The 144,179-nt window shown below is 34.0% G+C and overlaps 11 protein-coding genes, 2 long non-coding RNA genes and 1 pseudogene across 62 annotated transcripts; 8 read left to right on the forward strand and 6 right to left on the reverse strand.

Annotated features, from left to right (window-relative positions):
- Nucleotides 1-44,321: 44,321 nt before the first annotated feature.
- Nucleotides 44,322-47,027, reverse strand: LOC112286825 (uncharacterized). The gene is made up of 2 exons (XM_024529133.3): nt 46,753-47,027; nt 44,322-45,303 (listed from the first exon to the last, which is right to left on the reverse strand). Exon 2 carries the CDS (start codon nt 45,196-45,198, stop codon nt 44,530-44,532), a length of 669 nt encoding a protein of 222 aa, XP_024384901.1. The 5' UTR covers nt 45,199-45,303; nt 46,753-47,027; the 3' UTR covers nt 44,322-44,529.
- Nucleotides 47,028-47,281: 254 nt separating this feature from the next.
- Nucleotides 47,282-49,485, forward strand: LOC112286824 (putative 3-beta-hydroxysteroid-Delta(8),Delta(7)-isomerase). Its single transcript, XM_024529131.3, has 4 exons — nt 47,282-47,703; nt 48,614-48,751; nt 48,893-49,001; nt 49,104-49,485. Exons 1-4 carry the CDS (start codon nt 47,550-47,552, stop codon nt 49,360-49,362), a joined length of 660 nt encoding a protein of 219 aa, XP_024384899.1. The 5' UTR covers nt 47,282-47,549; the 3' UTR covers nt 49,363-49,485.
- On the reverse strand, nt 49,345-53,494 carry LOC112286826 (uncharacterized). 3 transcript variants are annotated; one of them, XM_073536333.2, is made up of 10 exons: nt 53,281-53,494; nt 52,743-52,854; nt 52,461-52,545; nt 52,130-52,255; nt 51,786-51,926; nt 51,403-51,620; nt 50,974-51,163; nt 50,626-50,790; nt 50,087-50,290; nt 49,345-49,942 (listed from the first exon to the last, which is right to left on the reverse strand). In XM_073536333.2, the coding sequence occupies exons 1-10, from the start codon at nt 53,300-53,302 to the stop codon at nt 49,847-49,849; spliced, it is 1,359 nt and encodes a 452-aa protein (XP_073392434.1). In that variant the 5' UTR covers nt 53,303-53,494; the 3' UTR covers nt 49,345-49,846. The 3 variants fall into 3 exon arrangements, with proteins under 3 accessions (XP_073392434.1, XP_024384902.1, XP_073392435.1); XM_024529134.3 differs by having other exon boundaries at nt 50,087-50,299; XM_073536334.2 differs by having other exon boundaries at nt 50,087-50,299; nt 53,094-53,494.
- Nucleotides 53,495-53,726: 232 nt separating this feature from the next.
- Nucleotides 53,727-57,992, forward strand: LOC112286263 (uncharacterized). Of its 2 annotated transcripts, none has more exons than XM_090253242.1 (11): nt 53,727-53,949; nt 54,153-54,328; nt 54,527-54,612; nt 55,040-55,095; nt 55,288-55,304; nt 55,465-55,524; nt 55,635-55,700; nt 55,927-56,045; nt 56,377-56,492; nt 56,761-57,011; nt 57,394-57,992. In XM_090253242.1, the coding sequence occupies exons 1-10, from the start codon at nt 53,928-53,930 to the stop codon at nt 56,910-56,912; spliced, it is 870 nt and encodes a 289-aa protein (XP_090109368.1). In that variant the 5' UTR covers nt 53,727-53,927; the 3' UTR covers nt 56,913-57,011; nt 57,394-57,992. The 2 variants fall into 2 exon arrangements, with proteins under 2 accessions (XP_090109368.1, XP_073392436.1); XM_073536335.2 differs by having other exon boundaries at nt 53,728-53,949; nt 55,288-55,349.
- A 1,666-nt stretch (nt 57,993-59,658) lies between these two features.
- LOC112287042 (uncharacterized) lies at nt 59,659-61,731 on the forward strand. The gene is made up of 2 exons (XM_024529645.3): nt 59,659-60,489; nt 60,626-61,731. Exons 1-2 carry the CDS (start codon nt 60,091-60,093, stop codon nt 60,959-60,961), a joined length of 735 nt encoding a protein of 244 aa, XP_024385413.1. The 5' UTR covers nt 59,659-60,090; the 3' UTR covers nt 60,962-61,731.
- LOC149988389 (uncharacterized) lies at nt 60,869-61,731 on the forward strand. Its single transcript, XR_016504815.1, has 2 exons — nt 60,869-61,007; nt 61,177-61,731. It is a non-coding gene; the product is annotated as an uncharacterized LOC149988389 (long non-coding RNA).
- A 1,077-nt stretch (nt 61,732-62,808) lies between these two features.
- Nucleotides 62,809-64,153, reverse strand: LOC112286304 (short-chain dehydrogenase/reductase 2-like; annotated as a pseudogene). Its single transcript, XR_016504908.1, has 3 exons — nt 64,037-64,153; nt 63,579-63,849; nt 62,809-63,430 (listed from the first exon to the last, which is right to left on the reverse strand). The product of XR_016504908.1 is annotated as a short-chain dehydrogenase/reductase 2-like (transcript).
- A 3,439-nt stretch (nt 64,154-67,592) lies between these two features.
- On the forward strand, nt 67,593-68,829 carry LOC112286306 (large ribosomal subunit protein uL29c). Its single transcript, XM_024528056.3, has 2 exons — nt 67,593-68,096; nt 68,437-68,829. The coding sequence occupies exons 1-2, from the start codon at nt 67,605-67,607 to the stop codon at nt 68,590-68,592; spliced, it is 648 nt and encodes a 215-aa protein (XP_024383824.2). The 5' UTR covers nt 67,593-67,604; the 3' UTR covers nt 68,593-68,829.
- Nucleotides 68,830-73,521: 4,692 nt separating this feature from the next.
- LOC112286624 (beta-carotene isomerase D27, chloroplastic) lies at nt 73,522-76,452 on the forward strand. 6 transcript variants are annotated; one of them, XM_024528680.3, is made up of 8 exons: nt 73,522-73,775; nt 74,177-74,542; nt 74,728-74,867; nt 75,076-75,165; nt 75,336-75,397; nt 75,521-75,627; nt 75,917-76,012; nt 76,211-76,452. In XM_024528680.3, exons 2-8 carry the CDS (start codon nt 74,308-74,310, stop codon nt 76,264-76,266), a joined length of 786 nt encoding a protein of 261 aa, XP_024384448.1. In that variant the 5' UTR covers nt 73,522-73,775; nt 74,177-74,307; the 3' UTR covers nt 76,267-76,452. The 6 variants fall into 6 exon arrangements, with proteins under 6 accessions (XP_024384448.1, XP_024384452.1, XP_024384451.1 ...); XM_024528684.3 differs by having other exon boundaries at nt 73,534-73,775; nt 74,180-74,542; XM_024528683.3 differs by having other exon boundaries at nt 73,534-73,775; nt 74,183-74,542.
- A 220-nt stretch (nt 76,453-76,672) lies between these two features.
- LOC112286627 (DNA-directed RNA polymerase II subunit 4) lies at nt 76,673-77,639 on the reverse strand. The gene has a single exon (XM_024528689.3). It carries the CDS (start codon nt 77,446-77,448, stop codon nt 77,020-77,022), a length of 429 nt encoding a protein of 142 aa, XP_024384457.1. The 5' UTR covers nt 77,449-77,639; the 3' UTR covers nt 76,673-77,019.
- Nucleotides 77,640-78,026: 387 nt separating this feature from the next.
- On the reverse strand, nt 78,027-80,755 carry LOC112286625 (vacuolar protein sorting-associated protein 24 homolog 1). The gene is made up of 6 exons (XM_024528688.2): nt 80,346-80,755; nt 79,754-79,830; nt 79,321-79,423; nt 79,014-79,135; nt 78,645-78,848; nt 78,027-78,520 (listed from the first exon to the last, which is right to left on the reverse strand). The coding sequence occupies exons 1-6, from the start codon at nt 80,455-80,457 to the stop codon at nt 78,431-78,433; spliced, it is 708 nt and encodes a 235-aa protein (XP_024384456.1). The 5' UTR covers nt 80,458-80,755; the 3' UTR covers nt 78,027-78,430.
- Nucleotides 80,756-80,845: 90 nt separating this feature from the next.
- LOC149988390 (uncharacterized) lies at nt 80,846-85,889 on the forward strand. Of its 22 annotated transcripts, none has more exons than XR_016504834.1 (7): nt 80,846-80,998; nt 81,668-81,774; nt 82,172-82,632; nt 83,296-83,451; nt 83,615-83,713; nt 83,922-84,378; nt 84,618-85,889. It is a non-coding gene; the product is annotated as an uncharacterized LOC149988390 (long non-coding RNA). The 22 variants fall into 22 exon arrangements; XR_016504835.1 differs by having other exon boundaries at nt 80,894-81,122; nt 84,613-85,889; XR_016504836.1 differs by lacking the exon at nt 80,846-80,998 and adding an exon at nt 81,005-81,142 and having other exon boundaries at nt 84,613-85,889.
- Nucleotides 85,890-98,690: 12,801 nt separating this feature from the next.
- On the reverse strand, nt 98,691-103,615 carry LOC112286533 (uncharacterized). 20 transcript variants are annotated; one of them, XR_012218158.2, is made up of 7 exons: nt 101,625-101,749; nt 100,853-101,195; nt 100,328-100,733; nt 99,626-99,698; nt 99,213-99,450; nt 98,906-99,030; nt 98,691-98,784 (listed from the first exon to the last, which is right to left on the reverse strand). XR_012218158.2 is itself a non-coding variant. In XM_090253248.1 (5 exons), the coding sequence occupies exons 3-5, from the start codon at nt 101,704-101,706 to the stop codon at nt 100,334-100,336; spliced, it is 321 nt and encodes a 106-aa protein (XP_090109374.1). In that variant the 5' UTR covers nt 101,707-101,760; nt 101,921-101,968; nt 102,382-103,613; the 3' UTR covers nt 100,041-100,333. The 20 variants fall into 20 exon arrangements, 5 of the variants coding, with proteins under 5 accessions (XP_073392248.1, XP_090109374.1, XP_073392251.1 ...); XR_012218151.2 differs by lacking the exon at nt 98,906-99,030 and having other exon boundaries at nt 99,089-99,450; nt 100,328-100,496; nt 101,120-101,195; XR_016504839.1 differs by lacking the exon at nt 98,906-99,030 and having other exon boundaries at nt 99,089-99,450; nt 99,626-99,738.
- Nucleotides 103,616-112,098: 8,483 nt separating this feature from the next.
- Nucleotides 112,099-114,830, forward strand: LOC112286320 (uncharacterized). The gene is made up of 2 exons (XM_024528081.3): nt 112,099-114,051; nt 114,214-114,830. Exon 1 carries the CDS (start codon nt 113,086-113,088, stop codon nt 114,043-114,045), a length of 960 nt encoding a protein of 319 aa, XP_024383849.1. The 5' UTR covers nt 112,099-113,085; the 3' UTR covers nt 114,046-114,051; nt 114,214-114,830.
- The last annotated feature ends 29,349 nt before the right edge of the window (nt 114,831-144,179 follow it).

A 144,179-nucleotide genomic window follows, 5' to 3' on the forward strand; every position in this document is an offset into this window, starting at 1 on the left:
CAAGTGAAAGTCAGATCTTCGAACAACTCTCGCAGCCAAGATGTGGAAGTCTCACCTCGCAATCTGTAGTCAAATTCTTGTGACTATTCTACTTGTGTCACCCACGTTGCGCAGTTAAAAGGGTGTCGAGGACCCTTCCTCACTCACTCTACATAAATTGCACATCTGGAAAGATTACCAAACTTTTCAGACGATCTTGAACCTCGCAAATGTTGCGTTTCGGATGCAACATGGTTGCTGTCATTTTTTCTGTTAAGCATGCACTCACCCATGTCTGAGACATCTCTTCAACGATCTCCTGCCATCAAATCACCACTCCTGGTGCAGAAACTGGGTCCCTCCCAGGCTTCTGAAACATTACAACTATAGATGCAAAGTAGTGAAAATAAAGGCAATGGCTTGAATTCCTCGCGATTTATAATATGTTGAAATTTGAACATCTTTGTTATAATCAACTCACCAATGGGAAGCTAAACCATGGATTTTGGAAAATTTAGCACAAATACGTTGGTTCTTGGTGTGTAAAGTTGTTAAAAATTGTGATTCATAAAAAGCAGTAGTTTTTCATATGAATTGATGCCAGCAACAAGATTTTACATATGCATGTACAAACGTTACTAAATAACACTTTCATAAATGGAACTTAAAGCTTTACAAATTTTATTGATTATTGTTAAATAAAAGTATAAAACCACTTCTTTAAGGTCAAGAGTGAGTGTTTTGAGAAGTTTAAATAGTTTTGTAAAAAATGTGAGTACTAAGATTGAACAATTAAGGAAGTTATGTTTAAAAAATATAATGGTTTTTTTTGAAGAAATATGGTACATTATATTTTATTAAATAATAAAATAAAAAAGCTTGTAATTGATACTATTACAAAATTTTAAAAAATAATAAAAATATATATTTCTTCATGTATAGTATTTGAATAATAAATTATAGACATTAAAGTATCTATTGTCACAGATATATTATATAAAGTACTAAACAAGAATTTCAACAAAAGAATTTCAACAACAAAGCTAATAAGAGCTTAATTAAATCAAATGAGTGCAAGATCAACATCAAGAGAGATGAGCTAGAGCTCCAAAAAATGTGTTGCCAAGACAAAGAATCTCCTCAGCCTCAATTTTAATATATATTAAGTATTAAGAAGCTTCTCAAAAAGTTTTTATGTTACTTGAAGATAAAGCAACCTTAGGACACTTCTCAAGAAGTTTTTATGTTACTTGAAGACAAAAAAATCTTTAAAAGCTTCTCAAACAACTTCTTTAATTAACTTAGAATTTTTTAGAATTTATTAAAATATTTTTAAAACTTTTTAGAACTTTTAGAAATCTCTTTAAAATATTTTATTAGAATATTTTGAAAATCTTATAAAATCTTCTAAATATTAATAGAATATTCTAAAAATATTTTAAAAAATCTTCTTGTTGGATGTTTATAACATCACATCTCCTTCTAACTCTAACTTCTGCAAAAAAAACATCAATTTCATATCTATAAAAAAATGATTTAAACTTGAGTATTATCTTCAAAGTTTTCTTATTTAAATTAACTATAGCATAGATATTTATTCTCTCAAGAAGCTCTAACTTTATCTTGAGCTTAATCTTGCAAAGATTGTAAGAATTGAAATGGCTGATCTCATAGCAATGATATGGAAAGCTCCAATTCTAGCTCTACTATAAGATTTATGATCTAAAGACTCTGTAAATACTCTCTAATTTGATAAATTGGATCATAAACTATATACACTAAACTCTGAGGTTGTTATGAGCAATACTTGCTTTCTTTATAATATACATCATCTTAGCAGTAGCTTTACAGAGAAGTCATCTTAAAAAAGGTTTAAGTTTTTGAAGATAGTTTTGATGAAACTCCAGTACCTTTTGCATTGCATTAATTAGATTTTCTATTATTCTTACATGTGCTCATTGATATCATAAGAATACCAATGAATAAAATATTCCAACTTATCTCTTTTTTGCCTAGAATCAAAGATCTTTTCTATGTCATATTCTACATGATTATCTATTTCAATGCTAGGCAATGATGGTTGTATTGTTTTTGAAATAATTGATTATGAATAAGCCACTGAAAAAGAAACATGAAAGTTTGGATGTTCCTTCATGGATGTAGGTAGTTTCAATCAATAAGCCATTGGATTGTTTTTCTTTTGAATGCAAAATGGTTTCAATCTTTGGTAGTCCAATTTATTGCAAAGTTGATTAGTTTTGATATTTGTTAAAGAAACCATATTTTATTTCCAACTTAAAAAGTAATGATTTTTTTTTTAATTTTTTGTAAAGATACTTTATAAAAATCTTGAGTTGCTTGTAAATAAAGCTTTAAAGTTGTCTAGAGTTATAACAATCATTTTACAAGAACTCCAGCTACTGGATTTTCATCTTTTGGTGTACCTAAAAAATCAAGCTTCAAATGGTAATCATAGTTTGTCTAAAATAGTATTTGATGTGTTAAAGCATGAAGAATATTATTATAAGCAAACTCCACTAAAGATAAATATGAGGTCCAATCATCTTGTTGATAGTTGATGATACATCACAAATATTGCTCTAAAATTTAATTTACTCATTTTATTTGATCATTAGTTTGACGGTAGAAGGTAGAAAAAATATTTGATATCCATCTTCAATAACTCAAAAAAAAATTCCAAAACTTTGATATAAATTGAGGTCCTTGATTAGAAATAATATCATCAAGTAGGCCATGATATCAATATATATTATCAAGAAAGAGCCTTATTTTTTCTTCTTTAAAAATTATTTTTTTGCATAAGATAAAATGTGCCATCTTTATAAATAAATCTATAATAATATAGTTGGCATCAAATGTAATTGATGGTAGTAAATCAATGATGAAATCCATTAATATTGAAGACTATGGTCACTTTAAAATTGGCAATAGCTATAGAAGTCCATAAAAATAATGACAAGAATTCTTGGATCTTGAATAGATGTCATAAAAAAACAAATTCTTTTGCAATCTTCTACATTTGAGGCTACTAGAAATCTTGAGGGATAAATTCCAATATTTTATTAAATCCAAAATATCCTATAGCTGAGAAATCATGTGTCACAGACACAAAATACAGACTTGAAATCTAACAAGAAGTTCAAGAAGAAGTGGCAGAACTAGATTAAACAGATGAGTACAAGAACAACACTAGAAAGGTGAACTAGAACTCCAAGAGATGTGTTGTCGAGACTAAAGAACTCTTCAGCCTCGATCCCTATATATACTCCTACTTAGGAAGCTTCTCGAGCTACTTCTATTAACTAGGAAGCTTCTAGAAGGTTTCAGAGGCTTCCTTTCTAGAAGATTCTAGAAACTTCTCGAGCTACTTTTATTAACTAGGAAGCTTCTAGAAAGTTCCAGGGGATTCCTTTCTAGAAGCTTCTAGAAACTTCTCTTCTAGAAGGTTCCAGAGACTTCCTTTCTAGAAGCTTCTAGAAACTTCTCTCTAAAAGGTTCCAGAGGCTTCTCTTCTAGAAGGTTCTAGAGGCTTGTTTTCTAGAAGGTTCTAGAAACCTCTCTCTAGAAAGTTCTAAGGAATATGTCCCTAACATCATCCCCTCCTTTAGCTTCGAGGTCTCTGAGAAGCAATGTTGTTGATCAGTACCAACGCAAGAAAATGAAGATCTGTCACATAACTTCTACTATGAACTCCAACTGTTGTTCACGAGGCAAGTGGTTCATCGACCCTTGAAGCCAACGGTAGTGGCCCACGCCTTCGACTTCTGACCAAGCATGAACTTCCGTGTCCTCATTGTGAAATTGTCCTACAAACACGCCTTCTGGTTGACCATCGTAAGCAGGCTCAATCTCAAATACGATCACCAGTGATCGGTTACTCAGTATCCTCCGTCGTCGTCGTGGTACATGTAGTTCTTCATCTCGGGGTCGCCTTCGTGAGCTACTCGGTTGCGATACTCTAACTGGCATAGTATCTATCTCTTGGCTATCCATATCAAAAGACCAAACTACGATCTATCTTGGAGAAAATAACTACATCAACTATGAATTTTGCTGGTGCTCTCCCCTTTTCTTATATTGTTGGGAGAACAAGCTTCAGAAAGAAGCTATCATCGAATTGATTTAGATTTATCGGGATGTCGTTGATGAAACTCCTGTACCTTTTGTGGCACATTTGCAAGATTTTCAGCTGGCTCCCATGTTCGCTCATTAATGTCATAGCCGCACCAATGAACAAGATATTCTAACTTTTCCCATCTTCGCCGTGAATCCAATACCTTTTCAACCTCGTATTCTTCGTGGTTCTCGATTTCAATACTAGGTGGCGGACATTGCACTCTTCCAAGAAAAGATGACTCTCGATAAGGTTCCAACAGAGAAACATGAAAGACTGGATGTACCTTTATAGAAGCCGGTAACTCCAGCCAGTATGCCACTGGATTAATTTGCTTCTGGATGATAAATGGTCCCAATCTTCGATAGTTCAACTTGTCACATGGTCGCTTGGTCTTGATATTTCATCGAAGAAGCCAGGCTTTGTCTCCAACTTTGAAAGTAGGTGCTGGATTCCGAAATCTATCTGCAGACATCTTATAGGATTCTTGAGCGGATTGTAATTGAAGCTTCAACATAGTTTGAAGCTCTGATAGTTGCTTCACAAATCCTTCAGCTGCTGGATTGAAATTTGTTGATGAACTCAATAAATCAAGCTTCGGATGATACCCATAGTTGGAAAAGAATGGTGTTTGTTGAATCGACGCATGGAGGGTGTTGTTATATGCAAACTCGGCTAGTGATAGATATGCAGTCCAATCGTCTTGCTGATAGTTGATGCTGCATCATAAGTACTGCTCCAAGACTTGGTTCACTCGTTCCGTTTGGCCATCGGTTTGAGGATGAAAAGCTGAAGAAAGCTTGATATCCACCTTCAATATCCTAAAGAGAGATCTCCAAAACTTTGACACGAATTGGGTACCTCGATCTGATATGATATCATCTGGTAGTCTATGATATCGATACACATTATCGAGAAAGAGTCTTGCTGTGACTTCACTAGACGATGTCTTCTTACAAAGAACAAAGTGTGCTATCTTCGTAAGCCGATCTACCACGACAAAGATGCTGTCAAATGAGTTTGATGATGGCAAGTCCGTGATGAAGTCCATAGAAATTGAAGACCATGGTCGACGTGGAATTGGCAATGGCTGTAGAAGTCCATAAGGGCGATGCCGAGGATTCTTAGATCTTGAACAGATGTCACAAGAGAGGACAAAATCTTTCACATCCTTCCACATTTGGAGCCACCAAAAATCTCGGGAAATAAGCTCTAAGGTTTTATTGAATCCAAAATGTCCCGCAGCTGGAAAATCATGGCGAGATTGAAGAACTCGGAGTCATGCTAGTCCTTTTGGAATGTACAATCGCTCTTCAAAGTATAAAAGATCTCCCTCCACCTTGAACTTGTTGTCATTGGTACGTTGCTTGATATCAATGGCTACTGAATCTTTAATGGTCATAGCACGTACCTGGTTTAGGAAGACAGCATCAAATGATACAATAGTAGCACAAAGTTGAAATCTCTCTGGCTTCAATAACGTTGTACATTGTTGATCAAACGCTACTTCTCCAGCCTTTGGCGCAAGATACGATCTCCTTGATAAAGCATCGAATAGTCCTTGCTGCCTTCCAGGTCGATAAGTGATAACAAAATCGAATCTAGATAGCGACATATTCCACCGAGCTTGACGCCGATTTAAAACTCGAGCCGTCATGAAATACTCCAAATTCTTGTGATCCGTATATATGGTTACTGGATGTGCAGCTCCTTCAAGAAAGTGACGCCATTCTTCGAAAGAATCCACTATAGCAAGAAGTTCCTTATCGTGGATCTCATAATTGATTTCAGCAGCAGAGAACTTCCGAGAATAGAATGCAACTGGATGGAGCTTCTTATCTTCACTCATTTGTGAAAGCACAGCTTCCAAAGTAAAATCTGAAGCATCAGTTTCTAAATAGAAGGCGTTTGTAAAGTTTGGATGTACCAAAATTGGAGCTATAGTAAATGCTGTCTTCAAATCTTGAAACGCCTTCTTCGCCAAAGGTCCCCATTCCAACTTATCTTTGCATGTTAATCGAGTGAGAGGAGCAGCAACTTGAGAATAATTCTTGATGAAGATCCGATAGAAGTTAGCAAAACCAAGAAAGCATTGTACGTCTCTAACCGTCTTCGGAACCTCCCAAGACATGATTGCTTCTACTTTCTTGGGATCCATCTTCAAACCTTCTGTAGTCACAATGAACCCCAAAAATTCCATCTCCGTCTGGTGAAATAAACACTTTTCTAATTTGGCATATAGTCCTCGCTTGCGTAGTTTCTCCAAGACCAAACGAACATGCTCCTCATGCTCTTCCTCGTTTTTAGAGAATATTAGAATATCGTCCAAGTAGATGACAACAAAATCGTCGAGGTGTTCTCGAAAGATGTCATTCATCATATGTTGGAAAACCGCTGGAGCATTGGTAAGACCAAAAGGCATGACATTATATTCGAAATGACCATACCTTGTACGGAATGCTGTCTTCCACTCATCTCCTTCCTTGATTCGTACGAGATTATAAGCTCCCCTTAGATCAATTTTTGTAAAGATCTTCGCACATCCAAGTTGTTCTAAGAGACTAGAAATTAAGGGTAATGGGTAACGATTTTTCTTTGTTACCTTGTTGAGGCCTCGATAGTCCACACACATCCGTAATGATCCATCTTTCTTCTTCACAAATAAGATGGGTGCTCCAGCTGATGATTTTGAATGACGAATGAAGTTCTTGGCTAGATTCTCGTCGATGTACTTTCGTAACTCTGCCAACTCCGTTTGCGATAGATTGTAGATTGGGCCAAAAGGTGGTTGTGCTCCTTCTTGCAAGTCTATGGCACAATCATATGGTCGGTGTTCCGGTAGTATGTCGGCGTTTTTCTTTTGAAACACGTCTTCAAAATCTTTATATCGCTCCGGTATACTTACTGTTGAGATCTTCTCCTCGGTAGTTGGAGCCGCATAAATGACAAATGGAGTGCCTTCCTTAGATGATCTTATAAACGCTCTTGCTCCAATAAATAAGGATTTCTTTTTTCGAGGTTTTTTACTAGGTTTTTTCTTGGGTGGTTTTGTGGGAAAAGTCATCTTCCGCAACCTCCAATCTATCAATGGATTATGTTTTTCCAACCAAGAAAGACCAAGAATAATAGGATTTGATGGGGTTCTAATAATATTAAAAATAATATGACTACTATGGTCTTTAAACGTTACTTCTATAGGTTTTGATTCATGGGTGATGCTACCAGACAATAAAGGTCGCCCATCTATGACCTCAACATGAACAAGTTTTGATTTTTGTACTAAAGGGATCTTATGACGCTTTGCAAATTCTTCGTCTAAAAAACAAGCAGATGCTCCTGAGTCTAGTAGTGCTAAGGTTCTCAGTTTTTGAGGGCCGATAAATAGAGGGATTGTAAAACAAAGGGCAGGTTGGGCAGAAAGAAAGGAACCTGATTGTTGTTGGGATATTTCATTGTCCAGCCGCACGGTTCCTACTGTGGCTGGGCATCCTCGTTTTCCTGAACAAATACTCCCCTAGTCTTGACTATGCCTCGATTTTGCTTTTTGAGGCAGTTTTCGACTTTGTGGCCTTCTCCACCACAATACAAGCATAAATTTTCCTCCATACGTCACTTTTTTTCTTCTATAGTAAGAGATTTGATACGTACTGCATCAATTTGCATATCTTCCACCTCTGAATGCGAATTCACACTGCTTGCCGATATAGTTGGAGCATGGCAAATTGTATGTTGTCTTGAGCATTGATCTTGGTGACGTTGGAATAGGCGATTATCGCACTTCACAGCTTGGCTAATGGCTTCATTGAGCGTTCGTGGATCAGGAAGAGTTAACAGCAAATCCTTCACATCATCTCTTAAACCCCAATAGAATTGACTCATCAACGCTTCTTCATCCCAATTGATGTCGCATAATAATTGCCTGAAATCCGAAGCATAGACTGATGTAGAATGCATCCCCTATCGTAGCAACCGGATCTTTGTTGTAGCCCATCGAACCTTATCGTGTTCACCAAATGCTTCCGCAAATGCTTCCAAAAAGGTTTCGAAGTTGTTTAATATGGATGATCGTTTCTCAAACAAAGGAGAAAACCATGATAGAGCTTGACCCGTAAGTAAGGTTCCAACAAGCCCAACACCTGACTCCTCCATTGGATATCGTTCGGGCTGTAAAACTATTATCAACCTGATTTGATTGACGAATCCTCGAAACTTGGAACGTGTTCCATCAAACTTATCTGGAAGGCTAACTCGAGGCTCCTTATGTTGTAGAACTAGTGGTTCTTGTCGAACCTGAGGTAAAATTGTTTCTCCAAGTGTCGAAATTTGAGGCTGGTGTAGTTTAGATTGTGCTATCCTAGATACTCCATCATTATGAAGCCTTGCCACCACTCCTTCAATCTCTGTAGTTCTTTGTGATAACGTAGCGAGGGCATTCATAATAGCATCTAACTTAGACTCCGAACTTTCTGTCATACTAATGTCTTGACCTCCGGCCATTCTAAAAGAAGGACAAAAATGACCCTATAAGAGGCAATATTGGTTTATAGGAGGGTAATCCACAACCTATAAAACGCCTTAAGAATTTCAAGAAGAGGAGTAATCCACTCTCTCCAAGAAGAATAAGACTCCAATATTGTAACAAAAGAAGTATCAGTTTAGAGGAGGGTAATCCGCAACCTCTAAAAAATGCTAGTATACCTTCAAGTAGAGGGATAATCCACACTCTACTAAGAAAGAACTAGCTCTGATATCTCAAGTTAGTGTAGTCTCGACAAACTATCACGGACACAAAATACAGACTTGAAATCTAACAAGAAGTTCAAGAAGAAGTGGCAGAACTAGATTAAACAGATGAGTACAAGAACAACACCAGAAAGGTGAGCTAGAACTCCAAGAGATGTGTTGTCGAGACTGAAGAACTCTTCAGCCTCGATCCCTATATATACTCCTACTTAGGAAGCTTTTCGAGCTACTTCTATTAACTAGGAAGCTTCTAGAAGGTTTCAGAGGCTTCCTTTCTAGAAGATTCTAGAAACTTCTCGAGCTACTTTTATTAACTAGGAAGCTTCTAGAAAGTTCCAGGGGATTCCTTTCTAAAAGCTTCTAGAAACTTCTCTTCTAAAAGGTTCCAAAGACTTCCTTTCTAGAAGCTTCTAGAAACTTCTCTCTAAAAGGTTCCAGAGGCTTCTCTTCTAGAAGGTTCCAGAGGCTTGTTTTCTAGAAGGTTCTAGAAACCTCTCTCTAGAAAGTTCTAAGGAATATGTCCCTAACATCATGACAAGATTGAAGAACACAAAATCACGTCAGTCCTTCTAGAATATATAAATAATTTTTATAATACAAGAGATCTTCCACAAATTTAAACTTTTTTCTTTTTAAGACACTACTTGATATTACAAACTAATAAGTCTTTACATAATGCTATAAAAATTTATTCAAAAAAACTTAAATCAACAAGTATAATCATAGAAATATTCCAAAGATAAAATTATTCTAGGTTTAAGAGAGTAGTATATTATTGATCAAATGTTGCATCTCTAATCTTTGAAGCAAGATATGATATCTTTGATAAAGCATCTAATAGTCCTTCATGCTTTTTTGGTTGATGTATATTCATAAAATCAAAAAAAAAATAATGACATATTTCAACGAGTTTGGTGGCAATTCAAAATCCAAGCTAATATGAAATACTCCAAGTTTTTATGATATGTGTATACAATCATAAGATGTATTGTGCCTTCTAGGAAGTAACACCATTCATGAAAAGAGTCTACAATTGTAAGAAGTTTTTTATTGTGAATCTCATAATTGATCTTTATAGCCAAAAAAATTCTAAAATAGAATGCAATTGGATGAAACTTTTTATTAATTATTATTTGTGATAGTAAAACTCTTAATCCAAAGTTGAAATAATCAATCTCCAAATAAAAGGCCTTCGTAAAATCTACATGCATTAAGATTAGAGCTATAATAAAAGCTGCATTTAAATCTTAAAAAGCTCTTTGTACTTGACATTCTCATTCCAATTTGTCTTTGGATGTCAATGAAGTAAAAGGATCAATAATTTAGGAATAATTTTTGATAAATATCTAATAAATATTAGAAAATCCAAAAAAAATATTGTACATCCCCTACTGTCTTTGGAGTTGCTTACTCTATTATATCTTGAATTTTCTTTGGATCCATCAATAGGTTTTTTTTTTAATATAACATATTTAAAAAAATCTACTTTTAGCTAATAGAATATATATTTTTTCATTTTGGCATATAATCATACATCTTGTGACTTTTGTAAGACTAATTTTATGTATTTTTCAAGTTCTTCAAGAGTTTTGGAGTAGATTAAGATATTATCAAGACAGCAAATAACAAACTTGTGTAGGAATTTTTAAAAAATATCATTCATCAAATGCTAGAATATAGCTAGAATATTTGTCAATCCAAAAGATATGACATTATATTCAAAATTATTATACTATGTTCAAAATGATGTCTTCCATTCATCTCCCTCTTTAATCTGCACCAAATTATATGCTTCATGAAGTTCTATTTTAGTATAGATCTTGGCTTGACCAAGTTATTCCAAAAGTCTTAATATCAATAATAATAAGTAATGATTCTTCACCATTATTTTATTGATGCTAAAATAATTAATATATATTTGCAAAGATCCATCTTTTTTTTTACAAAAAGTATTTTTAAATTTGATAGAGATTTAGAATATCAAATAAAGTACTTTACAAGATTTTTATTGATATAATCCTTCAATTCTAAAAGTTTCTTTTGTGATAGGTTGTAGATTGGGCCAAATAGTAATTGAGATTCTTTTTGAAGATCAATAGCACAATCATATGCTTAACGCATCGATAATATAATAGCATTTTTATTTTTAAAGATAATTTGAAATTCTTTATATTGCTTTGAAATAGCTATTAGGAAGCTTCTTTCTTTACGAACTAGTGTTGTATGAATAAAAAATAGAATTTTCTTCTTAGCCCTCATCATAAAAGTCCTTTTAAAAAATAAGGACTTTCTTATTGATGACTTCTTGATAGGTTTTGTCCAAAAGAATTTTATAAGAAATTCAACATCATAAAACCTCCAATCTTTAGATAGATTATATCTTTCCATCAACAAAAGTCCTAAAATGATAGAATTACATAAAATTTTAATAATATTGAATACTATTTTGCTATTGTAGCCATTGAATGATATTTTTAGTAATATGGTCTCATAAGCAATATTGCTTGAAGATAAATATAAATTATTTATTACTTCTGTATATATGTATTTTGACTTTTGTATTAGAAGAATTTTATGAAGTTTAAAAAAATTCTCATCTAAAAAGCTAGAAAATACTCTTGAATCTAATAAAGTATTTATTTAAAATTTTTGTAGGCTAAGAAATAAAGATATAACAAAACAATGAGCAAGTTGGACAAAAAAAGAGGGAACTTGATGAATTTGAGGTTTTGGAATGTTTAGCCATATGATCCATATTATTGCTAGGCCTCTTCATTTTTTTAAATGATCATACTTTTAGTCCTAGTTGTATGTTATTTTTTAAATAATTTTCATATTTATAGCCTTCTTCACCATAATACAAGCATATGTTCAAATTAATGCTTCTTCTCCTTTGTTATAAGAGGTTTGAATTGTATTATATCAATTTGTATATTATAAATTTTGTATTGTAGAAGTAATATATTTTTTGAAGAAATAGAATACAAATTTTTAGTGCATTGCTTTATCAAAGTCTATAAGCATTGATCTTGATAGCATTGAAATAATTGATTATCATACTTCAGAGTTTAATTGATAACTTGTATATTTGAAAATCAGGTAATAATAATAATAATAATAGGTCTTTCACATCATTTTTTAGTCTTAAATAGAATTGGCTCATATGACCTTATTCATTCTAATTAATGTCAAAAGCCAATTATCTAAATTCAGATTCATAAATTATATAAAGCCTGATTTGTGATGTAATGATGAAATCTTTGTTATTGCCTATAAGACCTTATATCACAAACATACATATTTATTCTAATATTTATCTATATGATTAAATAAAAGTAATTAAAAGTAGATTTATTTCATAATATTTTTTAGAAAAGCTTTGTAGAAGCTTCATAGACACTTTTTTGATTTTACATGTATTTATAGTTGATTGGTAGATTAGAAATTTGGTCAACAAGTTAATTACATATTGATAGCTTGTAGAACAAGCTAATTATGTGGCGCACATATAAAAACCTTGTTTTACAAGTTAAAATCTATATCTTATAAAATCAACATATTTTAGAGGTCCTTTAGGACATTGCTACATAGTTTCTAATTAAGAATATATATGGAGACAAGAGAGAAGCCTTCTTCACTCTTCTCAATGCCTTTTAAGTTCTTAGTCTTGTTTTAGGACTTTCTAGTCTTCTTGTCTTTGGCAATAGCCATTCTAGTTTAATACTATATCATCTTTGAATGATTTTTTGTCTTTTTGAGTGACATAAGAGAGTATTGACATTTTTAGTTCTTTGAAATTTATAACTTTGATAATTTGATAAGAGTGTTAAATTATTGTTCTTGTCTTGTTTTAAAAGTGAATAGATTGCTTCACTCTTTTTATTGTGTTTTGAAGGTTTTGAATTATTTACTTTTAAATAAATTATTTAATTTTCTAACTCTAATTTTTTTTCTTAAATAGGGTGGATTATCCCTCTTTGTAGAAATTTTCATTTGATATTAAAAGTTGCAAATTACCCTCTTTTAATTTGACTTATAGATTTGTTAAGTTATTTAAAATGAAAGGAAAAATCATGGATGCTACACTTGGTAGAAGTGAAAATAGATTTGTAACTATTGTAGATCTTCATGAACTTGTCAATACTCTTAGAGTAGAAATTTCGTGCATTATTAGTATCAATCATGGAAATATTAATCCTATACCTATGAAAGAAGTTCAAAATTTATGGCAAAAAATTATATAATTGAAAGAAGCAAGTAAACCTCATAATCAAATCCAAGAAGTTTTACTTCTATAAATATGATAAAGATACAAATTAGTATGTCTAACAAGTATAATGGAACAAGATCAAAATTTTGAAGATTTTTACAAGCTAAGTTCTATTTAAGGTTGCATCCCTTCAAAATACCCTAATGGATTTACTCAAGTTGGATTCATAGGTGCTCTTCTATTTGGAAGTGCTCTCTATTGATATGTATAATTAAAGGAAAAAAATTCACAATTTCTTTATGATTTAAATTCATTCCTAAAAGTGCTTATGGCTAAATTTTGAGATAGTGATTAAGAAAGAATAATAAAAATGAAGTTCTTATCTTTATAACAAGGATCATAGTTTGCTACTATATATATTGCTGAATTCTAAAATCTTGCTTCTAACATAAATTGGAATAACAAAGCTCTCATTAATCAATTTTAATATGGATTGAAGGATAATGTCAAAGATTTATTATTGAAAATGCCATAAGCAAAATCTTTGAAATTTTTTATTATTCAAGTCAATCTATGCAACAATCAATTATTTAAAGGTATCAAGAATAAAAAATTGGATAGAAAAAAATGAGCCAAATAATAATGGTAACTTCTAAGTTTTCAAAAACTTATTTATTAAGGCTGAAACTAATACAAATTGATACAATATATTTTAAATCCCTCACTAAGTAAAAAAAGATTCAACGTTATCAAGAAGGTTTGTACTTTTATTCTAAAAAAGCTATAAATATTACTTAATATCATCCAAAGAAGCAATATAATTACAAAATGAGGAGCACAATTGACAAAGAAGATAATGTCGTAGAAAATAAGTTTTTCCAGTTATAATAGATATCGTGTAACTAAAATCATGATCAATACCTAGTAAAGGTCTTATTCTTTCCTCAAATCCCTCACTTTATTTTATAATAGATATATATTTAGAGACTAAAAAGTACAAAGTCTTTGCATAATTAGATTCAAAAATCTTATCTTGTTTTATAGGCAAATACTTTATCAAGAAGTAAGAAATATCGTTACTTAAAAAAACTAAACCTATACATGTAAAATTCATAGATAGTCATTTTTTATCTTTCAGAGACATTATTCATGAGAGTATTCCTTTAGATATAGCAATTAAAGATCATAATAGTATAGTAACATTTAATGTGATAAGATCTCCCTCCAATCTAGTTATTATAGGATTATCATGGCTAAAAAAATATAACCCTCAAATAGATTGGATTTCTTATAACCTTAAATTTTTTGTAGTTTAATCCAAAATCTTGATAGTAAAGTAGAAATAAATAAGCCTAATACATCCAAAGTCTTACAAGTAAGTGTTAGGGACATAATCCTTAGACCTTTCTAGAGACAAGTTTCTAGAACCTTCTAGAAAGAAGTCTCTAGAAACTTTCAAAAGATTCCTTGAATATTCTCTTAGAATATTCTTTAAATATTCTCTAAAGATTCTTTGAAGATTCCCTAAAGATTCTTTAAAGATTCCCTAAAGATTCCTTTAGAAGGCTCTAGAAGATTCTTAGAATATTCTAGTAGATTCTAGGAAGTTACTTGAGAAGCTTCCTAGCTCTTGGGTAGTTGCTCGAGAAGCTTCATAGTTCTTGGGAAGCTTCTTGATGCGCTTCCTTAGAACCATAGGCCAGTAGTATATATAAGAGTCGAGGCTGAAGAGTTCTTCAGTCTCGACAACACATCTCTTGAAGCTCTAGCTCAATTCTCTTGGCGTTGCTCTTGTACTCATCTGATAATCTAGTTCTTGTTATTTCTTCTTGAACTTCTTGTTTAGATTTCTTGTTTGTATTTTTGGTCCGTGACAGTTTGTCGAGACTACCTTTATCTTAATATCAGAGCTGAATCCTTCTTGTTTGAGAGCGGATTATCCCTCTTCTTGAAGGTATTCTAGCGCTTTAGGGGTTGCGGATTACCTTCCTCTAAACTGATATTTTCTCAATCACAATATCAGAGCTTAGTTCTTTGTGGCAGAGAGTGGACTTCCCCTTTCCTTGGAGATACTTGAGCGTTCTAAGGGTTGTGGATTATCCTCTCTTGGACTGATATTAATTCCTTCTTTTTGTTTAGCATAGCTAGTAAAAAAGACTGTTAACATCGATTTCAGAGCTTTGCCTTCTTGATAGAGTGCGGATTACCCCTCTTCTCGAAAGCATTGAGGCATTTTTAGAGGTTGCAGATTACCCTCCTCTAAAACTGAAATCATTTAGTGTTTTTTTTTCTTTTCTCCGAGTAGGTTTTAGTGATAGATAGTGCTACAATTTTCTCCAAGAGACTTAGCAATTTCTTCTTCTCTCAAAATTTTAATCCATCTATTCTCTAAATATGGAAGTAGACCAGGTCATAGACAGTGCATCTCCACAAGTAGACAATAGAGTCGCAACTCTTGCAGATCTTCAAGCTCTTATGAATAGTGTACAAAAGGAGATTGCATTTCTTCGCAATCCAAGTAAAGAACCTCAAATTGATCTAGTGACCGAAGAAGCTAGACGCGAAATTCATAGCCTACAACAAGAGATTATTCGACTGAGAGAAGCAAGACATGTGTCACATACGACCCCTATGGATACTTCAAGGATTAGTACAAAAGAACCAAAAGCGAGTATGCCAGACAAGTTTGACGGAACAAGAGCCAACTTCCGAGGTTTTGTGCAACAAGTACGGCTTTACCTACGCCTATACCCTTCTCGTTATCCGAATGGATTTACCCAGGTTGCTTTCATAGGTACTCTTCTATCAGGAAATGCTTGCTCTTGGTTTGCTCCACTATTGGAGAAGGATTCTCCAATATTATACGACCTAGAGGCTTTCATAGAGAGACTTACTGCTGCGTTTGGAGATAGCGATCGAGAAAGAGTAGATGAAAGAAAGATACAAAATCTACGACAAGGATGACGTTCTGCTGCAGTCTATGCTGCAGAATTTCAACAGCTTACATGTGATCTTGATTGGAATGATAAGGCGTTCATGACACGATTTCGATATGGACTGAGAGATGATGTCAAGAACTTATTGATCACCATGCCTAAGGCGGATACTTTAGAAGAACTTATATCTCAAGCAATTATTTGTGACAACCGCCTCTTTGAATTACGACAAGAAAGACGATCAGGCTGGAGAAATGATGGAGCATTTGCTACATTTTCAAAAGGTCCAGAGAATCACTCCACAGATCCTGAACCCATGCAAATTGATGCGGTACGTTTCAAACCCCTCATAGCTGAGGAAAGGAAGCGACGGTTTGAATAAAACTTGTGTTTATATTGCGGAGAAGCGGGCCATAAAGCTGTAGATTGTCGGAAGAAACAGAAGCCTCAAACAACAAGACTCAGGAGTACAAGCATGCAGGAAAACAAGGACGCCCAGCCACAATAGGGACCGTGCGGCTGGACAACTCAACATCCAAAATTAATCAAGGTCCCTTTCTCTCAGCTCAACCTTCAGATTGTTTTATGGTACCTTTACATCTGGGTATTCAAGAACTACAAGTCGATGCTTTATTAGACTCGGGTGCATCCGCTTGCTTTATAGATGAAGAGTTTGCCAAGCTTCACAATATTTCTCTTGTAAAGAAACTTAAGCCTGTCCATGTAGAAGTCATAGACAGACGACCATTGTCTTCGGGCAATGTTATCCATGAAACTAAATCATTGAAGGTACGTCTTGAAAACCATGAGAGCAATATTGTGTTTAATGTTATCAAGACCCCTTCATGTCCTATCATTTTGGGACTATCTTGGCTTGATAGATATAATCCATTGATAGATTGGAAGTTGCGGAAAGTGACATTTCCAACAAACTCCTTGAAGGTGGAATTTGCCAAGACAATGTCTAGAAACAAATCCTTGTTTATAGGTGCAAGGGCTTTCATGAAGGAAGCCAAGCAAAATACACCTCTTGTCATCTTCGCAATTCCGACTCGAGAAGATGCAACTCCGACTTTGGTTATTCCAAAGCAGTATGAAGAATTCAAAGATGTCTTTGAAAAGAAGAATGTTGATATGCTGCCAGAGCATCGACCCTATGACTGTGCCATTGAATTACAAGAAGGAGCACAACCACCTTTTGGACCAATCTACAATTTTTCGCAGACGGAGTTGACTGAGTTGCGGAAGTACATTGACGAGAATCTAGCCAAGAACTTCATCCGTCATTCAAAGTCGCCAGCTGGGGCACCAATCTTATTTGTGAAGAAGAAGGATGGCTCACTACGGATGTGTGTGGACTATCGAGGTCTCAACAAGGTGACAAAAAAGAATCGCTATCCATTGCCTTTGATCTCTGGTCTTCTAGAACAACTTGAGCGTGCAAGGAACTTTACAAAGATTGACCTAAGGGGAGCTTACAACCTTGTGCGAATTAAGGAAGGAGATGAATGGAAGACTGCGTTCCGAACAAGGTATGGCCATTTTGAATACAATGTCATGCCATTTGGTCTTACTAATGCTCCAGCGGTCTTTCAACACATGATGAATGACATCTTTCGAGAGCATCTAGACGATTTTGTTGTCATCTATCTAGATGATATTTTGATATTTTCTAAGAACGAGGAAGAACATGAGAAGCACGTTCGTCTGGTACTCAAAAAACTACGGGAGCGAGGACTCTATGCCAAATTGGAGAAGTGCTTATTTCACCAAACTGAGATGGAGTTTTTGGGATTCATCGCGACTACGAAAGGCTTGAAGATAAATCCAAAGAAGGTGGAAGCAATCATGTCTTGGGAAGTTCCGAAGATGGTTAGGGACGTACAATGTTTTCTTGGATTTGCTAACTACTATCGGATCTTCATCAAGAATTATTCTCAAGTTGCTACCCCCCTCACTCGGTTAACGTGTAAGGACAAGCTCGAATGGGGACCTATCGCAGAAAAAGCATTTCAAGATTTGAAGATGGTATTTACTACAGCTCCAATCTTGGTACATCCGGACTTTACAAAGACCTTTTATTTGGAGACAGATGCTTCGGATTTTGCTTTGGGAGCTGTACTTTCACAGATGGGCGTAGATGAGAAGCTCCATCCAGTTGCGTTCTATTCTCGAAAATTCTCTGCTGTTGAGATCAACTATGAGATCCACGATAAGGAACTCCTTGCTATAGTAGATTCTTTCCAAGAGTGGCGCCACTTTCTCGAAGGAACTGCACATCCAGTGACCGTATATACGGATCACAAGAATTTGGAGTATTTTATGTCGGCTCGGGTTTTGAATCGGCGTCAAGCTCGGTGGAGTATGTCGCTATCCAGGTTCGACTTTGTTATTACTTATCGACCTGGGAAGCAACAAAGGTTGTCCGATGCATTATCAAGGAGATCATATCTCGTGCGAAAGACTGGAGATGCAGCATTTGATCAACAGTGCACGACATTGTTGAAGCCAGAGAAATTTCGGCTCAACGCAGCTATTGTACCAATTGATGCTGACTTCCTCGACCAGGTACGGGCCGCAACCATTGAAGATTCTCTAGCCCTTGATATCAAGCAACATCCTAGTGATGATAAATTCAAGATGGAAGGAGATCTAGTATATTTCGAAGAGCGGTTGTATATCCCAAAAGGGCCAACACGACTCCGAGTTCTTCAATCTCGTCATGACTTTCCAGCTGCGGGACATTTTGGATTCAATAAGACCTTGGAACTTATTTCCTGCGATTTCTAGTGGCCTCAAATGTGAAAGGATGTGAAAGATTTTGTTGTATCTTGTGACATTTGTTCAAGATCCAAAAACCCTCGACATCGGTCTTATGGACTTCTACAGCCATTGCCTATTCCGTGCCGACCATGGTCTTCGGTTTCCATGGACTTTATTACGGATCTACCACCATCGAATTCATTTGACAGCATTTTTGTTGTCGTAGACCGGCTTACAAAGATGGCATATTTTGTCCCTTGCAAGAAGACATCGTCAAGCGAAGACACAACAAGACTCTTTCTTGATAATGTGTATCGATATCATGGTCTACCAGATGATATCGTATCGGATCGAGGAACCCAATTTGTGTCAAAGTTTTAGAAATCTCTTTTTGAAATATTGAAGGTGGATATCAAGCTTTCTTCGGCATTTCATCCTCAAACGGACGGCCAAACAGAACGGGTGAATCAAGTTTTAGAGCAAGATTTACGTTACACCATCAACTATCAACAAGATGATTGGGTCGCATATCTACCGCTAGCCGAGTTCGCATATAACAACACCCTTCATGCGTCAACTCAACAAACGCCATTCTTTTCCAATTATGGATACCATCCGAAGCTTGACTTATGGAGTTCGTCAACGATTAACAATCCGGCAGCTGAAGGATTGGTAAAGGAGCTTTCGCAGCTTCAAACTACATTGAAGCTTCAATTGCAAACTGCCCAAGAATCTTATAAGGCGTCTGCGGACAAATTTCAGAATCAGGCACCTAAATTCACGATTGGAGACAAAGTTTGGCTGCTTCGACGAAATATTAAGACCAAGCGGCCATGTGACAAATTGGACTATCGGAGATTGGGACCATTTGTTATCCAGAAGCAGATCAATCTTGAAGCGTATCGTCTGGAGTTACCAGCTACTATGAAGGTACATCCTGTCTTTCATGTTTCTTTGTTGGAGCCTTATCGAGAATCGTCTTTTCCTGGAAGAGTACAATGTCCACCACCTAGCATAGAAATAGAGAACCACGAAGAATACGAGGTGGAAAAGGTCCTGGATTCACGGCAAAGATGGGGTAAATTAGAATACTTTGTGCATTGGAGCGGTTACGATATTAATGAACGAACATGGGAGCCGGCCAAAAATCTCGCAAATGCACCGCAAAAGGTACAAGAGTTTCATTGACGATATCCTGAGAAACCCAAGCCGGTTTGATGATAGCTTCTTATTGAAGCTTGCTCATCTAGAAAACAGAAAAGAGGAGAGAGCACCACCAAAATCCATAGTTGATGTAGTCATTCTCTCCAAGATAGCGTAGAACTTTGTTAGTAGCCCAAGTTTGTTCTTATTATTTTAGCCTTTGAATATGGATAGCCAAGATACTATACTTGTCATGTCATCTCAAGCAACAAGCTCACGAAGACGACCGCGAGATGAAGAACCGCCTGCACCACGACGACGTCGAAGGATTCCGAGCAACAGATCACTGGTGATTGTATTTGAGGTCGAGCCTGCCTACAATGGTCAGCAAGAAGGAGTGTTTGCAGGACAATTTCACAATGAAGACACGGAGGTTCATGCTTGGTCAGAAGTTGAAGGCGTGGGCCACTACCGTTGGCTTCAAGGACCATTGAATCACTTGCCTCGTGAACAACAATTGGAGTTCATAGCAGAGATTATGCGACAGATCTTCATTTTCTTGCATTAGTATTGACTGACGATAACATTGCTTCTCGGAGACCTCGAAACTAAAGGAGGAGGTGATATTAGGGACATAGTCCTTAGACCTTCTAGAGACAAGTTTCTAGAACCTTCTAGAAAGAAGTCTCTAGAAACTTCCAGAAGATTCCTTGAATATTCTCTTAGAATATTCTTTAAATATTCCCTAAAGATTCTTTAAAGATTTCCTAAAAATTCCCTTAGAAGGCTCTAGAAGATTCTTAGAATATTCTAGTAGATTCTAAGAAGTTACTTGAGAAGCTTCCTAGCTCTTGGGTAGTTGCTCGAGAAGCTTCATAGTTCTTGGGAAGCTTCTTGATGCGCTTCCTTAGAACCATAGGCCAGTAGTATATATAGGAGTCGAGGCTGAAGAGTTCTTCAGTCTCAACAACACATCTCTTGAAGCTCTAGCTCAATTCTCTTGGTGTTGCTCTTGTACTCATCTGATAATCTAGTTCTTGTTATTTCTTCTTGAACTTCTTGTTTAGATTTCTTGTTTGTATTTTTGGTCCGTGACAATAAGTGTAAGAGCTTTCATGCATGTAGCAAAAGAAGGGTCATCTTTTGCTATATATACTACATCCATTTTTTATCATAGAAAGATGTCAAGTGGTATTCTTAGCTATTATCAAGATTTCAAAGATATTTTTGAAAAATAATTTACAGATATTCTTTAAAAGCATGAATTCTATGATTATACAATTGATCTAGAAGAAGGACCTCAATCACTATTCAGACCAATCTACAGGTTTTTGCAAAATAAGTTGGTTGTACTAAAAAAGTAAATTAACAAGAACTTGGCTAAAAACTTCATATGTCATTCAAAATTTCCAACAAGAACTTCTATCTTATTTGTAAAGAAAAAAGATTTTTCTCTGCGGATGTGCATAGATTATCAATGACTTAAGAAGATCATCATCAAAAATACGTATCTCCTACCTTTGATTTTAGGACTTTTTAACCAACTCAATCAAAAAAAGATCTATATAAAAATAGATCTAAAAGGAGCATACAACTTGGTCCATATCAAAGAAAGAGATGAATAGAAGACTACTTTTTAAACTAGGCATGGATATTTTTAGTATAATGTCATACCTTTTGGACTCACAAATACATCAGCTATTTTTTAACATCTCATAAATGATGTCTTTTGTGAATTTCTTGATGATTTTATTGTCTATTATTTAGACAACATTCCAATCTATTCTAAGAATGTAAAAAAATATGAACTTCATATTTTTTATGTGTTACAAAAACTTAAAGATGTAGGATTATATGCAAAGTTAAAAAAGTGTATATTCTATATTATTCAAGTCGATTTCTTAGGATATATCATATTAACAAAGAATTAATGATGGATTCTAAGAAGGTCTAGACTATCATGGATTGGAAGATTCCAAAAATAATCAAAGATGTACAATATTTTTTAGAATTTATTAATTATTATTAAATTTTTATTAAAAACTTTACACAAATTGTGGCTCCTATTATATATCTAACATGTAAAGACAAACTTAAGTGGAGCAAAGAAATTAAAACATCTTTTAAAGCCTTAAAGATAACATTTATTTTTACACCATTTTTGTATTGTGTTGTTTTTTCTAAGACATTCTTCATGGAAAAAAATGCATTAGACTTTGCAATAAGTGTTCTTTTATTATAAATCGAAGCAGATGATAAGCTCCATATAGTTGCTTTTCATTCTAAGAAATTTTCAGCAATCGATATTAACTATGAAATCTACAAAAAAGAGCTTTTTATAATTAAGGATTCATTTCAAGAATGGCATCATTATCTAAAAGGTGCTTCTAGTCCAGTTATTATATGTATACATTACAAGAACCTTCAGTAGTTCATGTTGGCATGTATTTTAAATCATTATCAAGCTTGTTGGAATATTTCTTTATCAAAATTTGATTTTAAGAGCATCTATAGATTCAAAAAATAAGGTTTATTAGATAAATTTTCTAGATGTTCTTATCTTATATTAAAAAAAGAAGATGCACCTTTTCATCAATAAAAAATAATTTTCTTAAAGCCAAAGTATTTTCATCTTCAAGCAATAAAATCAATATTGATTATTGATTCAATCTTTGTTAAGCAATTCAATCAAGTATGTCCTTTAATCCTCTTATTCATGATATAAATAATAATTCTTCTAAGTCTAATGATACTTCCAAGTTTTAATTCAAGAACAATCTATTTTACTTCAAGAGAAAATTATGCATTCTAGAAGGCAAAGCATAACTATGTTATTATATTATATGTTATCCTATTTGGAAATGCATCTGGCATTTGGTTGTAAAAGGTGGAATTATGTTTTATAAGTATTTAAGAATTCTAATATGTTTCATTCTTAAAAGAAGAATGTAATTTGACTTTTAATTCAAAAGTACTTAAATTCAATATAAATTATTCAAAAACATTCTTCTTAGTAATCTCAACTATATATAAATTCTATTTGTCTTGTTACTTTCATAATTAGGCAAATTTGAATTTTCTTTACAAACCTTAATCCTAATTAGTAAGCTTTAATGAGCTGTAGTTCCTAATCTAACTATCCACTTAGAAAAAAAAAATTCATACAAATGCTATTATAAGTCTTTTATATGCTCAAAAAGAATTCTTTTAAATTTAATTTACAAATCGTGAGAAAATGCCTGAAAACAACATTGATGTTATTTGGCCACCAACTTAAAAGTTGATGTAAATATTCTAGCAATGATTTCTCCTTTCTCAACTATTAACTTCAACTCAAAATTGGTATATAGCTTAATCTTTAAGTCCTCTTATACCATGTCAAATTTCACCTTGATCCAACTAGTAGATCTTCAAATATCATAGAAACTCTACTCAATTCCAAACTTCCAACTTTCAATACATTCTTATATTAAAACCCAGATATCTTCTAATTGCACTATTATATTTCTTACAAATTTTTACATACACTTAGCACATCCAATTGACCAAGCACTATCAAATTTTTAATCATATATATGATGCTAATTTTACGAACTAGTTAGAAGTGCTAGCTCTAATTGTATTGCATTAATTCCAAGTTGCCAATACAAACCATGACTTTGAACAACAATTGCCAAGTCCATACAAATCCTAAAAAAATAAGCCTTATATCTTTGAAAGAAGCTTTAAGCTAACTCTTAAATTCTAATATTTGATTTTTGAATAAAATCCTATTTTGTCCTAAGTTGTCATTTTAGTCACTAGAGGTCTGATTTCAATAATATCTCACAAATAGACGACCCTTAGGTATCAATCTCACTTATCTTAGGGATTTTTTAGTCCAAATCTATCTTCAACTTAATCCTAGTATCAAATATTTTAATTATTTATCTCTTTTTATCTGATTTTATCAATTTGTGGTCTTTCTATGGCAATAAAAGAGACTTTATATCCTAGTAGATAAAATTACTAACCAATCTTTAACCTACTAACTATTAAGACAAGAAAATAAACTAAGAGGCTTTTAAAAAAACCATGTTTAAATATCTTGTATCATTATTGAACCAAGATAATGACATATTAATTAAAAATTTATTTTTGATTATATTTTTATCATATAGTCATATTATATCATAATAGTGTATTCTTCAAACTTGTCATGACTTCTCAACAACTGTTTATTTTGAAAACAACAAGATTTTGGAACTAATATCTAGAGGTTTTTAATGGCCTCAAATATGGAAGGTAGTCAAACTTTTTACAATCATGTAATACTTGTCTAAGATCTAAAACTCCTTATTATCAACTTTATAGACTTTTTCAGGTATTATCTATTTTGGAACAACCATGGTCTTCTGTTTCTATGGATTTTATTATAGATCTTTTAACCCAAAGTTTGTATGATTTTATATTTATAATAGTAAATTATTTTATAAAAATAGTATATTTTTTACTATATATGAAATCTATCACATGTGAGAAACAACTAAGCTATTTTTTAACAATATCTATTACTATTATGGATTGTCCAAATATATTATATTTGATAGGGAGACTCAATTTATATCAAAATTTTAGAGAATCCTTTTGAAGATTTTAAAGGTGGATATAAAGCTTTCTTTGGATTTTTTTTCTTAAAATTGATAGGCAAATAAAATAGATGAATCAAGTTCTAAAGTAGCATTTGAGAAGTATCATCAATTATCATCAAGATGATCAGACAACTCTTTTGCCATTGGCAGAGTTTCTATATTATAATTTAGTACATTTTTCTATTTAAAAAATATTTCTTTTTACTAATTATAATTATCATCTATGACTTGATAATTTTAACTTTTTAAAAGTTGATAATCCTATGGCAAAAGATTTAAAAAATTGTTTGTCAAAGCCACATACAAGAATGAAGGCATAGTTAAAAGAAACTCAAGAACGACAAAAAAAATCAATGCGGATGTCTATTTATTAAAGATAAGAAAATGATGAAAGTAAATAACTAAGTGAAATATTTTTTTAAAGAAATATGATAAAATAGAAGTAAGAAAATGTGTATGTTAAAAAGAAATTAGAATAGCTATTGCCAAAAGAAAAAAAAAAAACTAAAAAAAAAAAAAAAAAAAAAAACTAAAAACTAAAAACTCTTGAATCTAAAATAGGAAAAGAAAGGAGTTAATAAGAGTTAAGAAGGCTTTATTCTTGCTTCTATATATAATATCTACCTAAGAGCTATATGACAACATCCTATAAGACCTCCAATATATATTGACTTTACAAGCCACATATATTAATTTTTAAGGCAAGTTTTAAGAAGCATCATGAGACTTAAAAGAAAAATTCTTAATATCATAAATAAGAGGATCAGAGTACATACTTGATTAAATTTATTTGATAAAGGCTAAATCAAAAATTAATATTGATTTTATTACTCAAAGATGAAAATACTTTGGCTTCAAGAAAATCATTCTTTATTAATCAAAAGATGGATCTTCTTCTTTTGATGTAAGATAAAAACATCTAAAAAAGATGTTTGATAAACCTTATTTTTTTTTGGATTGATTAGTAATCTTGAAATCAAATCATGACAAAGACATGCTCCAATGGGCTTGGCAATGATTCAAAATACATGCTAATATAAAATATTTAAGATTCTTATGGTCCGTATAAATAATGAGTGGATTAAAAGGGCCTTTTAGATAATGGCACCATTCTTGAAATTAATCCACAATTGTAATAAGTTCTTTGTTATGAATTTCATAAATGAATTTTTTTACAAAAAAAAAAAAATCTTTAATGAAAATTTATTAAATGAAGTTTATCATTTATTCCTATTTGTGAGTATATGGCACTCAAAGCAAAGCTTGATGCATCTATTTCTATGAAAACTAGCTAAACAAAATTGACACAATACATGATTTATACAGAAAATAAAAGTTGTCTTTAAAGCTTCAAATGTTCCTTCTGCTTCTTGATTCTATTGAAGTTTATCTTTACAAGTCAAACATGTAAATGGAATTACAACTTGAAAGAAGTTCTTGATAAAGATTCAATAATAGTTAGTAAATTTTAAAAAGTATTAGACATCTCTTATTAATTTTGGAATCTTCCAATCCATAATAATTTGAACTTTCTTAGGATATGTATCAAGGATAAGAACTCGATGAAAAAACAATTCAGACAAGTGAGCCTTCACTCAAAGAAAGGTAACAAAATATATATAAACAAGTATATATATTGAAAGAGAAACTGGAATGGCTATTGCCAAAAGACAAGAAAACTAGAGACCCTTGAAACTAGACTAGAAGCAAGAAAAGAGTTGACAAGAGTGAAGAAGCCTTCACTCTTGTCTCTATATATACTCTCTAACTAGGGGCTACGTGGCGACGTTCTATAGGACCTCCAATGTGTGTTGACTTTATAGGATACATGCCTTGACTTACAAGGCAAGTTTTTCTACGTGTGGGCCATATAGTTAGCTTGATCTTCAAGCTAACAACATGTGTGGTACATGGCCAACTTGTTGACCACGTTTCTAATCCAAAAAGTCAATTAAAAACACCTATGAAGTCAAAGCAGCATCTAGAAAGTTTCTAGGAAGCTTTCATATTAAATATTATAGAATTAACTTACTTTTATCTACTTTTATTTACTTCTACCTATTTCTATATGTAATTATTAGCTTACATGATTATGGCCGTGGCATTACCCCCCCTTCTAGGAATGAGTTCCACAAGGAGCGGTCATCATATGTTGAGGAAATCTATGATGCGACGAATTGTATTCGCCACATATTCTGATCTTTGTTTTCTTCGAAGATGATTGATAGGGCCTCTCAACCATCGGTAGTGTCCCATACCAGGGCGGAAAGACCACCCAGTTATTTGATCATTGTTGAGGCCTTCGTAACTTCCTTCGAATAGAATATTTGGAATACCATCATGAGTTGTTCCTACCTCTAGCAAAATCACCAAACATCGGGAGTCCCTTCCCAAATCGTGATACCAAACGCGTTGTATCTCACCATCTATTCGAAGAAGAATATGTCGTTCTTGAAGATCTTCATCTCGATTGCGTCGTCTTGAAGGTTGTAACAATCGTAATGTCTCGTCTGGCAGGTCAACAAATGAAGGCTCTTGAGTTGAATCCGCTGGTTGTTGGTTCTCCATCTTTTGAGCGCCACAACTACAACAAAGCTATGAACAAGAATTGAAAGTAGAATGTTATCTTGCCTAGATGTTGTTTCTTTTATAAAGAAGATTTTCATCTTGATTTTGATGGATGTCGTCGATGAAAAGCCTCTACCACCTTTGCTGCATTTGCAAGATTCTTTATTGGCTCCCATGTGCGTTCACTAATACTATATCCGCACCAATAGACAAGATATTCTAATTTATTTCGGCGTCGTCTTGAATCTAAGACTTCTTCTACTTCAAACTCTTCATTATTGTCCACTTCTATAGGAAGAGGTGGAGCTTGTCGTCTTCTTGGTATGTCCACTATCTTGTATGGTTCAAGAAAAGACACTTGGAATACTGGATGGATTTTCATTGACTTTGGTGTCGTGTTGTGGTTTGGCTACTATATGAAAATAATGTAATTAATATATAATTTATTAAGTAACATGGTAAGAGCCATGTTAGTAGATTTTAGTTGGTTGTAGGATACAATTTGATTATCACTTTGAAAAGAGGTTGTTTAAAAAGATTACTATAGAATTATTATAACTTTAATTTCTTTTTGATAGTGGCTTTTAAGATTGGTTTTGGTTGATAGTAACTTCTAAATATTTAGAGTCACCTTTGTTAGACATTGGTGACATTTAAAAAACTATTTTGGTTCTTTTATTTGGTGTTTAGAGCATACATTATGTAAATCTTATAAGAATAAGGATTGAAGAAGGATTTTGGTAGCAAAGGGAAGAATTAGGGCACCAATATAGATGAATGGAGATGAAAAATAAAAATCTCCATTCCTATTGGTCAAAAATCATGACCAATGGGCTTTGAGGAGGCTGCCCGAGGCCATATTAGGGATTAGAGTTAGTTTCTCGAGGGCATTCGAACTTTGAAGGCAAGGGTCAGAAGGTTTAGGTTTTTGGTTAAGGTTTTGGTGCGAGTTTTGTGTCATTTGGGGTTTTTATGAAGAAGTTAAAGGCGCTCAAAGTTAAGGTGTTAGTTTTGGACCTACTGTTACTCTTTTGGGCATAATGCACGCCTACAAACGGCAATTGAGAATCGGCGACCGCGACTGGAAAGAGCACTTTTGCGGCTATACTTTTCACATACTGCTGACTGGATTCCAAGTTCGGATGAAGGAGTTATTGGATTTTGAAGTCAGCACATACAAACTAAGGGTAGTAAGTAAACTAATTTACTAGTGTTTGTCTCTTGAGCTATATCTTGAGCAATTTTGTGAGGTTTTGGCTCAAAATTTCAAGGAATGTGTAATTTCATGTGAGTAAACTTTGTGCATAAGTTTTATGACATTTGGAATTCGGGTTTTTGAGATGTAAGGAAATAGTTTTTGGATGCTTGTAAATTAGGGTTTGGAGTGTCTTCTAGGGTTTCTTAGATGCCAAAAGATCGGGAGTGAATTTGCAATTGGTTTTTTTTTTGATACAAGTTAAGGGTAAATTCTACCTATCTTATAAATTTGAAACAAAAAAAATGGTTCGATCAATAGTTATGATTTTTTAAAGTTTGGAGTGAGAAAACCCTTCGCGGGAAAAATATGTTTTGAAGGGATTTTGTTATATTTGGAGTTTTATACAAAAATAAAGGAGTTTTTGGAAGCTAAGAAAAGAATCATATAAAGGTTTAAGGTACACTCTCTACAGCTAGATACCTAGTATATTCCCAGATAGCAAATCACACCATACGACACCGGTAGATGTAAACAATATGCAACTGGATTGATTTGTGCAGAAATAGAAAATGGTCCCAGCCTTCGATAGTCCAACTTGTCACAAGGACGAGTAGTCTTGATATTGCGACGAAGTAGCCATACCTTATCACGCAAGACGAATGATGGTTGTTCCTTTCGATAAACATCCGCATAGGCCTTTTGTTGTTCTTGAGCCTCTTTTAACTGCGCCTTCATCATTGCATGTAGCTCTGATAAATGAATTGCCAAATCTTTTGCAGCAGGATTATCAACTTTTGAAAAGTCAAAAGTATCAAGTTGTGGATGATAACCATAATTAGCAAAGAAAGGTGTTTGTTTTGTAGAAGAATGTACCGTATTATTGTAAGCAAACTCTGTCAATGGGAAAAGAGTTGTCCAATCATCTTGTTGGTAATTAATGGTACATCTTAAATATTGCTCCAAAACTTGATTAACACGCTCTGTTTGTCCATCAGTTTGAGGATGGAATGCCGAAGATAGTTTTATATCCACTTTAAGAATCTTAAAAAGAGTCCGCCAAAATCTTGATACAAATTGAGTTCCCCTATCTGATATAATATCCTTGGATAATCCATGATAGCGATAGATATTGTCAAGAAAGAGCTTAGCTGTTTCTTCACTTGTGATAGTTTTTGTACATGATACAAAATATGCCATCTTGGTAAAACGATCTACTATCACGAATATAGAGTCATAAGAACCTGAGATTGGAAGATCCGTGATGAAGTCCATAGAAACAGAAGACCATGGTTGTTCTGGAATGGATAATGGCTGAAGAAGTCCAAAAGGTCCATGACGAGGAGTTTTCGATCTTGAGCAAACATCACATGATTGTACAAAATCTTTAACTGCCTTCCACATTTGAGGCCACCAAAAATCCCTAGATATCAGCTCTAAAGTCTTATTGTATCCAAAATGTCCTGCTGCTGGGAAGTCGTGACGAGCTTGAAGAACACGTAAACGTGCTTCTCTTTCTGGAACATATAGGCGTCCTTCGAAATAGAGTAGGTTGTTCTTGAATTCAAATTTAGGTGGATCATGAGATTTAGAAGAATTGTTCTTGATATCATGAACAAGAGGGTCTGAAGACATACTTAATTGGACTTGCTTAAGGAAAGTTAAATCAATAGTCAATGTTGATTTTATTGCTCGAAGATGAAATTATTCCGGCTCCAAGAGAATCGTTCTTTATTACTCAAAAGCTACATCTCCTTCTTTTAGTGCAAGATAAGAATGTCTAGACAAGGCATCGGATAAACCTTGTTGTTTTCTTAGTTGATAAGTGATGATGAACTCGAATCTTGATAAAGACATGTTCCAATGAGCTTCGCAACGATTTAATACGCGTCCTGACATAAAATATTCGAGGTTCTTGTGATCCGTATACACGGTGACTGGACTAGAAATGCCTTCTAGATAATGACGCCATTCTTGAAAAGAATCCACAATTGCAAGAAGTTCTTTGTTATGGATTTCATAATTGATTTCTGCTGCTTAGAATTTTCTTGAATGAAAGGCTACTAGATGAAGTTTATCATCTATTCCCATTTGTAATAAAACCGCACCCAGAGCAAAGTCCGATGCATCTGTTTCCACAAAGAATGCTTTGGAAAAATCAACACGATACAAGATTGGTGCAGAAACAAACGCTGTCTTCAAAGATTTAAAAGCAACTTCCGCTTCTTGATTCCATTGGAGTTTGTCTTTACAAGTCAAACGTGTAAGTGGAGCTACAACTCGAGAGAAGTCTTTGATGAAGATCCGATAGTAGTTGGCAAATCTCAAAAAACATTAGACATCTCTTACCGTTTTTGGGATCTTCCAATCTATAATAGTTTGAACTTTCTTAGGATCCATCATAAGTCCATCATTTGAAATGATGTAACCTAAGAAATCGACTTGAGTAGTGTGGAATACACACTTTTTTATCTTGACATTAAGTCCTCTATCTCTTAATTTTTGTAACACACGACGAACATGAAGTTCATGTTCTTTTAGATTCTTAGAATAGATCAAGATGTCGTTTAGATAACATACGACAAAATCGTCCAAAAACTCTCAAAAAACATCATTCATTAGATGTTGAAAAGCTGTTGGTGCATTTGTAAGTCTAAAAGGCATGACGTTGTATTCAAAATGTCCATACTTAGTTCGAAATACAGTCTTCCATTCATCTCCTTCTTTGATGCGTACTAGATTGTATGCTCCCCGAAGATCTATTTTTGTATAGATCTTAGCTTGATTCAGCTGATCAAGAAGTCTGGATATTAAAGGTAGTGGATACCTATTTTTGATGGTAATCTTATTGAGTCTTTGATAATCAACACACATCCACAATGATCCATCTTTTTTCTTCACAAATAGAATTGGAGCTCCTGTCGGAGATTTAGAATGGCGTATGAAATTCTTCGCTAGATTTTCTTTAATATACTCCTTGAGTTCAGCCAACTCATTTTGTGATAAACTATAGATTGGTCCGAATGGCGGTTGTGCTCCTTCTTGAAGATCAATTGAGCAATCATAGGGACGATGTTCCGGGAGTGTATCCGCATTTTTTTTTTCAAATACATCTTGAAATTCTTGATATTGGCTTGGAATGCCACTTGAAGTCTTTTCACCAGTAGAAACGGGTGTAGCATAAATAATATATGGTGATTCTTTCATAGCAGCAGGCAAGAAAGCTTTTGTACCTATAAATACGGGTTTAATTGAACTGGACTTATGACTCTCCACTTGCTTAACTACACTGTTAGTTATACTTTTAGAGAAAGTGAGAGTTCGGAAAATCCAGTCTATTTGAGGGTTGTATTTTTCTAACCACGATAAACCTAAAATGACTGGATTAGAGGGAGATCTAATGATATTAAATACTACAAAACTATTATGACCATTGATTATTACTTCTATAGGAAGGGTTTCGTGAGTAATATCTCCAGAAGACAATGGACGACCATCTATGACTTCTACATGAACAGGTTTAGTTTTCTTTACTAAAGATATGCTATGTCTTTTAGTAAATTCTTCATCTAAAAAATACGCTGAGGTTCTTGAATCTAACAAGGTAGAGACTTTGTAATGTTTAGGTCCTAAAATAACATTTAATGTAAAACAAGGAGAGGGCTCTGAGGAGAGAATAGGACCTTTATTAGAAGTTGTACAAGGTTCCAGCCGCACGGTCCCTATTGTAGCTGGATAAACTCGTTTTCCGACATATTATCTTCTTTCATAGCCATACTCCTCATTTTGTGATTGCATCATTTCTTTGGACAATATTGAGCAGTGTGCTTTGGTTCTCCACAATATAAATATAATCCTTCTTGACGACGACGAGTCTTTTCTTGCTCGGTAAGAGGTTTGAAACATACTGCATCAATTTGCATATCCTCTACTTCCGAATGTATGTGTTGAAGAGGTGTTGGTGTTGCCATTGAATTATAATAACGTTGAGGTCCACTTGTACAGTTCTTAGATCGAAATTCAAAAAGACGATTGTCACACTTCACAGCAAAGTCAATTGCTTGACTCAATGTTTGAGGATCAGGTAAGTTGAGCATTAATTTTTTTACCTCATATTGTAATCCATAGAAAAATTGGCTAATAAATGCAGCATCATCCCACTTGATATCAATTACAAGTTGTCAAAATTGTGAAGCATATAACGTTACTGATCGATTGCCTTGTCATAAAATACGGATCTTATTGGTTGCAACACGAATTGCATCATGTTCTCCATACATGGATCAAAACTCCACCAAAAAAGCTTTTAGATTATCCAATATTGGATCTCGTCATTCAAGAAAAGGTGAAAACCACGATAGTGCTGAACCTGAAAGAAGCGTACCAATGAATCTAACTTGTCATCTTGGAGTTGGATAGCTTTGGGGTTGAAGTTCAATCACAAGTTGCACTTGATTGATAAATCCTCAGAACTTGGATCTGGTGCCATCAAACTTCTCGGGTAGGACAATTCTTGGTTCTCTAACATTTGAAGGGCATTCCACCATAGGAGAAAGGACATGGTTTGATGCAGATATTAAAGCAGCTCCAACCATTTTTATATCTTCATTTCTTGCCAATCTTGTTGCTCCTTATGGTGGTAAATTGACTTGATGCATTGCAAGCATTAACTCTCTCAATTGCTCTTGCATTTGTGCCATTGCATTCTCCATTTCAAGAAGTTCTGCCATGATAACACTTAGAAGAGAGAAGATGTCTAATATCGCTCAAGACAAATAGAAGAAAGGACTTGCAAACAAAGAAAATACTAAGGACAATATCAGTTTAGAAGAGGGTAATCCGCAACTTCTAATACGCTTATATCTTATCAAGAAAACGAGGTAATCCACTCTTAATCAAGATTAGACAAAGCTCTGATATTGTAGGTGTACTCTTGTCAATCTGTCAAGGACAAGAACTCGATGAAAAAACAATTTAGACAAGTGAGCCTTCACTTAAAGAAAGGTAACAAAATATATATAAACAAGTATATATATTGAAAGAGAAACTGGAATGGCTATTGCCAAAAGACAAGAAAACTAGAGACCCTTGAAACTAGACTAGAAGCAAGAAAAGAGTTGACAAGAGTGAAGAAGCCTTCACTCTTGTCTCTATATATACTCTCTAACTAGGGGCTACGTGGCGACGTTCTATAGGACCTCCAATGTGTGTTGACTTTGTAGGGCACATGTTTTGACTTACAAGGCAAGTTTTTCTACGTGTGGGCCATATAGTTAGCTTGATCTTCAAGCTAACAACATGTGTGGCACATGGACAACTTGTTGACCACGTTTCTAATCCAAAAAGTAAATTAAAAATACCTATGAAGTCAAAGCAGCATCTAAAAAGTTTCTAGGAAGCTTTCATATTAAATATTATAGAATTAACTTACTTTTATCTACTTTTATTTACTTCTATCTATTTCTATATGTAATTATTAGCTTACATGATTATGGACGAGACAATATGTCATAACTCTATCATTTGAAATAATATATCCTAGGAAGTTGACTTAAGTAGTATAAAATATACACTTTTTTATCTTAGCATAGAGTCCAGCATCTCTTAGTTTTTGTAATATATGATAAATATGAAGTTCATGATTTTTTTATTCTTATAATAAATTAAGTTTTCATCTAGATAAGAGACAAAAAAATCATCTAAAAACTCTCATAAGACGTCATTCATTAGATGTTAAAAAGTTACTAATGCATTTGTAAGTCTAAAAGGCATGATGTGTATTCAAATTGTCTATATCTAATTCAAAATGTAGTCATTCATTCATCTCCTTCTTTGTTACGTATCTAATTATATGCTCTTTGTAGATCTATTTTTATATAGATCTTAAGTTAATTCAATTGATTAAGAAGTCTAGATATCAAAGCTCGTAGGTACTTGTTTTTTATGGTGATTTTATTGAGTCCTTAATAATAAACATATATTTACAATAATCCATCTTTTTTCTTCACAAATAAAATTGGAGCTCTTGCTAGAGATTTAAAATAGCATATAAAGTTTTTAGCCAAATTTTCATCAATATACACCTTGAATTTAGCCAACTCATTTTGTGATAAATTATATATTGGTCCAAATGGAAATTAAACTCTTTCTTAAAGGTCAATTGAGAAATTATAGAAACAATGTTATAAAAAAATATTTTCATTATTTTTCTCAAATCCATCTTCAAAATCTTAATATTGACTTGAAATACCATTTGAAGTCTTTCTATCATTACAAATAAGATAAGGTATAAATAATTCAAGATAATTCTTCTTTTACAATATGCAAGAAAGCTCTTGCATCTATGAATACAGGTTTAGTTGTACCAAACTCATGGCTTTCTACTTGATTAATTATACTCTCAATTATACTTTCAAAAAAGTCAAGACTACAAGAAATCCAATCTATTTTAAAGTTATATTTTTTAGCCATAATAAATCTAAATTAATTAAATTAAAAGAAGATCTAATGATATTAAATATTAGAAAGTTACTATGATCATTATTTGTTACTTTTAGAGGAGAGATTTCATGATTAACATCTCATTAAGACAATGTACGACCATCAATGACTTCTACGTGAACAGCTTTAATTTTCTTTACTAAAAGTATATTATATCTTTTAGCAAATTTTTCATTTAAGAAACACACTAAGGTTCTTGAATCTAATAAGGTAGACACTTTGTGATCTTTAGGTCCTAAAATAATATTTATTGTATAATACAGAGAGGATTTTGAAGAAAAAATAGGATCTTTATTAGGTGTTGTAGAAGATTCTAGCTATATAATTCCTACTATAGCTCTATAAACTCATTTTTTGACATACTATCTTTTTTGACAGTTATACTCTTTATTTTGTAATTGAGTCATTTCTTTGGATAATATTGAGTAGTGTATTTAGGTTCTCCACAATACAAGTACAATCATTCTTGATAATGATGAGTCTTTTCTTACTCAATAAGAGGTTTGAAATATATTGTATTAATTTGCATATCCTCTACTTTTGAATATATATATTGAAGAAATGTTAGTATTGTCATTAAATTATAGTAACATTGATATGCACTTATATAATTTTTAAATTGAAATTCAAAAAGTCAATTGTCATACTTCACAACAAAGTCAATTTCTTGATTTAATGTTTGAAAATTAAGTAAGTTAAACATCAATTTCTTTTACCTCATATTATAATTCATAAAAAAATTGGCTAAAAATTACAACATCATTTTACTTGATATCAATTGTAAGTTATCAAAATTATAAAGCATATAACATTACTAATCAATTTTTTATCGTAAAATATGGATCTTATTGGTTGCAATATGAATCGCATCATGTTTTCCATATATAGATTGAAACTTTGTCAAAAAAAACCTCTAAATTATTTAATATTGGATCTTGTTATTTAAGAAAAAAAAAAAAAACCATGATAATACTGAACTTAAAAGAAGTGTATCAATAAATCTAACTTGTTATCTTAGAATTTGATAGCTTTGGAATTGAAATTCAATTACAAGTTGTACTTGATTTATAAATCCTTGGAACTTAGAACTTATACCATCAAACTTCTCAGCAGTACAATCTTTGGTTCTTTAACACTAGAAGGATATTCTACCATAGGAGAAGGAACATGATTTGGTGGAGATGTTGAAGCAGCTCCAATCATCTCTATAACTTTGCTTCCTACGATTCTTAGTGCTTCTTATAGTGGTTAATTGATTTGATGCATCGTAAGTATTAACTCCCTCAATTGCTCTTGCATTTGTGCCATTGCACTCTTTATTTTAAAAAGCTCTATCATGATAATACTTAGAAAAGAAAAGATGTCTAATATTACTTAAGACAAATAGAAGAAAAGACTTGACAACAAAGAAAACTAAAGACAATATCAATTTAAAAGAGGATAGTCGACAACTTCTAATACACTTATGTCCTATTAAAAAAAAGATGTAATCCACTCTTAAACAAGAAAAGATAAAATTCTAATATTATAAGTATATTCTTATTAATCTATTAATGATAATAATTCAATAAAAGAAAACAACTAATTGAGAATTTTTTCAAAGAAATATGACAGAATAGAAGTAAAAAATATGTATATTAAAAATAAATTAAAATGACTATTGCTAAAAGACAAAAAAATTAAAGACTCTTGAATCTAAACTAGAGTAAAAAAAGAATTGACAAGAGTGAAAAAAGCTTCACTCTTGCGTCCATATATACTATCGACCTAAGAGCTATGTGGCAATGTCCTATGGAACCTCCAATATGTATTGACGTTACAAGCCACATGGCTTAATTTGGAATGCAAGTTTTTTATGTGTATGCCAAATAGTTAGCTTGTTTTATAAGTTACTTATATGTATGACACATTACTAACTTGTTGATGAAGTTTCTAACCTAAAAGTCAATAATAAACATGTATTAAATCAAAATCGTGTCTATGAAGCTTTTACGAAGCTTATCTAGAAGATATTATAAAATTTATTTATTTTTATTTATTTTTACCTACTACTATCTAATTATATAGTTAATTACTAGAGTAAATATGTATATCAATAATAATATGTCGATGATACTATCACAAAGAACAACCATAATTCAATATGGATGACAAGGTATAGCTATCTCATTGCAATATCAAGACTACTAGCTCAAAATCTATGAAGATCCACTCCATATTCCATGTTGTCTTTTTTTGAGTCATATAAGACAATAAATATCTTCAGAAGAAGACAAATGCCACCTCCTACTATAGAAGTAGATAATAATCAAGAGTTCAAGGTAGAAGAAGTCTTAGATTCAAGGTGGCACCAAAATAGATTAAAATATTTTATTCATTGGTACAGATATGATATTGGTGAATGTACATAGAAGTTACCAAAGAATCTTGTAAATGCAACAAAAAAGTTTGAGGCTTTTTATTCACAAAAACTAAGTTCTATCAAAACTTACATGAAGAATAGCAAATATTTGTTATAAAAGAAACAAGATCTATAGAAGATAGCATTCTACCTTCTACACTTATTTGTAATGTTTCTATATTTATGATATTAAAGAGATAGAGAATCAACAACCAATAGATTCAACTCAAGAGCTATTACTTGTTGATTTATTGGACTAGATATTGCAATTGTCACAACCTTCAAGATGACATAATCGACATGAAGTTCCTTAAGAACAACATGTCCTTCCTCAAATATATGGTAAAATATAACATATTTAGTATCACAACCTTAAAAGAGACTTTCAATATTTGGTAATTTTATTAGAAGTATGAACAATTCTTGATGGTATTTCAAATGTTTTATTTGAAAAGAGTTATGAAGGATTCAACAATAATCAAATAATAGGGTAGTCTTTTTGCCTTAATATAGAATACTATTGATGGCTGAGAGGACCTATCAATCATCTTTGAAGAAAACAAAGATCAAAATACGTGGCAAACACAATATGCTACATCTTATATTTCTTCAACATATGATGATTGCTTCTTATGGAACTTATGCCTAAAAAAAAGGATATTGTCACGGACATACATATTTACTCTAATATTTATCTATATGATTAAATAAAATTAGATAAAATTAGATTTATTTTATAATATTTTTTAAAAAAGCTTCTTAAAAGCTTTATAGACATTGTTTTAACTTTATATGCATTTGTACTTGATTAGTAGATTAAAAACTTAATCAACAAGTTAATCATATATAAGTAGCTTGTAGAATAAGCTAATTATGTGGCACACATATAAAAAGCTTATCTTGTAAGTTAAAATATGTATTTTACAAAGTCAACACATTCTAGAGGTCCTATAGGACATTGCCACGTAGCTCCTAATTAAGAGTATATATGAAGGCAAGAGTGAAGTCTTCTTCCCTCTTATCAATGGTTATCAATGTTTCAAGACTTTCTAGTTTCTTATCTTTGATAATAGCCATTCTAGTTTAATACTATATCATCTTTAAGTGATTTTTTAGACTTTTTGAGTGCCACAAGAGTGTATTGACATTTTTAGTTCTTTAAGATTCATATCCTTGATACCTTATCATGTTCTTCAAATGACTCTATAAATGCTTTTAAAAAAAGCTTCAAAATTACTCAAGATTGGAGATTTCTTCTCAAATAAAGAAAAAAATGAAGATAAGGCTTATCTTATGAACAAGGTTTTAACTAAATCAATTTAAAATTCTTCTATTAAATAGCGCTCAGATTCTAGAAAAATTATCAATTGAATTTGATTAATTAATCCGCAAAACTTAAAATGTGTGCAATTAAATTTTTCTGAAAGACTAATCTGAGGCTCTTTATATTATTGAATAGGTGAATTTTCTTATTGATATATAGTTGCTAGTACCTTCTTAGATGTAAAAGCTTGAGAAAGTGGTTGCATCAAATGCTGAACTACTCCAAGACTTATATCACTATAAAATCTTGCAAAAAAAATCTTTAATTTCAGTAGTTCTACAAGACAAAGCATTCATTATATTCATAATATCTAACTTGGACTCAAAAGATTCAACTATACTAACATCTTTATCTACAACCATTCTGAAAGAAAAATAAAAATAAAAATAAAAAAATAAAATAAAATAATCCCAATTTAAAAGAGGATACTTTGCAACCTCTTAAGCACTTAGATGCCTTTAAAAAAAGAGATAATCTATTTTCTATCAAAAATGATTAAGTTCTAGTATCAATAAAAGGACACTCTTGACAAACTATCATAGATACATTATACAAAATATCAAATAAGAATTAGAACAAAAGACTTTCAATAAGAAAGCTGACAAAAACTTGATTAAATCAAATAAGTACAAAATCAAGACTAAAAAAGATTCGTTAAAGCTCCAAAAAATATATTGTCAAGACTAAGGATTCTCTTAGTCTTGATTTTAATATATACTAGGAATTAGGAAGCTTTTTGAGAAGTTTCCATGTTGCCTGAAGACAAAGTAATCCTAGGAAACTTCTTAAATAACTTCCATAATCTTCTTAGAACTTTTTAGAATTTATTAGAATATTCTAAAAATATTTTAGAACTTTCTAAAAAATCTTCTTAGAATCAATTATTAAAATATTTTTAAAATCTTTTTGAATCTTTTAAAATCTGATAGAATATTTTGAAAATACATTCGAAATATTTTTGTTGGATGTCCGTACCAACCATTGCAATATAGTCATCAATTTAATCATTTACTATTATAATTATAGAATATTATGTTAAAAGATGTAAAGAAGTTGAAAGCCTTGTATTATATAATGGATTGTATTTAAAAATATATATATATAATGCAATGTATATATAATGCAATGTATATATAATGGATTTTTTTTAAAAAAAATTATCTAAGTTTTTTAAAAAATTATAAATGTGCCTAAATCAAAAAATTAATTAAAAATATCTAATAAGCCAAAAATATTATTAAGAATTCTAATACAATTATATATATATATATACTAAAATATCTTATCAATTTATCAAAATATAAATTTTAATTTTAATTTATAATTTTATATTCAAATTATTTAATTTGTAAGAAATATGAGATAACTGAGACCAAAGAACATAGCCAAAGATATAATGCATTAAGAAATATGACATTACAATCTTAAGAAGTAAAAATCAAATAAAACTACATAAAATAATATAATTAAAATAAGATTTTAAAAATCTATATATCAAATATTCAAATAAATAATATTCTTTTAGAAATAATAAAATAGTGTATCTTGTTAAAAAAAATAATGAATATGCAAAGCTACTTACGTTTAAATAACATATTTATATTAAGTGAGTCAAAATATTCTGAATATTTTGAAAAATAAAAGAAGTATGCACAAGTATTTATGTTTTTATAAATTTAATAATCATAGATTTTTAAGAAATTAAATAGATAGAAAAATAGACCTTAAAATTCAAAAATTTCAAAAATATTTTGTAGATATAATAATTAAATAGATTTTTATTCAAGATAAAAAAAATTATTTAATTAAGTTTCTACAAAATTTTAAATAATTATAAAAGATTTTTTTGAGAAAAAATAGCTTTTTGGTCTTCCATAACAGATAACAAATAACAAAATTAAATTCTCTCAAAAAGAAATAAGCCACACTATTTATTAAGGTTGATTTTTCATTAATTTACATATTGTGGTCAATTATATATTAAGCTTTGAATTTATGGAATGCCTATAAATAAAGTGAATTATGAGGTATTTAAAAGATATATTTGAATTCAAATTAATTTTTTTAATGTAATGGGTTTAATTTAGAAATATTTTATAACTTAATTTAAACTGATAATTTGAATCACCAAAGACAATAAATATACATGTACTATTGTAGAAATTAAATATATATATATATATATATATATATATATGAAAATTTGAATGAAAATTTTACATTACATGTCCTTCTTATAAAAGCATAATTTACTAAAAATAATATACTATAAAAATTTCTATGACTTAAATAAATTCTAAAAGATATCGAGTTAAAAAAAATACAATCAAAATTAATCTTACACAACAGTTGTTGGTGTATTATAATTTTTATCAAAGAATTCAAAAAATAACTTTACAAAGATCTTCATTTCCACCTAATTTTATTTAATAATTAGAAGAATCAAAAATAATAAAATCTATATGTATACATATTCTAAAAAACACATAGGAGCAAATGTATTTGTTATATTATTTGCGAATGAATAATATATGATTTTAAATAGGAACTCTAAAATTTAAAGTCATAAATAAAGAGATCTGTTTTATAAAAAACATTTGACTGGTTGAAATAGCTCTTAAAAGCATAATAAAAGTATTAGGACTAAATTTGAAGATGGAAAAGTTTAAAAACCTTCTTTAAAATAAGTTGATTGTAAATAAAAATTTAAATTGTTTTAAATAAAAATTTTGACTTCTAAAGTTTCTATAATTGCAAATAAAGCTTAAAGTTCTATCTGAATGTATTATATTAGAAATTTTTACAATACTAGTATTGAATAAAAAATATAAGATTTTATTATATTTATCTGTAAGCATCACGTCAATCAAATATACATTATTTTTTATTACATTTATTCAATTTACTACAAATTTGTATTTTAATAGTTACTTTATAGTAAAAATTAATTACCATTTATTTTTAAGTTGTAAGATGGTTTTATTATATTATAATAAATAGCTATTTACGAAAAAAAAAAAAAAAAAAACCATATTAATATTTTAGCACATATATATTTTGCATATAATTTATATTACCAAAAAGAAACTCATAAATACATATACTAAAATAAAATAATATAATCAAATTATATTATTATTATTAAATAAGTATGAATATATATATATATATATATATATATATATATCCTAATATTAGGATATTATTTTAAATAATTTCTAATTTTAAATCTATTTTAAATAATTATTATAAAATATAAATATTTTTATATGAATAATTATACATATATATATATATATATATATATATAGAAAAAATTTATGTATTGTAATAATATGGATTACTTTCAATACAATAATATTAATTACTTTCAAGACAATGCAGCTTATATTGGATAAATTATTTTAATAAATCATTGAAAATATTTTTTTAATTCAAAAAATAAATAAATAATTGAAATTATATTTTTTAATTTCAAAAAAATAATAAATAAATATTTATTTTATATTATTAATTAAAATAAAATCTAACCAGTATACAAATTTTTATTTTTGTTGATATTTCTATAGATTTTTAATAATTTTAATGATGTCGTTTATCATATGTATTTTATATGTAAGCATATTCAAAGTCTATTTAATATCATATTTATATGTTTTTTACTCAAATATTTAATCCCTTGAAAACTATTTATCTCTAATAATTAATCAAAAAACTTAGAATCAACTTTATTCTATATAATAGTTTCTAACAATTGATTGATTTTTATTGAATTTTTTTAATTAATATAAGCCACTTAGTTGACAAGGTTACATGTCTAAACATGATTGGACAAGACAAGCCTACATAGTTGGCACAGCCATGTCGTTGCTAGAGTAGAAGCAAGTAATCTAGATTTCAAGGCCCTTGTAAGAATAATTTCAATCATGCCTTTAGCATATTATCTCTAATAATTAAATAATTTTTTTAAAATAGATGATTTAAATTAATGGAAGAAATTATTATATATATATATATATATATATATATATATATCAAATTGATCTATATAAATCTTAAATTGATCCACCACTCATTGTACATACATTAGGCATGCATAATATAATTGTAAATGAGAAAAAAAAACTTAGGAGATGCAAAATTGAAGAATTGATAAGAGAGGATGACCTTTAGATTAGTGAGGAATTTTTGATGTGGTACAAGAGTGTAAAAGCAAAAGTAGATTGATTTAAGATTTATCTTGAGTGATTTAATATTTATCAAGGTTGATTTAATATCCTTTGATACAACTATATTCAATAGTATAACTATAGTTTGTTACAAACATCCAACAAGAAGATTTTAAAAATATTCTTAGAATATTCTATTAAGTTTTAAAAGGTTCTAAAATATTCTTAGAGTATTCTATTAAGTTTTAAAAGGTTCTAAAATATTCTTAAAAGATTCTTAGAATATTCTAATAAGTTCTAGAAAGCTCTAGGATGAATAAAGAAGTTATTTAAGAAGCTTCTTAAGGTTGCTTCATCTTCAAGCAACATGAAAACTTCTCAAGGAGCTTCCTAAGGTTGCTTCATCTTTAAGCAACATGAAAACTTTTCAAGGAAGTTCTTAAAGTTGCTTCATCTTTAAGCAACATGAAACTTCTTGAGAAGCTTCCTAATACCAAGTATATATTGGAGTTGAGGTTGAGGGGATTCTCAGTATTGACAACACATCTCTTAGAGTTCTAGCTCATCTTTCTTGGTATTGATCTTGTATTCATCTGATTTAATCAAATTATTATTAGCTTTCTAGTTGAAATTCTTCCAATCCTTCTTGTTTGGTCTCTTATATACTATAATTGTAACATGGATCTAATCTTATCTTACAATTATTACACAATCTCTTTTATTAACTATGCATCTAAATCTTCAAATAATAATGGTTAAATACTTTTAATTCGTTACTAAATAAAATAAAATAAACTTTATATAGAATGGTTAAATATTTTTAGTTACTTATACATCAATTTAATTATTGATTGATTTTTAATAAGCTATATCACCCTTAATATTTTTTAAAAAAATTATTACTATAAAATGGTACATTTATAAAAGCCTCTTGATATTAATATGTCACATAATGCCGCATGGTGCCTTATAAAAGATAATTTCATTATATTTCTTCAGTTTTGATTTGATCCTACAAAATTTTACAGCAATAAAATATTCAAACATTATGCAAAATATTGCCAAGTTTTTTTACTTTTCAAAATAATTTGCTAAAATCTAAATTTTCTATACAAACAAAATTTGAAAAGAATTTTTGCACATCTAGATGATTCCAAAGATGTTCAATAACGGTTGAAATGAAAGCTCAATTTCGGTAATTTAATTAGGTCTTCAATGGACAGCACACATGTAAACTGCAAACCCATCATCCAGAATGTCTGCAGACAAGAACCTCGTCAGCAGGAGAGAAAAAATTTGAATCACAACTGCACTTTGTTGGTTGCCTCAGACGAAACCATACACCATACTACTGGGTGTCAATTTTTTTCAGTCAACCGCCAGTTAGAAGTGTAGAAAACAGAGATGTGGTGCAAGTTTACTGGCATCATCAAAACACTGCAACGCAGCCTCACAAAAACAATCCAACCACATGGTTTGTCTGCTTCGCAACGGTTGATAAGTTCATTGAAACACAAAAGACTAGAATAAATGAATTTGGACAACCTTAACAAGTTTTTCCAAGTATAACCACAGCACACTCAAGAAAGTGTGCTCAGTGAATTTCCAATATCAGAAAGATGTGTGTGTGTATGTGTGTTTTTTTTATTTTTTATTTTTTTTATTAATTTTTTAATTTTTAAAGTAAATAAAGTACAAACTGAAAGCTATTCTATATAATCGCTATTTCTCAAACTCACAAGGATTGTCTTAACATCCTCAAAAGAATCGAATGGAAATTCACAGTTACGTGATGAAATGGAAATGAAGTGACTCTAACGCATTTAGTGCTTCAAAGCACAAAACCTAGACCACTAATATATCGTCCCAATCCTAATCTGGGATCAGCACTACTTATACTGTTAATGCCACTAAAGTCTGGTTCAAATTGATCTTCCAATGGCTCAAAATAATTTCCATATACATATTCTGGCACGTACCCTTCACCATCTTCGTAGACCATGACATGCCCGTGCCACTCCCAGGTACGATATCCAGATCCCTGCTCCTCCTGATAGCTCACGGACACAGACTTGCCATTGCCTAGAACGATTGATTTGCCGCTGTTGGGTTCGAGCACTTCCCATTGCCCATTGAGAATTAAGCCCACAATCATGTCTTCGAGGGTGGTTTCTTCTTCTACGACCTTAGATCTAATGTTTGACCCACACCGACTATCCGACATGTCCAAGTTAATTGCATTGTTACCAAGACTGAAAGGTCGGATGTCCAAAGCTTCCATCGCCTTGCTAAGTGGAGAGATTTCAGACCTAGAATTACAGTTCGGTGGTGTGACTGATCCGTCTTGTTTTGATGAGCTTGTGGTCGTGGTCGTGGTCGTGGTCGAGGTTGGAGCTGGTTCTGAAACTGCTGATACTGGCTTGGATCTAGCCATGGTGAGGAAACCCGTAAATAAAGACACTACACAAATGTAGATCCCCCTACGTTTCGAAACCTTCATGCAAAGTTGTTTTAGCGTTAAGAATTCCCTTTGCGTAGCTCTAAGTTGAGCTCCTTTGACCACTACACCACGCAAAGAGTTATGGAACTCTGGCCTCTCAAGTATCTGCATCATTCAGTCACTAGAATTAGAGCTTAATGGCACTTGTAAAATCAACTTCACAGCAACTTCAAGCAAAGCCATTCTGAAGCACCCAGAAGCAGTACACAAGCCTAAGAGTATACAAAGCACGGAAGTTTCCCTGTGCATGGTGCTAACAAAACTCCACCATTAAGAACCGATCAGCATGGACCTGAAATCGTACCTCACTGCTGACTACTGCTACGTATTCATATGCTAGAATTCCAGTATCCCAATAAATATAAGCATATTCATTTATGCTACGTGTGGTAAACCATTCACAATCGACACTTCAAAGCTCCTTCAGAGTAGAAACCAAATGTATGGCGATCGCAAGAACCACTATCAGCAACACTACGTCTTACATGACAAGAATTTACAGTTAGGGGGTTTGATTATGTTATCATTTCCACAAGATTCAGGCAGGCATGGAAATTTGATCCACTCGTGTCAAAAACTGCAAAGTCGAACACAGCCTCCCCACTCCAATGGAAGAAGAAGTCGAAAACTTCCCAGTAAGAATTAATTTATACAAATACTCTAAGAACATCTCAGACTCCACTGCATCGTTGCACATCTTGGAATAGCTCCTCCACAATCCTCACAATCTAAACTGCTCCTTAGCATCAAACCTCTCCATATTGTTTGATGTTATGCCACAGCCAGGAAACATTGATTAATTGTGTGTTTGACTGAGAGGTCGAAAGCAAAGCGAGAACAATGTGTGGATCCAGGACCATAACAGCGCATGAAGTAAGAAAACGACGCCAGCATGGACAAGTCAGGCCAATCGGTGCCACGAATTGCACATGAAGAAAGAGAAAAAAAAAAATTGTCACAGCCGTTAGAAAGCATGCCAGAGGGGTGATGAAACCATACCTAGACCATACGAGTTGAGAATGTTTCTCCGCAAAAATTCCCGATTACGCTCTCTATGCAATCTACTTTCCACCCATCCACCCACCGCTTAGTTCTACGCCCTATTCACGATGGTGGTGTACATATTCTGCTACCCACCGCAAAAAAACAACCCCTCCGTGACGATTCCAATGACCCAAACCAAAATTTCGGATTGAATTACACCTCCGCCCAACTCAATTCTCCTCTCTGAACACTCTACCAACCATGATCGGCCCTCCAATCAGCCCAAATCCATAACCGCCTCAAAAAAAACCCAAACGAGCAATCACACGCCACCCCCAATTCTCGACACAATTCCGCAAACCGCCAACCAAACCGCAATCAACCAACAACCCAAAATCCCTCACTCGCACTTATCACGCACAAATTCAATACACAGAATCGGATACGCTCGAGATGTACACACACACACAAACTACAGAACTCTTAAGGAGACACAGAGAGAGATAGCGCGCGACTGAGCCAAGGGCAGATTACAGATAGGGTGCGGGGACCCAGTTGTCGATCCCGTACCGATATGATACAAATCCCGCAACAGAAAGAGATGGCGATGAAGGAGAAAATTGGGTGGCGACAGAGCAGGCGCTGCACCGGCGATCGGAGGCTGAGGCGAAAAGGAAAAATAAAAATTGAATGAGGGGGCGACGGACGAGGAATTCGCCGCGCACTGCCACAACAGAACAGAAAGCAGAGAAAAGCACAGCAAAGGGTGGGGGGCTGGCCAAAGCCCCGGGACGGCGATGGGATACCATGGCAGCCTGGCGGTAACGCATACCCGACCCCTCCAGGTCAGCTCCGCACCCCGCTACCCGGATCAATCTCCCACCCGCGCCTACTTGTGGCTATTACTGATACCCTGTCTTAACATCCGAGTATCATCCTTTCCAGTCTCTTCTCAGTCGTGATATTTCTGCGCGTCTGTAGGCGGGGCTTTGGATGACGGCAGCCATTGGTCTGACGTGGAATGCCAGCGTGGAACCCATAATGCTCGTCCTGGCTTTGCGTTGCGTCGTCACGAGGGTCCCCAACTTGTAAACGAGGCCCTGCCTGTGAAGGTGGAGGAGGACGAGGACGAGGAGGAAGAGGAGGTGTAGAAGAATCGGGGTGGAAATGTGAGGATGGTGACGACGACGACGATGATGATGTTGATTTGAAATCCAAGCGTACCCAGCGAGCATTGTTCGCTCTGTCGCTTCCTCATTTTGCTCCTCACTCCTCGTGGTAGGATGCGATTTCTCGTCTCGTGAGGACGATCTTGGAGCACAGGAAGGACGCACAAGGATCGAGAGAGGGAGAGGGAGAGAGAGAGAATGGAGGGGACAGAGATGGTGCCTGCTCATCCTTACCTGCCCACTTCGTTGGAGCTGCCGGGATTCCATCCCGCGCTCATGAGCCAGATGTACATTTTGGGTACCTATGGTGGGGCTTCTGCACTCGTTGTGCTCGCTGTCTGGCTCTTCTCAGGTACATCTACCCTCACTTGGTTGCAAATCTTCGATGTGCAATGTGGGTTTTTTTTTGTTTTTTTTTAATTTTGTGTATTTATTTATTTTGCTCTTGTTGTGTGTAGTTTCGTTGCTGGAGTCTCTATGAAGCTGTTAATGTACCTTGCTGTTGTAGCGTATTTTGCGTCTCGGATAATAGTGGCGTTACTTTCATGTAAAGTTGAGAAGGTTTTGTTGGTGTTTATATTAGATTATTTTTGGTGACGGTTTTGGGTTTTTTTTAATGAGATCGTGGTAGTAGGTGCTTGGATTTGGACCTTTGTGGGAAGGTTATCATTGGCGATGGTAGCTGTCGGATGATCAAGGATACTTTTGTGTTGACGTCGATGCGTTTGGTAACGCTTTGTAGTAACTTGGGTGTGTAATAATTTTGTGTAAGGTCTTGCGGTTAGTGGTGAGTGTATACATCTACAGCCATGCCAGCGTCTCTGCCAATACGACATGATTAGCTTAGTATGTCTACTCTTACATGTTTTATTCCTGACATTGAGAGATGACTTTTATATGGTATAGCTTGAATCAGCCCAATGCAACAATCTATAGACCCAAGCGCTAGTTTTTATTCTTTTGCAATGTAGTGGAGACAAGAGCAGCATATATTTATATATATATATATATATATATATGTATAGACAGAGAGAGAGAGAGAGAGAGAGAGAGAGGGAGAGAAGTCTTGGTTATCCCAATGCTCAGCGCTCTTCTCGTTTTGTTTTTCTGGAACTGCTTGTAAATCTAAGAGCGAGTTGTACTTCGCATCTGGCGTACTTTTAATCTGGTTCATTGTTTCACAGCAATATCGTGGCACTCTGATTGGGATAGGTTTTCATCCGCTAATCAAGCCCTGTGTGACCATGTTCATTTGTGTGCAGGAAGGTTAAGGACAGCAGATAGGCTTCTGATGTGTTGGTTTGCTTTCTCGGGACTAACGCACATCATTCTTGAGGGTTACTTTGTTTTCACGCCCAACTTCTTCACATTCTCAAAACCTCATCTATTGGCGGAAGTCTGTAAGCTCCTTACCTCTCGACCTTTGTGAATTGGTTTTATTGCATCACAGCTCACAGTGACCACGTCAAAAGCCGCGAATTTCCCGTTCATTCAATCGGCAATGGTGACCTAATGTGCTCTTGTGTCTGGCGCGGAGGCAGGGAAGGAGTACAGTAAGGCTGATTCTCGCTACGCTGGACGTGATCCCACAGTTGTGGCTGTAGAGGGTATCACCGCAGTTCTTGCTGGTCCGGGTTGTCTCCTTGCAGTGTAGGTTCTCTCTTTCCTAACCTCGTTGGGTTTACTTTTGTTTCTTTTCAAGTTCGGGACATGCGTCTTAAGCTGATGGCACTGAACACTCTTTGACTGCAGATATGCAATTGCAGCCAAATCAACATATGAGCACACACTTCAGGTGGTGATTTCAATTGCACAGCTGTATGGAGACATTGTGTACTTTGCCACAGTGGTATTGGCTGGAGTTGAGATCTGTGCACCCGGACCGGTTTACTTCTGGTTTTATTTCATGTTCATGAACGGCATCTGGATAGTGGTTCCCCTCCTCATTACCATCCGTTCCTGGAAGGCAATCAACGTTGCGTTTGCTAGCACAAAGAAGAAGATTGCCTGAATGTATCAGGCTTAAACTTTACCATAGCTTTGCTCGAACAGGATTCTGAGATACACACACATACGTGTGGCAGCACATGGGAAATTATGAAATCGTCTTATTACCCATGTGTTTGGAACTAAATGGACTGTGTGCACTCCCAACTCTTGGTTTCGTTGGCGTTTCTTTTTAGGTGTTGGTGTACTTCTAATTCTATTTACTTTGGAATGAACAATGCATGGCGCAGCTGAGCTTCAATATGAATCCTTGGACCTCAGCACTAAACCGAATAAATGTTCTAAAGTGGTAGAAACTCAGGCTGTTGATTTCATCAATATGCAGCGACCTCATTTGTGTAATTCCAAAGCTTGTGTTCGTAATCTTGTAACATTTCTTCTTCTTCATCATCTTATATTTTTTGAAGTGGGGTCTTTAGAAAAATTCCTTTTTACATAATAAAATCACTGGATAAAGTAGGAATATATCTGTGATGGTGAGTTGCCATTCAGAAGTCGTCAGAGCCCGTGTCACTGTCTAACCCATAATCACAAATTGCAGCATTAATGTCCATTAAATCATCGTCAGATTCTTCTCCTCCGCACTGGTGGAACATGATGCAAGTATCACCAGATCAGCCAATGCAGCAGCACCAACAGTATGGGTGTAGTAACGGAGTTGATTTGAACTTAACAGCCAAAGTGAATGTGATAATCTGAATATAGTAATAATATGATGTTGGAACTACCTTGGATTCTTCATAATCACCAACAGAGGTTTTAGTATATTCCTCAATTGTTGGTTCTATCGGTACAGAGCTGAGTTTGATTGATTGGAAGTCGTTGCTACGTCCTTTTGCAAAATATCTACTGTTGCTCTTTCTGGAAGGCATTTTTTGTGCATTCTTGCCCAAATTGTAATCCTCCCAGTTGCTTTCAGATAAAGGTGTTTCCTGATGACACTTGAAAATAAAAATTAAAAAACCAATGAGTTGTAGAAAATAGTGGCGAAAGGGTTATCCTTGCTTCTCTTTTTGTTAATTGAAATGTGGTATTTAAAAATATTTAACAAAAGAATTGGTTGTTTTGTGGAATGTTAAAAGAATTAGTTTATTATGACACCTAATAAAATTTATAAATACAATGAAATGCCATCATAAATATTGGAAAAAGATTATGTTTGAAATTTCATGCTTAAATCTTATGCTTAGAATATTCAAAAGCTATCAACATACCTATTTGAAGAAGAAGAAAATGTTGTTTGAAAGTAAAGATTGTAGTATCTTACCAATTTCGGTGTTCTTTTATATACGGTCTCATTTGGAATGTCTAAATTATCTCCTTCTGTTATTGTTAAACTTCTCTCAGGGAGCCAATTCCATGTGATTGCACTTTCATCCAGACTTTCCAAATTTTGAATGTTTTTTTCTAATTCATTATTCGAGTTTTCATCCTAAAAATATAGAAAATTAAATTAAATTAAATCTGGAAAATAGGTTTCAACAAATTCTCTTTAAATTCTAAAACATGTCTCTCACTGTGTGTTAATATACATGTATGTATGAGTGTGTGTGATAAACATATATACATGTATGATCAATGAAACAGTAAATTTTTAAATTTCACATAAAACTACCTCATTTTTAAAAGGCATTTGCAATGAATACACACATCTATCATCTTCATTCAAATGTATTTGCTTATCATGACTTTGCCTTCTCACTTCTGTCTCTAACCACTTTAAATTTTGAAACTTTTCAATGTATTGTTTGAATAAATTACACAAATTTGATTTCATTTCATCATATTGATCTGTATAAGTTGGTCTGTGCAAAAATCCAAACATTTAGTTTAGAGCTTGTGCATATTATATTATTGCAACTTTGTTAAATATTTGTTTTTAACAATTTGATCAAATAGAAAGAATAAATAAAAGTTTTTTGAGTTTTTAAATCAAGTGTATATTTATCAACTTTTATACTTCACAAAAATCGTTGAATATTTTAGTATACTTTAAAAATATTGTATGCTAAAATAAAAATGTGATTGTATTGGTTAATCTTACTTGACATTTTGAAGAGTTGAAAACCTTTTTTCACTTCTTTTCAATTCCAACTTCAATTTCTCGCATTTGGAGTGTAATATTTTTTCCCGGTCTTCCTTACAACATAATTCTTGATTCTCTTGGGTTATACTAGTTAGCATTAATTCTATAGCTTGCCGAATATTGAACTCTATATCATCCATATTGACATTTTTCATTAAAATTTGGTCTCTTTGCTCCTAAAGATCCAAATTCTTAATGAGAAAAGTAGCACTTTAAAGAAGGCACCATTTACGAATTATATGAAAATTAATAATTAAAAATAAAAGAAGAGAAAAAATTATAATCTACACAACATGAAATAAACTGAAACGTAATCAAGTAAATAAGTAGAATTTTCATACCTTAAACTTGGGCTCTACATTCAGCATATCATACAATGCTGTTCCACACTTAGTGATTTCATTCACAAGTGTTCTAGTAGCTTTGGCATTGTGAGGTTTTGCAAAAGGTAACACATTTGTGTTGTCATTTCTTATATAAACCTAATTCAAGAAAAAAAAAAAAAAAAAAAAAAAAAGGGAAAAAAAGAGAGAAGAGTGAATGTAGTTATTGAACAATAATACCAAAATAAATAAATAAATAAATAAAATGACTTATAAACCACTAAGTTTTATGCTTTGTGTTGTGTGTGTGTGTGTGTTTATTTTATTTTATTTTATTTTAATGATACAATTTTGCTTAACACCTTATCAGAGCTGGCTCTTTTGGTTGCAATCTTCAAAATTGTTGCAATTTTTAAGAGTTCTTTTACAGCATACCCGTCTGCAGAATATACGAATTTTGGATTTAACTTGATTTTGGCCCTAGCAAGCTAAACATTTTTGCATTTTCATTTAACTTGATTTTTTTTCCCTTTTTTTTTTTTTTTTTTTTTTTTTTTTCCATCGTTTATTTTGTTCAATTGATCAATGCGAAAATTACTTCAGTGTTTAGTCTACAATATAATTATAAGTATCTGTTGAAGATAACTACTTTTCAAACATATCACATGCATCAAACTTAATATTTATAATTACCATCAATTTTGTCGCTGCTTTAACAAAGTTTACACGAGAAGCCTCTGTGGAAATATCTTTTACCAAATCAATTGTAGGATCAAACCTGCAACATATTCTGATTTTTTTGATTTATTGTGTTCTCAAACTGTAATTGAATTTTACAAGATCTTGCATACTACACATGGTGAAACTTAACATTGTAACAATCAAAATAGCTTTTCACCATCAACAATGTGATTTTTGCTCATTCTCATATTTGAAAATTTCAAAAGAGAAACATTCCAAAATTTATGAATGTACCTCAACATGAGCCAATGCAAGCTATTAGCAACTAACTCGAAGTTGGGACTATTGAAACTCTCCATGGAAACCTTGCTTGGGTATCCAAGCTCTTCCATCAATGAACAAAATTCTAAAATCCATGGAACCACAAACTATTTTAATTTTACTAGTTCCACTACATACTTAAGCATATATTGTTATTTTTATTCAAACAACATTAACTTACGGATATATATATATATATATATATATACACACACACACACACACACACTTAAAAAAATAAATTAGGTATTTTTCTTAAAATAAATTAAATCTAACAAACATGATTTCACTTATGTTGCAATGTGTAATAACAAAATTAGCTACATGTTATATGTTTTGTGTAATTGTGATTTTTTTTGGAAGCTTGATAAACTAAATCTCATAAACATATTAAATTCAAACAAATGAAAGTTAAGAAAAAAAAAAACACACACACAAAAAATTATTATTTTTTATTTATATTTTTTATTTAGATTTTTTTTTTTTTTTTTTTTGAAGAATAAAGGTTTACTTCGGATATTGGTGAAAGACATGGAGATTGAGAAAAATAAATAAATAAACAAATAACTAAAAATCAATCTTGTAGTTAAAGAAAAAGCCCCTCTTTTCAACACCAAAAAACTATAATTTCAGAATCCGAGAGATCTATACAAGAAGAAAAAAACACCATAGAAATACAAATAAATAAAAACCCCTTTCTCTAAACTTGTCAAGCTCCAACAAACATCCCCTTCCCTTCCCTTCCACCAACATCCTCAAGAGGACATCCCCCGTACCCGGCGTTGAAACCTGACTCGATAGCCTCCCCGGGTTGATACGTGGGTCACACATATACCTGGAACTTATCCGTGGCATATCCATTCCAAAACCGATATATACCCGCCCGGGAGTTAGAGAACTGGATCCGGCTGGGCCTACACGCAAGAGGGGTGTTCACTTGGAGCTCCGTGGGCGGAACTCTTGAACAGCCTTCCCATTTGAAGAGCGGGAGATCCATTCTTCCCTGTGCTTCCTTCCTGTGTGGCATTGCATTTGATCGGCATTGCTCGCCCCAACTCTGGTTCCCGAGGGACGAATTGCGTCATTGCATTTGTGTTTCACCACTTTTGGATTCTCCTTTGAGGCACGGCAATGAGGTGGACGTAGCATCCATTGTTCATGAGTTTCATCTTCGTCGAGGGTAAGTTGGTTTCACTGTGAGTGAGTGAGTGAGGTAGTGTTCTTTTTTTGGGGGGGGGGGGGGGGGGGGGGGGAGAAGGGGTCGTTCGTGTTTGAAGATGGAATTCATAGCTACCTATACTCGGAAACGGAAGCAAGGGGCGGGACTTGTTGTTGATTCGAAGCCCGATTTTACCGAGTTTGAGTTTAGTCATGTGGGTGGAGGGGGAGGGGTGAAGAAGCTGGAAGGGTATTCGAGAAGGGGGAAGAAGGCGAAGAAGGAGAGACAGGATGAGAATGGCGAGAGGAGAGATGGAGGACAAGCTCTTGTCGATGAGGAAGAGGACACGAAGACTTATAGGCGTAAGAGTATCGGTGGAAGAAAATCAACTACGCGCGGGGTCAGTCTTGCGGCAGTGAATGTTATTGGTTTGTGATGGTTGTGTCATGTTCTCGGGGAAGTTGAGTTGTGGGGATGAATAATCGGCTTGCTGGTGATGTGCAATCCGGTTGACTACACTGTTGTGTTTTTGAAAATTTTCCACTTTTTATTTATGTGTTTATTACTGCTGAAAGCAAGATGGGTCGCATGATTGCAGGGAGGATGTGACGCTCTGTTGAAGGTTGTGGATGATATGGTAGCGGCTCTTGCTCCTCTCAAGTTTCGGCTGCCAGTTGCATTTGTGTAAGATGATCTTGGAGGTCTTTGTTCCATGTGTTCATATTTTCAGAGCGGTGCGACATTATATAGTATTGTTTTTCTTCTTTGGTTCTGTTAGTTTCGGAGCCAACTGTCTTAAGATTCCCAATTTGTACCATCTCATTTAGATTACTGTCAGGGAGCCTGATATTCTAGGGCTTTGGGTTTTACTGTACTTTTCTCTACTCCGTTTTAGCACGAAATATTTTATCCTTTTTTTCTTTATTTATGTTTTTTTCTTTTTGTACAGCTCTGTGATTTTTTAATACTCAGAAATTCGGCTTTTGGCTAAAGATCTAATTTCACCTTACATTTTCACTCATGTTAGGCTTTTGAACATAACATGTTACTGATGAGATGTATGCAGCAACCCTAAATGAGTTATGTCTAAGCTGCGGCCCTGGCTTTTCAGATACAATCCACTGGAGTATGCAAGAAAACCTCACGAAGAGTATGTGCGAAAATATGGTGGGTATTCTCCTCAAATTCAACTTGTTTCTTTTGTAGATATTCGAACCTCGTACGTTATTTCGAAATGTAACTATATCTTATTCTACCCATTGTTAGCGGGGTGATGCTTTAATTCTGTTCATTCATGTCCTGTTTTTCCCTGGCTAAGGAGTTGCATGTGCTTGTTTACGTGTGGTGCTTGAATCACAGGGGGTAAGATAGTAGAGGTATTGCTTGTGAGCATGAACCCAGGTCCCTTTGGAATGACTCAGGTCTGATTTCTTTCTCAGATTCTTTTGCACTTTTTGCAATGATCATATTGAAGATCGTCTCCAGTTTCGTTAGAAGGATTTCTGACATCCTGATCTGATCATTGTGGGTGTGAAGACAGGAGTGCCTTTTGGAGATAGTGTGTTTGCTCGTGAATTTCTTCATATAACAAGCGAGGTAAATAGTATTGTAATAGGTTAATGTTTTTGTATTTGAAACCTATATTTCTTATTAAAAACTGCATCTACCTGGTGTTATGGTTGACTGGATTTGAGGGTGCAATGCAGGTTGAATTTCCAGAAAAAATGCATCCAAAGCGGCCCGTTATTGGCCTGAACTGTCCTCGTCGTGAGGTCTGACCCCATCTTCATCCATCAATTTCTCGCATTTTAAAATCGGAATGTCTTCGATTATCTAGTGCAGCCCAGTGAGTAGTGGAGAAGTTTATTTTGTTTTGTTTTATCCATCTGAGTTGTAGCTGATGTACATAGGCCTGACTTCAAGGCATTGGTCCATCGAAAGCCTCGCTACTGTTTCTTTCAAATTTTCGTTAAAACCAAGGATGGTTGTTGTGAGCAGGTGAGTGGACAAAGGGTATGGAGTTGGGTACAAGCTCGCTTCGGCACAGCTAGTGCATTTTTCGATCGCTTTTGGATCCACAGTTATTGTCCCCTTTTGTTTGTAGAGAGTTCTGGCAAGTAAGTATATCCTTCGTACAGCCTTGGAGTCGCAATCAACAAAGGTTCAGTTTGTTATTAAGAACCATTATGGGTCATGTTTCAGTTATTGAAAATGAGGAAATGGGTGTGCTTCCCTTATTGGACATCACATACAACTATTTAGCTTGGTAAATCTAAGAATTGAGGCTCCATGTCTTTGTAATTTTAGATGAAGTCTCTCTGAATTTCGAGTTTCATTCTGATTACAAATATCCTGGTTTCTCCATAAGTTGGAGTGATAATGTGTTTCGACACTGTTTTGTTCGAAGAGTATTTTGTGTTGCTGAGTTTTATTAGTTAACTTTTGCAGAAACCGTACTCCAGACAAGTTGACTCCCTCTGAGAAAGCTTCAATTACAAGTGTTTGTAATGAAGCTCTTCGAGGTGTCATTGCTGTGACGAAACCCCGTGTAATTGTTGGTGTAGGTCAGTGCCTTTATTTCTAGACACTTTTCCAAGAGTTTTGCGACTACATAGGCTCTGCTCAAATATAATGTTGTCACTATTACTCTTAGTTCATTGTCTCAGTGTGTCGGCGTTTTTACTCAGATAACGGTGCTCGCTGGGGGCAAAGAGGTATGGGCTAATGGTACTGACTTAATGAAGTAAATACAACTGGGCAGCGTATTTTGGCTTGTTATAGTTTCTGATATTTATTTTCAAGAAGTTTATGGGTGGGCTGGTTGGGATGCAGGAAAATATGCAGGTGACAGAGTAAAAGAGTGTGCTCCTCCTGGAGCTCAAGTGGGAGACATTATGCATCCAAGCCCTGCCAATCCTAAAGCGAAAAAGGATTGGGACAAGCTCATCGAAGGCCAACTGCGAGCTCTAGGCGTGGATATATAGTCTTATGTGGTTGTTCCGGTGGGCAAGTGTTTATTAGGAACGTGGATGTGGTATCGAGTTTTGACGAGGTTCTGAAATTCTGAAAAGCCATTGATCCAGGTAGTGTAGTAATCCCTCTTGTCAATGCACACTATCTTCTTTGCATGCTGCACCTGAATACGTCCATTGCGGGAACTTGAATGCATGTTATACCCTTGTTTGCTATGTGTGACGTGCCATGTCTAGGCATGTTTGATACTAGAATCCCTTGGCGAAACCATTTGGTTTCTAATTTGTGCATTGGGGTAAGTCAGGTAGCTCATTTGTCACAAGCTTTAAATGATCGCACGACCTGTAAGCGATTCTTGGATGTTTATTTTGTATAATTTCTACCAAAACTCCCAGAAGAGCATCGAATCTGGCTCTAATGCTTTTGCTGTTGGAGTCTCGTGACATTCAGATCTTATCCATTAACCAAGTGATCATTTTTGACTTCTTGCAGGCACCTACCCGTAAAAGCTTGCATGCGCTGCACACTCCTTACTCACGGAAACCACAAGCTGACTTGGACCTACTAAGGGTAGAGTCTCCAATGTCTTGTTCATTTAGATTTACACACCAGATGCACCGTGAATTATTCGCGCACTCATTTGATAACTGCCTAGGGCTGATGATGTGTCGTCGGACACAAAACTTGTAACATTTTACAGGAATAACTCAAAGCTGAAAAGCCTAAAGTGTTTCAATAACTTAGGGTTACATAGTAACTACCAATTATGACCGTCGAAGGATAGTATATCTAACAGCCATGACTTCTTAAGTAGGTAATGAGTAGCTTTTTAGAGTATGCTGCAATCCAAATAAGTGGAAGATTCTGTGGTGATGCCCTTCCTTGTCTCTCATATCGGGTGTCTTGGTTGCAGACATCTTTTTCTTTAAGATTTCAATGCCAGAGGTTTTTACTCAAAAGACCTCTGAATTAGCAGCCAGAGTCGTTTGACAGGGATGAACTTTGTCACTAACTTTCACAGATACCATTGGCTTCAGCCTTGGTTTATTTATGGGGACAAATCTGATGCAAAATTTCAATTTGTATTTTTAGTGTTTTGTTTGTCTGCACAAATTAATCCTTGTTCAATTGTTGTGGTCATATACAGCCCCCTTCACCTGGTTATTTCCAAAACTTGATGAAATGCATGAAGTTGTGTTCTGGAGCTTATCCAGGGTAAAAACTGTTGTGGGCCTCATCCACATGATGCTAGAAGGCATGTTACCCATGTGGGCTTGTACGTTGTGCACCCACTGGGATACATGGGTAAGTTCAACTTCTTACTCCACTTTCAAAGCACAATGTTTGCCACATTGAATCTAGTTTACAAGAGCTAAGATGAATGGCAGGTAATCATGTTACATACTAAGCAAGATGTGAAAATATCATACTAAATAGACCTTTTGGATAACCATGGACAGAACTTCCCAAGCCTCTTTGGTACTAAGTACTGCAGTGACAGAAAAATTGAATATTCCAATTTAGTATTGTTTTTCTCATTTCCCTTTATGTTCCTCTTCTTTCCCCAGAGATTTGTCCGAAAGGTGTAAAAAGATACTACACAACTCACCTTTACATTGACTGAAGCTCTTCAACTGGATGAAAAAGTTAATTTGTGGCACAAGCAAATGCAAGTGCTGGGAAAGACAGGCATTGATTCTTCCTGTCAAACCAACAAATTTGCATGCCATGTGTTGGCATGCCATTGACACATGGGAAACCTTGGATTGAAGGGAGTGCAGAGCATTCAGGAATTGTATCCTTGTTGGCACTAACAAAAGACAACATTGGTCTGAGCCTTAGAGCTTTCATGGCTATTCAATCAATTGTCAATTGATATATTTAACATCATATCAACCATTTACTTTTCAATATATTTATGCTGCCTCATTCTTCTTTAGCACTTTAGGAAAAGCTGTGGTTGGGCTTGATACTTGACTGTGTTGCTATTTCCAGAATATTTTCCACTTAGAATATTAATATTAGTACCACTGTATGTGCTGGCATGGCTCTGGTGTGCTCTTCTGTTGAACGATAACCAATGTGACATTAATGTATCAATACTTTTCATTGAAATTAGCTGCTTCTCTACAAACCAGAAATGCCATTTCATTTCTATTTTTGTTTAGATCCATGTTGTTACACGTCAACACATACACACAGAAAATTGGGAAGCTTTTGAATAATGTAGGACAATTTTTAAAACATTACCTGAAGTCTTTAAATTAGTCCCCAAGAATGATTGACCTTCAGATTTGCTTAGTAATGGAAATGTTGTTACTCGTGATTTACAATTCATCCACATCTCATCTGCATTGAAATGTCTTACTTTTAAACTATTAAAACAACCAATGTACACAAAAAGTTGTGAATGAAATGGCACATAATATTACCAGTTCTGCTATTGCTACCAATGTAATCAAATGCATGTATTTGCCTATAACTGCTATACGAAAGTGTAAAGTGTCCCAACTACATGAGAAGATGAAGGACACCTTTGTAGTTTATAGTATTATATTGGGGGGTATTTTAAAGCGAATTTTGGATGAGGAGGTAAGAGCTCACTACAACTACTCACTGCTCGCCGTTCTCGAGACAACCTTCGGATCTAGCATCTCGAGAATCTGCGTTTCGCAGTTCTAGAATCTACTAGAACGCTCAGGGGCCGCAATTGAAGGCAACGGCTGATTGAGGGAGTCTGACAAACTGTACCGGGAGGTGCGACACGCACGCCACTCTCGGGAAGCTAATTTCACGGGGCTTCGATGCCATTGTGTTGTCTCAGTTGCGGAGGGGTGTCGTGTGACTAATTGGATGTCTCAGACCTTTGGTGTGATCCATCACCTATTGTGCAGAGCCTTGCAGGAGCTGGAAGACGCTGTCTATAGATGCTTGTTTGCTTGATCTTTGTCGAAGTGACTGTGTTTGGAGGTCTTAGATTGCGACTGTCTTAGCGTGGATTGACTGCTCTCGCTCTGTTTGGCTGTCTGTCTATTTCTCCCCTCCCCCCTTCTTTCGCGCTCTCTCTTTCGTCGAAGAACTAATTGTGTTTCAGAATTCGAACCAGGATTAGTTTTGGAGAGTTGGGTGTAGGACTTTGGGCGTCGTAGAGTGCGTACGTCCTTGTATTTATCAACCAGGTTGAGCATTATGAGGTTTGATATTGGGCATAACGATGTACGTGGGTTTTTCACTTGTGAGGAGGAGCACGCGTACGCACTCCATTCGCAGACAGTAGAACTGAACCAGTGTGGTTCTATATTGATGCAGCAGATCCATGCACCCATAGAGGTTGTGTGGTCCATTGTGAGGTCGTTTGGCAGTCCACAGATTTACAAGAAGTTTATACAAGCTTGTATCTTGACAGTGGGCGATGGTGGGGTTGGGAGTATCAGAGAAGTGTTTCTGGTGTCGGGTGTTCCAGCCACTTCCAGTATAGAACGGTTGGAAATCCTTGACGATGAGAAGCATGTTTTTAGTTTTAGGGTGTTGAAGGGAGGCCATCGTCTGCAGAATTATCGGTCCGTGACCACGCTTCATGAGCAGGAGGTAAATGGCAGGCAGACTACCACAGTGTTAGAGTCTTATGTTGTTGATGTACCAGATGGTAACACGAGGGAGGAGACTCACATGTTTGCTGATACTGTTGTAATGTGCAACTTGAAATCCTTGGCGCAAGTTGCAGAGTGGAGGGCCATGCAAGGGATTACGCAACAATTGTCAACCTCCTCCCTGTAAAGGCTTGGATTTGTCATGTTGGGGATATGGATTGTGTGTGCATCAGCGGTGCAGTGCAAGACTTTTGGCCGTGTTTTTCTTTTTCTTTTTTCCGACGTCTTTTGCAGCAAGGAGTCTTACAACGCTCGCATTCTCGTGTTTGCGAAGTATTACGTTGCAAAGACTCGCTCACGGTACTGCGGCAACGGCGACGGTGACCTTCTTGAAGACCTTGCTTGCGTGCTCACAGCGTCCAAAGCCTGTGCTTCCTGCTTTCGGGCAGCTCTTTCGCCTGCCCCTCTAGCAAGCTGCGTCCAACACCGGCTCTGTGTTGGCGTTAAATGCGCGAGGTAGTCCGTCCTCAGTTCCCTTACGTTTAAGAGGTTCGCCGTCGAGTTGGGTTTCGCCTGAATTTCGACATAGCTACGTGCGTTGGAAATGTGGTTGCCGATAAGCAGATGCGGTTAATCACGCTCTGCTTGTTGTGGCGTGGGTTTTTGGGGATTGGTAATGTGCTAGGCTGGCGATGCGACTTTACAGGGAAGAATGTTAACAATGAGTGCAAGGTCTTGTTGTTGCGAACCGCGGAACAAATCGTTTGCAGCTACCCAGATTCCAGTAAGAGCGGGCCTGGTGGGAGGTGGTCGAGCGGCGTCTTTCAACGAAGACTTTGGACATACCTAAGAGACATCGCCTCCAAACTGTGGCTAAGAAGGCCGGTTTTGATCTGAGTGACATCTGGTTAGGTTAATTTTTGTAATCCTTATGGGAAGCGTCATGCAGTTTGTAGCACGCTCGGGCACAGGTTATAAAAATAGACCTTCACACTTAGCAGAACTTGTTGAGCGTGTGATTGAATTCGAGCTGCTATTGAAGTCCTTTGTTTATGTATGATATCTGTAGAACTTTTCTAGACTTTATGCCACCTGAGCTACCATGTATAGAAGCAGTTACTTTGTCAACCGTGCTTGATGGTACACGGCTGTCAGCTTTTAGCGGTCGTGGTATCTGAATGAAGATGCAGTTATCTTGAATTGAAATTTTTGGTAATTTTGCCTTTGCAGCTGGCATAAATATTGGCATATGCGGTTTTCTTTTGTAAATATTTGTGGAGAATGTGAGAGAGGCTAAGGCCGGATGAGTCATAGATTTATTGACATCATGTAAAGTGTTGTTATTTTGAACGACCACTTCTGAAAGATTTTTCTGCTCCTCTTAGATCCCTGTTGTCACAAACTGTAATGTAGCAGAAGCTTGTGAAACAGTTCTGCTGGTTTGTAGTATGAATTTAAACGTTTGCTGCACTGTAATCCGTTCAACAACCGACAACTCTCACGTTTTCCCAATTTGGGTCGTGTGACGACCAGGCGATGTCGCCACAATGCTTTGATGTAGCTACCACTCTGCAATTTCAAAAGTGGTGGTTCATGTTGGCACTGTCGGAAGTGTGTTCACAATCGGAGTTTTGGCCTTCGTTAACTGCTACATGGATGTGAGAGTTTGTTGAGAGACGGATGTTTTTTCCACTTGTCCTCTTTTCACTGTTTGCGAGATCGGCTGGTGCATGGGATCCATGTGGCGTTTGAATGTCAGGAGTCGCTCGTATCAGGATCGTGCAAATACTGGTGGGGTGCTGTTTCAATGTGTATACGAGCAGTTTTTAAGTTTGCAAAAGGTGTACTGTACTACTACTTTCCGCACATGTGTAACTGTCTTAAAAGTCAGCAATTGGTCACTGTCTTTGTGGACCGTGCAGCTCAATTCTATACGGTTGTGGTGTCCGTTGATTATTCAGTGATGTAGGCACTACAGTTAATTGGTGTGGCTGTTAAGAACAGAAAAAAAAGATTGGATTTTATAAGACATAACACAATGAGTGCAGGCTTGCTATTGCCGAATTAGATTATAGTGCTGCAGGAATAATTTCGAAGGCCTTGGAGATATACAAACCAAGTCCGTGCACAGTGACTTCAAACCGGAACTACAGGAATGAATATAAGAATCATCACGTTAATGATATTGCAAGTTAAAGTGTTTCGTAATTGTGCAGTACTAATGCCTTGAGATTTTAGAAGTATGATACCTAGTTTTCACGAGGGTGTTCACTGAATGACGTAATTGGTGTAATCATAGCGGAGCTTGATCACCATGATCTTTCTTCAATTTTCCTAACAAAAAACTTCCCATGAGGATACTCTTCCACAGGCAGGAGGGCAAGCGACACTGACGCTTGTGCCGCATCTTCCACTGGCGTCCACCGCGCTGCGGCGATATACCCCTGCGCTGTAGCTTCGCCAACTTTCTACTTAAACTCCTCCAAAAAGTCCGTCTTCATTGCTCCGGGGCACACGGCGTTCACAAAAATCTTCTGATGTTCGAGTTTGCTCGACGTCTTCGCCGCCAAGACACGGGTGTAGGCGTTCATAAAAAGCTTCGACTCTCTGTACTGGTGAAGATTCTTCCCCCAATTCTCCTCCTTCGCCCGCCCCGCTTTCACATCCTCCAAATACTTCACCGCAAGGGCAACGACAATACTTTCGTCTTTCTGCCCCACCGCTTCGTGGATCTTCGCCTTCAAGTACTCATTGTGATCAAAATTCTCCATTTGACCGACTTGCTACGAGACCATGACAATGCGAGCCCCGAAAGGCGAAGCTCTCAACAGTGGCAAGAGATTATCGGTGACTCTCCTCGCGCCGAAATAATTCGCTTCAATTGTTTCGACCGCATCGTCATACTCTTCCGAGAACTTCTGTACCGCTGCATTGTTTATCTGTCAATCAACACCAATCTTAGTGCAAGCGGAAAAACAAAACAAGTAAAATTGAAGTGACCTCAGCATCATCACCAACAATCCAGTGAAAATTTCCAGTAGTCAAAGTAAATACTCAATTGGTAGGAGATGAGCCAAAAATGCTCACCAGTATATCAACACCGCCGTAGTTGTTTTGCAAATAAGACGCCAATTGCGTCACGGATTTTTCGACGGTGACATCCAGTGGGTGAAAATGAATAAGATCCTTCAGTTCCGGCTCCGCCTTCACCTGAGACTCGACAGCTGCAAGCCCTCTCGCAGTATCTCGCGCCGTGGACACAACCGTAACGCCATTCCTCGCGAGCTCCAAAACAATGGCGCGGCCAAGTCCCTTGTTGCTTCCCGTCACAACCGCCACCGTATTTTTTGACCACCACCTAATGCCGAATCCACACCCATAAGTCACCGAAACCGTTCTCATCTCAACAAAATCCAAGCATCTACAGGGCAACACACGTTCACCCCTATAAACACAGAGTCAACTCACCGAGCTGCGGCACCCAGCACAGACACTCCTGAATTCACAGTTAAGCAGGATGCATGACGAGAAGTTACAGGCAGTACCTCATTGCCATGTCAACTAGCAGATCTTGTACAGTATCAATTCACTCGCGAGATATGACGAGAACTGCAACCTCGAAGCAGATTGCTAGAAACACCAGTAGACGAAATGAAATCAGGTTCCGCTTTATGGTCAGACTCAGATACAGACGCAGTGTGAGGTTTAAGAGGCAATGTCAGCAGATCAGGGGGATGGGGGTTTAGTAACCGATGTGGACCTGGCGGTAAATTTGGGTTCTTGTCGATAAATTGACGTGTCTCGTTTACGCTGGCGGTGGAAAAAGTCACAGAGCTCCGCGTCGGAAGCTGCGGCGGAATTTTCAGTGCAAGTTTTAAGTCGCAAGTTGCGCCAGGACTTTGCTATGGGGATAATATGTTATAGAAATCTATTGATAAATACTAATGAATTACATTAGAAACAATACATATTTTATTAACACCATTCAAAAACTAAAGAAGCAAATAAAACACACTTATGAAAGATTAAAAATTGGAATAAATTGTGTTTAGTTATTTTATTAAAGCTACTGTCTATCTATTTCTTATCTGTGATATTTGTTGATTTCCACGTTATTTGTTACTAGGTTAAACAATATTGCTTGTGACGTTCACATTCTCTTCCTTCTTCATCTTTCTCTGATTCAGTTGTGTTCAAACCTAACGTTTAAATCCTGCATCTTGATCTCGAAGAGATCTAATTTCAGCACCATGGATTTTTACTTTCTGCTACTAAGTGGACACTTCTTTGATGTAAGTTTACGTCCTTTGGAAACTGCAGGATTCTTCAAAAACTTAACTTATCTAGAATTGAATATACATATAAAATGCAACTGTATATATCTTATGGTTTTGATTTGTAATATATATATATATATATATATATATGTATGTATGTATGTATGTATGTATGTATTGTAGAAGAAGTAGTCATGATTAACCCATGTATTATATACATATATTTAGATGTTCTTACCTTCTCACAACTAATAGTATACACTATGGCAACATATAAACAAATGAATAAACTCAGCATTATAATACAGAAGACACTTATTTTATTTTTACATGTTCAATTAAGAATTTTTTCGGACCATGAAAATTTATTAACTTCATAAAATTAAAACTCAATAATTAGGAATTTCTGATAATATGTATAATATTCAACTTTTTTTATTAAATTTTTTTTAGTATACTATAATTTTTGATGTTTTATACTTATTTTATTAATAATTTTATTTTTTATAATAATTTTTTAATTTAAATAAAATGATATTTTCTTTAATACTCATATTTCTATTTTTTCTATTATTATATGTGTACCTACCATATTTGCACAAATTAAAAGATACAATATTATATGGAAACCATCAAATAAATTGAAAATACAATATAGATGAAAAATTCAAAAGATATTCATTATTACAATTTAATATGAAAAATATTTTATTAAAGATCTTTAGTTATACATGATATGTTTCTTATAAATATAAAAAAAACATTAAGGTATGATACTATCAATAGTTTGGTTGATACTATCTTTGAATTCATTAGTGATGTTTATAATATATATATATATATATATATATATATATATGATTTTAATTTTTTGAGATTTAGATTTTATTTAGACTAAACACATGATTATATCATTTATTTAAATATAGATTACATAGATTTAGATTAAAGAAACTCTTTTTAAAAAAAACAAAGTCATTTGGTACTATACTTAGCTAAATAGTTTTAGAATATAGAAAAATACTTAGGATTTATTCTATTACACATTTAAATGAAATAACTAAAAATTTAATCAATTCTACAATAATAATTCTACAAATAGAAAATTCATCATGACAAATTTAGAAATTAATTTTAATTATTTTTGTTATAAAGTTTCAAAAAATAAAATAAAAATAATAATAAAATAAAAATCCAATGTTGATTTGAAAAGCTAAAAAATCTTAGTGTTGATATTCATTGTTTATATTTATAATAAAAATAGGATATTTTATTTTAAAATATTGTTAAATAAATGGAAAGTTTTTCTTAGTGTAAAATATTGCAATATAAAACATGTAGCTATAAAACATTTATACTAGAATTTAAATTATAAAAAAATTAAAAATTCTAAGAAAATTGAATTTATTTACAGAGTTTTAATTGTTGATTACTATTACCACCACTTTCTTTCCTTCTTTCTTTATTTACATGAAGTCATTTTTGTTGTTCTACTTTCGCAACTTGAAGGACGTTTTTGATGTAGATCTATCATTTGCAAAGTAAAAGCTTTCTAGTAAGGCCACATGTTAATATTCATTATAGTTACATGTCTATATTCTAATTACTTTCATTTTCTCCTGAAAAGGCAGTGTGAAACAAAATTAAATAAAGAAAAAGATAACAAGGATCTTCAAGATCTCAAAATTTTAAGTACCCAAAACAGATTAGTAATGGAAGGGTTTTATAAAGAAAATGTAATTTGTAAGCCTAATTTATTGAGATATAAGAATAAAGTTAACAGTGGCAAAATTAATATAGTTGATAACTTGATGAAAAAAAATCTAAATAATATTTTGTTTTAAATTATTGGTATGCATATATAAAAAATTATATTTTATCCTCAATTATTATTATCACTTCAGAAAATTAATTGATAATTAAATTTTCAATTTTATGCATTTTTTAGTAGATTAGAATTGTAAAGAAATGTCACAATTAATTGAATTAGACCAAAGTTGCGCCCTCTAAATGTAATCTAAAAAGCACACTTTTCTTTAATGATCATTTTTGGGATCTTTTCACTTTGGATAATGTTTCTTTTACAAATTTTAAAAGTACATTAAACGTTTAAACATCGTTAATGTTAAAAAAATTATAGTATAAATATATAATTTTTAATATTTGACAAGGTGTTGGATATTGCTCTTTTCTAAAATCCAATTGATTTGTAAAAAATATCACTCTTACAATTATTTTATTTTATTTTAATTACAGACTTAATTGCAACAAAATTACAGTGATTCTTGTAACTACAATTTTAATATCAATATTAAATTACTGAGAATGAATACAGTTTCATTTAGGTTGTACTGTCAAAAAGCATGCTGTAGGTAAAATATTAACAACAATGCATTGCCACAACACTCAATGTTTGTACAAAACAACAGAACATATCTGCAATATGTATATACAGATACATACACATCCACCAGAATCTCATGCAAAACTAGTGAAATTTTTCTGCATCCAAGTACAAACAAACCACTCAAAATATCATTTATTCCAATGCATTGCTTCATATCATGAAACATCAATGTTAAAAGTACACTAATCCTGACAAAAAAAAGTGACTGCGACAGCCCACAAATCGCCACAGAGACCATCGTCAAACGGCGACGGTAATATTCCACTCACCACGCTGTTGACGGTACTTGTCTACACGTCACGACGGCGACCAACTGAAAACTGCGACGGCGCGCCATCGTGGTGGTGGAAGAGGGAGCCTTATCCTGAAGCAACGGCAAAGACCCAGAGGCAGGGCCAGCTTCTTCACAGTCGCGGAGCTCACTCTCGAATGTGTTTGTCTTCTTCTTCTTCGTTGTCGATCAATCTGCAGCAGCAGCAGCATTGTAGTTTCTCTTCCTCGCTAATCCTACTTCAATTGTGCTCTCTTGGGGAGTTGCGTACAATTTCTCAAGCCATGGCCTGCGTCGCTGATGTGGGTCGCGCTGTGGCCTGCGTCTCCGCGTCTTCCCTCTCCGCCTGCACTGCCCACACTGCCGCTTCTTCCCGAGTCGCATCAGTTTCCGTGTCGCCGTTCTTCTGCCCTGGATTGAAATCGCTGTCCGCGTCGGTCCCTCAAGCGCGCAGAGCTGTCCGACATGGAGTGCCGCTGGTCGTGGACATGGCGAAGCGCGAGGAGGAGCTTGTGGCTATTCGGAAGATGAGCGACGAGGACATCAACCAGACCGTTGTGGACTTGAAGGGAGAGCTCTTCTTGTTGCGGACCAAGCAGGCCACCCGGCAGGAGTACAAGAGCAGCGAGTTTCGTCGCATTCACAAAAACGTACGTGATGGGGAATTCTGCCGTTTGCTATGCATTGTGGAGATTAGGAAGTGCATTTTCTTTTTCTGCTACTATCCTTGTGGGGAATGGCGGGTGGGGTGTTCAGAGTAATATTGCGAGAAGTTCCTCCATCTTCGTATTTTGCTCAATTTCTTAGAACCCTTCACTACCAGGAGGATAGGTTTTGCACAGTCGCCGCTGGAAATTTCATTTGTTTGCAGCATTCGTTTTGTTTGTCTACAGACCCCTGAAGCCTTACGTGGTACGCAGTGCGTTACGCGAATCCTTATGCATCCTACTGAAAATTTGAATTTCGAACTTCATGGTTGGATGATGACAGATTGCGAGGATGTTAACTGTGAAGCGGGAGAGGGAAATCGAAAGAGGAGTTGGACTTCGGGAGTCAAGGAAGCTTGACAGGGAATGGAAGAGGAGCATTGTCATTAGGCCTCCTCCATCGTACGCTGCAAGCTTAGCCGAACAAGAGAAGAAGTAAGTTTCCATATTAGTTGACATAAATTTACCATGTGTGGTGATCAGAAACGATGGGGCTATTTTGCAGCCGACTCAATTCGGTACAGCCTGTAAGCTCTGATAGCTTGCCATTACTAGGAAATGATTAACCTGCTTATTAAAATTAGCTTATGATCGTGATAACTCAGATCTTCTTTCCCTTTTTTGTATCCAAACCGATGATTCGTTACCGTGTGAAAAACATCTCTGAATTCGTTTATGTTCTCTGAGTAAGCGTGTTCATCAGCTAAATCTTCAGCACCAAATTAAGCCATTAGTGACCATATTATAACAATTACAATAGCAGCATGAAATCCAAATGGCACATTCGGATCATGAAGATTTACCATTGCTGCTTCTGCTTTTACGATGATTGTGCTCGCAAGGTCATTGCAAAGCACGATCTATCTAACTCTTGGCAACAAGCTAGTGCCCATTTCGATGATGGTGGTTTCACTGAATCTGAGAACCTTTTATGAAAATTTTCATAAGAAATCTTTACTAATACTTCGCTTGCTTGAAACCTCGCTCGTAGATAAGCAGAAAGATCACACATAGCTTTGTGATAAGTCTGATTTGGGGGTCGTGGAATTGTTGACAAGCATTCAGTGGCTTAATCAATTTGTGCGGGTTTGGTGAGAGCTCTGGGGATGAAGTATAAACGTACTAATTAGAATTACAGGTGCTATGGCAATCTAAGAATTTAGGTTAGTTGTATTATCTTTCTTCACATTCACTTTGTTGTTTTGTGTAAAGCTCGTTTTACTTCACATTTGATCCATTGGAATCCTATAAATTTGAAGTATAACAAGCTTTACACAAAATCCATATGAAACCCTAAAAATTTAAGAACAATTTATTTGAATATGCTCACTGGCCTTATGCCAAAAGATATGCATGTGTTTCATAAATAGATTTTGTTTCTTGTTTTGTTTTGATTAAGTTAAATTGTTTTTTCATTTTTGCTCTAAAACTGTCATACTAGCTTTTATGTTATATGATGAATCTTAAAACCTGAGTGCTATTGAAATTACATGTTGAAACTTTTAATGAAGGGTGACAATAGAAACATCTACATTTTGGGTGTTGATATCCATATTTTATCAGTAATTAGCTAGTTATTAATTTTTTTATCATCATATGAATATAACATTATGTGTTGAAAGGGTTGCTATCCACTACTATTTGACTCATAAAAACAATCATGTTTGTTGATAAAACTCTTGTTCATAAAGTTTTTAATTGATTAAAAATATTCTTTATGTTGAGATTTTAAGAATCTTATGTCAATGATAATTTATTTTAATCATATAAGTAAACTCATTCCTTCATTTAATCAAGTATGTAATTCAATTTTTACTTATGTCTAAAAACATAATTGATATAAAAAAATCAATACACATATGCATATAAGTTTATATTACATGAATATTGTATGTATTATAGTTTCTCTATAAAAATCTTTTAAATTTAAGTACTTCAAATTTCTAAAAAATAAGTTCATATGACTTATTAAAAACAAGTATCTAATAATAAATATATATATATATATATATATAGAAAGACACTTAAGTAAAAAGATATATAAAACTGTTATTTAATGAAGTGAGATTATTTAAAACTTGGATGCATTAAGATTGTTCAAAGGTCTAAAAAGTCAAAATATTAATAGTAAGAAGAATAAATTCTATTTTTAATATAATATTTACATAAATTTATTTTTCTAATTCTTTATTAGATATATATATGTACATATGTAGATTTAAAAAAATAACTTTCAAATTTTTGATAAACAAAAGCAAATTGTTAAATATCAATTTATTACATGTATGAAAATTGATATTTCCACCTAGAGTTTTATTATTTCTATCTAGCATTGTGTTGCATCCACCACATTGTTATTATTGTTGTTTTTGTTTTGTGACATGCTCTAAAGTGATTTTGCTTTGATTGATGCTTTAATGGAGCAATCCTTTGTTCTTGTCAGCAGTGTAATCCAATATGGTGGGGATTGTTTTTGGTAGGAAGATCCAATATGTGTATCCTTACTACAATTCTTTGGACATGGGTCTTGAGAGAGCACAAATTTTCCTTCTGAAATGCCCAAGTAAAGTTACTGCATAAATACAATGGATAACAAAACAATAACAATGTTATAGTGGGTGCAATACAAGGTTGGGTAGAAATAGAAAAACTTAGGATAAAAACATCAAATTCTAAATGAATTTCTATATTATTAAATTATTACTTAAGAATGTATATTGAGTCTTTTCAACTCTTTTGTCTTGTAATATATGCTATATTATTTGATACATTATTTGAAAGCATAGAAATATAAATTTATGCATGATTAGATTGTAGCATAAGTATGGCTAAAATAATTGGATCTTTGATTCTTGGATTTAATGATTTATTTGAATAATTTTATAATCAAAGAATCTTTAGATTGAAAAGAAATACATATAAACACCTAAAGATCCTTCATGAATAATATAAATAATTTTCTTTTATTGGAAAATTAAAAAATATATAATTAATCAATTAATTAATAATTCTAAATATTCTATCTGTTCTGTAAGTTTCTTGATGGTTTCGATGAGACATTAAAATAAATGAAATAAAACTTTACTACTAAAATTTCAAAATTAGATGCTTTAAATAATTAATTATTGCACATAATAAAGGCAATTTTTGTTTAGAGCAATTGAAGTAGTATCAATGATAAATTAATTTCTTTCTTAGTTTTAATTCTTTTTAAAAAAATTATTCTTTTAATATTATACTTTTTGTAAAAATAATCTTTGCTTTATAAATAAATCCACATTAATTTTTAATTTTTAATTTTTTAATTGTGCTAGATTTCAGCTTTTATTTGATGATAATTGGATCAACTTTAAGATATTAAGAAGTCTTTGTATTCAAAATTTTCATTTCATCATATTGATATTAATTCTTCCAATTAAGAGAATTTGCAACAATATTTGTATGCAATTAAGTATTTTTGCAAATGCAATTCAATGATATATATATATATATATATACATATATATAGATTTGTAACATTCTAAAAAATTTAAAATTCTGAAAGTAGTTCAATTATTTTTAACTATGATTATAAAATTATGTTTATATATATATATATATATAGATTTGTATATATGTGTATGTATATACATACATGTATATACTTAAATATACGTATTTGAATATAATATATTCCCAAGTATAATATCACTTGTTTAAAATCTTGGTTTAGTAGTCTTTGTATGTATGTGTATGTATGTATATATATATATATATATATATAGTCTTCTTACATAAACTTTTGTTATTATTGCCTTCTAAATGAAAGTTTTTAAATACACAGAATAGCTTCTATAAAAATAAAAATAAAAAAATATTTTCTTTTCTTTTCTTTTTATGATGCATCAATAATAATAATAAATTTTATAAAAATTTCTATGAATAAATTTTACATAACAACATTAGATTTAATAATAAGACATAAAAAATAAAAATAAAATATCCATACATAAACAAATTATAAAATACACACACAAACAAACATACAATAGAAATATGATATATATATATATATATATATATATATATAGAATAATAATAATAAAATGTTAAAATGTCCCATCTATTTACTAAATTGATCCATTCTATGGTAACAATTATTAGAAAAATGGATCATCTCCAAAAACCATCATTCAATCATGGCCCTCATTCCAACTCTCCTTGTTCTCAGCCTCCATTCCTTCCGTTTTCAATCTTCTTCATCCCAAGCCCCATCATTCCCCTCCCTCCACTTCCAACTCTCATCTTAATCCCTCTTGTTCTCCCTTGGTCCCACAACAAGATGGATTGATTTAGTAAATGGGTGGATCATTTTAACATTTTCTTATATATATATATACACACACATACACACATATTATTTTTTATAATTAGAATATTTACAATATTTATACTATTCATACTTTTGATATCAAATGCAATGTTATATCTTACATATATTTTTTTTTTTAAAAAAAAACACATGTATTTATTTGTGGACATCTTTCTAATTGATATCAAGAACTTCAATCCATGGATTTTAACTAAATTATGATCACTTTACAAAAAATCCATGATATTTCTTTATTCTAAATTTATTATTGTGATACTATTTTAAAAAAATAATCTCTATGAGTTTTAACAATTAAATTCTACCTCCTCTAGAAGAATACAAAATCCTATTGCTTTAACATGTTACTCTATAAACAAAGTTTATAGTATGAATGGCATAGGAAATAAACATTAGCATATCCCTCTTAATGCACCACTGCTAATTCTCCAACATCAACATTCACATTTCTTTTCCAAGAAATTCACAACATATTCCCACCACTTATTCATTACATTAACTATAAGTTTCTATACAAGCAACCACATTAAAATCATATAGAATAGAAATTTTTTAAATGAAAATGAATAGTGTGGTTGCAATGTAAAAGCAAGGACAAGAGAACATGAAAAATATCCACATAGCCAAAAAATAATAATAATAATAATAATAATCAATAAATAAAACTAAAAAAAAAAAAAAAAAATCCATACACTTCAAACCAACCCTAGACACCATGAAGCCCCACAAGCACAAGACAAAAATCTTCAGAAAACGTAGATATACCCACACTAGCGGGTGGAGTGAAGTCTACAAGTGCACTAATACTAGCCAGGGGGCTCTTTACGCCAGCGCTGGCGGCGACACGCAACGCCGGCGACTGGCGTGGCCGAAGCAACGATTAGAGTGGCGTCCACGTGGGCCCGGGACTGATCCGGGCCGTGCGAGGTGCCAGGCCGTGGTGGAGGCGTCTACGCCTCCCCAAGAGCAACCGTCGCGCATCATCGCGTCGCGTCGTCGCCCGCTCTCTTCCTCCTCCTACTCTTCGCCTCACGGACCGCAAGCAACCGCCCGCAATCGCTCCCTACTAGTCGTCATGATCACCCCCACCGTTGTCACCGTAGAAAAAAATGCACCCATTAATGCCGTGACTCCGCGAGTAAATGAACGCGCATTGTTTATGTTTTCTGTGGAACAGCTGCTTGCGAGTCTCGATCCCGTCCATGTCTTGCTCACCGCGTGCTGTTGTTGTTGTCGTCTTCATTCCAGCTCTGGTATGTTGTTAGTTCGTTCCCTGGTGGGTTGTCTTTGTGAGGATTTAGTGCGATCGCCTATCGGATTGTTCGAGGGTGGTTGTGGTTTTGTGTCTGGTTGAGATTTGAGCTCATGAGTGTTGAAAACTTTGGTGGTTCGTAGTTGGTGTTGTGATGGTTAAATTTGAGTTCTGATCGGATGGAGGTGTTGCGAAGTGGCGTCCTGGTTTAGGTATCTGAAATGAAACATGCTGTGGGTATGAGGTTAGTTTGTGGATCTCACGTGGAAGTGGAACATGGAAGATTGAAACTTTTGTGGGTTGATCAGTTGTTGGGAATGAGTCAAAAAACTGCTGATGTTGAATAGGTGGCAGGCAATTGGACGATTAGTCTGACTAGTTGTGGGTGGTGATGCTTTGAAGAAGCAGAGAAGAATCATCTTCAGAAACGTAAACTGTGCAATGAAAGAATTGACCCTGAGGATCTGAAGACCTGTTGATCGCTGCGTTTCTTCCTTGAGAGGGTCAGACTGAGGTGTCTCCAATTCGACGAAATGTTGCTACAGCTAGAGGCGCTCCGCGGAGGGGCGACAAGGATCCCCTTTGCCTCGCATCTAGAATTAAAGCAGCCACGACGGCATAGACCGGATGGCGTGAACATGGTTCGGTGTAGAATGGCGGAGCCATCTGGGAAGCCGGCTCCCATGGGAAAGAAAACTCATTATAAAGATTCGTGGCTGGATAACACGATTCTTAGCATATGCATGCGTCGGTTGGGCAACGTCACAGGTGCACTGATCATTATCAAGAGTTGCACTGAATTTTAGTTCTCATAGTTTTGACGGCTCTGGTGTTGTCACAATGCAATTTTCATTCTTTGAAAAGAAAGCAGGTAGTCTTTGACATGCCTAGTCAGTGGTTCAGGTGGGTGGATTTTAGGGATGAGTTCATAACTGTGTGCATGAAATTGACAGGGGTTTCCACAACCAAGAAGGGCTACGATGGGTTTGTGGAGCTCACACGCAAGGTGATGGAAACTCGTAGTCCTCTGCTGCAGCGTGCGTCGTCAATGCGAGTTCTCCACTCCGCAATCCCGCCCTGGCTTCTCAAAATTGTAAAACACTTCTCACTAAGATAACAGATGAATTCTTGTACCAGATTAGGTCGCCGATTATTAGCCTCAATATCGTGCCACTTATCATCAAGCAATCCTACAGTTCGAGAGCTTCAAAGCCTTGGAAGTGCTGATTGTTATTAACGACGTCACAGATGTGCGTTCCCATTGGGGTTTCCACTGACACATGATGTATTCCTGTGCATAGATAAGGAGATTTCTCCCCAACAATCAAAAGACTGCTGAGACGTTTGCAGCTGCAACCCTGTATGCGGAGTGGCTGGTGGGGCCTTGTGAGGTAACTACATTAAACTAGCCATAAAATTAATTCAGATTGTGGCCATGGGTTCGATGTGTGCTGAAGTCAATTTGCTGCGATTCATAAGCCGTACACATAGAGTGATGACCGTAATTAAGTTCTCAAGCCTTTGTGATATTTGGGTTCATACTCTTCCTGACAATTAACAGGTCAAGGAAGTGGAGGTGAATGGCACTATGCAAAAGAGTGGAGTGCTGATTAAGAAGTGCAGGTATGTCGATCAAGCATTAGTTGAATGTCAATCACGCTATGACCACGATTTCTTTTTAGCATCATCTGTTACATGCTACAAGTCTCTTACTTCTGAGGTAATTGCTGGTGTCATTGGTGAAAGGTACCTGGAGAGTAGCAACTGTGTGGGAATGTGCGTCAATCTGTGCAAAATTCCCACGCAAGATTTCTTCACAAACTCGCTTGGAGTGCCACTCACCATGACTCCAAGTATGTCTCTAAATCCAATCACACAAAGCTCATCCTGCTCATACCAGTATCAGTCTACTAGCTACAAGAGCATCAAATTTTAGGGCATTTTTGGTGCACAGCTAAATTTGATAATTGTTGCTCTCTTCGCCCACGCACACTAATGTGAGAGTACGTCTACGATATCTTCAACCACCTTCTATTCCCGTCTCTAAACTTAAAGATGTCTTTCGTAGTCTGTAACGTTGTCGCGTACGGGTGAATTCTTTGAAGTAACTGCTAATTTAACCACTGCGTATGAGATTTGCAGACTTTGAGGACATGAGTTGTGAGATGATATATGGTCAAACGCCACCCTCCATCGAAGAAGATCCAGCGCTTCAACAACCCTGCTTTGCTACTCTCTGTAAGCCAGTCATCTAGATCCCATATCCGTAATATCAGACATGCACTGCCAGTCAAACCATCAAGGATCTTGTGTCGTGGTGTCTAACATTCCAACTGAGATCATTCTCTCTAAACTGGGGACATAAAGGTATACGAACACAATAGGGTTAGATAACCATTTTTCTCATTCAAAATGGCTTAAACTTGTTCCGCGCAGGTCCTACAGCACGAAAGAAGGCATTGACATGTTCGAAAACACCACTACCACCCTAATTTGTGATATAACAGTAGATTGAAACTCCATAAATTAGTTTGACAATTGGAATAGATGAGCCCTCTCGACATTGTAGATAAGTATAGCATGATTTATTCGGGGGATATCTAAAACAATTTGTTGACTTCCACTTTCCAAAATAATTGGAAATATAAATAAGTATATCAGTATCTCCCTTCAAGTCAGCTCTATCTCATATTGAAGGTTGCTGAAGAATATTCGTCCTCCTTGACTCTGCTAAACAATTTCCTCCATGACATACCAATTTGTCCCGTTGAAATCCTCAAACTTGCAGGTGAACATACACATGCATAAAAATTAACTCCCAAAGACAGTCCTGAATCCAGAACTCAATCCCTAAAGCAGATGAATAAAATCTTGTTCGCAAGATCATTATAGACTAGATACATTCAATCATTCCTGATATTTTAAGAGAAGTAGTAAAGTTCCACAATTGAAAACCTCTAAGACGCTGACTTAACCAGAGAAAAGAAATACCGGATCCTATAGAATGGAACATAAGTCATCTTAAGCTGTTACGATACGCTAACATACTGAACGCATAGGTTTGCAATCTTTCTGTACAAAAGTAAGTTTTATCTCCTACACAAAGTGTCCAAAATACTAGTTCTATCGCATGGTCTCAACCCCACGAAAGTCACCCTCCATCGTGCATAAGCATGTTCGCAACCACCCACATCCCCAAAAATATCCAAAATAGAGACCGTGCAAGAGCACTGGTACTACACCCACTATTCGAACTTCTTGATTGTCGCAAGGTCGGTAAGCATGGTCTCAATCTTCTCTTCGTCCATACGCCCCCTCTTGGTAATCGACGGAACCAGTGCCTTGGCCTCCTCAACGGTCTCCGGACATAAGTTCCCGATCACACATACCTCAAACTCGTGCAACTGGTTCCTCGTCAAAACCTCTCGCACTTGCTTCACAGCGTCAGGGTTCTGGTAGCGACTGAACCGCCGCACATACTGAAGACTCCTTTCAAACACCTGAGAAATCTGTGAGGAAGGGTCATCCGCCAGCTGCTGCAACTGTTCGTACTTACGCTGCAGCACGAGCGCCACTTCGGCATTCATCAAACACTTCGCCTTCACAAAATCCTCCCCAAGCTTCAACTCCGATGCATCCTCCTCCTCGACCGGTTGCCCTGACCTCGATGCCATCGTTCCCCTGCGCACCTCAACGAGCAGAACGACTGACGCGAAAATCTTAGGGTTTAGAATTGATGTTCCCACTATAAGCTCTATGTTACTTTGTTCTCTTAAGGCAAAGAGGATACTATTTCAGATTCCTGATTCGATTTTTGATTTGTGGGTCGGCGGCGTTCACTTTTCTTTTCTTTTCTTTCTTTATTCTTTTTGTACTAATTCCATAGTGTGCAAGACGATGAGGGGAATCCTTGAGGAGCCCATCCTTTGTAGTCACTCGTGGGGTCCTACTGATTGGCTTTAGAGCCCTAACCACACTGTGTGACGAAATGAGGAATTGTGTGCAAGAGAGGAACAGGAGGTTGTGTATGTGAAGACACTGACGGCTGGGTTGTGCAAAATTGAGAACAACGCATATCAGTGGCTATGGCATACACAAATGATTGCCAGAGAAGAATAACTATGGTGTGTGGTAACTCAGCGCAAGCAAGCCTAGATCTGCTGGTTGAAAGAACCTGGAGTCCAGTTGCAAGAAGCTAGTGAGAATCAAATAGCAAAGGAGGCAGTGGATAGAAAGAGTGACCGGTTGCGGATTGCGTAACAAAGCAGTAGTATTCAATGATTTTTCACCAACTTTGCCGGGAGCATAATTACAAATTAATACGAGAGGAAAGTTTTGTGCAGTGATTCGAGTTGCTTGCGTACTCAGAGCTAAAGCAGCAGCAGGAAATCAGATGTTGGTGTTGTCCTACGTTTACAGCTGCTGTTCTGAAACGTGGCAAAGGACATGGAGCTGTGCTTCATGCTTCACATGGCAAAGCTAAGCGTCTACTCTCTTTCTAGTCTGTCCTGTTTTCCAACATCTCTAATGTACTGCAGTCAACTGCAATGGAGACTGTTCCTCCATTTGAGCTTTCCGATTCTCAGACACCAGATGTTTGGAGAGGTAGTGATCCAGCGGGTCATGTTATCCTTGAAAGAAGTGCAATAAATTGCTTTATGAGCGCACACTGGCCAAGCGAGCACGTAAAGCGTCCAGCTCTTCGTCGTCATTGCCACCCTCCGCAGCTGGAGCCGCTTCTTGTTGCTGCACCAACAGAGATAAGAGTTGAGGTTCCAGTCATGAATGTAAACCTTCCCAGCTTAAACTCTAGATCACAAGTGGAATCTCAAACAACTTCATTGTGGGTACGGTTCTACAAATACATTACCTTTCTGGCAGCCTGAGAAGCAGGCTTCACACGTTCCTTAGCAGGCTTCTCTCTGCTTGCCCCTGCTGCTGGTAGCTGGACGGCAGTCTCCACAGCAAGCTCAGACAACACCTTGTCAACCTCCTCCTCTACCTCTTCTTCCATGTCTTCGTTGTCGAGAGCCGAGTCCAAACCCTCATTCAGCATTTCTTCCATTACTCCGGCCTGCCACATAAGTTCTCTTTCTCAGATTTTAAAGCCACTGATAAGAACCCTGCCTCCTTCATACTGTAATGTTTTCGTCAACAAAGCAAACCCAATGGAAACGATCTCAGTAGGGAAGAGAGAAGAAGCAGCTTCCTGCAGTATACCAAGAGGAATGTTACATACCCTCATCATCTCTTTCGACAACTCTTGCATGGTAGCCGCCACTTGAGGAGCCTTCATGAGCTTGTTGACAAGGGTCATAACCTCAGTACTCTTTTGCAAGTGCCCTACTGCTCGTGCAGTGGCTGCAATCCACAGTCCGATTCGTTAAGCAATTAATTCATCCAGTGCACATTGTCCAACTATTCTGTAATTCGGACAGTTTCTTGTCTCAATAACATGTCTTGTTCTCAGCTTTCCACAAGTGCTATTTTGTTACTAAAATCCTGCACAGAAACCTCGACATGTGCAAACATGTTGATCATCTTACCCAAACTCTCTCCCAGATGCATCGATATGGAGTTGAGTTGTGCACGATTCTCATAAAGGCGCCCAACCACCTTACGGGAACTCACAAGCTCTCTGGCCAAAGACTGTAGCTCCCCCAAGTTAAAGCCCACGAGTTAGCCTCTCTTTTCAAACTGTCAAAGGTGTAAGACTATATGCATGATATATGCAAATGATAGCAAATGCAGAGAATCGAATATGCATACTATACTAACATATTACTATATTCATTCTGGCATTCTTAAAATCAGAGTTACATTCACTTGGCAACGAAGGCTTTATTTCCTTTCGTATACGCTTATTACATCAGTCACGGTTAAAGAGGACGCTGATTTAAGAAACGAGAGGAGGCTAAAAAACCCTAGGAAATTGACCATGCAAAGATCATGCCACGAAAGGTTTGAAATGTAAATCACCTTCGCCGATTGCATGTCGTTGCGTTTGGCAGCCTCCTTGATAGCCTTCTGTACATTCTTCTCTTCCCGTTGGATTTCTAGAAAATACAAACAACGTTAAGGTTTATGCTTAATCATTCGAATCAGAAGTCCAACTTACAGATGTAAGACTCTTAGCCCTAACTTATACCACCAATTTATATCTTGTTTTAATGGCCATAATTAAAACATCACAAGCGTTCCCGAAAAAAGTTAATCAAGGGAAATTTCGCACGGCTGACTGAAGTGAAGAGTATGTCAGCCGTGAAAAAATCATCGGTACAAGTGCCTGGTGAACACTGATTACTCCCTGCACGTTTCGAATCTCACAACTGGGAGGAAATACACTACATGAATTTTTTGAAAACACCCTAAAACAAAGTCCTCCCAATCGTACATCGATGCAAATAAACACACCTTTTTCTCCTTGTCATGTTATAGAGGTCGATCTCAAGTCGACAGCGCGTCTAAGTTACCCACAATTCTATCAGAAGCAACATCAATAAAACAGAGCTACAGGAGTTGAATGGTTAGGACAAGAATAGGAGAAAATAACCTAAAACCCACTTCTTACCACGAATCTGACGCTCTTGGTTGCGTGCCTCCTGTCGCAGCTTGCGTTGCCACTCACGCAGCTGCTCTTGAGGACTAGGTTTAGGCTTGAATACGCTTAACACCTTCTCCATGTCGAGAAATTAAGCGTCCACCCCCTCAAATGGTTTAATTCTCTGGTACTTCCCAATGCGCAGCTCTTCGCATTAAAATCTCACACCGACAGTCACCTCAATCAGCTTAAAAACTCCAGCAATCTTGTAAAAGTCAGCATAAAACCATAATCTCTCTCGCTCTCTCTCTCGGAACCCAAACAGCAAGGCTGCCGTCTTATTCTCTCGACCCCAAAAATCACTAAAACAATTCTCAAATTCTCAAATCCTTTTCCAGCCGATGTCTTCACACCCTTGACCACATTCCCCTGTTTCCAAAACAAAAATCTGCCATCGACATCGGGGCGGGAACACAAATGACCTTGTTGACAAACGTGAGAGTGGGTGAAGTTCCCAAGGTGTGAACGGAAAGGGAACGCCTCAGACCAGGAGGCACGCGCCCCAAAGCTCCGCTTGGGCCTCACTCAATCTTGCTTCGATGATCACTTTGCATATTTACAGCACCCATCTTTCAATTTGTGTGAATTAGGAGAAGGGCGACACGGATTCGATTCGTTTGGAGGTATTTTCGTGACAATTTGAATCCCTTGGGGTTTCTTGCTTCAAGTTTGTGAAGATAACAGTTCAGTTGGCTTTTCCCTGCTTTGTGGATGAAGAGGATTACGAAAGATATGAGATGGTCTTAAGTAAGTGGTGGTGCTATTCAGTGAGTCCTCGAATGTACCAGTTTCGACAAGTATGTATATTTCATTCATGTTGTGCTTTTTCAAATGGCTCTGGCAATCGGAACCTGTGGGATGTCGTGCAATGCAGTGTCTCAGATGCTAAAGCCTTAACTAGGGTACGCTGTTGGCATGAAGCAGCGAAAGTTGAATCATTGCTCTGTCCTCTGAAATCACACCGTATAATCTGATTGAGAAAAGAAAAACAACGGAATCATCTTCTTTTTTTTTCTTTTTTTTTTTCTTTTTTTTTTTTAGTGCTCTAAAATGTTGAAACTTGTCAGTCATTTGCACTATGTTGAAGAATTGACACTTTGAATTTGAGAGATGTTGTGGGCATGCAATTTGACGTGGGAATCTTTTTGAGGAGATTTTTTGCAAAAATAAATAAATCTAGTAACTCTTCTGTAAGAATCTGACTTAAACATTCTTTTTTAACTGTTCATTTCAATTGGGTTCGGTATATTTTGTGAGTGCTTTACACCTCTTTTTTTGAAATTTTGTTGCAGAAATAGAGTTCCTTGCAAAATATGTGTGCAAATAAGTGCCCATGCCTTCTCTAGTTGACTCGATTCTTTTCAAGGATCACACGAACACGGGACACAACTTCATGCAGGTAGCCCACACATCTCAATATTATTCTGATGGCAGAATTTTCTTCGATTACGTTCCCTTATCATGTGCGATTATATCTCGCATATGTAATTTGATTGCATTAGGTTAAGTCTCAACAGTCCTCACGAACTGAAAGGAAACTACAAGGTCATTCTGAACAATATCAACTGTGAACACTAGACATGTAAGCAATATCTGCTGTTTGAAACATCCTTGGTGGGCTATCTGGAAAGTTTTGGTTTTATGGAATGGTAAAGCAACGATATTATTTTTACATGTATTGATCTTATTTGATATATTATTTGGTGCACCGAGTGTGTTCGAGAACCTTTCTCAAAACATGGCTGCACGCACACAGGAGTCGTCAATGTGTGTGCATTCTTCTCTTGTTTTTGCAGTGAGCAGGATCCGCTTTCGAACTACTTGTTTGAGCCTGGATCATTCCAGCACGCTGGACTAACCTGACAAAAGTTTCTAGTCGTTGCATATGATCCACAAGGAGATTGAGTAAAAGACTCAAGAAGTTGTGATGAAACGTATATGAACACACAAGTTTTCAACCAGCTGCTACAATCACAAGATGTGTGGATACTGTTTCTGATATCAGTTTTTATCGGTGTGTGCATGATTGAAGAGTTGTTGTATGAACACACCCATCCCCTGTGCCTCGTTTGCATCGTGGACGGCCTTCTGTTCCAGAAGTTTTACGACCCACTGTTTTTCCTCGTGGAGGAGTATCTATACATTCCTCTTTGCTTAATTGGGGAGGAGATCTACGACTTCACGAGCGATTTTATGGTGTACATACTTCGCATTTTGCGACTAAACGACCATTTGCTTTACCAACATCGTGTTTTCTGTAAGAAATAGCAATCTCATCTCTCCTGTTTATGTACAAATGGTTGTAAGCTTCAAGCCAGGAGCTATTGGTAAGCCTGGTTGTTTTCCAGTACTCACAACACCTACTGAATATGAGAGTATCATTGTCAACCTCAACCTCGAATGTGAACACGTGTACAACGGGTCTATTTCGACCGTTTCTGGTGACTTCGAATTTGTTGAGCTTGGTTTCTAATTTGTCATTGAGAACAGTGTGCCATTGTACTCCTTGATCTACATCTTTACTGCGACATGGTTTGAGGTCGGATTTGCTACCGCAAAGTATTAATCCGCGCACATCTCAGATTAAGAAATGATGGGATAGTTGCTTCGCATCTCTATTTATTTTGTCTTTTGTCCATTTCATTTTAGCTTCCTTGCTGCTTTTTCTTAATAAATAAAATCGTAAAAGAATTAACAGCATGGCTACACATGCTTTGCCTTAACATGTAACCACGTTTTCTCAGTTATTATTGGTCGTACCTTCATCTTCTCGAGGACCTAGCCAAGAAAAGAAAATCAAAATTTAAAAAGTAAAAAGCATGCAGATATCCTTACAGAAAGTGCTATATCAATCAGAATCTTCAGATGCTTCCAGAACATGCAGATTCCGATTAATCTCGATATGCGTGTATCCCTGCAGAGAACCGCGAACATGGCTCTTGATCTGTTTGCACCTCTGAAAAAGAGCTTCAATATGGAGGAGGCAGGGGAGGGTGAAGCTTTATGGATTTCACCGACTGACCTTGCAGTGTTCAAGCGACATCACAACGATAACTATGTAAATGTGCCGTTTTGGGTATTACCGTCACCCTGGTAACTGGCAATGAAATCCCCAGTAGTTTCATTCCCTCATTTAGCTTGTCATAACCAAATGTTTCATTGATAGCGTTTTTCATATTTCAGCAAGGGGATGTTGCTTGCTGGCTTGCTTGCTTATGATGGTCGTGTGTTTCCTTCAGTGTTGTTGCAGATCCAAGGATGGAGTAGAAACACCAAAGTAGAGCATACAGGTGCTCGCACAATGATTGAGGCCCCATCGAAGATTTTTTCGCAAAAAGGTAACGGACTGACTACTGCTCTTGTATGTCTCTTGTAGGTGCAATTAAAACGCAGCCTACAGATAGGAGCAGCCAATCCTCCACAGTAACACTAACTTCACCACTACATGCTGCTTCAATATAGCAGACATCCTATTTGGATGGTAATGCGTCTCTCCAATTCTGGCATTGAGGTAAGGCCGATTTACAATCGCTTGAGATTGCGCAGTTTTTGACCGAGCTCGGCCACTTTTTTTAGAGGCTGAACTGAATGAAGGATATTCTAAACCAAGATGAAGGTTTCCACCACATTTAAGAGAAGTAAGATATTGCACCTGAATCTGAAGACAATGGTGCAATTCTGTTGACTCTTCTTAAACCACCAATTTACTTCCTTTTCTGCAGCTTAAATTTTATGTCTCCCGGCCCACCTCCATTTCATTAGCTCATAATTTACTCCGTTAATGCATCGATAAATCTGAGCCTGGGGCTTCTGCAATTTATAATCTCAATGTAGCATTTGATGGCCCAAATTCGTCAACCACAATGCAACGCAATCGTGGGCTCAGTGTATTACTATGAGCTAAACCCCCTTGATCGTATAGTGCTTCAGCCCACACATTGCCAGTGATTCAATGGCAATATTCACCTAGTGATGCACTGATACCACTTCTTTGCATGAACAAGTAAGAAGCTTTTCCGCAACTCCTTGTTTTGTACACAGACCAGAAAGACGTGCACACAACAGAGAGACAATGTTGCAGCAAAGAATGCTGTCAGAATTTCCAGATTAGAGTCCCAGTACAATCCACTTATGAACACGCACATGTTTTCGTCGGATTGTGACACTTAATAGAACATCAGTTCTCATACCACTGCATGGGCTTTGAATGAAGACTAACACTTGGTTATCATTCCAGAGCAGCACCTTTTCCACATGCAACTCAACGAGAGCACGTAAACCACTGGGGAATCACACAACATAGGTCTTCACCATTTGGCGTCTAGCAACAGAGACCCAGTCTTGGAAACATCATCCCTTGTGCACCATTAGGACCTCACTTGCTGGATCCCCACAGCTGATTTTTTCAGCATCGAAATACCTGGGTTACGAAAGGGCATTAACATACACAATGGTGGTGGCAGACTACCATCCCCACATGGCTGAGCCCCTACTCTGACTGAGCGCCCCTCTCCATGTGAAGCTTTTTGAGAACCCAGCTTTGCGCGATTTCAGTGACATGCTCGTGCAAGGCATCTGCAGTAACTCTGTACGCGGTTGATTTGAATCCAATCCATGAGTCAATCTCCTTCCACCTGCGGTAAACTCACACCCTGGAACCTGCGATTTCTGGATAAAATCTTCCCCTGAAATTCTGTGGCTCCTCTCTGCTCTGTCAGGTGCACCATACTTTGTACCTCAATCAACTCACCGAGATCATACCCATGGCTTTAGACTGAACCTTCTCACATCAGTCTCTAGTGCCAGCTTTACAAACCCATTTCTAAAAAATAAAAATAAGAGGAAGAAGAAAGACGAAAAAGAGAGACACCGAAAACCCTAAACCCTGCAACCCTAAACCAGCAGATTTCGTTGCAATCAAACACCCACAACGGCATGTCACAGAAACCTGCGTGTGTCTGAGCCTGCAACCGCAGCCGGATCCAAGGATCTCCAGAGGGGAGGACGTTGGAAAAGAGAAAAAAAAAAAAAAAAAAAAAAAAAATGCCCTGACCTGAAGCATCTATCATTTAAGTTTCTCCCCAGATCCGCATCAATTCAAAGACCAATTTGATGAGTTAGAAAAGCACGGATGCTGTTGCAGCAGTGGCTATGGTACTTGGAAGGGATTGATTGTCCTCACTAAAAGGGGTGTTATATATATATATATATATATATATAACCCCATTTCTTTTCTTCCTTCTGCTTTTTCCTCATTTATCACTCATAAGGTCATCCCTGCACCATGTAATGACTAGTAGCACCTGAGCTCCTTTGCCAGAGCTTGGTAATGGTGGACTTTAATTGGCTGATTTGCTCTCTCTCTCTCTCTCTCTCTCTCTCTACTGTGAAAAAAAAACAACCATTGCTGCAATTCCTCCCATCAGATAAACACCTCTGCTTTAGATCATTTGAAGTCAACCAGAAAAAAAATTTAAAATAAATTGAAAAAATGAAAAAGGATTTTGTGACCAAGCTGCTTCCTCCAAGTACTGGCATGTGCCATTGAGCTGGAATTTCAATTCTGTCAGTCTCTTGTTCTGAGTGTGTACCTTTTACATCAATGATCCCTTTACTTACAAAACCCATGAAGAATAAAGTTAACAAGACATGAAAAAACTTTCCTTTGAAATGCAACTGTATCCTATGTCACATGCAGTCACATTCAGCGTTTTGAACTTGTGTGAGTTATAGTGATGCATCTGTTGTTAGAAGAATAGTAACTTGTTTTTTCAAAAAAAATTACTTGCCCTTGTAAACTACAAGATTCTTTGCATTTGTGGGTAATGACATTATTGCAACATCTAAAATAAAGTGAACAAACAGTGTGTTTTTTGGAAGTATTTGTTATGCATTTTGGGTTTGATGTTTTTTTTTGTGAATTGTAAGCTTGTGTGGTCACTAAATTTAGTAGTTGGGTTTAAGGAGTTATTCTGTTGATTAAGGATATGGGTCACTATGGTCTACCATAGCAGTGAATCCTTTCACAGAGGTGCTCATTTTTCTTACACCTGATGCATGCAAATCAGTAAAGAAAAAGAGCAATGAAAGAGGAAAAGGTTTATGAAGTGAAAGCAAATCCAATGAAAATGGATTTTTGCATCCACCATGAAGCATGAGTGTGAGAAAGCCTGACATCACATGGTTGTGAAAAGTTAGGATTTTTGAGTCTTAAACATGACAGCAAGTTAGTATGTGTTGAAGATGTTTTAGAGAGAGATATACAAGAGCAGCTAGAAGTAATATACACATGTATGTAAACACACATACAAGAAGTGAGTTTATTGATAGGATTATATTTCTTATACAAAGAGAAGGGGAGAACTTTGGTGAAGAGATCAACAAGGTTATTTGTAGATTCAATTTTCTTGATCTTAAGTACTTGATTAGTAACCAAGTCATGGATATAACTAAAATACTTTGGATCAATATGTTTTGTCCTATTCCCTTTAATAAAACCAATTTGCATTTGTACAATACAAGCGCTATTATCTTCATACAAGATAGTTGGAGCATCATCATATGAAAGTCCACATGTTGTCTCAATGAGTTTATCAATTGATCTCAACCAAATACATTCCTGAGATGCTTCATGTAAGGCAATAATTTTTGCATGGTTGAATGAAGTTGCAGTTATAGTTTGTTTCATTGATTTCCATAATATTGCAGTTCCATATCTTAAGAATAAATAGCCTATTTGAGATTTAGTTGTTGCAATGTGAGATTTATATCTTGCATCAAAATATCTAATCAATTTTGGATCTGCGGATCATGTGTAATATAATCCCAAATCTTCAGTGTCTTTTAAATAACGTAGTAAATGTTTGAGGCCATTCCAATGTCATAGTATTGGACATGCATTGTGTCTTGCAAGAACACAAACTGCAAATGCAATATTTGGTCTAGTAGATGTGGCTAAATATAAAAGTACTCTAATTGCTGTAAGGTATAGATATTGCTTTCAAATATTTTTTTCTCCTCTTTGCACAAACAATATGGATTATGACCATCATGACCACATCAAACCATTGGTGTTAAGAATGGATAAGCATAAATCATATTGAACCTCCATAAGATTTTCTTAATATACATTAGTTGGTAGAAAAAAATGCTCTGATATATGAAATGCATAATCTGAAGATTAATGCAAAAATTTATTTTTTCTAGCATTTTCATCTCAAATTCATGGATAAGTATGTTAGTAGCTGCAATGCATGCAGATCTAGCATCTACTAGGTTAAGATCATCAACATATATAGCAATGATCACAAAATCAATTTTATCTTGTTTGATAAATAAATAAGAGATTAATGAATTATTTACAAACTTATTTATAATTAAATAATCTTGGAGACATTAATACCACATGCATCTAGATTATTTTAGACCATAGAAGGTCTTGTACAATTTAATACTATAATATTATCCTAGAGCAAGTGCATTTGGAGTTCTTGTTTCCAAACCAGTAGAACTTTTATATAAATATATGTATCAAGTGAACTATACAAATACTCAGTTATCACATCCATGAAACACATCTCAAGGGTGTGATGAATTGCCATTCCAATAATATATTGGAATGTAATTGAATCCATGACTTAAAAATATATAGATTCAAAATCAATGCGAAACCATTGGATACATCCTTAAGCAAAAAGGTGAGCTTTATAGCAGATTATTTGACGTTTTGTATCTTGCTTGTGTACTAATACTATCTTATATCCTATAGGATGAGAAGTAAGAGTGTCCACAATTGGACCAAAGACTTTCCTCTTATACAAAGAAGCAAATTCTTCCTCGATAGTAATTTTCCATTATAACCAATCAGAGTGATTCATCGCTTCTAGAATGGTTTCAGGATCAAGATCCTCTTTTTTATAAGAAAGAGCTTTTTTCATCATGAATGCAAATGATTCATCTATTATAATAGATGGTCTATCCTAAGAATCATTTATAGTATAGTATAGAATAAATAATTCTATACTCAACTTGATTTTATTCCTCCTACTTTTAAGATTTTCTCTTGCACAAGGTAAAGGTATAATGTGCATAGACATATTGTCATTAATTCATGGTCCCATAGGTTTGGTAGGAATTTCTAGAGAAACAATACTAGAATCTCTACATGTTATAGCTTTCTTCTTTTGTGGTTGCTTATCTCGTCCAAAAGTCTTTATAATTGCTGATTTTTTAACTTGAAGTATATTTGTTAGTGGTATTGCAATCTGAGCGGGTTCATAGTGAGCTTCATTAATTGAAACTCTTGTAATCCGAGGTATATCATTGAAGCCATCAAGTATTTTATTTGTAATCCATTTTAGATACAAAATCTTGGCAACTTCATTTTCAGCCAAAGATGTTTTAGGATCAAGATTTATTATAAATATTTTTGGTACTCCAAATACAAGTATTATATTTCATTGTTGATTAAATACTCCTCCTTGAAGAGATAGAAATATGTTCTCTTCAAAATGGTAATTTTAAAAATATGGACATAAGAATATGCTAGTTGGTGGATCCACCATACAAATAATGCTTGGTGAATCAAAACCAATATATATCCCTTCTTGTTGATGAATTCCAATGGTACATCGTTGAGGTTCTGGTACTGAAATCCAAGTACGGCAACCAAACACCTATAGATGAAATACATTTAAAATACAACCTAAAATGAGCTCTTATGGTGTAATAATTTAAAGAAAAAAAAGATGGAGGCATATTAATACTACAACAAGCAAAACTGCATGATCCCACATAGATGTAGGTAAATTTACATGAAGAAAGAGTGGCCGAGTAATGAGTTATATATGTTTTATAAATGACTTTGCAAGTCCATTTTGAGCATGTTCGTGTAGAAAACAATATGTCAATTCAATCCTTGTTGGAGTACAATAGTCTTCAAAGGACTTTGATGCAAATTCTTTTGCATTGTCTCTATGTCATGTTTTGATAAGATAATCAAAAAAAAGTGCTCAGAAACAAATAAGCATAGCTATAAGATTAACAAACACCATGTTTTGAGGTGATAATAATAAAACATGTGATTGTTTGCTTGATGCATCAAGAAGGACCAAAAAATAATGAAATAGTCCAGATATTCGATTAATAGAACTACAAATATCACCATGCAATCTTTCAAGCATTGGTGGTAATTCTTGTGGAAGTTTTCAAATTGAAGGTCGAGCAATCATCTTACCTTGCACACATGCATGACATAATTTTATAGAATCTACATCTCTAGGTCTTTTACTACAACAATTATGTCCAATTATACATGGAATTATCTTCTAAAATAATATAGATCCTAGATGTCCTAATCGTCCATGCCAAAGAGAAATGCAACTCTCTATAATAGATGATATAAAATTAAATATAATAAGAAGGTGGATTGCAATCCGGTATAAACTATTTGTTGTAGTAAAAGATTTTTCTACAACTTTATGATTCTACCCAAAAACCATAACCTTCCGCCTATCTAAAATTGTAGTTGAGAGGTCATAATCATTGGCACACACATCTTTGTAGGTAATTAGACTGTAATGTGGTGAGGGTGCAAATATTGCATGTTTTATAATAGAGACTGCATGCAATTTTACCATCACTATTCCCTCTTAGAAAAAAAAAAAAAAAAAAAAAAAAAACTTATTTGTTCCAACTATAGTTATCAAATTTTTTGTTTTCCACATTGAAGATTTTTTAATAAAAAATCGTCTATCCCGGAAGATAGTATGTGTTATTGCAGAATCAATAAGCACATCATTTGATTCATTATTAGAGGTTTTCTCATTGATATAAGCGTCTAAAGCATCAACACCAATTGAATCCATGGATGCATCTATAATATGAACTTTACAAGCCTCAGCTCAAAGTTTCTTATTTTCTTAGAATATTTTAATAAAGTATTTTGAAGTATGGCATGCATGTATTAAATGTCCAATTATTTTACATTTATAATAGGATTGCATCTTTGATTTTTATTTTTGACTATAATTAATTGTAGAACGTTTATTCTTTCTATGTGGATAGAAATGGTGACAACTATGACTGACTTGGTACTTATGAGCATTTTTTCCATATTTATATAATTATTTCTTAGACTTAGGAATATTAAGTACATGAATTCTGGAACCGTGGTTTCAATAGGATGAGCTTCTGTATTACATAAGAGTAGTTCATTTATTTTTCCACAAGAAATAGATAGGACATGAGATTATGATGACTCTAAAATTACATATTCTTATATTTTTGTACAAACACAACAAATATAGGAGGAAATATAGAGAGAGTTTTCTTAATCATTTCTTCTTTAGAAATGCTTTATCTATATAATTGTAGTTGTGAAAGAATTTGATACATTTCATTGTTGAAAGCATTTAAATTCAAAAAATTCAAGACATATAAATGTATCCAAACATGACATGCACATGGAAAAAAAATAGTCTTTTAATGATAAAACCTAGATTTAAGATTCTCTCAAAGCTTGGTTAGATCTTCCATTTTCAAATATTGATATTGTAATGCAAGTACAAGATGTCGATGAAGGAAAAGAAGTGCTTTTCAGTGGATAGCAATAAGAATTGAAGGTCTTATAGTAAGAGATTCTTCAAATAAAATTACATCTAATAGTTGTTTTGCAAATAAAATTGCTTTTGCCATTTTTGCCCATAATAGATAATTATTTCTATCAGCAGCCAATGGTGGAAATAGAAGAGCTTGAAAATATTGGATTGTAGTGGTGATAGTTGAAAATATAGTAGATGCAATTGAGAATGTTGAAGCACTCATTATAAATAAATCTATAAACAAAAATATAAATTCAAGTAGAAAAGATTGAGTAAAATGCACCTTAAAATGTAAAGCCAAATAAAATGATAAATTTGAAACTTAAAATCTAATAAGTTAAAAAAATTATGAGTTTTTTTTTTTTTTTTTTTTTTTTTTCACAAAAATAAAGATCTGCAGTGGAGTACAGTAGGGTGTGGTAGTTTGGCAGCAAGGTGCATTAGTTGGCAATAATCGATGGCAGTCAGTAATAGTCGATGGGAGTTGGCGATAGGATGCAGTAGTTGGCGGCAGTCTGGCGGCGGGGTGCAAGAATTTGGCAATAGGGTGTAATAATACAGTAGCAACAACAACAGAAGATAGCAACAATAATAGTAGAATTATAACAACATCAGCAACACAAGATAGCAACAATACAATAAGAACAGTATAAGAAGAAAACAAATTGAGAAAAAAATAAAAAATAAAGTGCACATAAGTTTTTAAGAACCAAGACTAGAACATAAGAGCAATCATGATGATAACATGGTGAGGATGTTTTAGAGAGAGAGAGAGAGACAAGAGTAGCTAAAAGTAATATGCATACATATATAAACACACACACAAGAAGTGAGTTTATTGATAGGGCTATATCTCTTATACAAAGAGAAGGGGAAAAGTTAAATAGTTTCTCTCCAATACATTTCAAACATTATAGCTACAGTAAATATTGTAGACTACAATAATTAACATGGAGAACGCGGGTTACATTTAATGCTCTCAATAGTATGAAATCATCTCACTTTCAATCAGAAAGATGTAGGTATATTCATATTGTAAAAAAATCAAATAAAAATAAAAAATTATCCCACCAAACCAATTACATCAGACTACTCTCGAAAGCCATGCATGTTGAAAAATGCCTTTTAGAGTTTCTGTAAGTATGTACATGTTGATTTTTGTATATTAATTCTAAAAGAGGAAAAGGAAAAATAAGGTTTGATTTTTCAACCAAAAAAATGTTTATCAAGGATACTGATAAGGTAGAGATTGCTGGATAGCCATGAAAGGAGCATGAGGGTACATAAGTAGACAGTAACTTCTTGATTTTAGAAATAATATAATATGATAATCTATTTTATAATATGTTTTAAACATGCCTGTAATAGATAAAATGTTAGTATTTAACCCAAAAATTACAGAAATCAATGTATTTTGTAAATACTTGTATGCAGTAGAGTTAGTATATTTTGTAAAACTTTATCCTCGCCCTTATTTCATGTCCTTCCTTTCAAAAAATAGCTGCATTGTCAAAATGATAAATAAAACTGCAATATTGCAAACATAACTTGTGTTTGATTTCAAAGAAAATATGAACTAATGCAGATTTTAAGTAATTTATAATAAAGAAAATAACAGTAAGTGTACATTATTAAAAATTATTACATGTTTGCTCTAAAGAACTTGATTTATAAAACTGGATAACTAAACACAGTGGTAACTTCAAAGAATAATACGTATTATAATAATAATAAATATTCAAAAAAATAAATACATGTTACTATTATTTAAAATATTAATATAAATGCATATAGTCTTTTATTATATTAAAATAAGTTTGATAAATAATATTGTTAATGGTTGGATATATTAGTAAATATGTAGTTTCATGTTTTGAAGGTTCTTTCAGCAAAAGTAGATGTAATTTTAATAAATATAAATTTTGGATTTAATTCTTCTAGAAATTTGAAATAAAAAATACCAACTAATTTATTTAAAAAAATCTGAAACAATTTCTTTAAAAGTCAAACCTAGTGTTTAAAACAAAAATGTATGTATGTATGTATGTATGTATGTATGTATGCATACAACATTTTTAGATTTTATTTTAATAAATTTTTAATAACAAATTGAGGACACGAGTTTAATTCTTATTACCATAATTTCTAGCCTTTACCAAAATCCTAGCTACCACAAATATAAAAATCTTATCTTGTTCTACCTGTTGTAGATTTGAGCTGTTCGTAATATATTTTCAATACAATCTATTTCAAATCGTATTTTGCAATCAAGTGAATTAGATTGAAACTAAAATATATATATATATATATAGATATCATATTTTATACAAATTATTGTAACTTATAATATACAATTGCAGTTGAGTATAGGCTTGTGATTTTGATATCTTTGTTGATACACTGTGTCTATTGTTAATAAAAATAAATTAAAATGTTTTTCATTGAAATAAAATAAAAAAAAAACATAATCAATGATGGCATTCTTTGCCACAACACTTCAAATATATATATATATATATATATATTAATTTATTTTTTATACATGTGATGTTTTATATGAATGTATTTTAAGGAAGGGTAATAATGCTTGACTTTCTGTGTAAATGTAATGCATCCTTAATTGTTGTTTGGAATAAGTGTTGTTGTCATGCTTATGTATCAAATATCTAATATGAGTTATCTAAACATAATAACCACTATTGCACAATGATTTTTTATGTGGAGCTTTAACTTTATATCACAACTTACAATTGTAGATTGTTTCTTTTTAAATTTATATAATTATTTATACTTCTCAATCACAATTATAATAATCTATATAATAATTTTTAAAAAATATATATATATACATACATTATTCATTGTAGAATTCTAATCAACTTCATTATTTATCTAGTTCACATTCCAAAAGACTTCTGTTTTAAGCTTATTTATAACTAGACACAATTTGACCTCCAATGTGTTTTTAAAGTATCACACATTTATATTTGTCTCCACCTAATGCATAAATGTAACAATCAAATTATGTGAGTATATATATATATATATATATATATATGCTAGAAACAATTACCTAAAATTAAAAAATAATAAAATCAAGTGTCATTGTCTTCCTGTTGAAATATATTTATGTGGGTTAACTTTGAATTTATATGAAATAAAATAAATCATATGTTTTAAATTGCAGCATGTGGTACAAACAATTGTTTAGTGAATTGATAAAAGGAACAGCTCTGAAAACAAAACCCTAAACCACTCAACACACAAAATGGTAGAAACTGCCTCTCAAGTCCAGCTATGCAGCACATTGTACCATATACTTCTCTCTGATAAAATTAATAATAATAATAATAATAATAAACGGCTTCCCATTTCCAAACAAGTGAACAAATTCCATGCAGAACAGCTTTGTTCATGTGAGCCAGCCTCCCTTACCAGCATCATTCCTCATCCCTAAAGCCTCATCCAACAAAAAGCTCCAGTGAGCAGGGTTTTTCTTTTTCTTTTTCTTTTTTCCTCACTTATTTATTATTATTATCCTTCTTCTGCGTCTGCGTTTCTTCTGTCCGCCATCTTTTTGTCGGTTGTCTTTTTTCTTTTTTACTTTTCTTTTTCTTTTTAGGGTTGTAGGGGGGAATAGGATGCTCTGGTTTGGATTTATACGGTTGGACCATGTACCCACTCAATCATAGTCTCTCTGTTTGGGGTCTGAACCTGGTGAATGGATGAGAGAAGAAAATGAATGAATGAGTTTTATCTTCAATGAGAGGGGTCATAAGGTGAGGGATAAAGTGGGAGACAGAGAGAGAGAGAGAGAGAGAGAGAGAGAGAGCAATATGCCATCCATAGCTCACTCACAACAGTTCACTTTCGTTGATGATCCAACTGATGGATGGCATTCAACACGAAAGCTAAAAAAATGAGAATGAATGAATGAATGAATGACGAGAGAGTGTTGTTTGGGTCCCAGTTGTGTGGATGCATAATAATCATCATGTAGAATTGTTATATATATTTGCTCTCTCACCGAAAGTTCATCCAGCCCACCTTCCCACCCTATCCCACCAAAACTCATGACTTGTCTGCCCCATATAATGAGTAAAATAAAATAAATACTATACATATCACACACACACACATATATATTTATTTATATATATATATATATATATATATACCTTTCATTAGTGAGAATTGAACCCTTACAGTCCTCAAACTACAGCCAGCCAGTCAAGACTTACTCTATCTCAGGTAAATTTTTCAACTATATATATATGTATATAGTTATTTATTTTCATTTTGTGTTTAAAAAAAAAAAAAAAAAAAAAACAAGAATTGGGGTTTAAGAACAAAACATGGTTTTTCTTTGTTAAGTGTGGTCAAAGGAAATAAGGACATGGAATTAAGATACTGGTTGCATTGACAAAAACAAAGTGGTGCAATTTTCTCTTGTCATGTCATTTTCCCTCCATATTCTTTAAAAAAGTTGTGTTGAATTTGGCACAGAGAGTGAAGCCAAAATGCTGCTGTGGGCAGTTTAAGAGCATGGTCCCATGTTGTTTGTGTGTGTGAGTAAGAGTATATGCAATGATTTTGTTTTGTTTTTTATTTTAATATTTTGCTGTCATGGTGAGGGGAGCAAATTGAGAGAGAGTGAGAGAGAGAGATGGATTCAGTCTTTGGACGGTGGTGGTGTTGGCTCAGCTGCACCCATGGCCACAACAACAAGCAGACTTTCCATTTCATTCCCAAGCAGACTTTCCATTTCATTCCCATCAAAAACTTGAGGGCACATGGCTGGGCATGACCCATTCTCACCCATTGTCACTTATTTGTTTACTTATTTACATTCCCAGCATTGTGTATTTTTTAACACTCTTCAGCTTGAGGGAGGGCATCTGTCATCTTCTTCTTCTCCTCCTCCTCCTACTCCATTGTTTGCTTTGCAGCTGGGGGTGAAGTGCCATGGCTCTCCTTTCCCTTTCCTGTGAGTTTTTTATTTTATTTTATTTTATGATTTTTATGTGATGTGTTTTTTTTTTCCCACTCTTGAGAAGCTGTTGGACTTTTGAACCTGTCAAGTGTATTGGGTGTGGGGGGTGGGGGCAGCAGCCGCACCTGCAATGGGTGCTCTTGCATCACTGACTCACTACCACCACAATTCCCTGCTACTACTACAACTGGGAGATGATGCCAGCCAGTATGGGTTTTTTCCACTACATAGGGTTGGAGACTCCTGGGCTGTCTGTCTGGCCTTGCTTAGTCCAGAAGCAGCCTCCTGCTCCTCCTCCTGTGACTGACTGCTGCTTATTATTATGATTCCACTCAGATGCTGCTATATCCTCATATCTTCATCCTACTGTCCTCACTTCCAACATTATCATTGACTTGTGATACTTTATTTTTGCTTGAATAACAAGGAAAACTACAAATGAAATGAAAGACAAAAAACAACATCATCAAGGAAAGGAAGATGAAGCTGTAGGTGTGGCAGCAGCAACATTACTCTTTTCTCCCTTATTGCATTCACACACTTCATTTTACCTTGTGAGTCATTTTTTTTAATATAATAATAATAAGATGCAAGAGAGTAGATAAAGAAAAATGTGATGTTACTTGCTTTTCTTTTCTTTCCATTCATATCTTTCCATTCACACAGATAATAAACCTGTAATGTCAGTGCCTTACCAGCCTTTCTCAACCATTACCTATCCTTCTGTATTATAAGAATATGAATTTTTGGCAATTTAATAGTTTTAGTAACAATCATAGAATGTGTGCAAGACAGCCCTAGATCTTCTTGAACCAAGGTGCTAGCCAACTGTTGATTTTTATTTATTTTTCAAAAAATCTTTATTAGTATTATTATTCTACTCTCTTTCTTTTAATCCCAATTGTTTTTCAACAACAGCCATTGTGATTATGCCCATGGAATGCAATTTAATTCAACCCATCAATTCCAATGCAATTTAGCTGGGATGGAATTGTAAGAGATTTGGGTTGATCCCTTCCTCCACCCCTCCATATTTCAGCTTTCATGGAATGAATAATAATACCACCTCTACTACTACTACCTCTACTACTAGATGGGAGGCTCTCCGGCCTCACCATACCATGATGAGGATCTCTCTCACACACAAGCACACACACACACAATTATAGTTACAAGTAAGAGGGGGAAGAAAGATGAGAGAGGAGGAGGAGTAAGTGAGTGGGCATGGGCATACTGGGGGAGAGGATGGGGGCCACCAAGAGGAGGGCACCCCCACCACCACCACCACCCCCCACTCTCTCATTCTTTTTGGACGGTGCCATGATACAATATTCCTCAACACTACTACTCACACCACCCCCGCCCCACAAAACCAAAGGAAAAAGGGGGAAGGGGAGGGAGAAAGGGTGGCCAACGACAAGGGCATAGGATAACCCACGAGAGACCATTTCCATACAACCAATCCCCCCTTTGCCCCATCTCCCCCAACTTCACCACACACATGCCCACTCCATTTTCCCCACCAAGGTAGAGTGTCACAGTGGCATTCCTTGTCTCCTTCCTTCTCAATGTGGCACAAATATAAAACAAGGCAGGTGCCCAACTTCACTTCCCAGGCTAACTTTTCCCATGTAACAATAATAGTAACAGAATACAAGATCATGGGGGGGGGGGGGTCTATAGTGAAAGACTTAGATGTAGGAGGGAGTTGTGTCACTTCCCAGTTGGTGTTATAACCTCTGTAACACCATCTCTATTTACACTGAGATTTTTAAACAGTTTTGGTTTCAATGAGAACAATCCCAGGGCTCTTATGTTGATTGCAATGTGGATAGAATGAATGAAAACTTTTGATGGCCAGGAAAGCACCACCGACGGGATGGATGGATGGATGGATGGATGGATGGGCAGGACACTTTAGTTCAAAAACAGGAGTGGCTTGACAGAGAAGTGCATGGCATCCAATAGAAGAGAAAGAGAGTGAGAGTCAGATGAGTACTTTGATTCAGAGCCTCAGAAGCCCTATTAGAAGGCTCCTTTCCCACCTTGGGTACGACCCTCTCCCCAGATATATATATATATATATATATCTATAGCGTTATCAAGCAATCCACCACTTTTATCTCTAACAAAGGTGGAGTAGGAAAATGAGGTCTACTTCACCATCATCCTGAAAACTGACCACAACATGGAATGGGTCTCCTTCACAGTGAACTGGCAAACCTATAATACACAGCTTCTATTTCTATGCCCTAGCTAGTCTTCTACTTTGCCTAACCTTGCAAGTCTACTTTCATGATTTCAATGGTGATGAATAAATGACATGACCAGAAAAAGAAAAAGAAAAAATGGGGTCACACAACTCCTGTCCCGCCCCTGGTGGATGAATGAGTAATGGACTCAAGGAATGATAATCTATGTTATTTACACTTACCCTTGTACAAAACAAACAATTTTGATTTGTAATGTTTATGAATTAAGCACTAAATGTTAAATAAGCGTAGAAGTTTCAGTGCATGTGATTTATTTTATTTTATTTTTATTTTTATTTTTTGGGTTGTGGACATATGCTTGGGGCTTTGTTTCATTTTGAATAATGTAGTTCTACATCATAGCTTGTTTGTATATAACTTGTTGATGTAACTTTCTCTTCTTCTCTGTTTTTCGTTTTTTCATTTTTTTCATATTGTTGAGAGCTTTATAGAATGTGTATTGACATAATACATACATTAATATTATTTTTGCTGCTGCTACAGTCTACATCTATGTTGGTTTCAACAAACTTCCCTCAGATAGATGGAACGAGAGCCAAGTTCTGCAACAAAATGAATATCCAAATTGAGAGACAAAGACAGAAAGGAAATAATAACAACAACAAAAACAATAATAATAATAATAATAATAATAATTTGGGGTATAGGGTTTGAAGGAAGGACCTAGCTAGGCATGTGAGAGGAGGGGACAAATAGAGATCCAAACTTTCCTCCCACAATAATAATGGAATTAAAAACTTTACTGAGTCGGTGTGAAACTGTAGTGGTACTGATGTATGCTTTGGAAACTGTTTATCTTATCACAAAGCACAGTGTGAGTTTGAGGAAATTTCCATGGTTTTTTACCTCTATTTGCTTCTAATCAACCAATATACTGTGTTGTTGGCACCATGGTCCCCGCACTGGGCAGACAAGCAACATGCCTTACACAAAAGCAGAGTGAATGATGAAAGCCAAAGACGGGCCTCACGAAAGTGTGTAGCTTCGTCCTCCATTTTGCAGGCAAATTCTGACAAGCTGTCTGCTCCTGGAGCAATGCTTTTTTGTCTATAGTGTGAACATCAAATTGTAGCGGGCTTTAAGTAGGTAATCTAAGTGCCTTCGAATTCTACCCCAGCTACTGTAGTCTCAAATCTTCTGGGTTGACCCCCAATCTAGCGTATTTATTTTCTCCCGTGAGGTACCTTCAATCAGATCAAACCCTAATCCTAATAATACACATGAAGGCCACAATGTGATTCTAAATTTGGTATCTATCAAGATTAAGCTTTTGAGTAAAATACAGGGCATTCTCTCCTATGTCTTATTTATTCATTTATTTTGATCTAGTGGTGTTAGTCATTTTTAATTACTGAATAAGGTGACGAAATACTGATGCAGAACCTGTCATTAGTTCCTCATAAGGTTGTTCTGGACTGCAAGGTTTTCTGTTTTAAAAGCCTGACACACCTCCGCCCTTTTCACTGTAGAGGTCAGTGTACAATCTTCTCTGTGAACTGTCCACACACACACACATGCAGGTATTGTCTAATGGTGGCAAACCCTAAAACTATGTGTTGCTGCATATCTTGACCTACTTTGTACAACTCAAATTGTCAACCACAATCTTTCATTCCCCTTTTCTTTAAGTTTAATTTATTTATTTATGTATTTATTTCCCTCATGTTATGTAGAGCTATCTTGCCCATTGCAAAGAAAAAATGCAGAAGTGATAAGTTGCCCTTAAAATACAGCTAGCCCTTGCCTGACAGCAGAGGACAAGTATTAATCACATGCTTCAAAACCTTAAAGAGGAGAAGTTCTTAAAAGCTCAGACATGTTTGAATGATTGTGAAATGGTAGGAACCCTCCTGTTTATCAAATGGCCACACAGCTCCTAACAAGTTAGGGTTCAAAGTTTTTTTTTTTTTTTTTTTTTTTTTTTCTGTCTTCCCTCTTTCTTTTTTAATTCTTTTAAATGGATGAGAGAATCCAAGTCCAACAAATGCAGTTGTTCAACACCCAAGGGTGGGCCTTTGCAGGGCATCACAAATGTGTGTATGTGTGTGTGTGTGTGTGTGTGTGTGTACATATTTCTCTCCTCACCTTTGCTTAACACTTATCAGGAAGGAAAGTATTGGAGAGGCCCTGATTTCTGCAAGGAAACACCAATCCACCATTTTGTAGTACAGCAACACTAGTTTGATGAGGGAGGTCATTTTGAGGATTGTTATGCTTGGGAAGTTGTGCTTCATGGCCCCCAGATACATGAAATCTGTGTATTTGGGCACCAAAGGAGGAAGATTAATGAAAAATAAATTAAATTTAAAAGTCAAGAAGAAATGAATAGGAAAGGAAGTAAACCTCCTCATTGTTGCAGGCAGGCTTGGACTAATCCCATTGGCATTGGTGTTGCAATGGTCAACAGATGCAGCAAAAGAATCAGGAACCTTTTGTTGGTGGCCTTTCTCTCATGGACCAGGAAATAAGGCAACACGAGGGGGCAGAAAACCTTTAAAAAAAAATAAAAATGAATGAATAATTAAAGAACGAAAGAAAGAAAGAAAGAAAGAAAGAAAGAAAAAAAAAAAAAAAAAAAACTAGATAAGAGAATGAGAAGCAGCTAACTACCTGAAGTGTAACGTGTAGTAGGCCGGCCTTGTCACACATTCATTTGGCATCCATCCCCATGCAATCAAGCAATCAAGCCCATGGATGGGCCCATCTCCTAATCTACTCACATATGTCTACAAAAGCAAAGCTAAATTTGCTCCGCACATGAGAGAGAGGGTCACTCACACCCACTATCAGCGATAAATGGATAAAATAAATAAATAAATAAATTTAGAAAACCTAGAGAAAATTAAACAAGTGGTAGAGAATTTCCTCACAACTAACCCCGTGTTCAGAGTGGCAGATTTCCCATTGGCAAATGGGGGTGGCAGCTCTTTCATATCTAGCAATCCATTCATCACTGGAAACGGAAGAAGCGCCACAAAGAAATTTTAAATAAAAAATTTTAAAAATTTTAAAAGGATGAAGAAAAAAAAAACTGCCTTAAATGCCAATCTTTTTCCATTCTGAAGCATTTACGACTGGCTTTATTCCAATCTTTTTCCATTCTGAAGCATTTACGACTGGCTTTATTCCAAATGGATTATTCCTCATACTCGTTTCTACTGATTACTGATTCAGATTTGAATATGTCCGTGTGAGATTCGAAAAGAAAAAAAAAAAAAAAATTACAGATAAAAAGCTGGATTTAGGTTAGGTTAGGTTAGGTTTTGATATTTTGGCAGCCCCCAGATGTGAGAGAATCCAATTTCCATGGTGGGAATTAGAGCACCAAAGCACACACATCAATCAACCCATCTGTCCTCGGAGTTTTTATTCAACATTAAACCTGAAAAACCCTGAGCTGGGTTGATGATGGAGTAGGTCTCCAGAGTATATGCAGAAAAAAGAATTGCTGCTGCAATGGCCATGGAAATGCTTTGTCACTGCTCTGATGCTCCTGAATTGAAAAGATTCCCCCTCTTCTGTTGCTCTTCACACACTCAATAAATTTGTCAGTGAGAAGATGATCTGCTCTGATACTGTCATTAGATTCCACTCGGGTTGGGATATATAAACAAATGAACAAATCACTCAATGAACTTAAATTTCAAGCCAATAAATGTTTTTGCTTAGGTGGGTTACCAAATGGACGCCCATGGAGCAAGGGCCAAGTGGCGTTCAACTAACCCCCTGTAATTCACAGACAGTGACAGAGTAGACTTCAACATATGGCACGTTTAATAGCAAAATGAAAATGAAAATAAATGAATAAATAAATAAATACACACACACACACACACACCATATGTTAAATCTTTCCCTCAATAATAAATAAAATAAAATCCTCTCTGGCTCTTATGGCACAAAGCAAAGGGCTTTCATGATGTGTCACACCTTTTTGCTTAAGCAGCATCAAGTCAGAGTTCTCCTTGTTCTCTATGACTAAGGTATATTTATCACCACCCCTCTCTCTCCGTACTGATATATATATATATATATGTATATTTGTTGTTGGAGTTGTTAAGGAGTTAGGATGAAAAAACAAAGATTATGTTTTCAAATGTAAACGCAATTTTTTACAGCAAAAGCACTGAGGTGCATACTTGGCATCATTCCCCCGTTTCCCCTGGTGACATCAAATTGGCAAACATTTATTTCCGGTGAAGACTTAAACACTGATGTGAAACAGATAGTTTCTGGGCATCTGCAGAAGTGAAGATCATTAGGTTGGGTTACCTCTTATCTTCTTCTTCTTCTCCTTCTTCTTCTTCTCCTTTTCGTTTTCTTCTTCTTACGTTTCTGTTTCCTTCAATGTATATATATTTCTTTCTTTTGCCTTTTTGTCTTTCAACTACCTGCATGTTTGAGGTGTGATGGAGTTGTGTGTCTATGTTTGTTGGTGCAAGGGTTTTGTCTTGGAAAGAGGGCTCAATTGAGAGGAAGGAGGGAAGAAGAAGAAGAAGGAGAAGATTTTATTTTTGTTCTTGTTTTTTTAATTTTTGGTGGGGCTAGTGTGAAGGGTGTCCACTAATTGGCGATCCTTTGCATGCCCAACCCACTTGCACGTGACCCATGATGCTGGGATATTAGGTTCGTGGTTATCAACCTCTCTATAAGTAGCAATCCATTTGGGAGCTTCACAACCTCGTGGTTGCGGCACTCCTTTCTATGGATGGAAAGGAGAAGGGAAAAAAAAAGCACACACACTCCCTCTATAAGAAAGTGGCAAAAAGAAAAAATGAAAATAAATAAATAAATAAATAAATAAATAAAGGAAAGAAGGAAAGAAGGAAAGAAGGAAGAAGGAAAATGCTATTGTTTATTTCATATGGAGATAAACCAAAATAATTGAGTTCATTAGTGGAGTGGAGTTGAACTTCATGGTCCCCTTGGTCCAAACCTCCTTACAATTTTTGCCTCATGAAAACATCCCCATGTTTCGGCATCAAGCTCTACACCAAGTTATGTGTTTATATTTGCAATTTCTTGTTATTGGATGCTTATCTTTTGTTTTTTTGTTTTTTGTTTTTGTTTTTTTGATAGTGTTTTGTTTTGTCACCACTTGTGAATGTCCAAATATTGTTCAATAAGATTGCTAAAGATAAATCTCCTATGATTTGTGCTTTTATTTCATTGGAGAAGTTGTTGATCTCAAGGAGCTCAATGACAACTAGGTCATGCCTCAGATTAAACTTTGTTTGTGTTCTGAATAGTTGTGGTTAGTTTCATGCAATGTTTTCTTTTAGAGTGAAAAGAATTCAGCATGCTTTACAAAGCACCCGAAAGAAATAAATGAAATAAATGTTTAGTTAATTTTATGATCAGTTGAAACATAATAGAAATGAGGTAGAAAAATGATTTATTCTTGACAGCTCTTTAGTTGCTTGGTGCCCACGAAACCAATTCAAATTCCATTGATTTAAATCTTTAATTGATTTTTACCTCAATTTTCTCAATATAAAATCTAATGATTTGTAATAAAAATAAATAAATACTGCATTTTTAGTAAATATGTTGATCTCAACAAACTTCTAATCTATATATATATATATATATATATATTCTTCTTGTGTTTGATAAAGTCCCACAATTGTGAGACATTATCAATTTTTAATACACTATAATAAACATCACTCTAGCAGAATTTATGGGCTTTAATATTTAGTAAATTTGTATAAACATATGTGAGTATATTTTCATACCACAAATATATTATTTAATATTCTCGTCTGAAGCGTTTAATTTTTTTGAATAAAATATTGTAGACATATATATATATATATATATATATATATATTCTGTGCTTGCTGGTGATGTTCGGGATAATTTATGATGCAAAAGTCAACGACCCAATGTTGTGTGCCATTATATATTTAAGGAAAAAAAATTAAAATTAATGAATTATTACGACTTTAAAGCACAAATCAGCATTATCTATTGCATGCACAAACTAGTTGTTTATTCTGTTTCAAAAGGATGTTTAGTCGCTTCAACTTGAACGATCTTTTTATTAATTTGATCAAGATCCTGAAAATAATACAGATTTGTCCATGGAAGATAACATAAAAGTCGAATTTATACAGATTGATTAAAAAATCGTTTGTAAATTTTTACTACTGGTTTTAAAATACAATTATATGTATAATAAATTTTTGGCTGTTATGATGTTTGTTGGATTGACAATTAAATGTATAAGTAGTTCAATGTTAATTGTATACTTTATTGCCAAGTTGAGTATGGTAGATCATCATTTTAAACAAAGAAACAGAAGATTTTTTCATTTTTTTATTTTTTATAAAGACTAATTACATTAATATTTAGTAGGAAAAATCTGGCATTTTTTCTATTATTTAATTTTTTGTTTTTTTATTCACCAAAAATTGAAGATTTTTTTTACTCCTATGAATATTGTAAGATAGAATTATATACAATGTTACCATATTCTACTTTAAGCAACTTTATTCATGTTTTCAAGCACTTTTCAACTTCTCTAAAAATAGAAAACAAAAAATAGTCTTAAAATAATATCTGTTTTTAATTGTTAAGTGATCGTAACACATTTTTATCTTTTTAAAACAGAAAAAATCTAAAATAGTAATTTTCCTTCTACAAACCACATTATTTTATGATTTAAAAAGTATTTCTAGGACCTTGTGGAAATATAAAAAGTAACCAATTATTTTTTTAAAATAAAATTTACTATTTTAGTAATTCATTAAATTCTTTGGAATTGATAGAATTTTTGTATGTACTTTTTTCTTCTCAAAATTCAATTGTGCTAACTTAAATCTATTCTAAAACATATTAGAAACCTTATTTTCTTTTTGAAGCTTATTTTTGTGTTTCTCAAGTAATTTTATTTCCTCATTGTTAATTCTTTACACTAAAAAAAAACATCATATATATATATATATATATATATTTAATAAATTACTAGTATAAGATACTTTTTTAAACTTTTGGAATTTTGTGAGAAGATTATGTTAATTATTTTTAACCACTATTTTTTATGTATTTTATTTTATTTTATTTTAAGGAATTCAAACAGATATGGATTCTTTTGATTTGTAATTTAAATATAAATAACTAAATATAATTGTGAAAATTCCTATGTATCACATTCAAGGTTTTTTCCTTGATAGTTTTAAGAAGAGACATTTTAAGTAGAGGCGTTTAAAATTTGTTTCTATCAAATACAATTCATCCTTTAATTATTATTTTTTATATGATTCTAAACTTTAATTTTTTAAGATGTCCAATCTTAATCAGTGCCTCGTTTAGTTATTATCCATAAAATCTACATGATAAGTTTTGAATTATTTATAATTTCTAAATATGTTTCTTTCACAATACAAATTAATCATCATAGAGTATTACTTCAGTGTGTTATTTATTATCCAATAGATATATATTCTACTGTAAAAGAAAATTTATATTCAAATTATCTACTAAATTGTTTATCATACAAACAGACAAAAATACAAGGACACAGATATAATGTTAAGTTCTATATAATTTATTTATTTTTCTTTTCACTTTACCATTATCAAAATTGACTTGCAACTTTGAACCTTATAAAAGAATAATATAAATTTGAAGAAAATATTTTTAATATTGTCATGATGGCATTAGTGGTGTTGGTTTCAACTATTTGACTTTTTTTGTGATAATTTTTTTAATTGATAGTTATTGGCTAGAATAAATCAATATCTTGAGATTGAATATAAGATAGGATTGTAGCAGAATTACATACATATATATATATATATATATATACATATGTTGCATCTGATTTCTTTCATTATTTCACTTTAAAACCATGATATTTCGCAATAAAATTTCAATGACTTGTTTTATTGTGAATTTCCAGTATTATCAACTTAATTAATTTTGAATCATTTAAACCTGAAATTTATCAATTGTATGTATGTGCATATAATAATAATAATAATAAATTAGTTTCTGTATTTTATTTATTCATTTGATATGGAAGTGAATTAATATACAACATTTGAGAATACAATATGGTGCTGTGATTTCTTATAACAACAAAATCTTATAATTTTTTTGAGAGTGACTGTCCTAAATTTACAAAGGAGAAAGTTATTGAAAAATACAACATTAAAAAAATACATTTAAGCATAAAAGTTCAGTAAAGTATGATTTTCAGATGCAATATTGAATTGTTTCTCATTTATTTATTATTTCAAAGAATAAACTGGATCACATTAAAGTAAATAAATAGAGAATGACAATGATTTAAAGAAAAAGGTTACTCAAACCAAACACATTTAGGAGTCAGCCATATATATATATATATAAATATACATATAAATGTGTATACTTTCAATTTCAACTTGGTACATAAATGCTTGTCCAAAAGTTGTAACATGTTCTGAACTATTTTTATCCACCCAATTGATCCACACCAAATATTTTTGTGTCTTTAAATTTGATGTTTTATGATTATGATTATTCTTATGATTTTAATCAATTGGCTATGATCCTCACATGCTAATGGAAGGTGGGGTGAGATCGTGGGAGGCACTTGTGTTTTGTTTTGCCATGTCACACCATAGGGGTGGGTGAGAGTGACGCATTTGCATGGATTATGTGAGGAGCACGACATGTGTAGCCGACCAAAGCAAGAAGAAGAATAACAACCACATCAACAACAAGTAGTAGGAGGAGTAGGAGAAAGGGGGGTCGGCACCATTCTAACCCTATTTCACGTTACCCAACGCTTTCATATGCTCCTCTCTCCATCCCATCCCACACACACTTCGCCACCCTTCACCACCACCACCGCCCTCATGTGTTCCTTTCACTTCCACTGACTTTTCCTCTTGGCTTGGGTGACATGACCCCCTCTCAATGGGGACTTTTGGACACAGGCTAAAAGAAAAAGAACGAGAAACCAACACCATAATAGTCCAATGTCAATTCTAATAAAAGATGAAGATGAAGAAGATAGAGAAAAGTAGAAAGAGATAATATGACCTTGGTGGAGATTGAATGATGTGTATGTGCAATGTTTGAAGGGCTTACTATGAGCAGAGTTGGAAGCATCCGGAAGGCATTGAGAAAGCATCCAAAAGCATCTGAAACCATGGAATGGCTAAGTTTCCAGAGAGGGAAACAGGATGTTTTTTTTAGGGTTTCAGCATTTGGGAACCCATATTCTGGTAGCAATTGCAATGGGAACAGCAGACCCTCGTCCATAGTACAAGGAGGAAATGGGGTCCCCCCTTGCCTTTCTGCCCCCACTATTTTCCACCACATTGTGGTCACCATATCCCCACACAAAAAAAAAAAAAAAAAAAAAAAAAAGAAAAAGAAAAAAGAAAAAAGAAAAAAAGAGTTGATTAATAATATTCCTTTTGCGACAAAGATTAGAGGGAAAGAGGGGGGGGGTGACAAAATGGGGGAACTAGTATTATGCATGTATCCGCTAATATCGGCCAATTTGTCTAAAATCTCCCCAACATAACACACATGGTATATATGCAATATTCGAGGTGCCCACACACCAGAAGACCATTCCATCGTGTAACATAATTTTGATATATTCCAACGATACAATGGGTCAGTGAGGAATGGGGCATCCGAATATAATTAGATATCCGTTCATCCTACCATTGCGTGATTATCATCCTTCGGTCATTCATCCACAACTGTGCGTCCCGCAGCTTCTTTCACAGTTCTCGGCCATAGAAGATTTGGTCAGCGATTTGCGATTTGCAATTTGCGCTGTGGGTTCCGTTGCTGAGAACCCAATGTTTGTGAGTGAGTGAGTGAGCAAGTAAGCGAGAGAGAGAGCGTTTGTTGGGGGGTAAGAGGAGAAGCAATGGAGCTTCGAGCGGAGTGAGACTGCGTCGCAAGGAGCGCCAAAAGCGATGGCGAATTTTGCAGTGGGACCCGAGGATTGGAAGGGCGTCCCGGGGGGGGAATTCCCAGGCGGCGAGAACCCTATGGCCACTTTTGGAATCCGAGCCCAGCTTCGACGGATTTGCACCGGAGGTTTTGTTTTTTCTTTTTCTTCATGGAACTGGCTGGAGAGGTTGCTGGGTTCCAAAAGAGAGCCTTCATTGCAAGTCAAAAGGCTGTGCGTGGTACTTACAAGCCTAGAGAGACGACTATGGCTCTCTCTCTCTCTCTCTCTCTCACCCTTTCTCACGGATGTTGTGGTTGTAGGGGGGTTGGATTAGTTGATTGATTGATTGATTGATTGATTGAAAGAAATGGGAAATGGGAAATGAAATGCGTTTGCTCCCACAGAGGTAGGCGGCTTCTGATCCCCCACCCACACCCCCCGTGCCTTTCGCTTCGATTCACGGATTCCGGCTTCTTATCTCGTGTCGCGGCCTTCACTTCAACGCACGGATTCCCGGGATGAGGAAAATGGGGTGGGACAATGAACCTATTTGACAAAGCATCTTTTACAATTTATTCAAAAAAGTACAAATCGGGTTATGATGAAATATGATGTTTCCGAAACAGAGATAGAGAAATAAATAAACAAATACACAAATAAAAACAAAATATACAAGGATAGTCAGAATGAAATATCAGGACGGCGAGTTTTGAACTTGGTAGTTTTCTGATCCATGTTCGCAAATACAGAAACCCATCTATGGCTTGCACACGGAACCCTCAGTTGTCCCAATTTTGATGGGCAGAAACAACATGGGCTCCTTACCGATAGAGTGAGCTACTTCTTTAGTCACCGAGAAACGTCGAATATAGAGGCTGGGAATCAAGGGTTTCAACAACCTCTCAGATAGGAACATGGCCTATTTTTATCCTACTTGCTGATTTGTGGAATTAGTGCAGAGCAGGTATGCCTGGTGTTTTGCAACTGTGGAAAACTTTTGAAGCCACGACGAAGCGAATGATTTTGCATGAACAACGCTACAGCTCGAAGAATGTTTACGACTGTGAAATGGAATTCCAGGATGAACTGTTCACACGCACACACACACACACATTTCAGAATTTACCACACAAACAGTAAGTGGTTACAGTCAAACTCTTTATGTGAACAATAAACACTGGCTGTCAGGACCATTATTAGCGATACAGACTTAATGTGTTTAATTTGGTTAATGAGGGTGATTAGTAGCAAGAAAAGCAAGCGTCGCATGGTATGTTCGGTGAAGATGCAAGAAGAGCGGAATTGGGGAGATGCACTTTTAGCGACGGTATGTGGCCTCCCAAAAGCTCCCAATCATTCACTTTACTAGAGGTTTATTATAACTCGCCTGGAGTGTCAGCTCCTACTGTTTCGCCGCTTACGCTGAAACCTGTTGGGCTATTTCTGCCACCCGTCCCCGAATCCGCGCTCTAAAAACGCCTGGGCGGTTTGGTTTGTTTTTAGCGAGTCTAAATTTACTCGCGTAAGAAAATTCTCTTGTGGAGGTGCTTACCGTAGCTCATAAATGCATGACCTCCTCAGATCGCAGTTTGACTTGCTGTCGATTCTCCCAGAGGGGAAGACTCCGTGGTGGTCATGGACAGGATTCACCACGCTTCAATGGCACCGTCGATCATATCACCTAAATTTAACCCCTTCGGAGATTGCGTACAATCCACTTATAGCGATGTGAGAAAACTTCAACCGACTCGATGATCGTAAGAAGTTGAGGAGAACCCTGCCAGCATGTTGGACAGCTGCATCCCGTGTCTGTGTGTCTCCGTGTCGCTGCGATTAGCACTAGATTATGCCCAAGATGAACAGAAAACCGGGAGGTGAGTGAGGATGTGGACAAGAGGCTTTTTACCATGGCGATGCAGTGTTCAGGAAACTGGGTGCAAAGCTCAGACCTCGAGAAAGTGGCAATCCCCTCCTCCAAGTCTGGCTTTTTTCGGAAAATTAGGATTCCATCGCAACCACTGCTGCACCTTGCGCAATTTTCAACTGTGTGTGGAACTCTCGGTCGCTCTCACGAAAAAGATTTCGCATTGTTGGCGTTTTGAAACGCCTCTTTTAGGTCGATAAGAAACTTAAAAAAGAATTGCCTTTTCCACAGTTCATTTAAACTCGTAGAAGTGTTTTTTTCTTTTTTTTTTTCTTTTTTTGGTTTGCTTCCTCAGTGTGACAGAATAAAATCCAGTATTACGTTCTTACGATCTCTGCTGGTTGAATAAAACATAGCTTCGTGTGTTGTGTGTGCAAGGCTGCCTCCCATGCATTGAGTGAAAATATTCAATGAAAATAATGCAGGGGGAGTTTGTGAGTGCACAGACTCAAATCGGAGTTGATTCTAGGGGATAGGAACTAACCAATCGAAATTTGGACTTTGTTCAATATAGAATACATGGAAACCCGCTGTAATATAACATTTTCAAATATTCTGCGTGCAGAAAACACAATCAAATCAAATTCTTGCTTCATTTACGTGATGTTGATTTTAACGAGCAGACGGTTGAACAAATCAAAGGTAACTCGATTTAAAAAATAAATATTTTAAAACAAAAAAAACCTAGAAACAAAATCCAACAGTAACATTGACAAAATTTTAAGCTCAGTGCGAAAACTGACGACCCACAGATGGATTACGGCGTCGCCAGTAAAGCTGTACCCTTGGCACTGTCGCCGTGAATAAATAAATAAATAAATATATGCATATATATTACCACTCTAAACCTGCCCTGGTGATTGTATTTGATAAATCCACATGGATTAACGTGATGGTGGGCTATTAGGAAGGTCTTCTTTAGGAAGCGCAGTAAGAAAAGCGGCAACGAGTCAAAGGGTCCTCGATCGCCCATCGTAGGCCTAAATTTGGAAAAAACCGGCACCCCCCCTCTACGGGCAGTGCAGCTGGCGGGCACCCGGGGCATCATCGCACCTCAATCTCGCTGTACCGAGTCGGTGGGGGGCGCTCTGCTGCGTTGTGCCCGGGCTGGGCAGCCAAACGGAGGCATGCAGCTTAGGTTCTCTTGCCGCCCCCGCGTGGGACGATTGCTTCGGGTAGGGTGTCAGGGGTTCCGGAAAGAGAATTTCCGGACCAACTTGCGGCAAAAGGAACCTGGAAGGATCCGCAACTTCCCTTGGCTGCAAGATTAATCGCAGCGATCAATCATCCAGCAGACGAACGCAACATAAAGGAAGGCATGACGCTCTGAAGGGGAGCCGGTTTTTGCCACAGTTCCCCGTGGTTGTAGGATTCGAGACCCTGAAATTGTGTGATTCGTGGAGATGAAGTACGTTTCCTGAGACGGAGCTTATTTTGGAAACAGAGCGGTGATAATAAACGAGTTTTTTTTTTTTTTTTTTTTTTTTTTGAAGATTTTATCGTAGTTCCGTGTAGTGGTAGGGTGGGTCATGTCATGAGACAACTGCCATTTGGAGCCTGGACTGTAGAGATATGAGAAATGAAAAGTGACTTGGTTTATTGTTATTGTTTTCTTCTTTTTTTAAAAGAAGAAGTTTCGCTTTGAGAAAGTAATCTAAGGGGATTCACTTTTAGGGTAACAGACTGCACTTTTGGGCAGTGATGAAGGGGGGATGGACGAACATTGGACCCACTTGGAATGCAGGAACATTACCGCACTGTGGTACAGAGCCGAGACGACCCCAATGTGTAAAGACCTGATGATGATGAGATCAGTTGAGTTCGTGGCAGATGTTAAAGAAATATTGCGACCAGAAAGAAAGAAAGAAAGAAAGAAAGAAAGAAAAGGTTTGAGGGCAGTTGGGTCCCACGTCGAGATCGCTCAGGTTCGCAGCTGCAGGTGCGGCACTGGAGGTGGGGCCACAGGTCGGAAGCAAAGAGATGAAATTGTTTCAGAAGCACCAGAAACGAGTCCATTCCATCGTCTAACAATCGTCTGAGAGAGCCTCCCCGCTGCACCCGTCTGCCGCTGCATGCATTACCACCTCCCCTGCTCAACAATCACCACTTACAAGTTGGACTCCCTGGAGGCCTTTCTCATCTGTAGACGTTTTATGTTTGTATCAGAACCCGTGTGCTGGGGTTGATATCGTCGTCATCGCTTCCCTCTGTCTAGCGAAGAGATCGCAACCACTGTCAAACCTTAGACGCTGAAGACTCGTTACCTTATTTCGGCTGACCAAAGCTTGGTTGTGACTCTGCGAAACCATCGCCTGACATCCTTAGCCTCGTTTGTAGAGGACTACTTGTTCTACCCTGGAACTTACTAATCTGTCGTGTCCGGTAGAGTTGGCTGCTGTGTGTGCCAACGTCGGTTTCCACGACACAGATCTGCAGGCAGACGGCTAAGGAACCCTCGGAGTACTCTCTATTTCCAGTGCATGATACCGCACGGGCCAGCTCATACTTTGGTTAGAAGTGACGTAATTGGTGTTGCCGCTAACACAACAACAGTTTCAGCAACTTGAGCAGGCTATGGTGATTCTAGACACAAATTTGGTTTAGTCAATGTATGGGTCCTAAGTTCCTTCAAAGATCATCCACAGTTCGCCGACGAAAGGTGTTTTCAATTATCTCCGGGAGTGCAGTATAGCCGCGCGCAACCGTAATACCCCTATTTTTTCTGTCAACTTTCTTAGTCATAGATCCTACATGCAGGTCGCTGGAACCAGGCAATCTGAGACTCCAATTTGCATACCAGAAGTTGATAATATGTTGCTGAGACTACCGCCCCGATAGCGCTAAGGTCTACACCCCAACATAGACGCTTAATCCAAGGAAAGAGCTCTTCTTCAAACTTTCTGCCAAGGTATCTCACATCCGCAAGTTAATTAGCAAGTACGTGCAATCAGTTTTCTACACAGAAGCCATAACCATCGGAAACTTTTTCCCCCCTGCTTCTCGAAAACCATGGCACCGTACCAGGCCATCGACAGCCAAGGCTCGCCCAAACAGTTCAACTCCAAGAGCAGTTCAATGGAGATGCTAAGCGTAAGCAAGGACTCTCATAATGTGGGGAAGCCGGCCGTCGGCGGAGGAGCTCCATTCAGACGCGACTGGCAGGCGGCCGGCACGCAAGCCATGCAAGCACCCACTATTCGGGTGATACACATTTTTGCTCCTAAAATCATCAAGACGGACGTGGCAAATTTCAGGTCTACGGTACAGAAACTAACAGGGAAGAGCACTAGGAAGTCGCAACGAAGAGCACGCACGAAGACGGTCAGCGATGTGGTTGCCGAACAAGATTGTGCATTGATGGCAGCCTCGCAAGGTTGCGCTAGTCTAGCTGGGCAGCCGCAGTGGGACCAGGAAACCGCCCAGAAGGAAGTTCTGCAGAGACTCGTAGTCGATGCTTGCGGTACCGATCATTTGCATCGCTCCAATAGTGGAGAGTCAACTACATTCAGCATGGAAAGCAACACCAGCAACGACACTGCAGACCTGTCCAGCCCCTCAGATTTCACCTTCCCCTCTTGCACTTACTTGCAAGGCACCCAGGCGCACTATTCCTTGGGCGCGATCCCAGCTCCATTCTTTGGGTCCCTCGTGTCGGACATGGTTCAGCCCAGCTTCCCCGTCTCGTCGCCCACTTTCTCCCATCCCAGCTCTCATGGTTCCGTGGGAATGCTGGACAACGCGTTGCAGCTGCCGCCTGTGATGGACAACAGCTTTCCTAGTTTTGAGGTGGACACTGTGGAGACGGCTCTCGGCCCCTCGCTTCTGTCCGATGTTCCATTTTCGAGTTCTCTCGGAGGCGCCTTCTCAGGAGGGGGCTTGTATGATTTAATGCACCAGCAGCAGTATTGCAGATTGAGCGCCGTCCACCAGTCGTTTCAAGGCGGCGCTTTCTTTGATCAGTCGATTTAGCTCCTGGTATGGATCCACATCCGTGTCCTCATGAGTGCACAGCTAGTGCCAACACTTGCATCATGGTTCGTCGGATTGTTGCCGTGATTGAGGATCTAGATCGTCACATCTGTGCGGTTGAACATGGCCTGGGCGTCCACTCATCTGCAGCGATTGCGATGTGTGCAGTGATTAAAGATTTCGGCACAGATTCAAGCGAGAACGGATGAATGGGTCACCACCAATACATTGTAGTGCAATTCACTTGGCGAGCGAAGATGGCGGAATTGCAACTTCAAGTTTGAGTTGTGCTGGTTGTGGTGGCAGTGTACACTTGTACAACATTGAGAAAAGAATTGAGGAGCAGTAGATCAGAGGTTAGCATGTTACATCACATCGTAGGCACGCACCCCATGGGCTGAGCTAATCACAACGGCAGCAGGATAATTCACCACTGTTGTTGCCCTAGCAACTGTACAGAACAGACGGGCCGCATAACGACATTTCAACGACATTTCCAAGTGGTTGAAATGGGTACCTAACTCAGGCACCTCCGAATCGCGACGCAAGATCTGAACACTTGTTCAGGCCGAGGCCGAGCACTCAGTTACACAGCATTGGTTACGTTGATAGCCATTGAAGAGTGTAGATATAAATCGGCTCATTTTTGGGATTAGGAACTCATGGTTCCGTGAGTAGAATTTACACCATTCCTCGATCGTAATTTAGGAGCTTTTTTGTTTTCTTCTGTTTAAACTTCGATTCCAGTTCGCTAAGTACATAAAGCAATAATGTCAGTTTAGGGATATCAAGCGTCGTGTCTCGTTTGGTTTCACATGTGGGTTTCAGTTTGAGATTTTTTGATTGCCGCAATTCGTTACTCATTGTGATGTGACCAGTTTTCCACCATGTTGCACAGACTGAGAGCCGTGGATTGGAGACCGAATTCTAAGTTCTCAGCAACCACCTCGTGTCTCTTGTGGCATGTGGGAAAAGCCGACTGAGAAAAGCCATTGCATGATTTGCCAGCTTGCTCTGATGCATTCAAACGTCTAGTTATGACCTTCCAGTTCGTGTAGACTGTTCCTGTCCCCGAGCTCTCTGTCGATGTGCAATGCATACCTTGACCGTGAGCACGCACTTCTGTTAACGGTTCCTTGAGTCACAATTTCCCTCAACCTTTTCAAATGGTTTCCGCCTTTCAGGCGTGCTGACGAGATCCTATCTGCAAACTGAATATGATCATGACCTGTTCAGAACATGGTAGTTGATGCGGATCAACCGAGAAATATCATGCATTTGTCACAGACACCAGTGCGGAGTAGTGTCATGTGAATCACTGCGAGGAGCAATGATTATGCATGCTGTGCAGCAGCGCCCTCGTGCATCCTGACTCGTGAGACGCGGGTATCTGTCCTCTGAACCCGAGGACTTGGGCATCACGTGGACGTTTGTAGTATATGAGAATGGCTTTCAAGTGAAATTGCTGTGCTACCGAGTGGAATGACCTTGTGCTTGTTAGAGTTTCGCAACTCAACGCTAGTGATGCTTGTGAAGATATACAGTTACTGATTGCTGCGAATACAACAGGTAGCGAAATGGCGTAGGGGAATTCCATTTCTGCATGCCCGTCAACCCTGTAACGACGTGCAGAATGAAAAACTTGTTATGTCATGAGATATGGAGTTTCAACAGTCGGCTAGTGAGCTATAGTGGTTATGTACTACTCGCACTCTATTAACTACCAGTGTCCAGGGATCGGTATAGTTAGCTTTGATCCCCAGTAGTTGTTCTGCTCCGAGATTCTCTGCTTCCATGATACCCCAGAATACTGGCACCGCGACGAGCGAGTACACAGCACAACTTCGTGATAGTACTTGGTACCACTTCAGAAAATTGGTACGAAATTACAACACCGTGGGCAGGCAAAAGTTAGTGTGCCACGAAGTCAAGGAAGGGTTAGACAAAACATTCCAGATCTGAAATTTCCACTGCACCAATCCCTTTGCCACAAACAGACCCGAAACAGACCCTGTCAGATATTGTAGGGCGAGAGTCTAAATCCTTACACAAACTGAATGCCATACATACAACATTGGAAAGAAAGAGTATTCTCATACTTCTTCCATACCGGTACTTCGAGTGTCCGAATGATAACACCGTGATGTGAACTGGATCGATATCCACTTCATACGCGTGGATGTGGGCGAGATCGAACGGTCGGCTACTGCAGTGCCGCGAGTACTGGATGTAGAAGGTCAACTGCCGTCCAGGGGTGCAACCAATCCAGGCGCTTCCCGCACATGTTGTGAAGTCGTCTTGCGACCGACCATTATCATCATGCGTACGGGTACAATGTTACAGACCCTACATTCCAGCTGCAATGGTTAGTGCATACGTCCTCTCCGCCCTGACACCTCTCAGAAGGTCGGCTGGCGAAGCTGGTCCTAATCTGCTGTAAGATTGCTAAACTCCTCCAAGATTCTCATTACGTATTGCGCAGCAGCAGCAGCACCATCACCACACCCCCCATCAGCGTGTGTACAAGTGCTAGAGCCCGGTAATGGTCCGTCATGAATGGGGGCCATGATCGCAGTGGGTGCAGTCTGGATCATCTGATCCCAGGTCACTGACGATCCCCTGACGCAGCCAGTGTGGTCAACCGCGGTAATTATACCCCGTGGGTGCCATCCAAACGGCCTCAGAGCCGAGATTCAAACCCCCCGACCTCATTCTCTGCGCTTGTGCGTTTTCCTCCTCGAGCACTAGCGCGTGAGATGATCAAGTAATTGGCAGGGTATGTCAGTGTGGTCTTATGGAGCATTGCAATGGCATGTCCTTGGAGACAAGGAATCTTCAAGGCTACTCCATGCCCACATAAAGAATCCGCCTGACCCTTCAACAGTACCCCTCCGGATTCCACTTGCTAGTCCTGTGTATATTAGACGTCGATGCTGTAAAACCTTGTGGGGAGTAAATCTTTGCTGCCCCAGTTTTTTCAATCAGGCATCGTAGACAAATGTGGGAGTGGATCGGTCGCTGCAGAGTGTTGACTGTGTTCCTCTCCCTTGTTTCATCCAGCTCCCATTGTGCACAATGAATAGAATGGGGGATGATTTGGCAGTTTAGTGTTTTTATGAATAATGGTAGCATCACAGGCTATAAGGTTTTTCTGTTGTGTACCATTGTAGAAGATCCTGTCACCAGTGCTGGGCTCCTTCTTGGAAAAGCCAGCAGTTTCCCCCTTTTTTTGGGCACATACTATTGACTTGATGAATGAATTGGAGGAGATGAATTATTTTACTAGAAAATATTGTTTACTTAACATTTGACTAGTCTTGTTTTTGTTAAATTCTAAAGTAAGTAGAAGAACTAGAAGAAGAGGAAAAAATATGAGTATCTTAGAAAGATTAAAATGTGAATACATTGATAAAATTCCAAGAAATAAGAGTATTATGTGATAAATTTTAATATTAAATTCTAAACTTACTTTGGTCTATAAAGGATGCCTTTGGGTTGCTATAAAGAATCCACATTGCATTTACATTGAATAAGGGATGCACCTAAGAAAGCAAGCATAGTGTAGCACTTAAAACTCAAATAAATCTATAGAAGGCAATACACAAAGCATCAATAAAAAGAGGTGCCAACTTTTAAAAAACTACAATTTATTTAAAACTTATACAAATTAAATATATAAGATCTTTTTTCTTTCAAATAAAAATATTTTCCAAAAAAAAAACCTTATGCACTTAGTTTGATTATAATTTTAGCAAGTTATATTTTTATTGAAGGTTGGCATTTTTTCTTTATTAAAACCCATTTTTTTGATACTTATTCTTGGTGCCTTTTGTAGATGCTCTTTGTAGGTTCTTTCTACTATAAGTTTGGTATATATCCATTTTTAGATTATCTTTTTAGATAAGTCACATGGACTAAATAAGATAAAAAATTAATAATTATTTTTAAAAAATTTATTTTATATCCAACTTATTTTGAAAAATTATTATGCCAATATATCCATGATTTATAGACATAGATGTAATTTTTTATATGCCTATTTATATAATATTAAAAAATACAATAGTAATATAATATCATCTAAAACTATATTTTTTTAAAATTATAAAAAATATACTATTATCTTAACAAGTTTTTAGCTCTTCCAAAACATGAACTACTTAAATTAAATCATCTTTAAGTTTTAAAATTATATAAAACTATTTTATATCTTCTTTTTTTTAAATAATAGTAATAAAAGAAGATATAGGATTAATAGATAAAGCTTGCAAAAAGGTGGCAAAGCCATATTTTTAAATAGAGATTAGAATTGAGAGTATAAATAATACATAAGGTCTTCTTTGCAACAAAGCTAACACTAGAATAAGTTAGAGATGAGAAAACAATAGAATAGGGGAACTAAAAATGGAGGCTATAGTAAAAACTTGCAAACCAACATCTAATCTCTACAGGATGCAATCCAAAGGCAAAGATACAATAAAACTACAAAGCTAGTATAATACTTTTTTTTATTTTAATTACTATATAGTTTTCATCATCTTAGTGACAATTGGTAATTTGAAAGAAAAGAATACAAAGCTTAGTTATAAGGTATTAGAAAATATATTCATAGTAATAGAATTTGTAGAAGCTCTATAAAGCCTCTACTATTATTACTATTATTTTTATTTTATCTATCCCAACCACAATGCCATTTATTACAATTCTAAAGTGCTAGAACTTTTATTTGGAAGTTGAACTCATGGTGTGTCAATTTTTGATGCAGCAATAGTTACAATAGTTGATACATATGTATGTTTAGCAATATGACAACAATCTTCTTTTATGCACTATTCTTTAAATTTTCATATTTCTAATCATATTAGATAGAAAAACACTATAGTGTTAGATCTTATTGCTAATCATTTAAAATAGTAAAGATGGTGCAAAAGCATGTATAGCTTAAGAAAAAGCTTGTATTAGAGATAAAGCAAATACCACATAAGCTGCAATATTTAATTTTTAGTTTTTAGTTTTTGTGTATGTATATGTGTATTTTTCTTTATTTATTTATTTTAAGGATATGAATCTGAAAAAAATCCAAAAGATAATATACTTTTGTATCACTAAAAAGGAGAGAAAGTGAAGAAAGAAGAAATAATTAAAAAGATAGAAAAGAACTAGAATGACTCTTATCAAATACAAAGAGATTAGAGAGCCTTGAACTAAGATTGAAATACAAGAAAAACATTGATATGACTAATGATGGTCTTGGTCTTACATTTATATATACTAGCTAGAAAAAAAGTCTAATATTAGCTTTCTAAAGATTATAAGGCTTGTGGCTTAAGCATCAAGTTGCAAGTTGTTTTGAATGCAATTTTTTTAAAATAAAAACTTTTAGAACAAGTCTTAGTAGCTATATGGCATATTTATAAAAGTCTCAATATCTAATCTACATCTAAAAGACTTTCTTAAAGCTTTAAAAAGAAGATAGTATCTTTCTATTATATTTTGATTACTTTTAATTACTTCATTTACTTAAGTTATACGGACATCTATTACACCTTCTTCCTTCTCTTCTTCCCTTTCATTTCATCATATCTTTTACTAAGTAATGGATAGCAATGCAATTATAATTTGATTATTGCTATTCTTTGTTGTCTTATGTTATTACTATTATTATTTTATATTTGTTATTTTTTTATAAAAAGTGACATGATTGCATCCTATTTTTTTATCTAATTAACAAGCAAGCTACTATTCTATTATTGTGTAGAATATTTTCTTTCTTTTTTTTACTTTGAATTAAGAAAACAAAGATTGTACAAATAGATAGATGGATAAAATCATTTATTTTATATATATTTTATTTTTTAATATTTTTGTATCCACAAGTATACTAAGAATAAGATTTTTTTTAAAAAAAATATATATACATATTTTGAATTTTAAAAATTGACTTAAAAATTTATTTTTTAAATAATTCTTTTATATTTTGAATTTTGATTATTAAAATTATAAAAAATTATATAAATTTACTTTCTTACAATTAAAAAAAATTAAATCTATGAAAAAAATATAATTTTATTTATTTTTTATTTTGTGCCAATCATAGAAAAAATCTAAATTTAAAATTTTAAAATAATTTTAGAGATTTAATTAAAAAATAAAATCTATAAATGATATAAAAAATATTATTTAAAGTTATTTTAATATAATATTTGAATAAGTTAAGAATGATTAAGAATATCCTATATATTAATTATTTATAAATTATTTTAGTTTAAAATCTTAAAAATTTACACAATTGTTTTATTTGATTTTAATTAACATAACCAATTAATACATATCATATTTCCATAAATTTCTTTCATGTCTATGTTTGTGTGAGTATCTATATATATATATATATATACATACAATCATACATACATACATACATACATACATACACACACACTATATATATTCAGTAGAAAATATTATATTTATTTTGATTTATTTTAAAATCAACTAACACAATCAATTAATGCAAAACATATTCATATAAATATCTTTTTTATTTTTGAATATATATAAATATACACACACATTTACATGTTGTTTATTTATAATCAATAATAATATAATATTTAACTTACTTGGATAGGTTGCAAATATTGTTGAAGTAATTTATTAGTATAATCATCTTTTAAAGCTGGATATAGTTATTATAGTTTAAATATTATAAAAGATAATATATACATACACATATATATGAATATATAAAAAATTACGAAATATTTTTATAAATATTAAAAAATATTTTTTATGTTAACTATGTAATAAAATCATACTTATTTATTTACTAAATTGGTTTTTTGTTTTTATTTTTTATGATCTGAATATAGGTGTCAAGGATACAAATCTAGAATTTTAAAAATAAAAAAATACACTCATGTATTATTAAAAAAAAAAAAAAGTTAAAAAAATATTTAAATATAAAATAAAAACATACTAGATTAATTATTGCCTAATATAAAGAAGCTAAATAGTCTTGAATCAAAATTAGAATATAAAAAAAATTGATAAAAGTAAGAATGACTTTTCTTTGGTCTCCATATATATTAACTACCAAAAAATCTTTGTAGAGGCTTGTTAAGGACCATAAGACTTATGACCTAAGTATTAAGTTTTAGTTTTCTTCTAATACGATTTTCTAAAAGTAAAATACTTCTAAGATAATTTTTAATAGTCACATAGCAAATCTATAAGAACTTAATCTATATTTACAAATCTATATTTACAAATCGTTTTTAAAGTTTCTTAAAAAGATATCATCTACCTAATATATTTCATGTATTACTAGTTCTTTTTATTTAACTAATATAGACATCTATTACATTATTCTTCCATCCAAAGCGGATTTCTTAAAGAAGTGGTTAAGTTATTTTAGAAAATAATGAAGTCCACCATTTGCCAAATCATATAAGTAATAAGCTCTAAGGAAATAAAACTATTTAAAAATAAATATGTTGGTTGGACTATAATCTTCTTTATAATGTTCTAATAAATATGTTGGTTGGACTATAATTTTTTAAAGCCATCATGAAGATTATTTTTAACATTAAAAATAATAAGGTCTATTGATACATTAAAAAATTATAAAAAAATAGTCTCAATCAAAATTATTGACTTAATAATCAAAAGAAGTACTTGCTTCAATTTAATTTAATTTTTTTTTTGTTAATCTTATGTAATATTTTTTTTATTTTTTTTAAAATAATAAGAATAATTTGATAAGGCATTTGATGGGATTTTTTTTCTACACCAATATGTAATATTAAATACACATTATAACAAAGATATTTTTTAATGGCCTTGATGATATTTTAAGATATATGCTAATATGAAAATTTTAAGTTTTTTTTTATTGATGTACTTTATTATGGATCTTATAATTAACTTTGGTTGCTAAGAATTCAATTGAATAAAATGCAATAAGATGAAGTCTATCATCTACATTTTAAAATTACTCTTAATACAAAATATGATGTATTTATTTCTATAAAAAATAGCTTAAAATAGGAACTAAGAAAAAAGCTATTTTTAAATTATGAAATATTTATTTTACATCTTAATTCTACTTAAATTTTTATTTATAATTTAATTGCAGAATCAAAGTAATAAATGAAAAGAAACTATTTATAAATATTTAATAATTATTTTTAAATCTTAAAAAATAGATATTATAAACTATTTTTGGAATTTTTAATCTAAGATAATTTTTATCTTTTTAAAATCTATTTATATACTATTATTTGATGATATGTGCCAAATATTCTACTTGAGTTGTATAAAATACACATGGTTTTGTCTTGGCATATGGTTCTTTATATCTAAGTTTTTATACTACAAAGAAAATATATTATTTATGCTTCTTTATATTCTTGGAATACATAAGAATGTTCTTGAAATAACAGACAATAAGATTATCAAAAAGTTTACAAAATATATTATTTATCAAATGTTGAAAGTAATTGGAATATTCATCAATCCAAACTACATCATATTATGTTTAAAATGACCATTTATAATTTAGAATGAAATCTTTAATTCATCTCTTTCTTAAATACATACCAAATTTTAGGTTCTTTATATATCTATCTTTATATAGATCTTAGCTTCATTCAAATGATAAAATAGTTGTAATATCAAAAGTAAAGGATAAAAATTTATAGTATTCAATTTTTGGAGTCTATAATAAAGCACATATATTTGAAAGGATTTATCTTATTTTCTTTTCAAGGAAGGTTGATGCACCTTCCAAAGATTTTGAATATTGAATAAAGTAATTTTAAAGATTTTTTTCAATATTTTCTTTTAAAATAACATATTTATTTTGCAAATTGTAAATTGGTCCAAAGAGTGGCTGAGCTCTTTTTAAAAATCAATTGCATAATCGAAAGATTGATATTTTGGCAATATGTTAGTACTTTTTTATTTAAATAAATATTAATATTTTTTTATAATTCTCTAAGATTCTATTACAATATTTATTTTAATAAATAATTGGTGTTACATAGATGAAAAATGGATCTCTTTTTTTTGTAGCTTATATAAATATCATAGTAGTTTATAATATAAGTTTGATTTTTTTTATTAAAGACGAGTTTTAATTTTGAATCTAATTTTTAAATAGAAAAAATTAAGACTACCATAAATACGATCTATTTGAGGATTTAATCATAAAAATATTAAAATAATATGGTTGATTTGAAATTTTGTAATATTAAATACTACTAAATTTTTATAATATTTTATAGTTACTTCCACTAATATAATTTTGTAGGTGATATTTCTTGAAGATGAAGATTGTCCATTTAAAACTTTTGCATATACAATTAAGGTCTTTTTGTATTAAAAATGTCTTGTGATACTTAATAAGATTTTTATTAAGAAAAAAATAGAGATACCAAAATCTAAAAAGGTAAAAAGTAAAAAAATTAGGATTTTTAGATCCTACATAGACTTATACTAATGAGTATTTAAAGGACTTAAAATATAATACATGGCCTTTATAAGATGATATAGTATAAGAATCCAATTACACAATTTTTAATCTTGATAGGAAATTAATTTTCTAATATATTCTCTTATTTTAAAAATATATTATTTGTCTTGTCATTTTGCTACTTCATACAGTAATATTGAGTAATATGTTTTTATTTTCCATTTTCTTGCTAGCATTAACTTTTATCTTTTATTATAAAAAATTTAAAATCAATAGCATTAACTTGCATGTCTTTTTGGAGTTGAATAAAAAATTACTATTGATTGAAAAGTCTTTGAAACTAGTTATAATTTTTTTATTAGATTTTTATCTAAAAAATTAAAGTAAAAATAAAAAATAAAATTTTAGATATTTAATTTTTTAATATTTCTAATGATGCAAGAAACATTAAAATCCAAGTTAGTAAGAATAATTTCTTATACTTCAAAGATTAAAAGTAAATAATAGAAAAATTAAATAAATATGTTTTATTTGAAAATAACTTTCTTAAGATATCAAAGATTTGAGTCTCACTAAGGCTCATAAGTATTATATATGGGTGTTATAGAGAGGCTACTAGCCCTTTGTCTTATCCTTATACTTGCATTCAAGGTGCCACAATCCATATGGCACATGTGCACCTCTCTTTCTATGAGTGATATATAAGCTCGTAGTCTTCATATTTCTTATTAATAATTTTTTATTTTTTTGTTTTACTACATGATGGTGTTCAAAAACATCCAATTTTCTTAGAAACCATACAAGGTCTTTGAATCTTATTAAACTTCTTTATAATGGCCGTTCAAAATAGAAAAAATTATTTTTATCAAAGTCTTGTAATATTGCTCTAAACATTCCTAAAATATTTTAAATAAATTCCAAATAAATTATAATATAATTCTTTAAAAATTAAAAAAATACATATAAAGTTTTTATAATATTATTATTAATTCAAGACTACTTATTTAATCTTTTGGTTATTATTATTATTATTATTATTATTATTATTATTATTATTATTATTATTATCAATTTAAATTAATTAAAAATCATATTTTTTATATAAATAACTAAAATAATATTAAATTCTATTTATGCTTCTTCTACCTACTAACTAATGTCTATAGTTATTTTTGTTAAAAAATAGGTAATATATATGAATAGAAGTCTAATGCAAATATTTGTATCAATAACTAAATATAAATTTTTATAATTAAAAAATATTAAACCAATTAAGATAATTTCCTTCAAGACATACTAAGATTCTATTTCTAAGATATTTTCTCTAATAAGACTTTTAAAACTTATAAAACCTTTTAAAATATATTAAATACTCATGTAATTAGATAAAATTTTAAATCTTGATATTTTTATATCTACATCTCTTTTATATTTTTTTATACTTATAAAAACTTTAAATTCTATGCAAAAAAAAGAAAAAAAGAAAAAAATGATATTGAATAAAAAAGATTAATTAAAAAGAAGATAATTTATAATCTCTAAAATACTCTTTTTTTAAGAAAAAAATAATTCATTCTTTCTTAAGATTAAGCTCTAAAATTATAAACATTAGTCATATCAAACTAATAAAATTAAAAATCTAAAAAAACCCAAATAGATAATATATTCATATATTTTTGATAAAAAAAAAGTAAGAAAAAAAGATATAGTTATAAAGAAAAAAAATATAATAGACTAAAAATTTTCAAATATAAAGAAGTTAGAGAGTCTTTATTAAAGATTCAAATATAAGAAAGGCATTGATAAGACTAGAATAGCATCATTTTTTATTTCTATATATACTAAATATAAAAAAATCTTGTAAATACTTTCAAAGAACCACATCACTTATGGTCAAAAGTATTAAGTTGTAGATTGCTTCTAATGCGGCTTTTCACAAGTAAAAAACTTATAAAAAAAGTTTTAATAGCTACATAGAATATCTAATGGAATTTTAAGATCTAATCCAAATCTAAAAAGATTCTTTAAATTTTTATACAAAAGATATATCTAATATATATTATTTATTTATTTATTTATTTATTTATTTAAGTAATATATAATAATTTAAATTAAAATATTATATTTTAATGATTATTAAATAAGATTCAAAATTTTATCAATCAATTTTTTTTTAAAAAATAAGATAATTTATTATATTAAAATAGATTTAAAAAATCATATATTAAGATTTAAATACTAATTTAATTACATATAAATATTTTAATATTTAAAGATTTAAAAAAATATATTTTTAGTCATTTGATATAAATAACAAGAGAATTATTTGGTAGACATCTTCTTTGTATTATGTAGACACCTTTTCCATGCTATACCAACAACATACCATCTCTACAAATTTTTTAACAAATTCAACATTTATGAAGTTAAAAGATATAAAAACAACTATGTAAAATAAAAATATATAATATATAAATATCAATACAAAAACTAAATTAAAATAAAATAAAAAAGTTTATATATAGAAATATTGACTAATATATTTTTCTTTTATTCTTTAATTTATTTGTTATAATTAACTTTTATATTGATAATGTTTCTACATTATGGATTATTATTATTATTATTATTATTATTATTATTTTATTTTATTTATTATTTAGCCTTATTAGTGTTCAACTTGTTAAAAACTTATAAGAATGATGTTTTATTAATATAGCACTGAAGAAAGAGAGAGGAGGAAGGAAGGAGGAGATGTTATCAAAGACATGAGTCACAAACAACCAAAAAGTCAATACATTCTTCTATTACTACAAAAGAAAAAATAATCACTCAAAGATACTGCAATATTAAAACTAAAATGGCTATTTCTCAAGACAAGAAGACTAGAGATTCTTGAAAAAGCACTTAAAAAAAAGAAATGCATTGATAAGAATGAAGAAGGTCTCATTTTTGCATTTTTTTTTTTTTTTTTTTTTTTTTTTCTCTCTCTCTTTCTTTCTCTCTCTCTCTCTCTCTCTCTCTCTCTCTCTCTCTCTCTATATATATATATATATATATATATCTATATATATATATATCTATATCTATATATATATATCTATATCTATATATATATATCTATATATATATCTATATATATATATATCTATATCTATATATATATATCTATATCTATATATATATATCTATATATATATCTATATATATATATATCTATATCTATATATATATCTATATCTATATATATATCTATATCTATATATATATATCTATATCTATATATATATCTATATCTATATATATATATCTATATCTATATATATATCTATATCTATATATATATCTATATCTATATATATATATCTATATCTATATATATATCTATATCTATATATATATCTATATCTATATATATATCTATATCTATATATATATCTATATCTATATATATATCTATATCTATATATATATCTATATCTATATATATATCTATATCTATATATATATCTATATCTATATATATATATCTATATCTATATATATATCTATATCTATATATATATATATCTATATATATATATATATATATATATATATATATAAATTAACTAAAAGCTTTATGTTAATGTTCTATAAGACCTCCAATACATGTCTAACTTATAAGAATTTTTTTTATATGTGCAATATATAGCCAACTTGTACCACAAGTGACCAACATGTATAATACTTAGCTAACTTATTGGCTAAGTTTTCAACCTATTAATCACTTGTAAATACATATGAAGTCAAATTTTTTCTATGAAGCTTCTAAGGAGTTTTTTCATAAGATATTATCAAATTTAATTATTCTATTTATTATACCTAAACTCTTTTAATCCAAGTAAATATATTTATTAGTAATATTATATCCCTTTCTAAAGACAAATGCTATGAAGAGTAATAATCACATATTGAAGAAGTCTAAAATATAATAGTTTATATAAGCCACATACTTTGATCTTTATTTTCTTTAAAGATAATTGATAGATACACTTAGCTGTTAATAATGTCTTATATTATTACAGACATACATATTTATTTAGATAAGCACTATTAGGTAGAACATAAATATAGGTAGATTTAATATTAGCTTATGGAAAAGCTTCTTAGAAGCTTCATAAATATATATTTGATATTATACATATTTATAATTGATTAGTAGGTTAGAAACTTAGCCAATAAGTTAGCCATGTATCATACTTATGGATAGTTTATAGTATAAGCTTATAATGTGGCACATATTGAAGAAACTTGTCTTGTAAGTTAAGATATATGTCTTACAAATTGAATACATATTAGAAGTCCTATAGAATGTTGCCATGTAGCTTCTACTTAGATAGTATATATGGAAATAAGAGTGAAGTCTTCTTCACTCTTATCAATGCCTTTTTAGTCTTTATTCTCATTTCAAAACTGTAGTTTTTTTGTCTTTGGCAATAGCCATTTTAGTTTAATATTATACCATTTTTGAATGATTTTTTAGTCTTTTTGAATGACATAAGAAGTTATTGAGCTTTTAATTCTTTTACATTCATGTCATTGATATATACTAAAATGACAAGACCACCTTATTATTTAAAAATTATTGAGGCTTTTATAACTTTTTTCAAATAAAATATTTTAAATATCATAAGAAATGATTTTACCACCAAAAATAGCACCAAATATTAGAAGTATCTTTTAGAATTGTGATATCAAACTAGTTTTATTTTTCTAACTATTCAAAAAATAAAATGTTATTTTTTAGATTATTCTTTATTACATCATTTTAAAGGTTGCAACAATCTCAATGCTTTGTTTGATAACTCAACAAATAAAAAATTCTAAGTTAAATCTATTAGTTTTTGATTTTTTATCTCTTTAGCTTTAAAAATATATAAAAATTTAAAAAAAATATATAAAATATAATGAAATTTTTATTAAATCTTATTTTTTTATAGCAAAGAATTGTTTAATTCTTCATCTTGATTTTAATGGATGTTGATAAGAAGCATTAACTTTCTTTGTTGCATTTGTAAGATTCTTGATTGACTTCCATATGAATTTCTTAATATCATATCTAAGCCAATATATAAGGTATTTCAATCTATTTTGGCATTGCCTTAAGTCAAAGACTTTTAATATTCAAAATCTTAATTATTTTCTATTTCTATAAAAAAGAGTGATATTTTTTTGTTTTCAATATATCTACTATCTTATATGACTTAAAAAGAAATTCATGGAATAAATAATGGATCTTCACAGATTTTTTTAGATATAATCCATATAAAATTGAATTGATTTGTTCAAAAATAGGAAATGGTATCAATTTTTAATAAACTAACTTGTTATATTGGCAGATAGCCTTGATATTACAACAAAGTAATTTTATTTTGTTGCCAACATAGAGTATAAGTTATTTTTTGTAATAAGCATTTGTATTGATCTTTTGTTATTTTTAATCTTTCTTTAATTATTCCTTTATTATTACTTATAGTTCTGATAAATGATTTTTCAAATCTTTTCTTTAAGATTACCAATTTTTAAATAGTAAAAAATATTAAGTTGTAAATAATAATTATAATTATCATAAAACATATTTATTGAGTAGAATAACGTAGCATGTCATTACAAGAAAACTTTACCTATAGCAAAAGATTTGTCCAATCATTTTGATGATAGTTATAATTTATCTCAAATATTACTTCAAAACTTGATTTTTTTAATTTTTTTTGCCTATAATTTGAGGATAGAAAGCCAAAGATAGCTTTATGCCCACCTTTAATATCTTAAGAAAGGTCCTTCAAAACCTTGATGCAAATTGAGTCATTATATTTAATATAATATTCTTTGGCAATCTATGATAGCAATATATATTGTTAAAAAAAACTTTAGATATTTTTTCACTCGTGATAGTTTTTTTACATAATAAAAAATGTGCCATCTTGGTGAAATAATTTATTATCACATATATAAAGTTATAAAAACTTGAGATTAAAGGATTTATGATAAAATCCATAGAAATAAAAGACTATGATTTTTTTGGTATAAGTAATAGGTGAAGAAGTCTATAATGTCAATCACAAGAAGTTTTTGATTTTAAACAAATATCGTATGATTATACAAAGTCTTTAATTATCTTTTACATTTGAAGCCACCAAAATTCTCTTGATATTTACTACAAAGTTTTGATGTATCTAAAATGTTATGTAGCTTAGAAATCATGATAAGCTTGAAAAGTAAGTAATTGTGCTTCATCTTTTAGAACATATGAGCATTATTTAAAGTAAAGCATATTATTTCTGAACTAAAATTTATAAATATCATGAAATTTATAGGAATTATTCTTAGTACCTGTTGTTCTTGTTGTGTTCAAGCTTCAATATACCAAAGCAATTGAACTAATAGAGGTAGATTTGAACACAGAGAAAGACTGGTTATATGAATTGGATTTGTTAGTGTCACAATTGATTGTATTCTGGCTATCTGAAATCAAGTATCAAACTACAAAACACTGAGGCTTACTACTTCTGTCTTAATTCAATCCATAATCTATTCTACAATTATCAATTCAACAATACTTCTCTCAATCACAATTCTTCATAAGCAAATAATAAAAAAAACAAAGAGGTAGCATCAAGCTTACCCCGGCTTACGACTCTCATAGTCTAGCCTCGATCTCTCTTTCCTCAACCTATTTATCCTACCAAAAAGATGATCCGTTGGCTAGTGGATTCCAAAGGTTATGACCCTTTGAATTCTTCACCATTTATTTCACTAACAACCTACTGTTACCAACTGAACTACTTAACCATTAGTCTAATTCTCAAGGTTATCAATAACCAACCAATAATTTACCACAAAGTTTATTTATCTATTCTACATAGCCCCACTTCTAATTGTGCAACATCCTTGCAAACATTATTTAGCCTCAATTTATAAAGACGTAGCAGCAATGGCTTTTTCAGTCAATGGCATTGTCTTACCACCCTTTGAATTCTTGATCTTCTCCTCTGCTACATCTTCATCATCTGCCTTGGTATTCGAGGGTTCTCTATCCAAACGTGCCATCAGATCTTCATTCAATAAACCCAATTTTCGTACTTGAGACTCAAGTCGAGCAATTTGGTTGTTACACTCCTCCAACATCTTCTGCCATTCTTCTGTCGATTTCACAGATATTGCCAAAGGTATTATCACTGAAATTGGTGTATTAGTCCATACTAAATTATTGGCCTCCTTCACTAATATGGCTAGTTTAGTCTGCAACATCGCAACCTCTACTTGGAGTCATTTTTGTCATTCCTTCCAATCGATCTCCATCCTTACTTTTTCAAATACCATATTTGCCATCTTCTTCTTAACCACAAAAGAAAAGACGATGCTTGTCAAGAGCCCCCCCCTCCTACTTCTTACTATGGTCCAATCAATTGGATCGACTCCCTCTTTTGTAACAGAAAACCTATCCCGGATTTATGTATAGTAAAGTTTAAGCCAATTACCATTGATCCGTGTCATAAATTTAGTATCCATAAAATCTTCCAATTATATTGAACTATTTGGAAATCCTTCAATAACTCAATATGACCCATGCCATCGAAATTGAAATTTTCTTAGAAATTTTTTAAATCGACTATCATAAAGAAGTACCAAATCATTTGGCATAAAATCCTTTGGTCTAAGCTTATTATCATAATAAGTCTTCTATCGTTTTTGTGTAGTTTCCATTATCATTAATGCATTGGCTCTAGTTTCATCCAATTTTTCTAATTCTTCTAAACAGTGCCGTAATGAATCATGATCTCCCAATCTAGTATCTATAGCAATTCATAAACTTTGGACTTCCAATTCAATAGGTAATATTGCTTCCTAGCCATAAACCAATTGGAAAAGGGTAGCATTGGTAGTAACTTTATATGCAGTATGGTATGTCCATAAAGCTGCGAACAACTTAGTGTCCCAATCTGTTCCCACTCCTAAAACTATTTTTGTTAAGTTTTTACATAAAATTCCATTAGTCTTTTGTGTTTGTCCATTGGCTCTAAAGTAATACGGTGTAGTCTTCCGATGTTTTATCTCATATTTAGCCATGAGTGCTTCAATTGTACTATTTATAAAATGAGTTCTTTGATCACTAACCAATTCTCATGGACAACCGAACTGTGTAATAATATTTTCATACAAAAAGGTTGCTATTGTATTTGCACTATCGGTTTTTGTAGCTACTGCTTCAGCCCATTTTGTTATGTAATCTGTTGCTACCAATATATATCATTTTTGTCCATTTCTCGAGGCTGGTGCAATTGGTCCCACAAAATCAATTCCCCATTTTTCAAGAGGCGCTTGAGCCAAAATTGGTACCAATAGAATTGCTAAAGTTCTAATAGGTCAATCCGTTCTCTGATATGGGTCACAATGACGGACGAATTGGTGGGCATCTGCAAACATTATTGGCCACCAATAACTAGCTTGTAAAGCTTTACAAGCCATGCTGTCCCTCGCAAAATATCCACCACAACTATCCAAATAGCAACCTTCCAATATAGTACGTACTTCAGTCTGATAAATATAGCATCACAAAACTCCATCCTTGTCTTTTATACCGTCATAAATCAAAATGATTTCGAGAGCCTCCCCTATATTTAAATTAATTGGTTGACATCGTGGAATTTTAGATGTCTCTGGAATAATATTCTACTCAATTTCAGAATCTTTTATAAAATCCGATACATTAAAACTTTTCAACTGCAATTCAATAGTACTAACGTGATTAACATCCTGTCTATTCATCCAATATACAATCATATGATCAGAATTGTCAATAACATCTAGAGGAACTAAGTACTCTCCGGGTCCCTTGCACTGGTAGTTCATTCTAGTGTACTCCATAACTTGCCTTGTATCAGCATAAATTGGGACATGTGCACCAATTTCTTCTTCTGTAGACTCATTTTCACAATCCGACGTGAATTTTGAACTGGCAACTTGAGTTTTTTTGTGATATTGGACAGAGTATATTTGAAGCACAATTTTATCATTACCTTTTTCAGTTGTCAATATACCACTGCTTCAATCATTTTGAGCTTTAGCTTGATATAACCATGGTCACCCCAATAAAATTGGGTATGATAATGTAGAGCTTCCTAATCAAAAAATAATATAATCAATTTTGTAGATAATTCCTATAATTACTGTATCAATACTTCGTAAAATATCCATAGATTTAACTCGACTGGAGTCAGTTATTCTCAAAACTACTATAGTAGGCAATAAGTCATCCAAACCCAACTCCTTGATTGTAGTGGCATTCATAAGATTTACACTAGATCCTCAATGTACTTGTACTCCCCATAGTAACACTCCATCAATTGAGACATCAATCGTTGGTGCACTTGGATCGGGATTCAAACTTACTTCTCGGATTTCTTTATTTCGAGATCTACGACAAATTAATAAGGAATTCAAGATAGTTCGACACTCAGGTGCTACCGCCAATACTTGCTTCATAGAGATTGTAGATTGTATGGTGCCCAAATCTTTTAGAATATAAATGGTTTTATATTAGTAGTAATTTCTAATGTCCATTTCTTCTTCCCAATTCTAGACATCGATGCAAGTAAATTGGTTTTTTCTATATTAGAAATTGGTAGAGCTACTAGAATTAAATTTGACAGAGCTTACAATTTTTTTTTTTTAATAGATAAGATTGTTCTCCCAATTGGACTGATATTGATTTCTTAGAATTTATGCCTCTTAAATGATCTTTCAACAGAAATGACGTTTCTCAAAATTGTGTAAAGAACAGAACAACTCGACACTCAACCGAAGCTTCTGTAATTGGTACCTCATTGGAATGCATAATCGGTTAAGGTCTTATACTGAGTAAAGAGCCCATGTGAGGACCTGGATTGGATTTTCCCATAATTGGGTCCAATTCGTCCTTCACTTCAAGATCACCCAAATCTTGAATTGGTCCTTTTCCCTTTTTCTGACTTCTTGTAAGGACAGCTTGAACTACTTCTATCCAATGAACTAGTGAATCTTGAGGATCTTGATTTATCTCCTCCATTGTTCCTTGGCTTTGGATCTACTGATCTCGATTATTAAAATTGAACAGAGCATTACATTACTGATGGGTATATCTCGACTGCTTGCAATTCGCACATACTGGCGCATAATCGTCACTAGCTTTGGGATTGAGACATTCACTATCATAATGACCAATCTGTCTGCAACGAAAACAACGAAGTGGTCTTCTTGTATGTGTCATGGACATACTCATATAAGCTAGGAATTACATATACAAATAAGTGGAAGTAAGTAAAAGTAGATAAAAATAAATTAATTCTATAGTATTTAATATGGAAGCTTCCTAGAAGCTTTTTAGAAGCTTCATAGATGCTACTTTGACCTCATAGGTGTCTTTAATTGACTTTTTGGATTAAAAACATGGTCAACAAGTTGGCCATGTGCCACACATGTTGTTAGCTTGAAGATCAAGCTAACTATGTGGCCCATACGTAGAAAAACTTGCCTTGTAAGTCAAGGCATGTGTCCTACAAAGTCAACACATATTGGAGGTCTTATAGAACATTGTCACATAGCTCCTAGTTAGATAGTATATATAGAGACAAGAGTGAAGCCCTCTTCACTCTTGTCAACTCCTTTCTTGCTTCTAGTCTAGTTTCAAGGATTTCTAGTTTTCTTGTCTTTTGGCAATAGCTATTCCAATTTCTCTTTCAATATATATACTTGTTTATTTATATTTTGTTACCTTTCTTTGAGTGAAGGCTCACTTGTCTGAATTTCTTTTTTATCGAGTTCTTGTCTTTGACAGATTGACAAGAGTACACCTACAATATCAGAGCTTTGTGTAATCTTGATTAAGAGTGGATTATCCCTTTTTTCTTGATAAGATATAAGCATATTAGAAGTTACGAATTACCCTCTTCTATACTAATATTGTCCTTAATATTTTCTTTGTTCCCAAGTCATCTCTTTTATTTGTCTTGAGTGATATTAGACATCTTCTCTCTTCTAAGTATTATCATGGCAGAACTTGTTGAAATGAAGAGTGCAATGGTACAAATACAAGAGCAATTGAGGAAATTAATGCTTGCGATGCATCAACTCAATTTACCACCACAAGGAGCAACAAGATTGGCAGGAAGTGAAGATATAGAAATGGTTGGAGCTGCTTCAACATCTGCACCAAACCATGTCCTTTTTCCTATGGTGGAATATCCTTCAAATATTAGAGAACCAAGAATTACCCTACATGAGAAGTTTGATGGCACCAGATCCAAGTTTCGAGGATTTATCAATCCAGTGCAACTTGTGATTGAACTTCAACCCCAAAGCTATCCAATTCCAAGATCGCAAGTTAGATTCATTAATACGCTTCTTTCAGGTTCAGCACTATCATGGTTTTCATCTTTTTTTGAACGACGAGATCCAATATTGGATAATCTAGAGGCTTTTTTGGCGGAGTTTTGATCCATGTATGGAGAACATGATGCAATTCGTGTTGCAACCAATAAGATCTGTATTTTACAACAAAACAATCGATTAGTAACGTTGTATGCTTCACAATTTTGATAACTTGCAACTGATATCAAGTGGGATGATGCTGCACTTATTAGCCAATTTCTCTAAGGATTACAATATGAGGTAAAAAAATTAATGCTCAACTTACGTGATCTTCAAACATTGAGTCAAGCAATTGACTTTGGTGTGAAGTATGATAATTGCCTTTTTGAATTCCGATTTGAGAACCGTACAAGTGGACCTCAACGTTACTATAATTCAATGGCAATACCAATACCTCTTCAACATATACATTCGAAAGTAGAGGATATGCGAATTGATGCAATACGTTTCAAACTTCTTACTAAGCAAGAAAAGACTCGTCGTCGTCAAGAAGGATTATGTTTATATTGTGGAGAACCAAAGTACACTGCTCAACATTGTCCAAAGAAATGACGCAATCACAAAATGAGGAGTATGGTTGTGAAAGAAGATAATATATCGGAAAACGAGTTTGTCTAGCTACAATAGGGACCGTGAGGCTGGAACCTTGCACAACTTCTAGTAAAGGTCCTATTCTCTCCTCAGAGTCCTCTCCTTGTTTTACATTAAATATTATTTTAGAACCTAAACATTACAAAGTCTCTGCCTTGTTAGATTCAAGAGCCTCAGTGTATTTTTTAGATGAAGAATTTACTAAAAGACATAGCATATCTTTAGTAAAGAAAACTAAATCTGTTCATGTAGAAGTCATAGATGGTCGTCCATTGTCTTCTGGAGATATTACTCACAAAACTCTTCCTATAGAAGTAATAATCAATGGTCATAATAGTTTTGTAGTATTTAATATCATTAGATCTCCAACTAATCTAGTCATTTTAGATTTATCGTGGTTAGAAAAATACAACCCTCAAATAGATTGGATTTTCCCAACTCTTACTTTCTCTAAAAGTATAACTAATAGTGTAGCTAATCAAGTAGAAAGTCATAAGTCTAATTCAATTAAACCCGTATTTATAAGTACAAAAGCTTTCTTGTATGCTGTTATGAAAGAATCACCATATATTATTTATGCCACACTTGTTTCTTCTGGTGAAAAGACTTCAAGTGGCATTCCAAGCCAATATCAAGAATTTCAAGATGTATTTGAAAAAAAGAATGCAGATACACTTCCGGAACATCGTCTCTATGATTGCTCAATTGACCTTCAAGAAGGAGCACAACCGCCATTCTGACCAATCTACAGTTTATCACATAATGAGTTGATTGAACTCAAGGAGTATATTGAAGAAAATCTAGCCAAGAATTTCATACGCCATTCTAAATCTCCGGCAGGAGTTTCAATTCTATTGGTGAAGAAAAAAGATAGATCATTGCAGATGTGTGTTGATTATCGAGGACTCAACAAGATTACTATCAAGAACAGGTATCCACTACCTTTAATATCTGGACTTCTTGATCAACTAAATCAAGCTAAGATCTATACAAAAATAGATCTTCGGAGAGCATACAATCTAATACGCATGAAAGAAGGAGATGAATGGAAGACTGCGTTTTGAACTAGGTATGGACATTTTGAATACAACGTCATGCTTTTTGGACTTACAAATGCACCAACAGCTTTTCAATATCTAATGAATGATGTTTTTCGAGAGTTTTTGGACGATTTTGTGGTCTATTATCTAGTCAACATCTTGATCTATTCTAAGAATCCATAAGAACATGAACTTCATGTTCGCTGTGTATTACAAAAATTAAGAGATGCAGGACTCTATGCCAAGATAGAAAAGTGTGTATTCTACACTACTCAAGTCGATCTCTTAGGTTATATCATTTCAAATGATGGATCCTAAGAAAATTCAAATTATTATAGATTGAAAGATCCCAAAAATGGTAAGAGATGTCCAATGTTTTTTGAGATTTGCTAACTATTATCGGATCTTCATCAAAGACTTCTCTCGAGTTGCAGCTCCACTTATACGTTTGACTTGTAAAGACAAATTCCAATGGAATCAAGAAGCAGAAGTTGCTTTTGAATCTTTGAAGAAAGCATTTGTTTCTACACCAATCTTGTATCATGCTGATTTTTTCAAAGCATGCTTTATGGAAATAGATGTATCAGACTTTGCTCTGGGTGCGATTTCATCACAAATGGGAACAGATGACAAAATTTATCTAATAGCCTTTCATTCAAGAAAATTCTTAGCAGCAGAAATCAATTATGATATCCATGACAAAGAACTTCTTGCAATTATGGATTCTTTTCAAGAATGGCATCATTATCTAGGAGGCGCTTCTAGTCCAGTCACCATGTATACGGATCACAAGAACCTCGAATATTTTATGTCAGGACGCATATTAAATCTTCGTCAAGCTCGTTGGAGCATGTCTTTGTCAAGATTCGAGTTCATCATCACTTATTGGCTAAAAAAACAATAAGGTTTGTATGATGCCTTGTCTAGACGTTCTTATCTTACACCAAAAGAAGGAGATGCAACTTTTGAGCAATAAAGAATGATTCTCTTGAAGCCGGAGTAATTTCATCTTCGAGCAATAAAATCAACATTGACTATTGATTTAATTTTTCTTAAGCAAGTCCAATTAAGTATGTCTTCAGACCCTCTTATTCATGATATCAAGAATAATTCTTTTAAATCTCTTGATCCCTCTAAATTTGAATTTAAGAACAACCTACTGTATTTTGAAGGACGCCTATATGTTCCAGAAGGAGAAGCACGTTTACGTATTCTTCAAGCTCGTCACGACTTCCCAGCAGTATGACATTTTGGGTACAATAAAACTTTGGAACTAATATCTAGGGATTTTTCATGGCTACAAATGTGGAAAGCTATCAAAGATTTTGTATAATCTTGTGATGTTTGCTCGATATCAAAAACTCCTCGTCATCGACCTTACAGACTTCATCAACCATTATCCATTCCAGAACAACCATGGTCGTCTGTTTCTATGGACTTCATCACGGATCTTTCAATCTCAGGTTCTTATGATTCTATATCGGTGATAATAGATCGTTTTACCAAAATGGCACATTTTGTACCATATATAAAATCTATCACACATGAAGAAATAGCTAAGTTCTTTCTTGACAATATCTATTGCTATCATGGATTATCCAAGGATATTATATCAGATAGGGGAACTCAATTTGTATCAAGATTTTGGTGGACTCTTTTCAAGATTCTAAAAGTAGATATAAAACTATCTTTGGCATTCCATCCTCAAAGTGATGGACAAACGGAGCGTGTTAATCAAGTTTTGGAGCAATATTTAAGATATACTATTAACTACCAACAAGATGATTGGACAATTCTTTTGCCATTGACAGATTTTGCTTACAATAACAGAATACATTTTTCTACAAAACAAACACCTTTCTTTGCTAATTATGGTTATCATCCACGACTTGATACTTTTGACTTTTTAAAAGTTGATAATCTTGCTGTAAAAGATTTTACAATTCATTTTCTAGAGCTACATGCAATGATGAAGGCGCAGTTAAAAGAGGCTCAAGAACAACAAAAGGTGAATGCGGATGTCTATCAAAAGGAACAACCACCATTCCTCTTGGATGATAAGGTATAGCTACTTCGTCGCAATATGAAGACCACTCGTCCTTGTGATAAGTTGGACTATCAAAGGCTAGGACCATTTTTTATTTCTGCACAAATCAATCCAATTGCATATCGTTTATATCTACCAGAGTCAATGAAAATACATCCAGTATTCTATGTATCTCTTCTTGAACCATACAAGATAATGGACATACCAAGAAGATAACAAGCTCCACCTCCTCTTATAGAAGTAGACAATAATGAAGAATTTGAAGTAGAAGAAGTCTTAGATTCAAGGCGGCATTGAAATAAATTGGAATATCTTGTCCATTGGTACAGATATGGTATTAGTGAACGCACATGGGAGCCAATAAAAAATCTTGCAAATACAGCAAAGGTGGTGGAGGCTTTTCATCGATGACATCCATCAAAATCAAGATGAAAACCTTCTTTATAAAAGAAACAACATCTAGGCAAGATAACATTCTACTTTCAATCCTTGTTTGTAACTTCTTTGTAGTTGTGACGCTCAAGAGATGGAGAACCAACAACCAGCGGATTCGACTCAAGAGCCTTTATTTGCTGACCTACTGGATGAGACATTACAATTGTCACAACCTTCAAGACAACGTAATCGAGATGAAGATCTTCAAGAATGACATGTTCTTCCTCGAATAGATGGCAAGATACAACGCGTTTGGTAGCACGATTTGAGAAGGGACTCCCAATATTTGGTAATTTTGCTAGAAGTAGAAACAATTCTTGATGGTGTTCCAAATGTTCTATTCGAAGGAAGTTATGAAGGCCTCAACAATGATCAAATAACTGGGTGGTCTTTCCACCCTGGTATGGGACACTACCAATAGTTTAGAGGCCCTATCAATCATCTTTGAAGAGAACAAAGATCAGAGTATGTGGCGAATACAATTGGTCACATCATAGATTTCCTCAACATATGATGATCCATCTTCATAGAACTCGTCCCTAGAAAATGGGGTAATGTCACGGACATACTCATGTAAGGTAGGAATTACATATATAAATAAGTGGAAGTAAGTAAAAGTAGATAAAAATAAATTAATTCTATAGTATTTAATATGGAAGCTTACTAGAAGCTTCATAGATGCTACTTTGACTTCATAGGTGTCTTTAATTGACTTTTTGGATTTGAAACGTGGTCAACAAGTTAGTCATGTACCACACATGTTGTTATCTTAAAGATCAAGCTAACTATGTGGCCCATACGTAGAAAAACTTGCCTTGTAAGTCAAGGCATGTATCCTACAAAGTCAACACATATTGGAGGTCCTATAGAACGTTGCCACATAGCTCATAATTAGATAGTATATATAGAGACAAGAGTGAAGCCCTCTTCACTCTTGTCAACTCCTTTCTTGCTTCTAGTCTAGTTTCAAGGGTCTCTAGTTTTCTTGTCTTTTGGCAATAGCTATTCCAGTTTCTCTTTCAATATATACTTATTTATTTATATTTTGTTACCTTTCTTTGAGTGAAGGCTCACTTGTCTGAATTTCTTTTTTATCAAGTTCTTGTCCTTGACAGTATCCCCATCCGGCATATTGGGTATCTCCACCGGTATATATCTACTAGGCTTGTTCCATGTAGGATTAGAAAATGATCATGGTTGTCCTGTTGGTACAGAGGATACTTGGTTTGATGACGTTGGTGGAGCATATTGCTGATACCTCTCTTGCTCCTTCCCGTAATTGGGGGTCTGATGTAGATTCCTGATTAAAATTGGAACTTTGAAAATTATTGAATGTTTGAATTTATCGATTAGATCGATTTTTATTCCATCTATATGTATTTTTGGTTTGAACTTGATTGACTTCCCACTGAGTCGATGGGATTATAGTCTGATTACTGAATTGTTGTTGCCTTTGTAAATACCAATAGTTTTGGATAGGATGCTTTCCTCTGTAAAATGTACATTGAACACTCGTTTGTTTGGGTGATGGACATTCCGTATTAAAATGACCTTGTTCCTGACAATTATTATATCATACATTATGTCTTGTATTAGAAGGCTTATGTCATTTTTCCTTATCTTTAGCCAAATTCACGGCCAATTCTTCCATCTTCTTTGTTAGATTTAATAACAAGGCTTCATTTGGATCTTTAACAGTTGCATTTGTGAACAACTCCAATTATTGATAGGTTGGTGATGTAAAATAAGGTGTCATCGTTATTGGCGCTATTGCTTGGAGTGGTGTAGCATTAATTGGTTGTTGCAACATAATATTCTTCACATTGGAGGCAACCATTTATGGATAATTATCCATCCACATATTTTCCGGTTGTATTTGTTGGCTTCCTGAACTTGGAATCATCGTGGCCCCCACTATTAACAATTGGTCATAATGACATTCTTTCCACATCTTTGCTCGTGCTAACGATGCTTCTACCGTAGCTGGTCGACCCTCTTTTATAAATATTTTTAATTCTGGTGGATGCAAACCGTTAATTAATATCGATAATATAAATGCATCTGGCATTTGATTATTTGATCATTTATGAAGTATATCCATGATGTGGCCATAATAGAACTCTACGGATTTCCTTGCAAATATCTTGTTATTCATAAAACTTTCTCGAAGTCGATCTTCAAATCTAATTGGTCTAAAATGGATTAAGAATGCATTCTTCAAGACCTCTCAATTGGAAAATCTACCCACTGGTTGCCGAATATACCATTCAAAAGCTATATCTTTTAAAGTTGTTGGCAACCATCTCAACTAAATGTCTTCAGTTCTACTATTATTAGCCATGCAGGCTGTCAAGAATTGAGATATATGATCATCGGGATTAGAGCCTGGCCAACCACTAAAAGTAGGTAATGGTGCTATACTTGTAGTTTGATCTGCTACTGCTTCCATTTGTACCGCAATTGATACTTCTGACACTCCCACAGCCATTGGTACTATCACTGGTCTTCTTATTATTTGAATCTGAATTTATCTTCCTTTGGTTTTTCTTGGACTTGCAATTCATTTTTGTGATTCCCGTAGGATATTTCTTATGTGTAATCACTCCTATCTTTCTTTTGCTTGTCGATTAATTCTTTGATAATCCTCTCTTTCATGATTATTACTCATAATCATTCATTCTTCTCTGCAAAATTAATACTGCCTTGAATTATAACTCACATATTTGCAACCCTAAAACTGGTTCTTTTTACGTTCTCATTCAACATATAATTCCATCTCCTATACAATCAATTTCTAGCCTTTCATATTGTTATCATTTCCACGACAATGGTGCCAAAATGTTGTTCTCATTGTATTCAAGCTTCAATATACCAAAGCAATTGAACTAATAGAGGTGGGTTCGAATATGGGAAAAGATTGGTTCTATGAATTGGATCTATTAGTGTCACAATTGACTGTATTATGGCTATCTGAAATTAAGTATCAAACTACAAAATACCGAGGCTTACTACTTCTGTCTTAATTCAACCCATAATCCATTCTACGATTATCAATTCAATAATACTTCTCTCAATCACAATTCTTCATAAGAAAATAATAAAGAAAAAAAAGAGGTAGCACCAAGCTTACTCCGGCTTACGACTCTCACAGTCTGGCTCTTGGCTTATGACTCTCACAGTCTGGCTCCAATCTCTCTTTCCTCAACCTATTTATCCTACCAAAAAGATGTTCCGTCGGCTAGCGGATTCCAAAGGTTATGACCCTTTGAATTCTTAACCATTTATTCTACTAACAACCTACTGTTATCAACTGAATTGCTTAACCATCAGTCTAATTCTCAAGGTTATCAATAACCAACTAGTAACTTACCACAAAGTTTATTTATCTATTCTACAATATCATAAATAAAAGAATTTAAGAACATACTTGATTGAACTTGATTAAAAAATGTTGAATCAACAATCAATATTGATTTCATTGCTAAAAAATAAAATTATTCTAGCTTCAAAAGAATTTTTTGTTATTAATCAAAGATTGTATCTCATTCTTTTGGTACAAGATAGTTTTTTTATATAGGGTATTTAACAAAATTTAATGTTTTTCTAATCAATACATAATCTTGAATTCAAATCTTGACATAGATATACTCTAATAAACTTAGTAATGATTTCAAACATATGTTGATATAAAATACTTGAGGTTCTTGTGATTTATATAAATAATCACTAGACTTGAGGCATATTTTAAATAATAGTACTAATTTTGAAGTAAATCCATAATTTCAAGAATTTTTTGTTATGGATCTTATAATTCATCTCAATTGCTAAAAGTATTTTTGATAAAAACCTATAGTATGAAGTTTTTTATTTATTCCCATTATGATAATATTAAACACAAGAAAAATTTTGATTCATCTATTTTCATACCAAATGCCTTAAAAAAATTAATGCAATATAAAATTGGAGTTATTAAAGTTGTCTTAAAATCTTCAAGTGATGCTTTGACTTCTTTATTCTACTTAACTTTGTCTTTATAAGTCAAATATGTAAGTAAAATTACAACTTAGTTTTTTTTTAATAAAGATCTAAAAATAATTGGCAAACTTCAAAAAAAATTAGATATCTTTTATTATCAATAGGACCTTTCAATCCATAATAATTTGAATTTTTTCAAAATCAATCATAAGGCCTTTATTTGAAATGACATATCTGAAAAATTCAACTTGAATTGTATAAAATATATATATATTTTTTTATCTTTACATATAGTCTTATATCGCTTATTTTTTTTATATATAAAAAATATAAAGTTTATATTTTTTATATTTTTAGAATAGATTAAAATATTATTTAAATTATAAATAAAAATATTATCTAAAAAGTCTTAAAAAACATCATTGATTAGATATTAAAAAATATTTGATGTATTAGTGAATCTAAAAGGTATGATATTATATTCAAAATGTCTATATTCGATTCAAAATGTATTCTTTTATTCATCTCTTTTGATGCATATTAGATTGTATGCTTTTTGTAGATTTTTATTTTTATATAAATCTCTCCTTCATTCATTCAATCAAGAATTCCTAATATCAAAGGTAAAAGGTACCTATTCTTCATATTGGTATTTTTAATAAATAATATATATTTTACGAGATTTAGATATAACATATTTTCTTCAGTGTCATTCACTTTCAAATAAAAAATTATATATAATTCTATCATTAATTGTGTGTAAAGGTCAAAGGTAAAAGGTACCTATTCTTCATATTGAAGAATAAATAATATATATTTTACCTTTAAAAATACCAATATATATATATATATATATATATATATATATATTAAATTACGATTTTATTAGAAATTATTTTTCTATGTATGTTTGTATATTTTTAGTGTATTTCAAATTTCCTACTTTCCAAGATCTATTATAGTATAGATGTTGGTTTCTTATGTTATTAGAAATTATTAATATTAATAAAATTATATTTAAAAATTTTAATTTATAATCATTTTAAATACTTTATTTGTTTATTTATAATTATATATATATATATATATATATATATATATATATATATATATATATATA

Source organism: Physcomitrium patens, chromosome 9 (assembly GCF_059467195.1).
Source record: "Physcomitrium patens ecotype Gransden chromosome 9, ASM5946719v1, whole genome shotgun sequence".
Lineage (NCBI taxonomy): Eukaryota > Viridiplantae > Streptophyta > Bryopsida > Funariales > Funariaceae > Physcomitrium > Physcomitrium patens.

Excerpts from the sequence above, each read along its gene's own strand:
- LOC112286624 (XM_024528680.3), top strand. The coding sequence starts at position 74,308 with ATGTTGCTACAGCTAGAGGCGCTCCGCGGAGGGGCGACAAGGATCCCC. Across the intron at positions 75,398-75,520 it reads GTGCTGATTAAGAAGTGCAG|GTACCTGGAGAGTAGCAACT; the intron begins GTATGTCGATCA and ends CATTGGTGAAAG. Across the intron at positions 76,013-76,210 it reads ACCCTGCTTTGCTACTCTCT|GTCCTACAGCACGAAAGAAG; the intron begins GTAAGCCAGTCA and ends TGTTCCGCGCAG.
- LOC112286625 (XM_024528688.2), bottom strand. The coding sequence starts at position 80,457 with ATGGAGAAGGTGTTAAGCGTATTCAAGCCTAAACCTAGTCCTCAAGAG. Across the intron at positions 79,136-79,320 it reads GCATCTGGGAGAGAGTTTGG|CCACTGCACGAGCAGTAGGG; the intron begins GTAAGATGATCA and ends TGTGGATTGCAG. Across the intron at positions 78,849-79,013 it reads TGTCGAAAGAGATGATGAGG|GCCGGAGTAATGGAAGAAAT; the intron begins GTATGTAACATT and ends CTTATGTGGCAG.
- LOC112286306 (XM_024528056.3), top strand. The coding sequence starts at position 67,605 with ATGTGTTTGTCTTCTTCTTCTTCGTTGTCGATCAATCTGCAGCAGCAG. Across the intron at positions 68,097-68,436 it reads TTCGTCGCATTCACAAAAAC|ATTGCGAGGATGTTAACTGT; the intron begins GTACGTGATGGG and ends GGATGATGACAG.
- LOC112286320 (XM_024528081.3), top strand. The coding sequence starts at position 113,086 with ATGGCACCGTACCAGGCCATCGACAGCCAAGGCTCGCCCAAACAGTTC.
- LOC112286627 (XM_024528689.3), bottom strand. The coding sequence starts at position 77,448 with ATGGCATCGAGGTCAGGGCAACCGGTCGAGGAGGAGGATGCATCGGAG.
- LOC112286263 (XM_073536335.2), top strand. The coding sequence starts at position 53,928 with ATGAGTTTCATCTTCGTCGAGG. Across the intron at positions 55,525-55,634 it reads TTCTTCATATAACAAGCGAG|GTTGAATTTCCAGAAAAAAT; the intron begins GTAAATAGTATT and ends GGTGCAATGCAG. Across the intron at positions 56,046-56,376 it reads TTTGTAGAGAGTTCTGGCAA|AAACCGTACTCCAGACAAGT; the intron begins GTAAGTATATCC and ends TAACTTTTGCAG.
- LOC112286824 (XM_024529131.3), top strand. The coding sequence starts at position 47,550 with ATGGAGGGGACAGAGATGGTGCCTGCTCATCCTTACCTGCCCACTTCG. Across the intron at positions 48,752-48,892 it reads TCATCTATTGGCGGAAGTCT|GGAAGGAGTACAGTAAGGCT; the intron begins GTAAGCTCCTTA and ends GCGCGGAGGCAG. Across the intron at positions 49,002-49,103 it reads CCGGGTTGTCTCCTTGCAGT|ATATGCAATTGCAGCCAAAT; the intron begins GTAGGTTCTCTC and ends CTTTGACTGCAG.
- LOC112286825 (XM_024529133.3), bottom strand. The coding sequence starts at position 45,198 with ATGAAGGTTTCGAAACGTAGGGGGATCTACATTTGTGTAGTGTCTTTA.
- LOC112286826 (XM_024529134.3), bottom strand. The coding sequence starts at position 53,302 with ATGTCTTTCACCAATATCCGAA. Across the intron at positions 51,621-51,785 it reads ATGTAGAGCCCAAGTTTAAG|GAGCAAAGAGACCAAATTTT; the intron begins GTATGAAAATTC and ends TTGGATCTTTAG. Across the intron at positions 50,791-50,973 it reads AAATGCCTTTTAAAAATGAG|GATGAAAACTCGAATAATGA; the intron begins GTAGTTTTATGT and ends CTATATTTTTAG.
- LOC112287042 (XM_024529645.3), top strand. The coding sequence starts at position 60,091 with ATGAGGTTTGATATTGGGCATAACGATGTACGTGGGTTTTTCACTTGT. Across the intron at positions 60,490-60,625 it reads CCACGCTTCATGAGCAGGAG|AGTGGAGGGCCATGCAAGGG; the intron begins GTAAATGGCAGG and ends CGCAAGTTGCAG.
- LOC112286533 (XM_073536147.1), bottom strand. The coding sequence starts at position 101,706 with ATGGCCATTGCAGCAGCAATTCTTTTTTCTGCATATACTCTGGAGACC. Across the intron at positions 101,196-101,624 it reads CCCAGCTCAGGGTTTTTCAG|TGATGAATGGATTGCTAGAT; the intron begins GTTTAATGTTGA and ends TTCCGTTTCCAG. Across the intron at positions 100,497-101,119 it reads TCTGCCACTCTGAACACGGG|ATTTCATGTATCTGGGGGCC; the intron begins GTTAGTTGTGAG and ends CCAAATACACAG.